General features: G+C 38.4%; 4 protein-coding genes across 22 annotated transcripts in view; 2 read left to right on the plus strand and 2 right to left on the minus strand.

The window, feature by feature from the left end:
• The first annotated feature begins 1,578 nt into the window (after positions 1-1,578).
• Positions 1,579-47,006, plus strand: GNPTAB (N-acetylglucosamine-1-phosphate transferase subunits alpha and beta). Of its 4 annotated transcripts, XM_065840542.2 has the most exons (22): positions 1,579-1,790; positions 6,674-6,759; positions 12,462-12,581; positions 14,350-14,391; positions 14,948-15,153; positions 15,822-15,886; positions 16,152-16,286; positions 24,623-24,784; positions 26,568-26,747; positions 27,840-28,010; positions 29,855-29,978; positions 30,750-30,953; positions 32,196-33,304; positions 34,499-34,698; positions 34,933-35,152; positions 36,207-36,320; positions 37,743-37,828; positions 39,574-39,672; positions 43,356-43,523; positions 44,567-44,657; positions 45,249-45,306; positions 45,814-47,006. In XM_065840542.2, the coding sequence occupies exons 1-21, from the start codon at positions 1,674-1,676 to the stop codon at positions 45,294-45,296; spliced, it is 3,747 nt and encodes a 1,248-aa protein (XP_065696614.2). In that variant the 5' UTR covers positions 1,579-1,673; the 3' UTR covers positions 45,297-45,306; positions 45,814-47,006. The 4 variants fall into 4 exon arrangements, with proteins under 4 accessions (XP_065696614.2, XP_065696603.2, XP_065696624.2 ...); XM_065840531.2 differs by lacking the exon at positions 45,249-45,306; XM_065840552.2 differs by lacking the exon at positions 45,249-45,306 and having other exon boundaries at positions 1,586-1,723.
• A 1,329-nt stretch (positions 47,007-48,335) lies between these two features.
• On the plus strand, positions 48,336-71,501 carry SYCP3 (synaptonemal complex protein 3). Of its 6 annotated transcripts, none has more exons than XM_065840457.2 (10): positions 48,341-48,626; positions 48,873-48,958; positions 50,829-50,976; positions 52,038-52,113; positions 53,118-53,152; positions 55,508-55,625; positions 56,470-56,569; positions 57,396-57,494; positions 60,285-60,389; positions 60,533-71,501. In XM_065840457.2, the coding sequence occupies exons 3-10, from the start codon at positions 50,847-50,849 to the stop codon at positions 60,584-60,586; spliced, it is 717 nt and encodes a 238-aa protein (XP_065696529.1). In that variant the 5' UTR covers positions 48,341-48,626; positions 48,873-48,958; positions 50,829-50,846; the 3' UTR covers positions 60,587-71,501. The 6 variants fall into 6 exon arrangements, with proteins under 6 accessions (XP_071674212.1, XP_065696529.1, XP_065696520.1 ...); XM_065840448.2 differs by having other exon boundaries at positions 48,341-48,571; XM_065840478.2 differs by having other exon boundaries at positions 48,343-48,496.
• CHPT1 (choline phosphotransferase 1) lies at positions 60,418-83,149 on the minus strand. Of its 2 annotated transcripts, XM_065840428.2 has the most exons (9): positions 82,844-83,148; positions 73,795-73,942; positions 72,610-72,751; positions 69,064-69,148; positions 67,344-67,475; positions 66,804-66,962; positions 64,596-64,721; positions 63,961-64,071; positions 60,418-60,612 (listed from the first exon to the last, which is right to left on the minus strand). In XM_065840428.2, exons 1-9 carry the CDS (start codon positions 83,084-83,086, stop codon positions 60,568-60,570), a joined length of 1,191 nt encoding a protein of 396 aa, XP_065696500.1. In that variant the 5' UTR covers positions 83,087-83,148; the 3' UTR covers positions 60,418-60,567. The 2 variants fall into 2 exon arrangements, with proteins under 2 accessions (XP_065696500.1, XP_065696507.1); XM_065840435.2 differs by lacking the exon at positions 63,961-64,071 and having other exon boundaries at positions 82,844-83,149.
• A 6,445-nt stretch (positions 83,150-89,594) lies between these two features.
• Positions 89,595-144,179, minus strand: part of MYBPC1 (myosin binding protein C1) — a 75,991-nt gene continuing 21,406 nt past the window's right edge. The window contains exons 3-36 of one of the 10 annotated variants that reach the window (XM_071818127.1): positions 142,095-142,136; positions 137,723-137,755; positions 137,326-137,361; positions 136,374-136,409; positions 133,706-133,810; positions 132,201-132,349; positions 131,776-131,893; positions 130,092-130,143; positions 128,474-128,530; positions 124,735-124,901; positions 123,291-123,423; positions 121,551-121,675; positions 120,220-120,325; positions 119,746-119,912; positions 118,065-118,227; positions 116,729-116,835; positions 115,355-115,488; positions 114,266-114,422; positions 113,527-113,631; positions 112,721-112,909; positions 111,164-111,298; positions 111,011-111,091; positions 107,214-107,282; positions 106,987-107,025; positions 105,938-106,105; positions 105,270-105,358; positions 103,717-103,912; positions 102,812-102,951; positions 100,952-101,111; positions 99,208-99,344; positions 98,154-98,340; positions 93,414-93,472; positions 92,212-92,251; positions 89,595-90,329 (exon numbers count right to left, since the gene is read on the minus strand). In XM_071818127.1, the coding sequence (XP_071674228.1) occupies positions 92,231-92,251; positions 93,414-93,472; positions 98,154-98,340; positions 99,208-99,344; positions 100,952-101,111; positions 102,812-102,951; positions 103,717-103,912; positions 105,270-105,358; positions 105,938-106,105; positions 106,987-107,025; positions 107,214-107,282; positions 111,011-111,091; positions 111,164-111,298; positions 112,721-112,909; positions 113,527-113,631; positions 114,266-114,422; positions 115,355-115,488; positions 116,729-116,835; positions 118,065-118,227; positions 119,746-119,912; positions 120,220-120,325; positions 121,551-121,675; positions 123,291-123,423; positions 124,735-124,901; positions 128,474-128,530; positions 130,092-130,143; positions 131,776-131,893; positions 132,201-132,349; positions 133,706-133,810; positions 136,374-136,409; positions 137,326-137,361; positions 137,723-137,755; positions 142,095-142,136 (3,662 nt within the window). In that variant the 3' untranslated portion in view covers positions 89,595-90,329; positions 92,212-92,230. Of the gene's footprint in view, positions 90,330-92,211; positions 92,252-93,413; positions 93,473-98,153; positions 98,341-99,207; positions 99,345-100,951; positions 101,112-102,811; positions 102,952-103,716; positions 103,913-105,269; positions 105,359-105,937; positions 106,106-106,986; positions 107,029-107,213; positions 107,283-111,010; positions 111,092-111,163; positions 111,299-112,720; positions 112,910-113,526; positions 113,632-114,265; positions 114,423-115,354; positions 115,489-116,728; positions 116,836-118,064; positions 118,228-119,745; positions 119,913-120,219; positions 120,326-121,550; positions 121,676-123,290; positions 123,424-124,734; positions 124,902-128,473; positions 128,531-130,091; positions 130,144-131,775; positions 131,894-132,200; positions 132,350-133,705; positions 133,811-136,373; positions 136,410-137,325; positions 137,362-137,722; positions 137,756-142,094; positions 142,137-144,179 lie in introns of all 10 variants that reach the window. The other 9 variants (XM_071818124.1, XM_071818128.1, XM_071818138.1 and 6 more) reach the window with 9 other exon arrangements.

Here is a 144,179-nt window from a genome sequence, read left to right on the forward strand (position 1 = left end):
CAGAGAAGAGCCACAAAGATGATCGAACGATTGGGAAGCAGCCATGTGAGGAAAGGCTGAGAGACTTGGGCTTGTTCAGCCTTGAGAAAAGAAGGCTTAGGGGAGGCCTTACCACCATACTCTAGTATTTAAAGGGTGGCTACAAAGAAGATGGAGACTCCCTTTCTACAAGAAGTCAAGAGGAAAGGGTGCAGCCAGGTGCAGTCCTCTCACACCACAACTGTGTAAATATACTAGGACGAAATTCTGGAAATGGTCAGGCACTGTTACTTTACACAGGGAAAAAAAATAACAACATGTGGGTGAGATTTGTTACTCAGAAAAGTCACTGCGTTCAGTTGTAAGAAATACTTAGAAGTTGACCTTCCGATGCAGAGATAAAGGACTACAGAGACATGTGCTACCGTCCCTGGCCTCATGAGGGCCTCTGGCACCATTTTATTTTGCTCTGGTAACCAGAAGTGCCTTTGCCTGATTAAACTTTTCACAGTGGTGATACCAGCAGTGTCCTATGTAGGTGGTTGAACTTCATGGCATAAACCAAACTGATGCAGGTGAAGGATTTGCAGAGTCTGCTGTCAGCTAGTGGCCTCCAACTAGTTTCTTGTGATCATGTTATTGCCTCAAGAACAGTTCCTGAAGACCTCCACGAACAACCTTCTTCTAGCCTGGTGGTTCCATTTTGATGAACCTATCCCTGCTGAAACACGCATGGAAATGCTTAAATGAAATCTCGGCATCTAGTTCTACTGTACCCTTGTGATATCCAGCGGTCCTCCTGATCCCCTTCAGATAGGGAAAGCAAATTTGCTTTGCAGCATTTGTGGTAGCATGACAGGATGGTGCAGCTCTGCTGGCCAAAGCTGGAGAGGTGTTTACACACGCAGAAGTATTGTCTTGTGGGTAAAAAATGTCAAGATGACCTAGGACGTTACACATCAAAACGTTTACATTTTATTCTACAGCCAGTAGATACCAAAGGAACAGTTACAAGCACAATTGTGACAATGAAACCAGTGTGGTTTTTCATTCCTGGGTGCATGTTCTCACATGCATCAGCTCATTTTACAGATGTCTGGGGAGATCTGTCAGAAGAGCACTGCAGATTCATACCACCCAGCATATTTTGTGGCCCACCTGCTGCAAACACAGCACTGGATGCAGATTTTTTCATCTGGGTGATTTATTAAAAAGCTACAGGGCCAATCCAGCACCTCCAGCAGGTCCGTACCATTGACGTGCCTTGGAGCCTTGAGCACTCAAGGCCATAAGCGAGGGGCCCAAAAAGTAAAAAATCCTGTAGTCTGACCCCTTACTGCCTTATAGCGCTCGGCCCTTTGGGCAGGCAGAGGAAAACCCCGAAATAGCGTGAGTCGGCTGGGGCCGATCCCTGCCCGGTGCCGCCACAGCCGAGGGGGATCGCGGAGCGGAGCGCGAAGCAGACCGGTGCGAGAGCCACCGCGGCGCGGGGGTGGGGCATCCACCGCCGCCTCGCCCCCTCCCGCCCGCCCCGAAGCCGCCGCCAGGTGGCGCCGCGGCGCTGCCGGAAGCGGGGCGGGTGCTGCGAGGCCGCTGCCTGCCCCGGCGCACGGCAGCGCGGTGAGGCGGGCCGGGCCGCACCGCTGCAAGGCCGCGCCAGGCGAGGCGGCGGCAGTGGCGGCCACCGGCGGGCCATGCTGCTAAAGCTCCTGCAGCGCCAGACCTATACCTGCCTGTCGCACAGGTATGGGCCCTGCCTCTGCCTCGGGGGCCTCGTCCTCATGATCGTCTCCGCCCTGCAGTTCGGGGAGGTCAGTACGGCGCCGCACTGGTGTGGCGAGGCTGCCGCCTTCCCCTCCCTTCCCTCGGGCAGCCCCGGCCGTGCAGAGCGGTGCCGGCGGGAAGAGGCACGGCACGGGGAGCCCGGGTGCGTTTGGGTTCGGGGCTTTTTTGCCTTTCAGGAGCCGGGTAGTTGTCATGTCCTGTGAGCAGTGAGTTCCTGCAGCAAGTAGCTTGGGCGTGAATGCTGATTATGTACATATATATGTATTTTTAAGGCATAACGGAGAAAACGTGCTTTACGTTGGTGGTTCTTCTTTTTTTTTTCTGGCATATCATCAAGGCTGAGGAACAGAAGCATTCCCGTGTGCCGTGTTTTGGGTGCGTTGAGCGGTGCTGGCTATAGGATAGCTGTACCTATAGGGGCTCTATCCATCGCAGCCTGGAAAGCAGCTGTGTGGCAGCTCCCACTCGGGGTCGGGCGATCGCCTTCGCACTTGTTGGTGCGGCTGTCGCCTAAAGTGCGCCCGTGCGGAGTAACGGGACTCTCCTGCGAAGGGCGGTGTGAGGAAAGCGAGCAGTGACTCCCCAGGGCTGTTAGGGGGTTTGTGACAACCTTTGCGGGCCCTGGCAGAGGAGAGCTGAAAAAAATCTGCTTGCTCCAGAAGCTCGTGTTTTCTTATCTTGTGCAATTCTTTCCACTTCCCTTATCAGGTGATTTATCAGTACTGGATTTTTTTTTTTTTTTTTATTTGACTATTTTAAAGGCTGTGCTGCATGTAACGTTCAAATGGCAACAGGAGTGACAGAATCTTTCTCCTTTCCAGAGTTTAAAGTGTTAAAGTCGCCTCTTTAACATGCCTGCAGCTCAGCAGAGTTTGTGTGACATTGCTTGCTGCTTATTACTCAGTTTCCCTGTTATTTTGTAAATGATGGAATATAGCTTCTACTTTTCCTAGGTATGATTTTTATATAGGTCTATAGTATATTTTCAAGTTTTGTTTCATATTACCCTATTTTGGAAGTCATCAATGAAAGAATCTTCAGGGGAAGAAAACAATCCTGCTTCAGTGTAGTGTTTGAGAATATAGTAATTATTCAGGGAATTAAAGAAAGTATTTTTGTCAGTGTAAAAGGATGTCAGTGTTAAATGTAAGCAGACTGGTATTTCCTGATGCCTAAATTTCTTAAGTTTGTGCTTTTCGTGTGTGTGTGTTTTTTTTTCCTTTTTCCTTTTTTTTCCCTGTTAGGTTTTGATGGGTGCTTTCAGATACAGAAAAAAATGAAGGGCCATAAAGAGTATTACCTGAAACTCTCAAGTGTAGCACAATCAGAACTTTATTTTGTGTAGCTGTACATCTTCTTTGCATAAAGTACTTCATCCCTGCTGTCTTGTGGTGTTCACAAGTTCCTGAAACACTTCATAGCCATCACTGAATTGATTAATCGTGTTGTACTTTTAGAAACTTGCTTCTACATAATTGTCAACCTGGATTGGTGTAAACCTCTTGGTGCTGTGAAACTTTGAATATGCTTTTGCATTTCTTTAGAATGAGGTCTTAAACCCAACCTCAGTGTTCCTTAGAAGTTTGAAGATTTTTTTTTTTAAAACACTTTGGTAGTTGTCCGGCTTATGGCTGATTTCACTGAGAATCAGTCAAAATCACTGCTCGAAATTATTTTCCCTCAAAATCTTAGTTTACTGTTAAGTTTCCAGCCCTCTTAGAGCTGTTTGGAAAGCTTGGATACTATTTAGTGAAAAAAGAACTGGCAGATTCATGTAGGAGTAAACTTTCAAAATTATATGTTAAGAAAAAAGTGACGAGAAAAGTTTAAAAAACATGAACAAAACACCAACAAAACCCCCACCCTTTATGGAATGACTGTATAGAAATACATACAAAACTTTTTTTTTTTTTTTTTTTTTACAATGATGGTAAATGATCATGGTGAGAAATGTTTATATGCATTTTACTCTTTTCTGATTTAAAGTGGTGTGTTTTGGTAAATGGTGGTAGTTTAAGGATTTAGGAGACGCTAGACTTGTGAGAGCAGGCACTATTGGACCTCTTGTGATAACTATAGCAGGAATGGAAAACGTTTCTGTTCTTCGATACAGAGTCCACAAGGCAGCAACCAATAAATATATATGACTGTTTTGAAAATGAAACCAAGAAGTCTTGCTCATAATTATCAGGTCAACCATTTTTAACAGTCTGTGGGGAACTGTCAAGCCGTAAAAAGCAGCGTGAGGGAACGCTTATCAGATCTTGGTGTCTGAGCAGAATTTGCAGTTCTGCTTTCTCCCCACCCCAGAGCCAAATTTCTTTTGTAGGAGGCAAAATTAGATCTCCTTGCTTAGAGTTATGCCAATATCAATATTAATGCTGGCATAGAAATGGATGGCTGGGGCAAATAATTTGGGATTGGTAACTATGCCCTCACAGCCTCAAGGTCAGAAAAAGCTCGGTTTCAAGAAAAAAAACTTGAACTTCATGAAATAACATGATTCAGGAACGTTTCTGCAAAAACGCATAGGGTAGCGAGGGCTAAACCAGTGCTGTAATCTAGTTGTAAGATGAGCTTTGAGTTTTAGGACAGTTTAGTTGCAAACCCTCCTTGGCCATCCTTTCGTAGGTTGCTCAGCTTTGTAAAATGTTTTATAACTGAAGTATGTCAGAGCTATTGTTATCACCTGTCTGATATGGTATCTCCTAGTAGAGGGTGTCACTCTCCTTTTATAATGTTGTTCCATTAGTGGTTTTATAATATCAGTATGTAAAACTGAAGTGAAGTGCAGCCTCAGGGCATTTTTGCAACACAGATAATGAGACAAGAGGGAATAGGGGAAAAAAAAATGTATCAGGTGGGAAGAACTTAACATTTTTCCTGAACGTGTTTCTAAAGAGAGCTGTCTTGGCTCTTTTTAGTTACAGCTGCACAAAGCAAATGTGTGAATGGTTCATATTTTTCTTCTAGAGACCCAAATTATGCATATAATAAATCACATTCTTACTCAAATACTTCTGCATTTCTTCTAGAAGCAGATAAGTGTGTGTCAATTCATCATTATCAGTTGTAGCAAATGTTTCTGAGTGGTTATCTTTCAGCTTGTGCTGAATTAAACTAGTGTATTTGGCAGAAGGACATAATGACTTGTACATGAAAAAGAGTACTACTGTGCTTTTGAGACACTTCTTGACTTGAATATTTAAGGAAGGAGATGTTATGTTTGTCTGGGAAATCATGTGTCCTTTGTGTAAGGGGAATAAACTTGTACAAATGTGATCTTGGTTACAAAGAAACTGTTTGCAGCTCTGGCAGGAATTGTGTGTGCTCGTCATCTAGGCGTGTGATGGGGCTTCCCTGCTCTCCAGAAGGCTTTAATTTGCTTTAGTGGGTGTGAGGGTATAGAGATGTGTATCTTAAAAGGGAGGTAGTCTTTGTGTTATGGTTTTGAATGGTATCTTAGAGAAATGGTATATATCATAGTTCCTGTAATATAAGAAATAAGCAATAGTAAAATTTAAATCTAGTAACAGTGGTGTAAAGTAAGTACTGTTCTTTCCTGGTATATTTTTTTTTTCCTCTCCAGTACATATAATTACATACTTCTCCATGTAAAATAAACCACTGCTTCTTTGTCTCTGAAGCAACACAAGATGCCACTGTAGTATTTAAGACTGGTCTTTCACTGTAAAAGGTATCATAACAAGTTTATCTTGGAGTAGAACCTAAATGTTTTGCATTAGTTTTGTCTCAAATTACTTATGCTTTTTCGTTGTATCAAAGCATATTAACCATTTTTAGTGTTGAAAAGTCTCTTTTTTTTCTGTTAAGAACAATATTGTCAGATACTTTGTCAGGAATGGAAACATAACTATGTGCCTTTGTTTTCTGTGTATATATGTACATTTAAGAATGGAAATGGAATGTGAAGTTGCAGCTTTCAGAATTGTCTTGTGATTGGTTCCCCATATAGCTAATTTATGAAAATGTCCAGGAATGGGGATGGCTGGCAAATGGCATTTTAGTGGCATGTGGCTTGAGGTTTTAGCTAAGCAGCCTTTGTGGCTGGATGAAGGTGAGGAAGATAACCCTGCCTTCAGCTGTGCGTTCTCATCATTGCTCGTCTGCTCCAAGAACCAAGTAGAGGAAGATTGAGTGCTCTGGTTTATCAAGGTTTATCTTTCTGTTGGTTTAGCTCTGTGACTTGGCTCACTGCAGGGTCAGGTGAACTCATGTTGAGCTAAAGCGGGGGGAGGGATAGGGACAGAAGTGTAGGGGGATGGCAGAGAAGCTGCAGCCTGCAGAAATACTTTGCTGTTGGGTTAGCCTGGCTGCAGTGTAAGATGTCACCAGTGTCAGGAAACAGCTATTGTGCTTTAAATTTGTCGCCCGGTCAATTGGCATAATTTGAAATGCCCTGACGTGGCTGTTTGTTTGCGAAGCTCAGATTTCAAAGGTGTGTATACTTCAATATGTCCTATGTGAGAATAGAAAGGAAGACAAGAAAAAATATGTGGGGGGTGAAAGGGGTTTCTTGCTTGTTTTGAAATATATTTGGTTTAGGTCTCAGTTGTGGGAAAACATTCCTGAATTTTTGAAGGCTAAGTGACGTGGTGGAGGCAACCTAAATAAATAGTAGCTTAAAAAGTGTGTCCATAAAACAGGAAATCCTGTTTTGCAGAGAAATTCATTAAAATCAAATGTACTCTTAAGTTCTGGGTCTCATTGCTGGCTCAGTGTAATAACTTAATTTCAATTAAAGTCTGGTCAGATGTGCATTAATGCATAGATCAATTTGAATGAAATTGATAGTGATTAGACATTTCAAAAGGAGAAATTTAAGTGTCTAATTTTAGAAAGTGGTGACATCAAGTGTTTTGTTTTATTTATTTTTTTTTCTTTGCAGGTTGTCTTGGAGTGGAGTAGAGACCAGTATCATGTTATGTTTGATTCATACAGAGACAATGTTGCTGGCAAATCCTTTCAGAATCGGTGAGCTTTACTTGCAATTGACAGTATTGCACATTTTACTGTTCCAGGAATTTTCAAATATTTAAATGAAGTCTTCCAGATAAAGTAACATACTGTTGAGTAGGTCCTTATTGTATGGGCTCTAAATCTGCAGCAGATTTTAAACTTAGTGTTTTTAAAATTTAGATTTAGTTCCCAGCTTGGGAGATGTTTGGCATTTGGAAGCTCTGATCATATAAGAGAGTGTACATTTTAAATGGATTTAATTTATCCAGTCTCTAATGAAACATCAAAACGGTGATAATGTTAACAATAAAGGGAAGACGTGACATGTTTTCCATATTAATAGAGGAAAATATAAGTGCTGTGCACTTAAAGTTCTGATTTTCAGTGTTTTGAAACATTATTTTTCATTTACCTGACATTTTCTGTGACATCTCATGAGGGACACTATTTAGTAGAGAAGCTGCGAAGATAGTAAGAAGCAGCTTTTTAAGGCTGAGTGCATGGGAGAAGTCACTCACAGAAAGCTGGAAACCAAGTCATGTGGGTCATTTGTTTCAGTTGTTTTAGCTGCTATGTGACTTCTTGTGGTTTCATCATTTGTCTCTGAATAGTCGTGGGGTCTGTTGTTCAGGAAGTCAGTGGACTGTGAATTGGTAGGTGGAAGAAGCTACTAAGGAGATATCTGACTGTTAAGTGTTGATGCACTCAACTGGAAAAAAAACCAAAACCAACCAAACAAAAAAAACCAACCAAACAAAAAAACCAGCCTTGAAAGCAGATGCTTAATCTGCCTTGAGTTTTGTTGAGTCACAGGACAGCAGAAGTGATCAGATCAATTTGTCATGCTTTAGCCAGTGCAAGATAACTCTGTAAAAGCACGTGGAATGGTGTCAGTGAATCCTATACACTTTCATAATCTCATCTCCCCCTTTTTCCAAAGAATGACAGATGAAAACAGAGTGATATAGCTCATATGGATCATTAGCTTAAAGTTCACATATTTTTGCAATGCTGAAATGAAAGCATGGTAGTTCGTTCCTGTCAGTACCCAAGTGCCTGACTGGGTGATAATGAAATAAGAGTGCTTTTATTAAATGGTTGAGTTTGTCCAAAAAAAAAAAAATCTCAGATCTTACTGTTGTGATGTAGGTGTAGTCAGTTCCCATTTCTGTATTGCATTTTCTTACTTCATTTTTCTTGTGTAAAAGCACTCCTTAGCTAGTGTCGATCTCTCTGAATTACAAGCAGAAAATCCAGCGCGCTGGGGAGGACCTATTGAATGCCTGAGGAGAAGCTCAAGGTTTTCAAGGTGGATGCTTAAGTTATTCCATTTCACCCATACGCCTTTAATACTCTGTCTTGCCCGACAGGGAAGTTTGTTGTGATATTTGTGTGCAGATACCAACTTCCCTTAAAAATTCATACCAACAAAAATTCTTTCTGGGGATGTATTTTAGGCATCTGTTAACTTTCAGAAGTCCCTTGTCAGGGATTCAATTTGTTTTTATCAAACTTTGAAAGCAGTAATGTATTCCTTCTTGCACTATTCATTCTACTAGTGGTTGTTCGATGGAGTTTTTAAGGCTGATATCAATACAACATGTCGGGTGTCACATAGTTTATGCATAAACTGAGGATTGTGAACTTCCAGTTTTGATCCCAGCTTGTTCATTGATTTTAATCAGTTCTTATTTTAGTGTTAGAGTAAAATATTCAGAATTGGAGAACCAAAAGCATGTTGGTTTGGAAATTAAGCAAATATCCACTCCTTAGTGGAAAGTAAAAGCTGCATGGCCTTTAAGAAATTTTAATGGACCTTCAACCGAATTAAAGTAGTATTATCATTTAGGAACTTTGCAGGAAAACATCTCTGTTCTTGTCAAACAGTTGGATTACAAACTTTTATAAAGAAAATTTCAGTGTAACATGTAGACAAACTTGTGCATGTGGGCAAGCTTCTCATGATTATAAATTCCAAAAGCCCTTCTTTGTGAGTAACACAAAACCAGTGATGTTGCCAGTATCCTTAGTTATACCTATTGAATGTTGTTCTCTGCCAGATGAAAGGACACTTTTTTTTTTCCTTGAAGTTTAGCAATTGCTTTGATTTGCTTTTCCCTCTTGTCACATGTTCTTTGGCACCTCAGCTGTTGCACTTTCCAGGTCATCACATCAGCTGCTAAACTGCCTACTTAGGTTGCCCAGGCGCTTCAGCAACTTGAAACAGTGGAGCAGAAATTCCAGGGCTTTTTACCAAGCCACCTCGTCCAAACCCATTTTTAAAGACGTAGCTAGTTTTGATATGAAAATAAAAGGGAGAAGGAGGAAACTAGATAATGGAGTTGCATGCATGAGAGTCTTGGATGAGAACTGTTTTATTATTTTCCGCCAGCAAATTCTGCATTTTGGCAAATGCTGAAGTGTAATTTTGCTATTCTAGGACATGGCCAAATCATACTTAAAACTCCAAAATACGTATGGAAACAAAATGAGAAACAAAATCCTCAGCTTTTAAAATGTACAGACTGATTTCAGTATGGTACAGTGAGAGCTGTTAGTGACTGGGGAGCCATTAATTGTTGAGCAGAGTGAGGCTGAAGAGAGAAAAAGATGCACAAATTAGAGAGATGAGAGATACTGGAGTGGAAATAGCAATGGAACATTTGAGTTGCAGTTGATGGGTAATTACAGAGATGTAACAGGCAGCAGGGCTGGGATGTTTACAGTGGGGAGCTTAAGGGCGTGATAGACTTACACTCGCTCATAAAGAAGCTCAGCAAGGTTGGAGATCACTGTATAGTCGCTTGGGAGAGATCCAGAGGCTGTGGTATTCCTTCAGCAACTGTGGATGCTGAGACAATGAGGCTTTATCATCTTAGCTGCAGCCTTGGCTGTGAGCATGGCTCTTGCAGGTAAACAGATGTCGCGGGTACAGAAAATACTTCCAAGCACGTGCATAGAAGAGGCAGCATGTGACAGGTCTCCTGTCCTGTCTGGGAGACCTGGTGGCACTGGCTTTGTCTTCAAGCAGGATCCTATTGATTTTTATTTTAGGTTTGCAAGTGAAAAATGAGTACGTTTTTGAAAGAGGAAAATGTAGAGGAGTATCCAAATAAGACTCGACTTATTAAATGTCTGAGACTTTCCAAGAAATTTTCCAAAGTCCATGTTTGCTGACATTAAAATCAGTAGCAAATGGGAAAATGGATGATTTTCTGTAGAAAGGTGTTACATAATTCCCATTTAGGCAGCTCATCTTGGGCTTAATCTGTTTGCCAGGCTGGTATTTCTGATGAAGGCCAAATGTATAAATCCATATAAAGGAGAAATGTACCTACAGAATTTGAGGGAGAAAGTTTTTGATCTTTTCTGACCTTGAACAATTTGCAAAAGACTCTTTGTATTAAAAATAGTGTATGAGAAGGATAATGCAGAAGTGGCTCTCCTGTTCCCTTTTAATTTTAAAGCAAAGTGCCACTATCTGCTTTTCAAATTATAAACTCAGTACTTTTTAAGAAGTCATGAAACCAACCAGAAAGCTTTGTCAAGGACCAAAAAGGTGAAATCTTAACACTGTTACTGATCATAATTGGGAGCAAGAAGTGTATTAAATCCAATTTGTGTATATGTTTTTTTTTTATTATTATGCTTCATAATCACTACTTTTCTCAAACAATGTACGATGTAAAAATGCGTTAAGAAAATGAGTATTTGAATAAATTTTAAGTAATGAGAATAGTGGATCTGCAAACAGTTCACTTTAATCACTTTTTTTTACTAGTTTCTAGTGCCACTGGCAATGAAGAATCAGCTTGCCATGCCAGGGTTAATTCAGAATTGACGTACCTGTGTCTGACCAAAAATGCCTTTCCTCTGTGGAGTTTATTAGCATTTAGCTGTTTGTGACAGCATTTCAGTGCTAAAAATTAAGTGTAGCAGATTACATAGTTGTATGTGCTGTTGCACAGAAACACATTATTTGTAAATTATAAGTTGGGAGAGGCTTCACAGAAATCAAAATTGCCTTATATCCTAGAAAGAGTTACAGTTGAGGCTTTTTTTTTTTTTTTTTTTGGCATTTCATGTTCTTCAACAAAGCCTGGGAAAATACACTGTGCACTTTGCCCAGAAGACTGAGGGTTGGGTATTTTTGAAATGAGCTGACTTGAGTCAGGTGCTTCAACCTAAAACACTCTTGTCCTTGCTGTAGCAATCAAGGGACTGTCAATCCAATCATTTAACTGACCATAACAAATGTAGGAAGGCTGTAAGATCTCCTGCTGTTGAATTTCTGTTCCTGTGGAAGACTTTTTAGTTCAAAACATGCCTTGAGCTGCACATGTTAATGAATGAGAAACAAGTGGCTACTCCTGAGAAAGACATGAAAGGACTGATTAGAAGGGTAGTTGCATTCAGTGAATTGGCTTTTTTTGGGAGTTGAGAGGGCAGCCTCCTCAGGGTTGCAGGTCAGAGGTGACAGACTTTCTGTCTGGGTGGTGCTGCTGGGGAAGGCAGCACTTCTTAGATGTTCAGACTGTCTCAGAATAATCCACCGTTACCGTCTACGTGCCATAGCTCAGTTAGGAATAGTGATTGAGTACAAGATGTTCCTGTCTATTGTGGTGTGACCAGTTACTGGCTGCACTTTAACCAGATTTTGTGCTTCAGTTACTGAATCTCAGCTAGTAGAAAATTAAGTTGGCTGGAAGTTGTCTGTATGTCATGCTGTGCAAGGGAAGGTGGAGGAGATACTCACCTATAGGCTCTGTCTCTTTTTGAAGGATGTGGTGAGTGGGAAGGGAATGCTCTTCCTTGAAAACCTCATTGTGTGACCCCCCTGGATCGCAGCATTAGAGAAGTGTTCAATGTTTGCTAGGTCATCTGCAGTTTAGGAAGGTATTGAATAGGTTGGTGCACTGCAACTTTTGAAAACAGTAGTTAGGACATCCTCCTGCTGTCTGGGACTGAGAGGCTCCCTTATGGCAGCAGCCTGGAGTACCTGCTGAAACAAAGCTGTGGGCCTTGGAGAGGAGATTATTATTAAAAAAAAAAAATAGAAAAGTACCCAAAATTATTTTCTTTGCCTTAAGTATGCTAGGAAATGTGTAACTGTCCAGAAGAAGCTCCAGGATATTAAATTGTGTCAAGAATGAATTTGACTGCTGTGTCTAGAGTTTGAATTCATGTACCCTACTTAGGCTGTTGGCTTACGAAATTCCCCGTTATTCATATTGAAGGGGCATTCCTAGGGCAGAGACCTGGTCCTGCTGAGCTCTTGTTGGCTTTCAGCAATTAATTAACAGCAAGTATCATTTAAGTCTTTATACTTTTGTGCTGTCCTGTAAAATGTAGTTGGTGAATTACAGACGTGCCTGGGTGCTGGTACTGGTTTGAGAAATATTTTATGGGTTTGAAGGATTTGGATTGTAGGTTTATGTCAGTGAAATCTAGAGCATAAAGTTCAGATTTTATTTAGTTACTGAACTGTTATAGCCACTTTACATCTTTTGGGGTTTATGTCAGTGCTGTTTTATCAAATACTTGCGTATAATTAAGAGATTATATATATAGCTAAAGAAAAGCTTTTTGCTTTGTCTTGTTTGCAGCCCAGGCATCAACTATTTCTGTTGTTAGACAGAAATTGCTATCATAGGATGCCACAAACACTTATAATGTAATATTAAACAGCTCATGTAGTTTTCATTTGAATTATGTAGGCTTTGTTTACCCATGCCGATTGATGTGGTATACACCTGGGTGAATGGCACAGATGTTGAACTGATCAAAGAATTGCAACAGGTCAGAGAACAGATGGAGGAAGAACAGAAAATAATGAGGTAATAGTCTTATGTATTTTTTTCCCTTTAACCAACAACAGCAATCTAATGCAGTACTAGCCCTCTTTGTTTTTCTCCCGTGTTACTCAACATGAAAATTCAAAGCATATTTTCTCACTTCATGAAAACTTTTTTCAGTTCTACATTTAGCTATGAAGTACTGTCTAATCAGAAAACGAAGAGACAAAGCATGATAATTTAAAGTAATTAAGGCTGTTCTATCTTGAAAGTGTAAAATGCCATACAGATAACTGTGCTTTACATGTCACTTTGTACTGATTTCTATAACTCAGTTGGTTAATTACAGTAATAATACTATTGTATTGATTTCTATAACTCAATTTGTTAATTGTAATAATAATAATACTGTTTCTCAAATGTATAACCTCTTCTCATCCCCTTCTTCCTCCTCATTCTGCCCCCCAGTATTTTTATAATGGATTTAATAAAATCTGAATCATATGTTTCTTAAGGCTTGTTTTTAAAGTTAGATTTTTAGTCTCCCAAACACTGAAACTGAGAAGGAGGAAAATCATTTATCCATGGAATAAATGTATGAGTTAGTGTTCTAAATAAGGAGGGAAAGACATGTATTTCTGCATTTGTTGTTACAGATTGTACTATATTGATCTAAGGCTTCAAACACAGGTGGCTGCAGATACCTTACATTGTGTCTTGTAACCATTGATTTAGTTCTTAATAAGCAACTTTCTGGTCACGTCATCTGTTTTGGTCAATAAATATGCTAAATGGAAGAACGACTCTGTATTTTAAGGGTTGTAATAGTTTAAATCAGAATAATCTGAAATCCACAAGTGAGCACATTGATCTGATTTTTTGCATGTTATAACTTGCAATCTAGGTACCACTGACAATGTAATCATATGTGAAAATGTGGATCTTTGCTTTGCTACCTAAACAATTAAATAATTAGTAGATCTTTAAATCCATTAAATTTAAGGATCTTAAACATAGGCATGGTCTCTGCTCTGAAAAGCTTTCAGATTTATACTAATCTTTTCCTAGCAGTTCATGTAGCAAATGTTAGTGGTTTTAGCTGTGTCATCACTCATGCTGTGATTCCCATTTTACAAAGACCACTTACTGTTTTTTTCCTTAATACTGATTTGGAAATTTGGTATCAAGCTTATGAGTGAGACTCATGTCCATGCCGCATTCGTTATCTACAGGAGCAGCTCATTCTCTCCCTTGTGTATAACTTTTTTCATGTACTTTGAAATCAGTTAGCACTGTTAGTGTTTCATGAGATCTAGATATTAATAACTGCAGAAGACAAAGATGCTATAAATCTCAAATGAGTGTATATTTTTGTATTGCATAAGAAAACTTAAGTTGTAACTTACTTGTTGATATGCCTGAAGTGAGCTAGTCATGGTCCAGGTGCTTCATTCTTCAGTGGGAGAGAGTAGCTTGATGGATGGTGGTTTTCTTTCTGTTCACGTGTGTGGAAGGGTACTCTTTTGATAGTAATTATTATTGGTAATCAGCACTGTACTGCCTTTACATTAATCCTCATTAGCTTCTGCATGCACATGGCAAATACACGATAGACCTTATCAAAACATGTATGTTAGGCAAAACGATCAACTCAGCCTAGTTTTGGGTCACTTCATCCTGGTTGCAATTTTGTAACTGGGTTATTGATGTTCTAGCATTGTGTCTGACTCTGTTAACATCCTGAAATTAAACTAAATTCCGTAATGTCAAGTCAGTGTTATTTAATGTAGTTGTTTTAATTTTGTAATAGGGAAATCCTTGGAAAGAATGCAACAGAACCAACAAAGAAGAGGTGAGTTTTTGCAGTTTGGGGCATAAATTGGAATAAATGATGTCCTACTCATTGTTAGCTGAAGGCAGATGCTGGTTCAGGAAGTTGTTTGGTTTTCTATAGCCTCTGAATGCTTTTTGTCTGTGTCACTTCAAGAGAATTTGACAGTATGATAATATATATGTTGAATAAAAGTAATGTTATTGTGACATTTATGAATGAGCTTCTTAAAATGTGACTATTTCTAAAGTTCAGAAAGCATACCCTTGTCACTGGTTAGGCATAGTTCCTATTCTGATTGTGGATTTTTAACACTTATGTACTTGGAGTTTTGTAATTAAAACTTTGAAATCTTGGAAACTTCTGAAAAAACGGTTATGGGAATGAGCTAAGCTGTAACAGTCAGATATTCACCTTCTGCAGCAAAATAAGCATGCTCTTAGTAGTTTCTCCCTCCTCCAGCAGATGTTAGAAATAATCAATCATATTTTGCAAAAACATCTCTTGTTGCATCTATCATTGATTTTTGTCTTATATTTTCTACTTGTATTAAATATACCTTCGGTATTTGCTGTAGTGAGAGGCAACTGGAGTGTTTACTGACACACTGCATCAAAGTGCCAATGCTTGTCCTGGATCCTGCGCTGCCTACCAACGTCACCCTGAAAGACCTGCTGTCCATTCATCCTGCTTTACAAGCTGCTAACAACATGTTCTTTGTAGCAAAACCAAAAAATCCTTCTACCAACGTGACTGTAATTGTTTTTGATAGCCCTAAGGATGGTAAGAACATATTTGGTGGATTCCAGCCAGTTTTATAGAGCAAGCTTTTCAGTAAGCTGCTGCGAAATAGGATTTTTTTTCCCTTCCAATACTGACTCTGCCACTAATTTTCTGTTTGACTTCAGCAAGTCATTCAGTTTCTCTTGCCCTCAGTCTGTTCCTCTGAATGATGACATCAGTGATACTGTTTGCTTACCTGCCAGACACCTGATTACAGATGATTAGCGTTCCATACTTTAAAAGACTACTGCAAAACAGGTTTGATATCTGAATATCTGTGTTGAACTGATAATCTCAGAAGACTGAGGTCTAGGCTGAGGAAGATTAGTTTTAGAAATCCTCTTTTAATTGCTGTGAAGTCTAGTTTGAATGTTGTGAAATAAGTTCTGCCCTTGCTCAAAGGATTGCATACCTTAAAATTATTGATGTTTCCAGCATATGGAAGTAGGATCTTAGAGTGGGTATGGGCTTCTTACTTTGTTTAATATCTAGTGCTTGACCACTACCACCCACTAGCCCGACCACTGGTGTTTACTAGTTATAAACACAACTCTTCGCAACACACATATCCAGATCTTTTTAATTTACAAAAACATATCTTAGTTACTAGAAGAGACAAAAGAAGTGACTTTCAGTTTTTGATTTGCAATGCATTTTATTTATTCTAGTTGAAGCTGCCCATTCTGGAATGTTAAAAGACAACAGCAAACACATAGTATGGAGAGGTTACTTGGTATGTATTTTTAAGATCTGTTGATTAGTTTTTGTATATGTTAAACTTCTTTTACATCTTTAGAAAATGTTTCTGTACTATTCTCTTTCCATAGCTCACACGTAGTAAGAAGTGAAAACTTTCTAAGTAACCCTTATTTCAATTTTGAAGTTTGGGTTAAGTGACAAAATGTACACTATTAAATCTGGCACCTGATGAAGGGTTGACAGATTAATGTGAATAACTGTAAGTTTAAAGCCTTTATATCCTGTTTTCTTGTTTTTAGACTACAGACAAAGAAGTTCCAGGTCTAGTATTAATGCAAGACTTGGCCTTCCTTAGTGGATTTCCAGCTACATTCAAAGAAACAAATCAGCTACGAACAAAACTACCGGAGAGCCTGGCCTCTAAAGTAAAACTGGTAAGGGTCTGAAGGAAAGAGTAACTTGTATTGATTTTTTGAATGGTTCACATATGGGATCTCACCCACCTAGGAGACTTAGGATGTTTCTGATAGTAATCTGTTTTTCTGTGGGACTCTGTATTCTTGAGTTGTGAAGAATAGTAAACAGTGACTCAGATAGTTACGTTCAAAAGACCAGTTGTCCATTCTGTGACTGCAAATTATTAGGTATTAGATTTGATAGCCTGCAACTGATTAAAATGTACCAGCCTTCTCAGTTTCTCTCAGCCACTTCCTATTAGCTCTTGTCTTGCTGAAGTATACTATAGCACTGGCTTGTTTAATGTGACACAATTTTGTTTATGTAGCTTCTTAGCTTTTTTCTTCTCTCTTTGCTTTTAGAAGAATTACCTTAATTAACAACACTGGATTGTTTCACAGCTGAATACTGTATTTCTCTCTGCCAACTACTCTTGAGCAAGTTGCACTTGAACTTATCTGCCTGCAAGGCAACAGTAGATCACAACTTGTGTGGCTGTGCCGTCCATTAACATTTCATACATTCTGTTCTGCCCTGACATTTGGACACCTTTTCCAGTTACAACCAGGTTTAATAGATAGGTAAAAGTTTCAAAAGTCTGTGAAAATCAGTGGCTTATATATTGGAGGGAGATGTGATTGGTAGTGTGAAAGGGACTGAGGCCAGGGAGCTCACAGAGGAGGAGGAGTTAGCAGGAATAGAAGGATGTCATTGCATAAGTAATGTCGTCTTTAGTCCGATGCCCACCTGTACGATTTGCGAATTTACTTTATGGTTTCTTGGTGCCTGAACAAGCATGACTTCCTTTTCTTGTCTCTGTTTTTTTCGGCAGGCTGAGTTACAAGTCATGTGTTCTGCTATTGCAGAAACTATTGTGTAACCCCTTTCATGGCTTGCATTAAGTTGAAGTGTGACCAGCCTGAATTTCTTCTTTCTTGTCTTGGCTTGTGTTAACAGACTGTCATAAGCTCACTAATGGTATTGTAGAAACCTTCTGAAGTAAACACATTTTTACCCCTCTTCCTACGCATGCTTCAGCAGCTTAATAGAGAGCTCTTAAACAGTTACTTAAGCTTAAATAGCTCTTTTCTTTTGCCTTTTTTTACATCTGTCATCTATGCATAGATTGTGGCTCTGGCTTTTCATCACACAGCATTTACTCTCCATCCTTCTCATCCTTCTGCCATTTCATTGTGGTTTTGTCTGCCTTCAACACAATTGAATGGAATTTTGTACCACATTTTAAAGGAGGCATCACGAGAACTTTTAACACAGTGAAAAATACATAGTACATAGCTAACCCAAGCCCAGCAGACCATCAGAGACTGGCTGTATGCTAGATGATGCTCATTGCAAACAGTGCTGCCACCATTTCTACATAACCTCCTTTGCATCCTTCCTCTGCTGTGTATTGATGCCATTAATAAAAAGTGTCCCTTGCTATTTTGAATGTGTTGCTAGTGTGTGTGAGGGATGGCAGGTGTGCTCTGGACTGGCCAAGGCATCCTTCCTTCTTTCTTAGTGGCACATTGGCTAAATAGCAGTGGATATTAGTATGATCAATCTGCCGCTCTCTGCTTGTTTTATTTGCTATGCGTATTTTTAAATTGCTTTAAAGAAATGGTGTTTACTGTTGAGAAATTAGGTCATTATCCAGCGGGAGATGGTACTTCAGTTTTGTTGTCTGAGATGCGAGGTTCTTCATTTCAAGTCTGCATGAGGAACATTGCTGGTTGAATGCTTTCTGACTTTGAGCCATGTGAAGAGTCTTTGAGTGCAGGTTCATGCTTTTGGGTTTGGAGCCTTTTCCAGTTCCCTCACCACAGCTTAAATTACAGGTTCTTGGTAGTTTTAACACATTTGACTTAATGGAGCTGAAGAGGTCAGAATACCTTTGACTTCAATTACCAGCTATTTTCACTTGTTAAACTTGCCATTTAGCATTCAAGAAATTTAGTAACAAGAAGTTCCTCAATTTTTTTTTTCTATTTCAATTTAAAATGGCTCAGCTTGTATTTTCCTGACCTAGGGTTATTTTCTAGGAGCAACTCTTCTGTAATGTTCTGATTAATTGCTAAATTGCTATCTGAAATAATATTGCCTTTATCAGTTCAGAGCATATTTGGTGGAAAAGAAATGTCTGCTTCCACATCTAGGAATATATTGGAGCACAATTCTAGGCAATGTTTGTTCTCTGGTTGAACATCATAGATAGAAGCTCTCATAGTAGCGTAGCTCTGAGGAATGTTCCCTCTCAAACAATATTTGGAATTTCAGTCTCTGTCTCTGGGCAGATATTGCCTTATGCCCTTTTTCCAATAGATTTTGACTTACATCAGTGCTTTTATCCATAGTACCCTACTTTTTTTTTGTCTTTTTAACTCTGGTGCCTTGTGTCATTAACACTTGGTGTTCCTTTGTCAGAGTAACTTTTATGTGTCTGTCTTGGACTCTTCAGTATCTTTCCTTCTCTTATTCCCTCTGATGTCTGGTGTCATGGCTCGTACTAATATTTTTGCTGCTAAAATATACTTCTAGTATAAGAATACTTGTTGTATTTTCTTCTGTGTGTTGTTTTTTTTTTTTTTTTGGGGGGGGGTGGTTTTTTTTTTTTTTTGTTTGGTTTGGTTTTGTGGTTGTTGTTTGTGTGTGTTTGTGTGTGTGTGTGTGTTTTCCCTTGCTCCCCAGCTCTCCTTGTGCAATTTCTAAATTCATTATTTGTGGTTATTTCTCTAATTGCATTATCTGTTGTTCATGTCAGCGTTGATGCTTTTTCTCTTTAATACTCCTGTGTGGATTTTTGCTTCCAGCTCTGAGAAACTCATCATTGTCTCCAGGATTTCTGTTGTAAATCTGTCAAGACACAGACCTTATTCTTAGACTAGCCTGTGTCTTTTGTACTATAATAGAGACCTGTCTTTCACAGACACCTTGGAAGAATTAAATACCCAGATTTCTTCTAATTGCTTTTGAGCTACCTGTTGGTTTTTATTATCTGTGGTTTTAATACTTGTGGAATGATTCTGCCTGGACCTTAATTTTTTTATTGCAGTCATCTTTTTTTCCAATCCAGTAGGATCTCCTAGCTGTATTAGTCTAACAAAAACCATAATGGAAGGATTGTGTGTTTCAGCTTTTCCCTGTCCAACCAGCTGGCTAATCTCTTGCCTGTATCTGAGCTGATCACTAGCTTAACTCTTTAGCAAATCTTAAAAATGTTGTAGTTTCTCTGTGGTTTTGCATTACTATCCAGACAAACATCTTTCAGGTGTCTTAGATATGTCTCCCATCTCCTCGTCTGTTTTTATGGAAGTTACATCCCATGCCTGTTATCTTTCTACATGATTTTTCCTTACTCTGTCTTGATTGTGTTTTCTTATCGCCAGCAGTCATGTGTCATCCAGTTGATCACACATCTTTCTGTTTGTGCTGGTTATCTTTTCCTTGGTGTGTTCTTATCTTTGTGTAAACATTACCATTGTGATCGGTTTGTTATCTGTTCCAAAGAGCTCCTCTTCTGCAATTTGGTTAGGCACAACTCCATATAAAACCAATTTTTCTCAGCTATCCACATCATTCTGCAGTTTCTTCATCCAATCATCATTGCTGTTTGTGTGTCTTTTCCTGGTGGTGGATGACTGAGAACAATAGAATTTGGATTATTGAATCCTGTGTGGTCACAGGAGTGTATTCTTCCCCAACTTGTTCTCTACTCTCGATAGCAGCAATTTCTACATGTCATACCTACAATGGAATATATGTATATAAATATAGGAAATGTTTTATTTCCAAGGATAAAAAAATTAACACATGAAATGTGGATGGGGTTGTTTCTATAGAAGCATTTACTAAGATCCTAGCTCAGAATCAGTTCTTCGTTCAGTGGAGGTTGTAGGGTAAGCAGTTATGGTAAACATAACCAAATGTGGTTTACTCCTTACCAAGGAGAGAGATGCTGCATTTGAAAAAGGTTGGTGGTTTACAGTCTCCACTGAAACCTCCAGCAATTTCTGTGCTGTTATCACTTCTGTTATCACCTAAAGCCTGTGAAGTGGTGTGAGATACCGGGTGGAGAGGAAGAAATTTGCACCTGAGTTTAGGCTAGACTTGTGTCTCCTAGCCACCTCCTGACACGTAATGGGTTTCTGCGTGCTCTAAGTGGCTGTTCCTTTAGTGCAATGCTGGAAGTAAATAATAATAATTATTAAAAAAAATCAACAATGCTGTTATTAGAAAGGAAGGAAGGTGAGAAAGGGAGGTGTGTAACCATTAGTGCGTTTGTGTTGATGTTGGTAATGCTGCTTTAATTTGATTGCTTTAGTTTGTCTGATTGAAACCACTTCTGAATCCAAAGACCAAAAACTGCTCTGACATCTGAGCGAGGTGTTTCTCATTATAAAAATCTCTGAGAAAAACAGCTGAGCTCAACTAGAGGGGGTTAAATGGTGAAGATTTTATATATAAAGTATCAATTTCCAATGTGAATTATGTATAATATGTTACAGTCTACTGAAATTTTGTGCTTGTGGCCTGCCCTGTAGTATAATCACATGGAAGTTTATTTCCAGATGAAAGGTAGGCAGTAGTGTGTCTGCTGATCACATTTGTTGTTCTACATTGTATGTGTTATGGCAGGTGTGGTTGAAAATTTCATTTGGCTGCTTTTTGTTTTCCACACTTTCTTAACAGTGCATTAGTAATCCACTAGGTGGAGGTGTTACTCTGGTTGTGCAGCTGCAGCCAAGCCATATTTCTTTAAAGGCTGTAAAAATGTGGCATTGTACCTATACATGAAGAACAACAACTTAAAAAAATATTCACTTTTCCTTTCCCTCCTTACCTGCATTTATAAAGGAAACGACTGTTTTTCAGCCTAAAAGAGAAGCTTCTGACTTAAAAACTAGGTAATGATATAAAGATGGTCAAGGGATATATTGAAAAGGCAAGGGGTTTTGATTTGCTTGATTTTTGTGTTTTTGAGGCTATTATGCTAACAGTGTTTCGCTGAAATATAGTATAGAGTAGTGAAAATTTTTTGGACAAACATGAATTTTGTTCAATGCTTAATATCTTGATTGCTTCAAGGGAAACTGATAGCTTGCAGATCTCCTTCCTTTGCAAAATATTGTTTCCTCTTTAATCTGTATGTGCACATATGTACACATATATGGGCAAGTTATGTTGGAAACTAATGGCTGTAATGTGTCTTAATGACCTTGTCTTGCTAATGGAAGAAAATCCACATAGAAGCATGCGGGCACAGTGACGCTGGGTGTTTGCTGTCCTCACTACCTTGAGGGTGTGGGGTCTGGGATTCTTACTGCTGCTCTTGTCAGTGTTGATGGAGCAGACAGGTGGCTTCAGGAGCTGGTGTTTTATGTTCACACAGATGTAATAAGTAAGCTTGGGGGGGGGGGGTGGAACAACCAAAAAAACCAAAACAACCAAAAAACAAAACAAAAAAACACAAAAAACAAACACACCCCCCTCCCTGCCCCAAAAAGGTGAAAAAACAAACAAACAGAACCAAACCCCACAACCAAAAGAACAAAACCACAAAACAAAACAAACCACCTAAGGCATTGCATTGGTTTTGGCTCGGAGGTGACCCTCCCAGTTACCTTAACAAGGGAACAGTTACCTTATAAAGGGAACTTGGTAACTTTGTGAAGACAACAGTATTTTGGATTTGTAAAGGTTTTTGTAACTCTTTAATGCAACACATGCATCTCCCTTCCCTTGCTGTGTGGGCATATGAGATTTCCAATTATCTGTACTGGAGCGTGATAAAAGGAGCATCTCATTTACGTAACAGTCCGCTTTGGCCGTTAAGATGAAACATAATAATTTAAAGAGTCGTTAAGAGTTCCACCTCAGAAGAAAAAATCCACTCTGGAGACCTCTTACCATAAAAGCATTTACTTCTGCATGGGGTGGCTTAGTCCATCTGCCCTACCTCCTAGTCTAGTAAGTCTGGACACTGCCAAACATGCTGATTGCGAATAGACCCTGCATTTACAATTACCTGATGGGGAGAATGCTATTTTCCTGTCTTATTTTCAAGTGCGTGATGTAAATGTGCACGAGTGGTGGTCTGTGTGCCTGCCCGGCGTCTTCGCAGCCTGCTTGCATTATAAGCAAAGGCTTGCCTGATCACACTGACTCTGTGCGTCTACCTGCTTGCTTTTCTGTGCTATTTTCATAATACCTTCGAATCTGCTGGCCTGTTTTGTCAGGATGAAGATGATCTCTAGAAGATAATATTTCAAGGGAACGGGCAGTTGCATGCATTCCCACTGAGAGGAGGATAATACCTGTGAGACATCAGAAATCTGCCAGGGGAGAAATCTGTTTTGAATATGCCAGCAACAAAAACCTCTGAGCAGGGCTTGCAGTTTATTAGAATCTAGTTAGTTATATCACCAGGTAACTTCATTAAAATCTAACTTTATTGGTAGCTCTGCTTATGAAAAGACTTTTTTCTTAAAACAGGTATTGGTGGAAAAACCACTCGTAATACAAATAATTTATTCAGTGTACAGGTTGTCTTAATGCTGAGCAATGGAGCACATTCTTCTGCTACTTCTTGTTTGCGCTTGCACTGTTAGATATTTAAAAGGCTAGAGCATATATGCTGTATTGATCGGGGGGGAAGGGGAAGTGTTTGTTATAGATTAGTTAGGAATCTGTAGTACAGTTACCTGTTAGTACGACTTTCGTGGAAACAAATTAAAGAAATACTAAATGTTCTTAGATGCTTTCAAAGCTCTAGAATGATAATATATTTGGTTTGTTATACCTATGTTTTAAATGACAGATTCTAAAGGACTGTGTGACACTGCTGTATTCCTAAATAAAGCACATACCCACTGGTGGCAGCTTAGCAATCTGCAGCATTTAGATACTGATATTTTTGGAGGTTGCTAGCTGCAGCCCGTAACTATACCTCAGCCATTTAGCTACTGAAGCCATCCTTTCCACCCGTAGGTTCAGATGATTCCCTGGAAGGTCTGAGATTTATCAGATTTTTCTGATGGCAGGCCTCATAAGTCAGATTGAAAGATCTCAAATAGCATATGAGTCAAAGCATCAACAGCTTTAAAATGTCACAAGTGGGACAGCTGGTCTTGCTAAGGGAAGGGGTGGTAACTCTGGGACAAGTGTTGTCTTAAAATGAACAGAAAGGGTCAGATTTAATAAAAAATAAATAAAAACACTTAAGGGTATTATGAAATAAACTCTGAGTTTGTTAGCTTTGAACATTACAGTATTAAAATTTTATTAACTTATTAATTGCTTTTACAGATTTTATGCAACTGAAAATCTGGTAGATGTGCTTATTTAGGTTGCATGAAGGAACAAAAATTAAGCATAGCATCTAATCTTGTTAATGATGAATTGCATTTATTCTCAATCTGACTGTTAAATGCATGCTCTTGGAGAATCGAAGTGCAATTCTGCATTTAGCTTGTCTGCTTATGCTACTTCATGTGGTAAACACAGCATTTTATTGGATTATGCTCTATTTCTAATGAAATGTTTTGATGCCCTGCAATTTGTAAGCTATACTAGCTGTTAGAGAGGGCATGTAGTGCAAACTCCTTATCCTGTGCATTATGAAATCTGATATACAGACTTACTAGTGGCAAGAGATAAAAAGAGCAAACAGATCAAACGGTCCCCAACTAAGAAGTGACCTTAACAGCATATTGGCAACCATCATTAAGGACTTGGAGACCCACATGGATTAGTTCTGGAGCCCTTTGTATCTCAGATTTCTGAGCTGTAGGTTGATCTGTAAACCATTCTGAAAATTTCACGCTGCTGATGGCAATGATGAATTGGTGGCCTTAATTTTCTGAAAAAAGCATTGCTTGATTAAGATGGAAAAAATTATGATTATTTTAGTCATATAATAAAAGTTGTAACAAAGTATGAATTTTGTTATTGGAGGGGGAAGAAATGGATGGGGAGTTCCTATTCACTTGCTCCAGAAATGTTTATAACATGTCCAGATTTACTGTTACTGGATTGTTGTGTAAAGAGATTTTTTTTTTCTGGAAAGTGAAAATTAAGCATCTAGAAGTGTTCTGTATCTTTAGATGTTTTTCACTTCCCATTTTACTACCTCTTTTTGTGTTCTTACAAAATTGTGGTTCTTTAAAAACAGTGTTTACCAGTTGTTCTTATTAGTAACTCTAGTTAAAAAAAACAAACAAACAAACAAAAAAACCAACAACCAAAAAGGTGGAATTGACAAAGCAAGAGCACTGCTCTGGGTGCATGCCAGAAATTATTCTCTCTGCTTGTATAGTTGCAGCTCTATTCAGAAGCCAGCGTGGCTCTCTTGCAACTGAATAACCCTAAAGGTTTCCAAGAACTGAGCAAGCAAGCAAAAAAGAACATGACTATAGATGGAAAAGAACTGACGCTTAATGCTGCTTATTTACTGTGGGACCTCAGCTCTGTTAGTCAGGTAAGTAAATTCTGTTACAGCATATAGAGGCTGTAGTATTTAAAAAACGGCAAGTAGAGGCTAATGAGTCAATGACAAGGAACATGGGATTTTTTTTCCAGAAGCGTGGAAGCATTAAGAATCCAGTATTTATTATGTTGTTAAAAAACATCACAAGAACACTGTCAGATTTTTAAATCAAGGAGGAAGAAGGATCATAGTGACATTTAATTGAAATTAATTTTTGTGTTTTCAACTAAGTGAAAAATTTTGCCCTCTGCACATGTTCTGATAAAATTGTGTGCAGTCGAGTCCTGAAAGGCTTAACTGAATCTGACACTGGAAGATAAGCAGGCATCTTGCGTGGGGGAGACAGAGGGCTTTATTAACAAACATGATTATCTCCTTTCCGATATGTTTCTTAAACATTTTTTTGCTTTGCAGCATCATGTATGCTGAGCAAATCCTAATTACTTCTCTTTTAGAAATTCTGTAGACCGAAATACAGATGTCTGTATGGAAAAGAGGTTTACTTCGAATGCTTTTGATACAAGCAAGGATGTTTGGTTTAGTAAAAGGAAATACAACAACAAGATGTCTGTTTCAAGATAAGATGTTCTAAAATTGTTTTTTTCCCTCCTGCTAGAATTTAATTTTACAGTAAATGTCAAGTGGCATGGGTAAAGTAAATGTGCCCTCTCCAGTAAAGCCTGCAGTGTCTCTTTGTATTCTGTGAACCTGGCTTTTGGGAACTTTTCTTTGTTATTACAAACACTGAGCTCAAACTTCATACTTCCCCATGTGGAAATTATGCATTTTTTTGTAAATGGGTACCTAGCTAACGGATACTGATGTTGCTGAAATGTTTTCAGTTGTTATGTTTTTGAGAATGTGTAAACTGTGTTATGGTACATGTTAGAAAAGAAGGAGACTTAGATACAGTATGCACAATACGCAGTGAAAATGGTGATTGTTAAACGTTCAAATTTTTCTTGAGTTTCCAGTTTCAGTTGGGTGTACTTCTTTTAGAAATGTTCCTTTTAGGCAATCTTAATTGTTGTTTTTAGAAGAGGTATTTAAGTTCTATTAAATGGGAAAAGAAACTTGTTACAGTGTCATGTAACTTGATTTTCTTTTTACTTACCTGAAGAGCTTCTAATTACAAAGTTGTCATTTTAACAAAAAACTTGTGGAAATATTTAGCTATTTGATCGTGAATATTAGGCTCAGTTTTGTTAATTTTCTCCTGCTCAAGTTCTTTAAAATGAAAGAGCAGGGGCTAATTGGAGAGCTGCTACATCATGACACTTGCAGTGTATCTATATCAGGTGACGTTTATATATGGCTTATGATGCAATGTACTTGCAAGGCCCTGCCTCTTAAAGCTGGATTTCTGAAAGGCAATGCTACAAATCTGAACTGCAACTTGGCTTTTGGTCAAGATCAGGAAATAACTGAGACTAATAATCCAGGAAAACAGGAGGGTGTGTTTTATCTGGAGCTCTTTCTTCAAGAGCTGGGAATCGTACAAGGTGCTGTCGTCTCGCATTGTGGTCAGCAGACAACCTGATGCTACCAGGTGGTCAGCTATTGATGTCAGAAGATTGTATTGTTCACCTTGATAATTCAGAAGAATATGATCCTTTAGAAGAATAATGGTACTTGATCGATGTACTTGTTCTTTTTGAATATCAAAATCCTCAAATGCTTATGCACCTCTGTGCTAAAGCACACTGTTATCTAGCTGGATCAGAGCTTGAATTCATATTTAAAAATTACAAAAAGATTTTTTTTCTTTTTGTAGTCTAAACAAGATGAAGATATTTCTGCCAGCCGTTTTGAAGATAACGAAGAGCTGAGATACTCATTACGATCAATAGAGAGGCATGCTCCTTGGGTACGACATATTTTCATTGTCACTAATGGGCAGATTCCTTCCTGGCTTAACCTGGATAATCCTCGGATAACCATAGTGACACATCAGGTAAAAGCTTAACAAAAAACCCCACCAAAAACCTGAAACAACCACACCAGCAGGAAAGTGCCACTAGTAAAGATTTTGTGTTTGTTTTGAAATGTAGTTATGCCCCTTCATCTAAAGGTTACATTTGTCTGGAAGGTAGAAGTGACCATGCCTTCTTCCTGTCTCATCCATGGTTTTATTAAGCCCCAATATGTCTTTATATTTTGGCTAAGCAGATAGCTGAATATATATCAAGCTTTCATTTAGTTCACTTTTTTAAAATACCGAGGCTTCAGCTAACATATACTCATGTCTCATTTCATTATAAAGTCTATTTATAAAAAACCTAGGGAGAAGAAAACCTAATCTGCATCCATAAACAGTCTCTCAGGACTAGTAATAACCTAATAAGCTTGTGTTGAGACAAGATGGATTACAATTACTGGAACTAGGAAGGTGGTTGCCAAAAAAGTAGCTGTGCATTCTAAAAGGCTTATTTAAAAAGAGAAAGGGAATCCTTCAAGCTTCCTGAGTAAGTGAAACAAAAATACTTTAGTAGGTGCTTATTATGAATTTGGGAGCAATTTTGGCATCCGGACATGTGGTAGGAGCCCTGAGCAATCTTAAGTGGTAACAAGATACTAATGCAACTTCTGTTGCTGTCTGCTTGTGAAGTTACTTGAAAGAGATGGAAAAATCCCAACTTTTTAAGTGCTGGAACAGGTTCAACTTGCTTGAGATTTTGTGCAGCCTGTACTGCATGAGAAGTATAAATGTGTCCACTGGGCCTGATCCAGTACCCAGTGAGAGAGGAGTTTGTGTCTTTGAATTGAACCAGGTGCAGTTTCTTAGTTAAGCAACAGACTTGAAAATGGTTTTGTATGGGAAAATGAGATGGCAAAGTTTGGGGTTTTTTTCTAAAATATTTTCACTTTTTTTTTTTTTGTCATTCATATGTCATCTTGGTCTTGATAAAACTTTTTTTTCTTTTTAGTAGATGAGTATCAAGTATATCTGTTGTGCCTGACCTTTTATGGTTTGTGTTTGGTTTATTTTCCTAATTCATTTTTGCCTTCTGAAACTATTTTGGGTTGTTGGGGCTTTTTATTTTAGGAAATATTTCAGAATGTGAGTCACTTGCCTACCTTCAGTTCACCAGCTATTGAAAGTCACATTCATCGTATTAGTGGCCTCTCTCAGAAGTTTATCTATCTCAATGATGATGTTATGTTTGGGAAGGATGTTTGGCCTGATGATTTTTACAGTCACTCTAAAGGTCAAAAGGTAAGCCCTTATGAAAGGATTTTTTTACCAGAAGTAGGTGTAAAACTTTTCTATGCTAATATAATGAAAATCAAAGAAACAGCGCTTTGAAAGGAAGCGCAAATATAAATAATAAAATATGCCTTCACTCTCCCTTTTACCTCTAAAGGTTCATTATTCTTAACTAGACAATTTTTTGCAAAGGTGCAAGGTGGGGAGGGCACTGTCTGTTTTTTGCATGTGTGCTGTGTTGATATTTCGGTTGCAGAATTACTTTTGTACTTACTTCACTCACAGGTCTCTGGCAGTATAATGATTCCTCTGTCAGGCTTCATGCTTTGGTTTATCAGTGTTCTCTTAATTCTTCCACTTTCTGTTGGAGCACTGGTAAGACTGATGTGATGTTTGGCAGCTGTCAGTCTTCACTCCCGTGTGAATTCTTTTTTGTTTTGTGGGAAAAGTTCTAAACAAAACAGAATCAATTCTTCCATGGGAACACTGAGGTCAGATGACACTTAAGCTGGTCTAATATTTAAATTTACTGTAAGTTACCTCTATTTCAGACACCCGTAATATCTTTGCCCAATCTCTAGATAATCATAATTATTTACTAAAAGATATACTATTGGATACTTATGAAGATCAAGTAATTTAGTCTTTCAGCAGACCTGTTATCAACAACTGGGATTAAGCAAGGAAAGCAGGATGAGGGAACATTGACGGTTGTCATGCATAAAGACTGGTTGCCAGCAGAGATTTTGTCCGTGAGCTTGATCTACAAGAGCGACATGGAGGAAAAAAATAATATTTACATTTATTATTTATATTAAAGCAGTAAGTATAAAAGACTGTAGAGACCACTGAATTAAAGACTTCATGCAGGCAGATGTGCACACTTGTGTACACACACGGAAGGGTTGTACAAAATTAGTTTAAGCTACCCTAAAATTACTCTTTCTTTACTCGAGGATGTTACGAGACTTTTAGTTGTTTTAAATCTTTAATGATGTAGGCATATAAGTGCAAGATTATATTTTTCATGCATTTCTGTTGTTCTTCAGTTATTCTTCTCAGTTATAACCATAAAGTCAGCGTAGGTGCAGTGTGGTTTGTGATCAGTAGATGTTTTAGTAGGAAATGTGCTGCTAGAATCTTGAAACTATAAGACCAAAAGGAAAATGTGTGTGGTTTTTAATGCCTCCCCGGTTGAAAATACACCCCCACACTACTTTTTTATCTTGGCAATTCTTAGAATTATTTAAGTCATAGAGGATCAGATGCTTCAGGGATTATGTTCAACATGGGCTGCTTATCTCATGACTGTTTAGTAATGAAGGAACATTTGAGTCAAGAGAACAAGTCAACTGCAGAGCAATTTCAGAGTTGAAGTTCACAGTATCACAGTATGTTAGGGACTGGAAGGGACCTCAAAAGATCATCTAGTCCAATCCCCCTGCTGGAGCAGGAACGCCTAGGTGAGGTCGCACAGGAACATGTCCAGGCGGATTTTGAATATCTCCAGGGAAGGAGGCTCCACAACCTCCCTTCCCCCTTATCTGATAAAAGACAAAATATTTATTTTCATTGGAATATGGTTTGTGAAAATGGATTTGGGAAGGCCTGCTTTCTGTTTTTGGCTGTTACTGCCTTACTCCATGGCCTTGGGAATTCTTCAGTTCTCCCTTCTGTTTGAAAGGGATGATGTTAACTTCGCAGGTGGTAGGGTTTAAATGTTCTTTGTAAAGCTTTGTGAATGCTTAAGGCACTATATGCAGGGAAGTATTATTTTAAGTCTCTGTATTCCAAGAAACAAACTGAGTTGACCTGTTTGCCAGCCCTTGTCTCAGACTGTAATGTTGTTCCAGGTTTACTTGACTTGGCCTGTGCCAAACTGTGCTGAGGGTTGTCCGGGCTCATGGATTAAAGATGGTTACTGTGATAAAGCCTGTAATAACTCAGCATGTGATTGGGATGGAGGTGATTGCACTGGTAAGACAGCAGTGTTAAATTCAGAAAAAGTGAACTGTTTCGTTTTGATTATTTCTCCTAAGAATAATTCCGTAATTCATCATTCTCCTGCAACTGCAAAATTTGCCTCCTTTAATAATAATTAAAAAGTTGTCTTACATATTATAAACCTTGTTTCCTGCAAACTGCAGGTCTCTGTGGAAAATGACAGCAAATAGTAGAGCACAGGAAAATTTTCCTTTGTATACCAAATTTGACTAGTGAAAGGAAGGTTTTTGATATTCAAATTATTATTATTATGTATCATTGTGTAGTATATAGAAAAGATTATATATTATTTGGACTCAAAATCAAAATAATAACAGGACTGTGAAGCTGCACCATTAGTTCCTAGTTAAAATTTTCAGGACTGCAGGCTAGGAAAATGAAGTGGTGCTTCTGAATTGAGGAAGTGATAGCACTCTAGGAGGACTGCGAAATCAAGCCTGCAAGCGTGAGAAAAAGTAAATCAGTCTTCTGCCTGCCTTTTGGAACCTAAGACAAAACATGTTGGAGTTTTTGTTGCAATTTAAGTTGGTTCCTAAACTTCTACAGTGAGATTATATACACTGTAGATTTTACACTAACTCACAGTGGTCTAGTTAGTATTTGCCCCATTTTAATTTCGCTGGTGATAAATAAGATTGTCGACTCTTTGGTCTAGTTTAACGCTATGGCCTAAAATGTGCCTTTCCTCAGAAATAAGGATTTCAAATCACTGGGGTTTTCTGTTTTTCTTTTCTCTCTGTGTAGGTAACAGTGGGGGTAGTCGCTATGTTGCTGGTGGAGGTGCAGTTGGAGGTATTGGGAATGGACCACCATGGCAATTTGGAGCAGGAATAAGTGGTGTTTCATACTGTAACCAAGGCTGTGCTAATTCCTGGCTAGCAGACAAATTCTGTGATCAGGCCTGCAATGTCCTCTCCTGTGGATTTGATGCTGGTGACTGTGGCCAGGGTATGTAAAGCACATTGCTGATAAACCTTCTGTAGGATTCTCTTGAATTGCCTCATTGTTTTGGTTTATCATTACTCTCAGGTTGGGCTAATGTGCCTTGGTACAGCAGGGATGTCCAACTCATTTTCACTGGGGCTACATCAGCCTTGTGGTTGCCTTCAGAGGACCGAATGTGATTTTAGGACTGTATAAATGTAGAAGCAAGTGAAAAAAAGTTGGACACCCCTGCTGCGCAAAGTCATGGGAAAGAGCTGCTAGCAGCTGAAGAAGAAAGATGCTTCTTATATTCACTAATCCAAACTTGAATCAACATTGTATGCTGCTTTATCTAATAAAACCATTTGACCAAGCATGGGTGGGTGCATGATGCATTATAGAGCAGCAAGAGGCTTACACTTTAAATGGAAAAATTATGTTTCAGCTATGGGGTCTTAACCCGAATAAGGACAGCTGACTTGATGGTGCTTGTAGTGGTTTAAGAAGTGAGAGAACCAATCTGATGCTGACAGTGTGACCTCAAGCCTTGCTCTGGGCTCTTGCCAAAAGCTGCTTTCAGTCACCCGTGAAGCTGTCTGAAGTTTATTTTGAAGCAGAAGACTAGAAGGAGTGAGTGAAGTGATTGAGAGTGCTATCTGGTATAGGCAGGGGAACAGAAATGGAAGAATTTGGCTTGTTTGGAAGACGAAAGGTTCTGCTGCATCTCAGCTCAGACAAATGCATTACTGGCGGTTCTGTTGCTGGCAGCAAGGTTTTGTTCATGTGAGAGTTTACAGATAATACGTCTTCTGCTGTGGGAGGGAGAACTTCAGCCTATCTGATTTTGGAAGTCTCACTCAAATTAAGATGCAGTGGAGCAGTGAAATCCAACCATTGTAACGTTAATCTGCTAAAATGTGGCAAAAACATAGTATGGGCATGTTACTTATGACTGATACATAATTTTAAGTAACATGATAATAAGCCACTTAGGCTCTTCAGGTAGAGACTGAAAGAGTGATAATTATATTGGCTTTTACATTTACCACTGGAATATCTTGCAGCCTTATATGAGTATGTTCTAGTCATTCATTATTAAAGATAGGTGAACAAGAAACTGGAAGCTACAGGAAATGTTCTTTCACCAAGCTGTCTCCCTGCTTATATAGTGAATCTAGCTGGGCATGTTAAAATTTAAAAAGACTTAAAGAAAAGTGTCGCACTGCAAATTGACAGAAATTTGTTTTGTTTCTTGTTATTTTTCAGATCATTTTGAGGAGATGTACAAGGTGACGCTTCAGCTTAATCAGACCTACTATGTTATTCCCAAAGGTGAATGTCTGCCCTACTTCAGCTTTAGCGAAATAGCCAAGAAAGTAACTGAGGGTTCGTATAGTGATAATCCAATTATCCGACATGCTTCAGTTGCTAACAAATGGAAGACTATCCACCTCATAATGCATAGTGGTATGAATGCAACTGTGATCTATTTTAACCTAACATTTCTAAATAAAAATGATGAAGAATTTAAAATGCAGATAGCTGTTGAAACTGATACTAGAGAGGAACCAAAACTGAACACAACTTTCATGCAAAAATCCAACTCTGATTTTAAAATGATAACTTCGATACCGGAAGCTGAAATGATATTTGAAGATATTCCTGAAGAAAAACGCTTTCCAAGAGTCCAGAGGCGTCGAAATGACACAAAAGAAAGTCTACATGAAGAGGTGATAATACCATCACTAAACGTGTCTCTCCTTCCTGAAGAAGTTCAGCTAGCACTGAAGAACTTGGACTTAAAACTGCTCAATGGTGATATAACTCTGAAAGGCTTTAACCTGTCCAAGGCTGCTCTTGTGAAACCTTTCCAGTTCTTAACTACAGCAAAGAGCGTTACAGGCCTGGAAATGAGGGGCGTGCATAATCGTTCAGAAGATCAGAAGAACCATACCAACTGGCAGAAGCCTTCTAGGGTTGTAAGTGATGGCAAAATAAAAACAAGAAAAGCAGATGAAGAAATTCCTTCAAGGCTTACAGGAACAAAGGGGACTGTTGTGACAACAAACACAAATAAACCTATTTATAAAGTAAGGCCTAAATTCACACTTCCAGCCCAGAGCATGGGAAATAAAAATGAAACTCGAGAAAAAGTACTGAATGCACTCATATTAAGGGAAACCCAGAAATCAAAACATACTGGGAATTTAGCTACTGGAGAAGACACACAGGGAGTGGAAGAAGGAAAAGGGCATGTGCAGGTGGACAGAAATGTTATGGAGGGACTAGTGGGAAGAAAATTACAGTCGTATGCTGGAAGTTACCAAGGCTTTTTGCCATGGGAGAAAAAGAAGTATTTCCAGGACCTTCTTGATGTGAGTATCTTAATGACATTGCTTATTGGAATAGTTGCATCTTTCTGCATTTAGTGGAATACTGTTAATATGATCCATCAATTTGGAATGTGTCTTGCCTTTGAGGCAAATACTGAGTTTTTTTGAAAGCTCCTTTTGACTTTACACATAAAATTTTATTTGTTTATGATCTAGGCCTCTCTTAGCTAGGTGGCAAAAGCCAAAGAGCCATTTCTGTTCCTTTTCTACTGCTTTTTTTAATGTCAGATTCACTTTTTATTCATTGTATATTAGCATAGTGCTATTGTTCACATGTAGTACTACAACAAGAAGCTTAAATTTTGTTTTGATTGCGTTTATGCAGATATGGATCTAGTTTATTAGAAAAACATGTACAAAATATGTATAATGCTAAGTACTTGGGTTCTAGAAGTTAAACTGAAAATCTACCAACAAAACTGAATATCTAGACCATGTCAAGAAAACGTGTAGGAAGCTTCCTGTGCTTCCAGCCAAAGCGTTTTGTCAGTTTTGAAAACCTCTGTTCCTGGGGTTTCGAACTCCTTTTTAACCAGGGGCCACATCAGCCTTGTGGTTGCCTTCAAAGGACCGGATGTAATTTTAAGACTGTCTAAATGCAACTACTCCTACATTTATGCAGTCCTAAAATTACGTTCGGCCCTTTGAAGGCAACCATGAGGCTGATGTGGCCCCACTGAAAATGAGTTTGACACCCCTAGGCTAGGGTATGATGCCAGAGGAAGATTTTTCCTTAAGTCAGTGCAAATAAGACGGCCTCGCTGTTTATCTGAGATTGGATTTTGTGTGAAGAATCTTTATATTTGCAGGATTTCATTTCATCAAATACGCATGAATAATCAGAAAAAAGAAAAGGCAATATTAGAAATAAATCTGATAGCAAATAGGGACTTAGTGTGTGTGTGTGTGAGGAAGGTGTCAGAGCACAAAAACTAAGGAAGTTTTTTATAGACTACTTTTCCTCAAAGCATGAAAATGTTAAGGAAGAGATTATCTTTAATCTTCCATTTTAAAAGGATGAGCTAGGGAATATGAAGAAAAGTATTCAAAATTTCTCTTCCCATTTTCAAATATTGGAAAGAGTTGGCACCTGACTGAAATGTAATTTTCCTTATGTGTTTAATGTTTTGGGGTTTTTTTTGGTAATGTAGCCTTGATTTATGTCCTGATGTTTAGGAGGAAAAGTCATTACTCAAACAAATGTCATACTTCACTGATGGTAAACATTTTGGGAGGCAATTGAAAGATACATTTGCCGATTCTCTTCGATATGTTAATAAGCTTTTAAACAGCAAATTTGGATTTACATCTCGGAAAGTCCCTGCACATATGCCTCATATGATTGACCGCACTGTTATGCAAGAGCTACAGGATATGTGAGTACGTCTTTGGAATAATGTAAAACTAGTGGGCTCTACATTTCTGTTAGTGTTTGCTATGGCTACTTCCAGTGTGTTGGTCACTACTCATTAAAATTTACGACAACATGATAGTTGTGCTAAAATAAGGAGACCTTAGAGGACCTTTTTAAAGTTCTAGATGATAATTCATTTTTAGGTAAGGAGCGTTTAAGAAACTGGAGTACTAAATTAGTTTACATTCTTACACAGGTTTCCTGAGGAGTTTGACAAGACATCATTTCACAAAGTGCGGCACTCAGAAGATATGCAGTTTGCTTTTTCTTATTTCTACTATCTTATGAGTGCAGTCCAGCCTCTGAACATTTCTCAGATCTTCAATGAGGTTGATACGGACCAGTCAGGCATTTTGTCTGACCGAGAGATTCGCACGTTGGCCACGAGAATCCACGAACTACCATTGAGTTTGCAGGTACTCTTCCCTTACCAGTAGCTTCTAGAGTAACTGTAGTTTTAATGTCCAAAACTGTTGAAGTGAGTCAAGTCTGTCTTTATCCATGTTTATAGCATCTGTAACATTTGACAATTTTAAAATTTTACGTGGAGAGTATAACATATAACATATTTATCATTGATATATGGAGTCAACAATTGAAATGAGTTCTAGCAACATTAGAAAAATGGATCACCAGTGTCCAAATTCAAGAAAGCCGTTAGTGTGAGGGTGTCAGAAAATACATTTGCTGGTAAAAGTCATTGTGAAGACTGGGATCCTGCTGTGCGTACTCTTGTTTTTGCGTGTAGTAAAAGATGGTCCTTTCCCTGAGGAACTTGTGGCCTAAAGAAAGAAGTCAGAAAGATGGTAGCAAAGAAGTCATACTAGTAAATACTATGACCATATACAAAGATTCACATTTCTGTGTTTCTGGGAACCTGATAAATAAAGAGACGTGGTCTTTGTAGGACTTAAGCTCCTAGAGACAGTAGAGAATGAATTGTACTATTTGCGCTTTATGGAGAGGAATCAGCACAATCCAATAAAATAATTTGTCATTGAAATGGCACAGAAAATCATTGGCATAGCTGGAACACAGCCCTGCTTTAGTGTGTTCCTGACCTGGACCTTAGTCAGAAAAACTTCTTCCTGTTCTTTCGGTTCACTTTTCTGTTTGTTTGCTTGATTTGGGATGTACTATGCCACTGCTGATTTGGGAATTCTGTACATTATCCTAACATAATCAGTAAAGGTGTGTTTTAGATTTTTAGATGAAAATGACACTAAGTCATGCTTTATCTGATCTTAATTCAGCTGTGTGCTGAGCATTTACTTTAGGTGTACTGGGAGTCCCAGTGACTTTGACAGTTATTGAATTACCTTCTACTGAATATTAAGTCTTTTTTTTCCAACAGTAGCATGGAAATTTGTTAAATATATATATGCTAAATATATCTGTGCACCCATGATTTTTAGAATTATGTCAGTGAGAAAACAGGTTTATCTTTTTTTTTCCTTCCCTTTCTCTTAGGATTTGACAAGTCTAGAACAAATGCTAATAAATTGCTCCAAAGTTCTTCCTGCCAACATCACTCAGATCCATGTCATTCCACCAACTCAGGAAGCCTATTATGATCCCAATCTGGTAAGAAACATTGGTCTGAAAAGATGGCTTGGTTTCTTTCATGAGCATGTTTTTACTGTGCTTGAAAAGCTGGTGTGCTTTCTAGAAGGAAAGTATTTACAAAAATTTCTATTTGTGCGTACATGAATTGTTATAAAATGAAAATTTGACGAGCTACTTTATAACTTACAAAGCCATCAATTTCCTTCAAACACAGAGAAAAACTGAGCTTTAGAATGTTAAAAAAAAAAAAAAGTGTGCACATACTTTGCTAAATTGATGACCTGGTGGTTTATAACTTCAAACCAATACTGTATCGAAGCAAAAAATTTTAATGAGTACAGATTATGACCTTTTAGGTAGTGGAAGAGTATTACTGCTCCTCAACACATACAGTTCATAGTACAGAGATCTACAGTATATGTGTAGATAATTGTGTACAGGCATTGACTATTTTATCTTCTTTTCCTTTTTCTTCTTTTCCCTCTGGACATCTATCCTGCCTTGTGTTCTTATCAGGTTATGTTACAAGGTTTTAAAAATATTTTTCCCCTAAGTCTGAATTCCATCGAAGTTTTATATAAAGCAATTCTGTCAGCCTGATTTGAAGAAATGGGAATATGGATTTGAGAATCCTGCACAGTCTGAGAACATTACATCCAGTATAGCCTTACTTCATTTTGCCTCTTCATGACTCTCAATTCAGTTTGGAAAACTCTGTGAAGAACTTTGAATGTCATGAATATATTTTAAGATGGAGTTAAAAATAAGTTTCTGTGGTGGGGTACAACATCAGATTGATTTTTTTTTTTTTTTTAGAGTTAGTAAAATATTGCTAATCTAAGCAGTAATGACTAATGTACTTATTGGTCGGTTCAAATAGTGAAAAAATAGTGCTTGTGTTTAGCACAGATGCCTAATTTATTTCTACTTCTGTTGTCTGCAACAGCTAAATTTCTTGCAGTGAGTCTACTCCCACAGAAATATCCCTTGAGAATGGGGATTTTATTTCCCAGAATTGTTTCAACATAGATTGTGGTAGAAGTAAGGCCTCGTGTATCAGCTGTTCTGCAGAGTTTGCCTGGCCAGTGTAACTGGTGACCTCTACGAGAGGAATGTGAAAGACAGCTGTCAAATGAGCTACAATTTCTGAATATTTTAGTGAGGATAAAATGCTGAAGTTGCAATGTTTTTTGCCAAAAAATGATCTGTAGTTTTATGTAATATTTATATACTTAGGAAATTGTGATGTTGTGCACCAGTATCATATCTTTGTTTGATTTTCCCCTCAACAGTTGATCAAGAAATTATTGCTTTTCATTCCAGGAGAGTAAAGTGTGTGCAGGCATTTCTAGCAGTAATATAAGTTTTCTACAAAGTACATCTTCATAACAGACTCTGTCATTTTCAGTAACACATAATCTAATCAATGTTATCTTCCAGCCTCCAGTAACAAAAAACCTAGTGACTAACTGCAAACCTGTGACTGACAGAATTCGTAAGGCATACAAGGACAAAAACAAATACAGGTATGTTGTTACAGTCCTGTGAAAAGCTATGCTAGGTTTTGTAAAGCAATAAAAAGTAGTATCTACATGACCAAAGATTGAATGTGTATGCTAACAAATCTTACCTCAACTTATTTTAACAGTAGAACTGAAGAAACATACTGATACCTACTTATGTAACGTTTCAGTATACAGAATGACGTGTGTTTTCTCACAGTTCCTTATTTAGTAAGCTAAGTATTTCCATGCTACTCCTGTCAACTTGAGTCAGATACTAATTTGTGTTGTACAACAGAAAGCCAGAGTGTCTTTGGATGTTTATGTAAGTTGACTATCTGTAGGGAGTGAGGGCAAAGTAGCGTAAAAAGGAAGAAACAGCCTGTCCTGTAGCTAGAAGTTGTAAATCTGCTTTGTCCTTTCTTCTACCAAAAAGTAAAATAAAATAAAATGAAAAGAAAAAGCATTTTAGCCCTAACTACCTTGTAGTCTTCCTGCAAGGAGGAGTGATACGGCGGGAGGGAGAAGGACAGGAAAAATGTTTCTACCCCCTATGGAAAGGGCAGGACTAAACCATGATCATGACTGTGGGTTTGAACAATTCTATTTGTGTGGATCCACCTGACATTATATTCTATCAGATCTTTCTTCTCTGGAAGCTGCATGTCAGTGAGTTGCATGTCAATGAGGCTGTTCAGTGATGTGGAGCTGACAGCCTTGTCTCCTGCCCATTGTCTCTCTAGTGGTGGGGAGTCTCTGAAGCATGCAGGTGTCCCAGGGTGGCTACAGAGTTCAATAAAGCTGTAAAATGAAAGGGGGTTAGAGTTGCTGCTTAGGGCAGCTTTTGGACATTATTGTACATTAATTCATAGTCCTTCAAATTGTGTTGTAAGCTTTATAAATAATTCTCTTCCCAGGAGAGTTTATGCAAAAACCAAAAAGCTAACACAACAAATGAGACTGGAAAATGCTGGGGTGGAGGCAAGGATTTGCTGTGCTTAATGATATAAATACATTAGTATAAATCAGTTTAAGATATAAACTGCTCTTCTGTTGAATATTGAATAACTGTATTGTAAATTTTGTGAACTTAATAAATGCAGTATGTTCTCAGGTGAGACTTCAAGAAGTAGGCAGGGTCTTTTCTTCTATCAAGAGGTAAAAAATATAGTGTGGTACTACTACGACTGTTGAAAGAGCATTTGACCCCCTTTTGAACTCAAGATATCCTTCAGAAATTACATGTTCCTGCATTTCATATACTTATGTCTAAGTTATTGATTAGGTGGGTGGGGAAGGTTTTATTTAAGGCTGTAGTTTTATATATTAATCTGTAATTTTATTCTAAGATTTTTCTGGGATTGGTGATTGGATAAGAAGAACATATTTTCTAATGTCTGAAATGTCATTATAAACTACAATTGTAAATTTTGTTGGTTTTTTGTGTTTTAAAAAGAGTGTAGTAAGTGTTATGTCTGCTTTCAGATTAATGCCAAAACTTGTAGTTTACATAATTTGTATTAGCACTCTATTCTTAGGTTTATATGTGGCAAGTAATAAATCTACAGAAAATTGGTTCTGTACAAGAGCATTAGCTGGGAAATGTAATACTGATATAAACCAAGTTAGAAGTTCTAGTGAAGGTTGGGCAGTCAGATTAGAAATAAATTATTACATTAAATATTAAATTAATATTTATTCAACCTGACTTTAGGTTGTTCTATTAATCCATAATTCTTTTTTTTTTTTTTTTTCCTTCTAACAATAAGGTTTGAAATAATGGGAGAAGAGGAAATTGCCTTCAAAATGATTCGGACAAATGTTTCTCATGTAGTTGGTCAGCTGGATGACATACGAAAAAATCCCAGGTATTCTGTTTCTAGATCTGTATGAAGTTGTGAGATGGTTTTAATTTTCTACTTCAATTGTTTAAACTGTGCATTGAAAAAAAAGAAATTATTGCAGTGTATTTCTACACTGTGTGTTACAGGGCAAGACCAATTTTAACCAAAAGTACTTCTAATTTTTTCCATTTAACTGAAGATAAGTGACTGCTCTCTGTTATGCTAGGTGTTATCTTGTTAGTTTCTGTTAAATTTGTTTACATATCTAAAACCTTGGAAAAATGGAAGATAAACTTCAGCTATTTTTGAGGCTTTCATTATTGTTGTTCTAGAAGGCATACAGTTTATATTGCAGGTAGTTTTATTTTAAAGGAAGAGCATTTTGATCTGCTTTATGTAGCAATTTAAAAATAAAACTTAGGTGTGGATTATTTTGTTAGAAAATCAGTTTTGCATATCGATTATGCTTTCATGTTCTGTTACAACATGGCAAGAAGTATTATTATTATTATTATTTTTTTTTTTTTTTTTTAATATTTGATGAGAAGCCATCCAAAGCTGGAAGGTATTCCTCTGTTTCTCCACTCTGCAGTGGTGAAAGGCTTAGATACCGAGATCTGAGAATAGGCTCTCTAGTGCTGAAGTGGGCTTTTGAAATTACTGAAATGGGGAAAATAGATGTCCTGGAATACATTTCACAGCAGTCACCTTGCAAAGCAAAGAATACTATATTTGAGACTCAAGTCTGAATGTGCTTCATAGTAGCATTTAATGTAGTCCTGAGCCCATTGCATAAGACTGGGGTTCAAAAAGACATGGTGAGATAATAGCCAACTGTCTGGAAGTGAGACAGTGTGTCCACCCATCTCTCTCCTTCCTTCCTCTTGGTTGCTTCCTTTTATCTTGCATCTTACTTCTGTCTTCAGAAAACTAGAGAGTTCTCTGCCAGTTTAATGAGTTTGGCCTCAAGGAGGGTTCTGACAAGTGTCAAAATACAGAGCAAGAAGGAAAGTATGACCAGGTACCTTAGGCCAGGGAAAGTGAAACCTCTTCTTGCAGGCCACAGCAAGCTATTGGGGAATCACAGCTGCCTGTGAAGCTACACCATTATTTGCATTTCTAGATAAAGAGCAAGTTCTCACTTGCCTCTTACACTGTACTACTTGCTAGATCATTCAATTACAATGGGGAATGCTAGTTTTGAGATATTTTGCAGCTGAAGATGGCTTGTATCTATTGTTCTTCTTTACAAGAGTGCTTTCTGGCCACATTAACTCCTGTATTACAGTTCCCACAATTACTCAGTTCAAAAGAAAAGTGAGCAGTGCCTTAACTGATCCTGACACCTCCTCTTCTTCCTCCATTTCTTTGTATCTGCTGGCTAGGACTTTTTTCTTGACGTGTAGGTGTGATTTCAAGCCTTCTTTTAGGGCCAAGGAGGGCATGTGACATGAGTTTCTCACCTTCAGTGTTCAAGTTTGTGCTTGCAATCACTGACTTCTTACTTTGAAGGGTGGTTGCTGATGTCAGACTTGATCCTGACACTCTGTTGGTTGTGCTATGTGTATGCATACTGGATTGAGGCCTTCTAGCAACTTAAAATGGAGCTGCCTGTGGAGTGACTGCATCCTTAGATGAGGATGTGTTTGAGTAAGGGTGTCTAGTCTGCCTCAGGAACTTCAGCAGGCAAGATGAGGCAGGTGAGCTGATCTGTCTTGAATCTTCCTTAATTTTCATAGGAGGTACTGGCATGCTATTATGGACTCAGCCTGAGACTCTGTATATGCATACCTTTTTTTTTTTTTCCTCTGAAGGAACAATAGCGCATTGTAGTCCCAGAATGCTGGCTGGTTTGAAAAGTGAGGTTGAGTTAATTGCTTGGGCTGTGTTCTGCAAAGTATAGCGCAGTACTGTAGTCATATCTTGTTAGCAAAGGAGAACAGGCAGGCCTATGTAGGCATGGCATTTCCTTCTCTTCACTGTGTTTTCCCTCCACATAAAACAGCATGATTATTCTACACAGTCATTAAAAACAGGTATTCAGTGCCTCCCTTGGGATGAACTTAAAGTATTTTCAACTACTGGTCTGCCTAAAGTGTTTGCTTTGCATCCTCAGGGAAAAGTGAGCCTTAATCATCTAGGTATTAATTCTGGAATAGCCAAAGGAATTTCAGATTTGGTTTCTTTTGGATGAATTAAAACAGTTTTTCCATTTGAAACAGGTTGATATCCATGTCACTTGCTTTGGTTTGCTCTGTGTAACAGCCTGTCAGTTTGTAAGCTGCATCTCTTTCAGATGAAGCTAAATAGGGATGTATACTCCAGGAGTGCAGCTACTGCATTCCCAGGGCTAATGAGCTGCCAGTCCAAGGGACAAGGTCAGGGATAGTCCAGAGTGAACTCCTAAAATGCTTATAGTGTAGACATATGATTGCCATAACCAGCTGCTTTGCATAGTAATACTTGATAGTGTAGGCATAGCCTGCTCTTCTTTGAAGACAAGAGGCATATTTTGTTCTTCTCAGATGTAGCACTTTGAATGACTGTTCGTCCCCTGCACACTACCAATTATGCCAGATTCAGTAGAGACTGAGGAAAAATGGTAATGCCCTGTGTAGGCTGATTGACATGCTCTAGAGTTCTGCTTATTTCCAGCTTCATGTAGGAATTCTGAACTTTGCTCTTTGAAAGTACACACCATACTATAGAGAATACAGCTGACCAGAACTACTTACTTACAAAGGTTAATGATTACAAGGCATATGTCACCAGATACGATTTCTCCCTCTGGGGAAAATGTAAGGGTCTTGTATCTCACAATATAAATAAAGCACATAACCTTGCCCATGTGTGGGAAAGGGAATTTCTGTTGTCAGCCACCAGGTCAGGGTGGCCAAGGGTACATAGCAGTCTAGCACACTAGCTGCTGCTTTAGTTTCAATACTTTGCAGTAACTTCAATAGTTCTGTGTTTCTTACATGAGAAATAACTCTAGAAGAGGCATTATTGGGAGCATGCTTATTTGGTCACAGTGATTTCCATGTAAATTCTATCCAGGTGGTGGTTGTTTGTATTTTGGTTGATTATACAAGTTCAGCTTTGGGCCTACGATTCAAGTCATGTTCTGCCTGCCCAGTTTATATAGTGTTCTCAGTAATTCAAAGCCTGAGGACCAAGCTTTGTCTTCTCTTGTACGATCTTCTATAGCTTCTATGTTGACTTTCTCTAAAGAGTGCAGCATACATAATAAAGTATTAATAATTTAGTATGTTTACCCTGTATAATGGAGCTCACTTGGTTATTGAAGATAATTTACTTACGATAATTTATTTAAAACCCTTACCCAAATCATTATGCTGGCCACCTAACCTGTTGTCTGTGTCCAGTGGTGGGCCCTAGGATGATGCAAACCAGTGCCCATTAGATGGCAGCATTATGTAAAGAGAAGAGAGAGAAAGGTGGTTTGTCATTTGGTTCCTCAGAGGTTTTGGGTCACTGTCAGCCCTGGTGCTATTAGAATTAAAATCAAATTAATTTCAAATAATGCAACAATAAGGAAACTGATTACTATTATCAAATATATCAATTTGGTTTTAAAAGGATACTGTTTCAATTTTGTTTAAAATGATTCTGCTTGTTTTCTTAGTTTGCCAATACCTTTGCTATATTATTGAAGAAATATTCTAATATGGCTTCTTGTTTTCTAGAAAATTTGTTTGTCTAAATGACAATATTGATCACAATCACAAGGATGCTCAGACAGTGAAAGCAGTGCTTAGGGATTTTTATGAATCAATGTTTCCCATACCTTCCCAATTTGAACTCCCTAGAGAATATCGGAATCGTTTCCTTCACATGCATGAACTCCAAGAATGGTATGTTACACCTGTTCTCTTCAAGTTATTGTAGTGCAGTAGCATATAATTATAGAACATATTGATACAAGCCATTTTTTCCACAGTATTTTAATGAAAGACTTAACAGTGAAAATAATGTGGAAAGATCTAATTGGACTAAAATTTGAGGTTTGCAGGTTTTAGGTTTTTCTGGTGCTCATAATGGCATTAACATTTCATTGATTGACCCTAACCTACTTAAAAAAAAATGAAGTGTTGTGGTTTTTTGTATGCATGTGGTTTTTTTCATTTTTGTTTTTCAAAAAAAAGAGTAACTCAGGACTTCTGGGTTTCTTGAAGTCTGAAAAAAACCCCAATATTTCTGGAGTTCCTGTTGCACAGCAGCAATATAAACTTAGTTTTCTCACTAAGAATTTATTTTTTTATCTGTCAGACATCTGGATGATCATCACAAAAGATCCATGTGAAATTTTAAAGTTTATTTACCTCTTGCCATTTATACATAATAACTTCAGAAATTGGGGTAGTTAGCTTCAAAAGAACACTTTATTTTGACTTGTTTGTAACCAAAGGAGATTTCTGCCAGGGTGGGTTAGAGCATGCTGAAGTGCTGGTGGAAATCCGTGTTGATCAAAATGTTTGAGAGAATCATAGAACATCCCAAGTTGGAAGGCTCCTCGATAGATCATCTGCTCCAACATTTTGTGAGAAAGGGAGCCTAGATGAGATTATCTATCACCCAGTCCAGTTGCGTCTTGAAAAATCTCCGGTGATGGGGACTCCACCACATCACTGGGGTCATTGTTCCAGTGAATTATTATTTATTTCTCATTTTTTTCTCTGTAAAAAAAAAATTTTCTTATATCAAGACGAAACCTCTTCCAGTCCAGCTTGTACCTGTTGCCCCTTGTCTTCTCCATGTGGCTCTTAGTGAAAAAAGAGCCTCCATCCTCTTTCTAGCCGACCTTTAGTACTGGAAATTGTTCCATGGAAACTCTTTAAAGTGTATATATTTGCATTTATAATATATGAAGCTGTTTTTGTGTTTCCTTCTTTCTCAGGAGGGCATATAGAGACAAGCTCAAATTCTGGACCCATTGTGTGCTAGTAACACTTATTGTATTTACAGTCATCTCGTTTTTTGCTGAACAGGTAAAATTAAAATCTTCTTATCAAATCTATAACACTTAATAGATTCCATCTTCAGGATAACGCAAGAAGGATGCTTGAAGAGTAGCTAGGATTTTTCCTTCATAAAGAAAGTATAGATGTTACAGGACTGATGATTGGGTTACTTCAATTTTTAAGTCGTCATGTTGAGATTCCTTGGAAAGAGAGTCACATGAGGGGAAGGAAAGTGGAATTTCCTTTTCAGGTGCCTTGTGGCTGACAAGTCCATCGTCAGTGTGCTGAATTTGGATTCTCAAAATCAGTAATTTTTTAAAAATTCTTGGTCTATTAACACACATATTGGCAAAAGTGCAAAGTAAGTTAACAGGAAGAAAATTTATGTAATAGCTATACTCTAGTCCTGAAGAGAATATTCAAGTATTTAGAGGCCTTATCTAAATCTTATCCCTGAGTAATTGCAAAGGCACCTATTGAATTAGAAAAGTTTTGAATCCAACTCCAAGGAAAAAACCCTTCATTTCTGCAAGCATAATATGGCTTTCTTGAACATGATTAATCCTGCTAACCTTAGAGGAAGTCAATGGAACAAATCATATGGGTAATTCTTTGCAGGTTGGGGCCTTAAGTAACCCTTTCCGTGGTCTGATGAAGAGGGTGTAATTCTTGAAAGGTTGGCTTTTGATTATTATTTTTTCCCACCTATAACTTTTGCATGAATCTTTCTCTTGATTTTTCAGCCTTTTGTATATATTAAAACACTTGCCCTCCATTAGTAACTTGGTTTTGGAAGTGATACTCAAGTCAGTTCTACAGCTAGGTATATAAATACTGTTATAAGATGCCAGCTTTGTGTTGATCTTTTAGAAACTGAATGTAGCTTGGTGATATATTAATTTTAATACACAAATTAACTTTAAAATAATCAGAATATAGGCATACTGTATTTTTCGCTTTCTGCTTGTATTCTGGTTATTGAGAAGTCCAGTGGAAATGTGCACACCTAACAGATGACTTTGAATAAATAATTTTCTTCCTGTGCAGTGGAAAAGAAAAAAAGAACACTGTTGGCTTAATTACCATGGATGGTACAGATGTTGTAGTTCCTAGGATGAAAGCCTGACCAGCTATGCACCGTTAGCCCAACAGAGAACCAAATACTTTATTTTTCTCTCCTCAGCTAATTGCACTTAAACGGAAGATTTTTCCAAGGAGAAGGATCCAAAAGGAAGTTGGTCATGAACGAATCAAAGTGTAGAAGAACTTTATTTTAGAGATCAGTCTACCTCAAGATGTGATAAGCATTTAATATCTCTCTCTCATAAGTGTCTTGTATGGTTTGACATTTAAATATGCTGATATGAAGAAAAAATCATGCATCTACACTTAGAATCTCCGCAGTACTGTTCGCAATATGCAAGCTGCTGGAGCTGTGACAATGCAAAACAAGAGAAATGTAATTGTGGAAAACCTGTATGTAGGCAGTTTTCAACAGATCTTACTTTACAACTGTTAGTTCATGGCCATGTTATCCTTTTTTATAAAAAGGGTTACCTAAAGAAATGTAGCTGCATTTATTGCAGTGGATGTTGCCAACTAGATAAAATGTTGGAACGCAAAGTTGTTTGGGATCAGCTTAACAGGTCCTTGATCTTGCATTCCAGAACATTTTGCAAATTGCTGTCATTGCTGCTTTTTTTAGCCCTATGGGAAAATTGAGAATTATGTAACTTGTCATTTAGATTTAGTATACATTTATTGATGTTGCATTCTTTAAATCACAGTAGCAATTCATCCTCCTATTTGTAATATTTAATTGAGATTGGGAAGAAAAGTATGCTACTAAAAAACTACACAGTAAAAGAACAATTAATTGTTATTTGGATGATACTTTATATCAGGTGTATTATATTCCAAAGAATACAATGGTGGTGTTTCTTGACTTGATTACAAAGAGAGGGTTGTAATCAAATGAAAATGATCAAGGTATATCATTTTACAAGCACTGTAAATATAAAAGCAAAAGTGCCTCTCTATCTGAATGGATAACAAACAGTTTTAATTTAGCAATGTATGGGAGCAGTATTTCACTATTTCTACTGACATATAAAGCTTTGAGGTTTTTAAATTTAACAGGGTTTGGCCCTGTATTTTGCTGAGACATCAGAATATTACAGTTTTATGTGGGAAAGGATGCTCAATTTTTCAAGCAGAAATTTTGGTGGTGTATCTTCAGTTAATTATATTTAATTATATTAGCAGTATTCAAAAAAGCATTAATTTTTGCAGTCAGATGATGTACAAAATATATGTGCATATGTATTGTAAGATACTTGGTTTGCATTGAAATTAACTAAAATGTGATAAAAGTTTGGTCTCTTGTTTCTGTTTTAAAGTAAACCAAAACTTGCCCATTTTGGTAAATTAGCCATTAATGCTTATGAATGCTTACATATAAAGTTCTCATTATTCCCTTAAGCTTCCAACAGTAATAATTTCATATCGATCTGTAGCATGAATGGATTCTCAAAGTACAATCAAGCTTTTGAGCACTGTAACCTTAATAATTAAAAGTGCTTGCATTTTTATATTTCATGCTAGCAATATGTATTATACTGAAATGTAGAATATAAAGAAGTATTTAAATCTACATTACTTCAGATTAGCAGAAAATTAGACATTTCAAGAAATACAAGCAAGCTTTCATAGCTTCTTACACTTCAAACTATCATTAGGTGGATTGAAGTTTGACTAGGATATGTGGCTTTTAAAATTATATTTGGCCTTCTAATCAAAATAGTTGGAATAACTTGGTTGACATTTTAAGGCACTTTTTCTGCTGAGCTTACATATAAATAAACAGCTTGCATAGGTAGCACTTCCTTGGTGTTAAAGCAAGCAAAGTTTTGGATGTCAATTCATGCCATTTTGTTTCACTAGAGGAATAAGAGCTCAAAAGATGTAGTGTAAATTTATAGAGTAGTATCCACAGAAAATCACTTAAAAAGGAAGCAAGGTAATATATGAACAGCATGGTGGTGGCAACTAAGCACTCTCCACTCACTCCTGCCAGCGGGATGAGGGAGGGAATTGGAAAAGTAAAAGCGAGCGAAGCTCGTGGGTCAAGATAAAGATAGTTTAAAAGTGATGGAAGAGGAAGAAACAAACACACCCAAGTGATGCAAAGGGGGATACTGTGGTACTCTGCCTCCCAAGAGCAGGCCCTTGTAAGTAAAGAGTAAAATACCTCTGTTACTGAGGACAGAAAATCCTGTAAGAACAGCAGAAAAATCTGAAATACAAAGCATGCTGTTTGTAAAATTAATTTGACTGGAGGAACAGTGCCTGTTTGGATTGACTTAAGGAAAAATCCTCCCTCAGCATCATACCCTAGCCCAGGGCTGTCCAACTCATTTTCAGCGGGGTCACATAAGCCTTGTGGCTGCTTTCAAAGGGCTGCATGTAATGTAAGGTCTGTATAAATGTAGGAGTAGCTACATTTATATAGTCCTAAAATTGCATTTGGCCCTTTGAAGGCAACTGCGAGCATGATATGGCCCCTGCTGAAAATAAGTTGGACAGCCCTGCCCTAGTCTCATACACCATACCATATTTTGCCTCCTTCTGTTGTTTGAATAAGAAATTAAAGCCATTTATCTTAAAAGGTGGAAAAAAAAAAAAAAAAAACACCAAACCTGCGGATTTGCGCATGCGTACCTGGCCCTTAGTGCTGTCCGACCGGTTTCCCGCCTTTCCTGGGGGTTGGGAGCCGCTGAGGCGGCCCCGCGTCACCTCATCCCCGTCCGCCTCTCGCCCAGGGGGCCCCCGAGGGACCCTGAGCGCTGGAAGAGGCTCTGGTGGGGGTGAGGGGTTTTGGGTGAAGCGGTGTCCCTTCCCGCCTGCGGGAGGGTGTGAGGAGCCCTCTCCCCCCGCCGCCGGTGCGTCCTCGCCGTGTGAGGTGGCGGCTGCCGCGGTGGGCGCTGCACTGCGGGGGTGAGGTGGGGAGAGGGATGAAAGGTGGTCGGGCGGGGAGTAAGGAACTGGGTTGGGACACCGCAGTGCCCCCACAGCCTTTGACACTCCAGTGGCTTCTCCCCAAAACCTGTGATCGCGATGGGGAGGTGCAGGCTCAAGCTTCTCTCAATGCTCTGAGGTAGAAGAAGGTGGGCCCCCACAGTGAAAAGCCCCACATAGGAGATTCGCACAAATACTGGTTTATTTCAAATCTTTTTTGGGCAGAGTGAAAAGAAGGAGGTGAATTTCCCTGAAAGATCCTTGTTAAGTACACATCTGTGGACTGAAGATACACCAGCTGGCTGAAGTAGGTAGCTCCACAGGAGGGGTGAAGGCTGGATGGTGGTGGGAGGTGGCAAGATTGTGTTGCAGGGGTGTCAAACTCATTTTAACTGGGGGGCCACATCAGCTTCACGGTTGCCCTCAAAAGGGCCGCATGTAATTTTAGGACTGTATAAATGTAGGAGTAGTGGCTTCTGGTAAAAATCAGTTTGATAACCCTGGTCTAGAGGAACTGGGGAGTTTTGCTTTGTACACTGATTTTCAGTGCAAAGGAGGTGCCTCTATGTGAGATAAAATACATGTAAATATCTGTTCATGCTTCCAGTTTAAAGTTGAAGCGCTTTGTCTGGCAGCAGAGAGATGCATGGCCACATGCCATACGAGTACTGTCCTCCTTAAATCAGGTTTTCAACAACTACAGTAGCTGAAAAGCAGAATGAGTCTTGAAAACTTCTCTCATCTGAGGACAATTTTAAAGCAAGAGCTTTTGATTTTCCAATTAATAATTTAAAGGTGTTGTGTTTGGTTGGTTGTGGATTTTTTTGTTTGTTGTTTGTTTGTTTAACTTCTAAGGTGTAAAAATATACTACATATATATTAAACCATACTATGTAGAGAAGCATGAATCACAGGAAGAACTGGTTATTAAAAAGCAGTTAGTAGATTAGTGTGATCACATTGTATGTAGCCATGTAATATGTGGTTAATGAACATATTTTCTTACCTACGGACACCTAATTAAAAAAAACAGAAATGGGAAACTGAGGTGTGTGAGGCAGCTGTTAATGTTAGGGGAACTTCTTAGTCCTGGAAATTCAAAAGATCTTTACTGGAGATCTCAGTTTCAGTGTGGGAGCTTAATTTTCAAATCTATTTTTGCCTTTGCTTTGGAAAACTTATTGATGTTCGTAACTGTTGAATCGTGTCTAGAATGAGAAGTTTATTCATTGCTGAGTCACATCTTGCTCAGTTTGGAAAACAGGTACTTTGAGCTGATTTTTCTTTCTGTATTCTTTCCATCTTCCAAATAATCCTGTTATTTTCAAAGGATTTTTAAAAGTATATGTTGTGTGATGCTTTACTTGAAATGCTTCATACTTCTTGCTATCAGACAAAGACAAGAAACATTTCAGGAAGGATTCAGTAGCTTGCTATTTCCTGTTGTATTTGTTTATTGTTTCTATTGTTGATAAAGCACTAAGGAAAAATGATTTTATTTTCTCACTCATGCGTTTAATGATGACAACTATGCTCTTTCTAAATAGATATTTTACTCCTTAAATATTTATAAAAATACACAGAACATATAAAAGTTAGTATTACTGAAGTAAATGAATATTGTTTTTTTAGGAAAGCAGTGTATTTGTAAAAAATACAGAAACTGCATTAGTTGCATTACAGAATGCAAAGGCATAGCAGCTAAAAATAAAGCTAATTCAGAAAGTGAAAGTTTACCAGGATTTTTTAAAATGGCATATGCGCGTGTATATTTGTGTGTCTAGCATGGGATGGCTTGTAGAATTAGATTGTTCTTTATGGTTCATCTTTACCATATTTTGTAAAATAGAATACTGGCATAGCTTTTTGGGAATGCAGTACTGGATATGACAAAATACATCAAAAACATTATGGAAGTTGAGCAGGCAGGCACCTTAAGAAAGTGCGTAATTTACCCCTTGTTTTTCTGCAGAATCAAGTATGTTCCTACTAGCCCTCATAACGTTTTTACTCGGTTCTTCATCCTGTGGATTACCTCAAAACTGAAACAGTTTGACTACTTGAATATCCTTACAGGGAGAGACTGTTACAAGGGTGTCCATAACAGGTCAATGTAAGCATGAAAACATATTTACCTTCAAGTATTGTGGGGAAAGTTATGTAACAAATACACCATTTCAGTAGGAAGAAAATCTCATTATGGCACCATCAGGAAGGAAGCATGGAGGAAAAGCTGGTAAACCAGTACAGGAAGATCAAGCCATTCCTGCCTATGACTTTCAGGAGGAAAGAAAAGAGCTGAGTGGATCAGAGGAAGATACTAGAGAAGGTGCTTAAGTGGGTTTTTTGAAATATTTTTTTTTTAAAACATGAAGTTTGTAATATTTCTGACTATTAATAGAAATGAAGAGACTTTGGCTTCAGCAAGTGTCTGAGCAAGCATGGTTCATAATGTTTGTGATGCCTCAACCTATCATATAGTTTGGATTGGTAAGAAAAGCCAACAAAATAGAGTAGATGCGTATTGTACACTATAATGTCTTAAAATTAGAGGTGGAGTCTTTAAAAGAGTAGGATTTTTTTTTTACACTATTTTTTTACCTTATTTAATGCCATATCTGGTTGCATTTAACATTGTGAGATCAGGATAAAGCAGAACAATTCTGCTTGCTTGTATGGAGTGCTGAGTCAGGTAGGGTAGTTGCTGGCAGGGTTAAGAGGACTTCAGAAGAATCTGAACCGAAAAAAATAAGGAGGAAGAAGCTGAGGAAAAAAGAAAATAAGTCAACCAAGGGATTCTTGTTTAGTTTTGAGGGAATGTCATGAAAAAATTGGCTTTGCCTATAAATGCAGTTCTCATTCATCATGTGTTGGCTTTTGTAAAGTTTGATGTAACTCCATTTCTGGATTTTTGTCTTTCAGCGTCCTCCCCCTCTTTGTTAATAGAAAGGTTTTTTTTTTTTTTAAGAATATAAAAAATATTTGTGATTTTATTTTTTTAAACATCACAGTACACAATTTCAGTACTTATTTTACAGTAAAATGAAATTCTTAACAGGGATTTCTCAATATTTAGATTATTTTTACCTTTCTGATGGTTTTGAGTTGCGAGTAATTGTATAGTAGTGGACACATCTAGAACTGGTTGAGACTAGTCTAAAGGAACACCAGGCAGTGCCAGCTCAAATCCAGCATTGCAGAATAGTTAATTCATCATCTGTCAACTCCAGATTCAAAGTTTTAGGAGCTGCATGTGTTACAGATGGGAACTGAGACCCATGAGACATGTTCAGAGAAGTGGCATTACAGAAAATAATTACACTTTTAATAACTCAAATGACCCCCACAAAATATATATTTTTTGTAAATCTTTTTGAAACTTGTGTTAAGGTGAAATACCAGTACTGGACAAGCACGGAAAGAAAAGACCTTTGGCGACAACTCATGTGGTTCCAGATGACGTGGGGTAAGGTTATGATTTTTTTTTTCCAAAATAAGCAAGTCTTAAATAGATGCTGAGTTCAGTTATTCATCACACTTCTTTTGCTTGGGTTGTTTTTATGTGGTTTTGTTTGTTTGTTTGCTTGGGTTTTTAGCATTTGATTCAAAAATCAGGTGACAGATAATACAGTAGTTGCAGTAAAATTCTTTTTTCTTTCAGGAGATGATTTAAATTTTATCCTAAATTTTTGATAATGTTATTCCTTTTTTCCCTCTGATCTTAGCTATTTGAAGATATTAACAGTACTTTAAATGATCCAACTACTGCATGAAAAAAACAAAATCTTATTACAAATAAACCTTATAAAATTCAATATTTATGGGCAGTGTAAGTTTAATAAAAAAGTGTATATTGACATTGTTTTTAACAAGATTATAGCTGCCAAAGAAACTGGTGGTTTTTTTACTCTTCAGAAAAGAAAGTGATATCCTGTGGAGATGATATAAGACCAAGATAAACATTACTTATCAAGTCCCATTTTGGACTTGTCAGCTATTTTACCACTACCTTACCCACTGATGTTATCATCTTAAAATTCTTGTAAAATCAACCCTGATATTATTTGTCTTGTATTTTTCTTACTCTGCCAGTCATGCTAAATGCAATGGACTTGTTTTCACTTGATGTTCCAAATACCTTTTGTCTTTTCTTTTTGTATAGGAAATGATCAGTTTTGTTTACTGTCCTCCCTCTCTCAGGGGCCTTTAAATGCCTAATACTGCCTTTTTACTGAGGAATAAGTTAATAGATTCTAGTAATTTTTTTTTTTAAAACAGCAAATTAGCCTAAAAAAGAGACCTCTCAAAGGAGGACAAAAGGATTGTCATTTTTTATCTTGTAGAAGAGTAGCAGCTCTCACTGCTTACAAGCAATAGACATGTGAGTAAGATTAGTTTTAAGCAGACACAACAGGTCTTATTCTTAAGACAGAAAATGGGCAAATAAATCTTTTTCACGCTGTTTTGTAGGGGTGAAGTACAGAATATGCTGGAAAGATTTGGAGGTAAGTACGTTTACATTCTAATAAATTAAAAAACAGTCCATGTTTAAGTTGCAGAATTGGCAATGATTCCTTACCATAAAATAATTTTCAAGATTTACATAAAATGACCAGTCTTTGTAGCATTCTTCAGCATTTCTGAAAAAAGACAGTTTTCAGAAAAAAAAAAAAGTTATAATAAATCTAAGTAGAGCAAAGAGAAAGAAGCGAAGAACTGCATTTAAAGTGAGATGGAAGTATTAGTGTAGCTAATTAAAAAGGAAAAAGAGAAACAGGCATGAGTGCTTTTGATTATCAATTCCAATTTTAAGATGAGGTATAAAAGTTAAGTCATATTGTAGAGAAAAGGGACAATGGGAGTTAGCTGTTTTTCTCACTCCATTTTTTTTTTTGTTACAATGACGTAGAAGAAACTGGGGATTGCAAGACTTGAGTGAGAAATCAGGGGCATGTAAGTGTTAATATAAGGAGCTAAATAGAACAAGTAGTTCTAATTCTGGACAAGGCATTTTAGAAGTAGATTGTAGTTAGAATACAGAATGAACTAGGAGGTAGTATGTACTCCACACTTTCAGAAATCTAGAGAACAGGGAATCACTTGAAAAGATTATTTCAGCAATCAGGAAGGAGAGTGCCAGTTTCTAGAAGAGCGAAAGAATGAGGGTAACTAAGGCCAGTCATCTAGTGATGACAGATTTATGCATGTCACCTACTTGGATTTAGTTCAATCATCAACAGACCCTCAGATGACTTGACTTATAAATTTCTAACTAAACTCCAGGTAGCTGACAGCTTAGAGAAAAAACACATTTCACTTGTAAAGAATTTATAATATACATCACAGTGTAAAAAAGCATCAAAAAGCTGTGGAAGGAAGGGAAACCATCTTACTGCCAGTATTACACACTCAATAGGTGGTTAATACTTTCATTGTATGTACAAGAAAATGCTGTACGCAGTTATTACTCGCTTGTAAATCTTAAAGTGGAAGAGGAGTTCAAGGAATTCCCTAATCCATGAATTAAGACTTTTTGCTGTTAAGGTATGTATTAGAATGCTATTGTAGATCTAGCAGTCTAGACAGGAGGAGGACTTTGGCATTAAAAAGCTAGGATTGCTTGTGATTGAAGACTCAAAAATAGGACAGAAGGAAGGAAAAGGAATGGATGAGAGAGAGGATGCTGTCTGCTCAAAAACGATAGGTTGGGCATTAGCAGGGACAGATGCTTCAGCAAATTAGAGAGGTTTGACAGATGTTTGCTGAAATCTACTGTGAGAAGGAAAATAAATACTGTATTAAACTTAAGCTGTGACTTGTTTGTTAAACTAGAAATGTAAATTAAAGTGAAACAAACATACTAACTTATATTATCTCAAATATTTCTTAAAAACTTAAAAAGTGCTAAGTATTTCTGAAGTATGAAAAATAGTTTGCCATACATTCAATATGTTCTTAGTGATAGTAATCACATACTACTTTTAATTTATTTCTCAAATCTAAGTAATTTGAATATTACTCTGAAATGTGTGTTTTTTCTAGAAAAAAGAAAAGTGTCAGCATAACTAAATTGCTTGAAGGTCTGGAAACTCTGAGCTGGCACTGCAGTCATGCAGCTAAACTAATAAGGATTTGACTAAAATATCATTAGATACTAGAGAGAAGAGGGAGATGTCGTTGCTCAGTCAGCTTTGTGCAAGGTAGCTCGCTCTGCCTTTGAATGGAGAACTTGCTGACGTTGAGATGTACAAATACAGTGTTTGAAGATACACAGTGTGAACTTACTGGATAGTGCTTCAAATACACACGTGTGGTGATTGTATGGATGGTATGTTAGAAGTGCATGCTGGACCATAACAATCAGTAGCGGAGCACTTGACAGCAGCTTGTAAGGAGACAATTTAAATGTGGCAGCACTGCAGCCACCCTGGGTTCAAACCGCTGCACAGTTTCAGTTCACCGTGTGTGTCTGCTCGGAGCCAGTCTGACACCGCCCTGCCCAGTGTGAAAGGAGCTCAAGCTGAGTCATGTCATGGTAGGTCCTGTTTGGTCTGGCTTGAGAGAGATGGGACTCGAAGCAGATGCTGGAGGATTTGGTGGTACTGGGCAGTGAGCAATTGTGACTCCAGCAGCCAGGTGTCGGTGAGGGTATATGGGGGGTTTAGGAAAGCAGCAGTCACACCACTGCCAACAGCAGGTTGAGGGACACTCTAAACACAGCAGCCAGGAGCCCAGATGACATCAGCTTCTCTCCATTAGAACATGCCTCACTTGCTTCTCCAAAGTATAACTCATCAGTGTTTTTAATAAAAGGCACAATGTATCTTGGTATGCTTAATTTCTAAATATTTGCTTTTTAGCTGACATTAACAAGGCTCTCTTAGCTAAGAGGAAAAGATTAGAAATGTATACAAAAGCCTCACTCAAAACCAGTAACCAGAAGATTGAACATGTTTGGAAAACACAGCAAGAGCAAAGGTAACATTTACCCTTGTTTTTCAAACCTGTGAAATCAAATTCCTTTTTGTGTCACAGCATGGATAGCTGGTCCATCTTCTTGCAGTTAAATAGCAAGTAGTGTATCTACTAGTTAAATATGTGCTCAGGTCCTCTGTTTCTGCTGCCTTCAATTGTGTCCACTTGGTTAAATTGACAGTAATAGTTTAGTCTAGTACTTTCCCTTTCAACTTGAGAAGCTTAAAATTGGAATTTTGCGAGAAAGGTACCTTAAAGAGCTGGTTTGACTTTTATCTTTATTTTTGTCTTTTAAACTCCTCTTGCCTCTTAATGCATATTTAATTACTACAACTGATACTACAGGTAAAGCAAACCGAAAAATGAGACATCTGAAAACAGAAAGTCAGCAATACTTGTAACTGTCTTGGTGTTATATATATATGTATATATCTATATTTGAAACTTGCATTGACAAAATTTAAGTTTACATAGAGCAACTAGAGCGCAATGAACTAATAAATGCACTAATCAGTTTTCATTATAAACCCCTTGTGTTAAGGCCAAGATCTGTAGCTGGGTTAGAAAAACAGTAGATCTCAGAAAATCTGGTACTGTTAGGAAGAAAAGGTGTATTTTTTTTTACCCTGAGTTAAAAATCCACATTCACTCTGAAAGTGTGCATGTGTATGTATGTGTGTCCAGTTTTTCAAAATATACGGTGTTCATTTATGGCCAGATGTCAAAATAACCTGTTTTTTAATCTATGCCAGCTCCTTTTAGTCTGCCCCACGTGCGTGTTGAACCTTAACTTTCCTTGTAATTCTTCATAGCACTTGTCATACTTACGGCTAGTGTCTATTTATAGGCAGAAGCTCAATCACGAGTTCTCCCAGCAGTTCCTGACTTTATTTCAGCAATGGGATGTAGATGTGCAGAAAGCCGAGGAGCAGGAAGAAAAACTAGCGGTGGGTTTCCAGCATGGCATGTGTTTCACCGTATTTTCACAGTGAGGGAATATTGTTGTTCAGACACTCAAGAAATGTAAAAACACTTTATGGAGTTTAAACAAATATATTATTGTTTGCCTCTTGATTTAAAAATTTCATTCAAGTTCAGTGGCTCTCAAATTGTAAATGTTTAAGTTTTGGGATATATTTTAAAGTGAAGAGAGGTGCATTTGTAAGCTTTAGTGCAAATTCATAAATGGCAATAAGTGATGCCCTAAGCCAGCGTATGGCTTTAGAAAAGCCGAGACCATTTAAGGAGAAGAAAGATGTGTGCTGTGCATCCATAGTCTTTGGGTTCAGAGAACAAAGGAGTAAAAGAGAGTAGTTGTATTTTAGCATGCATTGCTTAAAAATATGCTTGCATATAATATATGTATGAGAATTTGATAATTGAAAGGGGATAGGAGCTATACAATGGAATGTAATCCCATGATGTTGCTGTATTTGTATTCCCGACACATTCGTAAATTTTGCTTTTCCCCAGGCAGCACATTTCCCTGGCATACCCTTGAGAACTGCGTTGACAAGCAATCCTCATAGGATCTCATAGGGACAATTCAGATGGGAAGGCACTTCAGGAGGTGACTCAGGGCTTAATCCAGTCTTCAGTCATTCTTTCATTAATAAGAACAAAGATAACTCTCCAGGCAGAGATCTACATTACATAACCCAGATTTCCAGTGAAGGCAGAATTTCTGATTTTAATAAATTACAGTAGTGTTACTGTCCAAGGGCTTTTGGTTAGCTAATGTGATTTTTTTTCTCTCATTTGCTTCTGCTTCAGAATATGTTTCGTCAGCAACAAAAAGTTTTTCAACAGGCAAGAATAGTTCAGAGTCAGAGACTGAAAACCATTAAGCAACTCTATGAGCAATTCTTAAAGGTACAGTAAATTTTCTTCTTAGAACGTAGCTGATGTGTATCTCATCCCTTAAGCAAGCTGTATTAATACAACCTTTATGAAATATAGAGATTTAAGGTTTATTTAAGGAGAATAACAGCCTTGCATGAATGTTAGTATCTTTCCCTTACTATCTTTCCCTTACTTGTTAAGAACATGGCTTGTTCTCACTATAGGTGCATACACATTGCATCTGTTTAATAAACAATTTAGTTAAATGTGGTCTCCCAGGGATCTGACTGGCTTGCCTGTTTCAAATATTTAACCACAACCCACTTAGTTTCTACACAGAACACAGTTTTGTACTAGTTTAGAGGTTGTGTAGGTCAGTTAAATCATCAGGATTTTGTCTTAATTCTTCCCTTAGATTTTTGGTATGTATTTTAAAAAGTGAAACTTGAAAATATATTAAAAATACATCTTAGGCTGCAATTTACTGGCTTTTATTATTTCTGGCAGATGCATCCCCCACAATGAGAACAATACTTTTTTTTTCCCTGTTGTTAACCTTTCTAGCTATTGCTATTTCATGTAAGGAAAGCAACCCTTAAAAGAAAATCAACTGGAATTCCCTTAAAATTGCCCAAGTAGAACTCTCTTCATCTCTTCCTAAGCAACATTCATTACTAAGTGTTTTCCTGTCTTTAACCTGGTATTCAAGGTGAAATGTCAACAGGAAGAATCTGGTGAAAGTAATGACTGATGCTGAAAACAGGCCCAGCTGGATGGTTATGTGATCAGTCCCCTTCAATCTTTCCTGTTGCTTTATGCATTATTTTTGTATTTGCTGGCAGTCCTTACAAACACTATTTTTTTGACAATGCTTACAGAGCATATTGTATTTTAAACACAATACAGATCAGCCATGGTGGGTTTAGGTTTGTGTGTATGGTTTTGTTGTTGCTATTGTTTTTTGTTTGATTAGGGGTTTTTTGTTGTTGCTTCTTTATTTTGTGTGTGTGTTTTTGGTTTTTTTTACGAAGTAGCTAACATAATAGCAAACAAAAAATGATCATGAGTACAACTACTCAAAAATTTGACTTTTCAGTTTAAAAAGTTTTTCCCTGTCATTTTATACTAAGAACAAAATACTGTATTCCCAGAATTTCCTTCCCCACTATTTTTATAAGTAAGGTGTTAGAAAATAAACTGTGAGAAAAATGAAAGTACTCTAAACGATTGGTTTTCTAAGGAATGTAGAGGTACAGTACCATAGACTCACTGAAGGGCAGAGGTTGGAAGGGGGGTCTGGAAGTCATCTGGTGGTACAGCAGGTCTACCTAGAGTCAGCTGTGCAGGACTTCTGCCCATATGGTTTTTGAGTATTTCTAAGGATGGAGATTCCACAACCTCTCCTGGCAACCTGATCAGTGCTGGCTCACAGTAAAAAGATGTTTCCTGATGTTCAGAAGGATCTTCTTGTGTTTTCAGTTTATGCCCATTGGTCCTGTTACAAGGTCCCTCTGAGAAGAGCCTGGCCCAATCTTCTTTGCATCCCCCTTCAGGTTATTTATGCACAGATCAGATTATGTGTAAGAAAGATCCCCCTGAGCCTGCTCTTCTCCAGGCTGAACAATTCCAGTGGTCTCAGCCTTTCCTCCTAAGAGAAATGCTCCTGTCCTTTCATTATCTCCATGGCCCTTTGTTTAGCTTTCTCCAGTATGTCAGTGTCTCTGTTGTACTGAGGAGTCTGGAACTGGACCGAGCCCTCCAGGTGCTCACCAGTGTTGAGAAGAGGGGAAGGATCACCTCCCTCAACCTGCTGGAAGAACTTCTAATGCAGCCTAGGGGACCATCAGCTTTCTTTCCTTCAAGGGCACACTGCTAACTCATGGTCAGCTTGGTGTCCACCAGGACCCCAGGTCCTTTGCTACCAAGCTGCTTTTCCAGCAGGCTGGCCTCCAGCATATACTGGTGCAAGGAGCAGATTCAAGTCTCTCAGTTTCCGACAAACTCTAATTTCTGTTCAAGTCATTTCCTAACTGGTCCCTTTTTGAAATTTCAGATAGTTATGATATATTTGGATTTTTTTCAAGTCTGGTAGTTTCAAAAATTAAATCTGAAATAGAGTGATTCTTAGTTTAAGATGATAGGAAAAATTTACAGAGGATGTTACAGAGCATAAATAAATAACTGTTCCAAAATGTCAAGAATGTCTTCATCAACAAATGAAAAACCTGAACAGGGGGTGAACTATTACTTTGATTTTTCTCGTCAAAGAAGATCAAAAGGTAGAAACGAAGCCTCAGATAAGTTTAACTAAATACAAGTCAATGAAAACACAACTACACACATATATAGAGTTAGGCATAATTGTATGTACAAAAGGCAACACAGCCAGCACCTTCACCTGGCTTATTTGGGAAAGAAGTATGCAAAGAGGAAGAAAGTCAATGGTTTTTTTAATAGTCCTTACCTCAAGTCTCCAAGGTTGTCGTAATATTAAACCATACCCCTGTCATTCCTGACAGATGTCTGTTTAATCTTGTAGAACTCTTTATCTTTACTGAAATGCAGGATAACTAGCTGAGACTTTACAGATGCTGACTGGAGGGGACTTTTCTTCACAGGGCTTATATTGTTTAAACAGAAATGTAGACTGGAGTACAAAGTCCTAAAAAAATTTGTCTTTCAAGTTTGTGACAGAACAAATCAATTATCAGTGACCAGAACTGCTGTAAAATTAAATTGTAGTCTGAATAATGGTTGGTTTGTTTTAAATTAACCCTTTGACATTGAACAGTTCTGAATTAAGATTATTATTAACTTCAGAGCATGGAGGAGTTGGAGAAGAGCAATGAGAATCTTCTAGCTGGTGCACAAAATGAACTTCGCAAAGAAATGGCTATGTTGCAAAAGAAGATTATGATGGACACTGTAAGTATCAGATCTATGAAGAAGTCAGTTAAATGCAAAAATGGAACATTCTATTAAAAGTCATTTGACATTAATTTAATTAGCTCAAAGGGATCATATTGATATGACATTTGTTCAGTATTTATCTCCTTTTCTTGTAACAGCAACAGCAGGAGATGGCAACTGTTCGCAAGTCTCTTCAGTCCATGTTATTCTGATGGCTCAATGGAGAAACAACTTGTACCTAAGTAACATGATACAAGTATAGGCATTAGCCATAGAGAAGTATGTTAAGATTTACATGTTTTACAGTTTCTATTAAATACTTTCATAGATTGTTCTAATCTTGTGTCTGATAATGTTGTAAGAGTGTATATTAGTAAATTTATTACTTTGGCAGGGTATGGACCCCAAACCATTTACTGTCTGTCCAATTAATCTTTACTTAACACTCATTTTCAGTAGCATTGGACTGTTTAAATTGTTTCACTTTTTATAATGCCAAATTGTAACAATGGGCAGGATTAATGAAAAATGCATTACCCAGATTGTACATAATAACTTTAGGCCTTTAGGCACATTGTACAAATAGAAGCATTTTTCACAAGATGCAGAATTTAAGATTTTCATAGTTTTAACATTTAGTCTGCTGGCATATCAGCAGTTATAAATGCTCACAGAGTATTATACAGCTCATGTAACATTGTTTAATGATGTGTATTATGGTAAAATTAAGACAATTTTGTTAACTTTTTTGTTAGGTTAGGTATTGTAATATCTTTGTACTAGTAAAAGAGTTATGGAGTTCTGCAATTTGTCCAAAAAGCAGGTTTCTTTAGTTGAATGATGACCTGACTATCACAGCCTTATAAGACATCTGCTCAAGTAAGCATCATTAAAACATTAGCATTTTGGGGTGCATAGTTCTTGTAGAACCACTGCTAGAAGTAATCTAGCTCATTTATTTAGTACAAGCTGTAACAAGCTGTTGAGATGGAATATTAACTTTTTTTGCAGTTCAAAGGACAAGCAATTTAGGGAAGCCTAAGTTTTAAGGATAAAGCATTTATCCTTTATGTATCTCAATACAGTACATCAGTATAAATTAAACAATTGTCTTAGCTTGCATGCAGTTTTACAGAAAACCATTACACCTCAATATCCACTTTTATAAATTAAGTAGCTCCTAATATATTTAATGCTTTGATTTAATACAACAGTATATAAAACACAAACCAACCACACACCCACACGTGGACATGCGATGTTTTCATAATGATGTATTTCAAAACCAGTCCATACAGACTCTTCTCAGCTTACTAGCATTTTTAGTTCAGAATCAAATCACTTGATGGTTCTCTGGTTCTGGGAGCCAGATTAGTGACAGCTAACTTACAGAAACTTCACTATGGGATTGCAACTGAAGTTGAACAAACTCTTTTTCTTCTCTGCTATGACTCCGGGAAGGAGCAAACACAGAAGTTATGTTGCTAGAATGATGTGTGAGGGCATGCAGGCCTCTCGTGGGTAACGGGTAACTACACTAATTTGTAATTGTGCTGCTGAGTCTCAGCCCTCTAAGGACAATTAGCTAATGCTATGAAATACAGCTAAGTTTTTGATTCCTACCTTCAATACTAGGTTAGTTAGTATTGCCTCATGTTTCTGGTTTTATTTGTTAGTATTGCCTCACGTTTCTTGTTTTCTTAACGATTTCTGCACTAGTTTCCTGTCATCTACGTACCTCAATCACATCCTTAAAACTACTTAAACCTACTACATGACATATTTTTGAGCATTCTGGGGAACCAAACCTTCTCAGTCTAAAAGAAAGTTGCCTATGTCTTTTCATCAGGTGGGTAATTTGTTGACAGTATTCAGACAAACTGAAATGGTGTTTACCATCTTCTGTTTGCACATGGCCTGGGTTCAGGCTAAGTTCACTTGTAGATGCTGTGTTTTTCCTAGCCTCAAAAGGGAATAGTAGGATTCATTTGAAATTGGTATTAGTCACTTGGAGTGCTAGTCCTTCAGCAGTAACTCTTACAGTTATCCCTCAAGTGTTTCAGTGTATCCTTCTTAGGCAGGAGTGTGATAGATGATATTTTATTTCCTCCAAATTTAGCAGACAATACACCATTTTTAAAGTTCTTTGAACACCTCAGGAAGTCTTTTTGAATTAACATGCAGCTAGGAAGCTGCAGTGGCAATATTTTCAAAACAAACCATAGCATTCTTTATTGTACAGTTCAGGAAGGACTTCATAAACTCACAGCTTGGCTACATATCAAAAACTGAAAGTAGTAATGGAAACTTACATTCAACAGCTTTTTACAAAAATAATATTCAAATAGTACCTCTTTAAAGGAGCTTAAGCTTATAGAGTTTGTGTGCAAGTCATAATTTGGTCATACAAATAATAAGCTACTTTCATTCAGCTTTTCTCTAATGACAACAGCCCCTCAACTGAGCACGTTATGTTAGCCAGACGGGTCTGTTCTTAAAGACAGAGAGAAGCTGATAGTGGGCCTGACATTCTGTTGTAGAGAATTTTACTATACATGATGGTTTAGGTCCATGGAGTTTTGTTTGGATAAAGTACAGTGATAGCTACAAGACAAATTAGACTATAAGGTATATGAACACAGTGATAACAAACATGACTTCAGAGGGAATTACATATGGGTATGTTGCATTGTCACAGTCAAACAGTCACAGTCATTTAAGTTTATCAATTAACTTTGTCATTCACTTGTGTAGTTTCACAGATACAAGTTAGGGGAAGTAAAGTTTGTGTCCTCAAAGTACACAACTACCTATAGTCTAGATAATGATGGAATACAATGAGGCAAACCTTATTATGACCACAAAAGCAGAAACTGGCCTTGAAAGAAAATACAAGCTACAATTGTATTTTGTAACAGTAAGTTATATACTTAGAGAATGCATGAATCCTAAAGGCACTCTTAACAGTATTCTGAAATAGAAGAAAAATTTCCTGAGCTGTACCTACTTCATAATGCTGTTCCAGTAGCTTTTTCTTTAGAAATACTAGAACAGAGATTAACAAGTAGTTTTACCTCATTTTACCAGTCTTACTAATGCAGTACTGTATTCACTGATACCTCTGACTACCACTTCACAGCAGTTCCAAGAAGACTTCAGAAACTAACACTAGAAGATTAGTCACTTGGTCTAGGGAAAAGTGAAACTCCTCTTCAAATTCTGTTTGGTAGCACCTTGGTTTGCAGTCTATTATACATTCACCAGACTAGAAGTACAGAATGATGGTTACCTAATAGGAAATGGCAGCAATTTCAATGTGGAATTTATGGTATGACATAACAGCTGCAATGTCTAAAACACCAGAGGAAATAAATCCTGGTGCAAAAGTACTGATCACACTTGAATCTGCAGGACTTTGTATTTAGTCATTCTAACATATGGTGATGTCTGAGACAGAGTGACCTTTCTCATAAAACTATTTTCTTGAAAAGCTTAATCTGTCTTCCCCAGCTGCTTCATTCAACATTCCCCTAACTGCTGCTTCTCTTGTCCTTGACCTATTTAATCAGTCATTATGGTTTTGAACCTGTTCAGGAGCTTGATGAGATGAAATTCTGAAGACATGTATATGAAGATGAGCAGCAATCTGTAGGCATACACCAGTGGCATATCTCAGCATATCAAACAAGGATATGAACTTAAAAAGAACAAAACAAAGCATGTTAAAAAAAAAAAAAGTTGTTTCTACTATAAATTCAGCTATATGTTAATCAGAATCTATGCAAGTGACAAGTTTAACAAGCATTTTAACTTATAGATATATGGTGGTCTAGTTTAGAAGAAAAAAAAGGAAGAAACCCCAAAATACCACACCCAAAATACAAATCCCCCAAACCCCAAAACAACAAACAGCATTAAACATTTACAAAGTCTGATTAAAAAAAACGTAGTCTGCAGTTCACAGAATAACTTCAAACAAACCACCTGGACTAAAACATAATTGCAAGAGAGATCTATGAATTTACTTTCACATCTCTGTTCCAAGGAAAGAAAGCCAGTCAGCTCCCGAAAATACATGTTTACATGGTGTCCTGGCACTGCCTCCGCAGTGACAGCTGAAATCTGAGCAAGTCAGAAGTGGCAGAGCAGAGTGACAGTGACAGTTCTCAATCCATTCCTTTTAGTATGCTCCAAAGGAAAAGTATAAAACGAAATGCTTACCAGTGCTATCCATAGAACAATATATTCATCAATGCAACTGTTGAAGTACTGGTCCAAAAACAGAAGTCCTGGCCCAATAAATGCAGTGTCCTGAAGACAGATTTCACTTTTTGTCATGTGAGCCACCTATGTGAAAAGAAAAAAACAAGGAAAAATGACACACAAATATGCATCACTGCAAGATGCTGTCCTTGCCCAGCCACAGCCTGCTGGCTACTGTTCCGGGGCAGTAGACAGGCCAAGGGCTTCACAAATGCTTCAGGGCCTGCTGCTTCCTGAAAAGTTTTTTTTTCCCCAAGGCCCAAGTAACCTCTTCCCAGGTTATTCAATCAATACAGAGCACTTTAATCAGTGATAACTGCTGTTTGATTTATCAGTTGGTGTTTGTTCATTTTATTTATATAAGAAATGTGTACGTCCTTCAGTGTTCTTTTCTAAGTTCCAACTATACCAGTGCATTTTAGCTACTTGCAGGGGTTCCCCACTCTTATTTTGTCAGTACTGTATTTGAAGGGTAAGACTATACAAGTTCATTACTGAAAATGAATACTATTGATTTGAAATGTTGTTCTCAAGTCTAACTTGAAAATTTTGGCTTTACTTAGCTAAGAGCTAACTAGAAACCAGACTTTTGCTTAGGTGACAAGACTTGTTTTCACTGTTTAGCAGAGAGAGCAATATATGCACAGAAGCACTTTACAGAATGATGAAGAGATTACTGAGGGTGAAGGGAGGGAATCCATTGCTCACACACACCCTGATCCTTCCATATTTAGCACTCTTATAGACAACTTGAGTTCACCTTTAACTGAGAGCCAGAAGAAGGGTTTTTTGTAAGAAATTGGAGACCTTATAGAGGACATATGAAGACTCCATACCAGGAAGCTCAAAAATGGCAGAAGGAAAGTAGCCTAGGTGACAAGTTTGCTGTAAGAAATCACCCATTCATTCCTTGACACTTGTCAAGGTATTGAGAGGTTCCTATAAAGAAGTTGGTCTCTTGGCATAACATAAATCAGGTTCAACTCTACACTGGACAGCAAAATTCACAGAAAAGCCTGTGAGTGTCATATCCTAACAAACCACAGCAGCTTACATCCAGAGAAGAGCTGACAGAGGCTTCCACTCCTAACCAGCAGAGGATGCATCTCTTCTGCTAAAGGAGGGATTCCTGGCTCACATCCGGCACGACATACAGGAGCTACACAGCGTTAGTGCCCATGGAGCAGCTCTGGCACATCCACACAAACTGCACAGACCTCATCTGTCTGCTGGGCCTCCCACCTGGTCACGCCTCAAGTTTTTACTGCACTTTGCTCACTCGGGTGCCTGAAGGACAAGGCCTCCTGAAATAGGATCAGAAAACTGTGAGAGCTAAACCCACAAAATCCTTTCCTGCTACCTTTACAGGTATGCCTCTGGAGCAGACTATCCTCAAACCTACACATAAAGCATCAAGGGAAGCCTGGGACGCTCATGTCCACAAATGAGCTGAGGTACATGCAGTGATGACTGGTGGCTACCAGGACCCAGGGGTCCTCTGAGTGACCAAGGCAGCCAAGGTGTTTGACAGAAGAGATGAACTGCTTCAAGTTCCATCTTAAGGCTCATTCTTACCAGCATCCTGTCTCTCAAATCAAGCTAGTAACTCACTAGGGGAACACCTGTTTAGCAAGCAAGTCTGTAGAATACCTGTTTTCTAGTGTTTGAAAAATGTCATGCTCGGGATAAAAAAAAAAAAAGCAGCTGGCTAGATTACTGTTGTTAGCAAATACATAATAAGGCAGATTTTTTTTTTAATCCATTGATGAGGTTTTATATTACAAAAGAGATCAAGATATAAAAGTTTCTCTCTTCATTTCAATGATTAAAGTAAATTCCTTTTTCAGATAATTAAATCAGAAGTCGCAGCACTCTTAGTAAGGCTTGAGGGCCCACAGTTATGATGTTAAAGACAGTATATCTCTAGGAGTAAGTTAAAGCTGAAAGTTCTAACCAATGCATTCAACAATAAATACGTGTTTGTATCAGTGTCATATATAATGTCTCTGTAGGAGCCTGAGTCTAGTTCAGTGTCTTGGTCATAATGAAACTGGTAATACAGCAGCAGAGCAGAATGGGAAAACTTGCAGTGCACTGATCCAGCAAGCGTTAAGCCAAGAACTGGTTTATTTTTAGGAGGTTTAGGACTGAAATAAGATTCCTTACCACCAACTTCTGTGAGATCTTAGCGTTCACAAATCCAAATGTCAAGACATACAAGCAAGAATGTTTTTCAAACAGCTGAGTTGTAGACTTTTTATAGATCATAACAGCCAGCATGATAAGTAGTCCAATGTGCAAGCCTGGTGAAAGAACACTTGTTCCCTGAAATACAAATGGACAAAGTTTATTTTAGGCTTCAGTCACACAGTAAGGTCCAGATACGTATTGCAAATCCCGTTAAACAAAACCAGAGTTGTAAAATCTCAGGGGCAGTCAGTTAGCATCATGCCAATGCTATTAGTATCCTTTGCAATGACCGCTAATTGCTTTTGTAAGAAAATACATTGCTGGTTCCTGTGACAGAAGAAATCCAGTAACAGGTAGGGAGAAGGCAGATAATGAAGTCTTTGCTTTAGCCATCCAACACTCATATGCTTGTCTGCTTAAATGCTTAAACAGATAAAACCTTTATAATCATCTGAAGTGCAATAAATTATGGGCATAAACGATTCAAAGCTCATTCTGATCTTTAAAGCAACTTACTGCTATTGTAGATCCATTCTTTCCAACCCCTCCACCAAAGATGACACGGAAGTAATTGAAACAAGAAAGTGCTGTTCCACACAGTATGCCAAGAACTGCAAGGAACTTCAGCTCTAAGCCGACAAAAGGGACCTTAGTAGGAAAAACAAGAGAAAGGTATTAAAGGATAACACACTTTTTAGCAGGTATCAATAGCTTTTTTAATCGCTCTTTAAACAATTGTTTTATTTGAGCTCTGGCTTTCTTGGGAATGAATTCAGGAGGACAGTGTTTGAAATTTATTGCCTTATTTGGGAGATGACAAATTTCTTTTGTAATGTTTAAGCTCAACTTTTGAGTACTTATGTTCTGGTCTTGAAATTCACGTAGATCTTCCTGTGTTTGTCCTTACCATATTCTTCAAATATTTTTACTACGTAAGCAAAACTGTGACACAGAATACTGCACCACCAATGCACGGGAGGGGGAAGCAGGATAGTTCCTTCTATTTTGCTGGGTAACACAGTAACAAACCACAGGAAATGCAAACACCATCTGCCTGCTTTGTGTTTTGGTACATGTTGTTTGTATGCTGTATCTTTGCATTCAGAATAGTCTCCAGATACAAATTTTAATTAAACAGTTACCTTTCAGAATCAACTGCAGTTTCAAGGAAACTTCCAAAGGCAGCAGGGGATTTAAAAACAAACAAACAAAAATAAATAGTAATAAATTGAAACCATTGATTATATTTTTGACTGTAGATTGTTTTGAGATACAGCATAAGTACCACAGATTTTAATATTGAAGAAAAAAAAATCATCATGATTTAAGTCTAATGCCCCTACGTTATTTTCCAACATGAAAATAAGCTGTTTGAATATGGAACAAAAGCACCTTGCAGGATGGGGAAACAAAGTTTAGCTAAATATTTCTTAATTGCTGAGTAAACTCGTGAATCAGTATGAATTCCTCAGTGGTTTAGGTTTACATTTGCACTGGTTACCAATAGCATGGAATAGTCTCAGCTCTTTTGTGAGCTATAACCAAGCAGAACAATACATTTCTGGGTAAAGACCCTAGAAAGGATGAAGACATTAGTCTAATATACTTCTGACACCATCCACTAAAGTACCTCTTTAAAGATCAGAATAAAAGACAGTGGTAGGGAAATGCTTTCAGACAGAAAATAATTCTTTAAATATAGATATTTACATTTGTGTTGGACCTGACATAAACGTTAGAAGTCAGCACATGTGCATCAGAACATAAATATGGATTACATAACCACAAATCCCGTAACTTCATCCCATGGTTTTGTTAGATTAAAGCGGGGGTGATCAAACTCATCTTCACTGGGCGCCGTATCAGGCATCGTATAAATCACTTAACAGAAATTTACGTCTCTCAATATACAAAAGGAATAAAACTAGAACAAAAAGTATTTGTTAATGCTTAAGTATCTGCAGTCTTTGTTCCAGACCAGAAGTTTATATGTGGCAGATGGGGTCTTTTTTCCTCTGTGTAACTCTAAATTTGTGCCTGGGAAGTCACACCATCACACCTAAGTTAACTACAACATAAAAATAACCTACGTTTGTGCAATAAGCTAAACCAGAACATTGGACAACAAGGAGGTGTTGACGGTACTTGCAGAGGATAACTTCATATACCACAGGAACTGCAACACTTAACAGGAGCTGAATACTCAGTGGGAATTCTGAACACTTAACACACTTACCTTATAGTCCCATAATGCTGTTCCACCATATGCAGATATCAAGAGCAGCATTGTTATGGCTATCTGAACTTCAGTTACATCAAGTCTATGAAGGAAAAAAGAAAGAGATTTAGTTAAAGAAAAGGTCTTTTTGCTGAAAGACAGGGAGCAGAGCAAGGGGATAAAGCAAAACAAAACGGTAACTTTATCTCCTTGAAAGTATTTCAAATTACCTCAACGCATATAAATATGATTTTCCTTGACTGAGAAGGGCACTGTATATGGAGCAACACATCTTTGGTTCAGATTTAAAAACAAACCTATACTCTGTATCTAAAGCAACCTACATATAATTTTAATACCGGGAAAACCTTGAATGTTAACTATTTGAGAACTTCATATAAATTTACACGTGTTGCTGTGTTAAGTATCAAATGAAAGTTTAAGGCAAGCTCACAGTAAATACAATCGAACATATCCATTAAAAGCATATAATATAGAAGTATAGACCAAGAGGAACGGGCTGGGACAGAAGGGATTTTTTAAGCCATCATATCATGAAAACCTCACAGATACAGCCTGTAAAACATATGGCCAGTATTTTGAGGAGAGAGTCAGTGGATAGCTAAGCATCTGTCCTGTTTCAGAGGACATATCGTTGATATCTTGGTTTTTTTCCTTAAAAACATTTTATAAATAGGTGTCCCTGTATGCCCCCTAAAGTCTAGACTCTGTATTCCACCTTCTTTGTTCTCAGACAAGACAGCCAGACTCTCTCTTACTGTATTTGATTGCTGAAATGCTTTGAGAAAACCTGAATATATAAAACCAGTTAAGCAGAGGCTCAAGAGACAGAATTGATACTTTCAATAAAGCTTTAAAATAAGTAAGTGTGCACATCTAAAGTACCTTTTATGCCACCAAAGGTTTTGAGACAGGCACCTGATCTTTGTACTGAAGTGACAGTGACAATACAGTGCCAGTGGATGTTTAAAATACAACATTTCTTTAAGCAGTTAGAATAAAATTGCTGTTTTAAGTTGTTATGACCAAAGGCAACATGTATCATTACTTGCTTAGCATGTGAACTGTTTGCAGAGGAAACAGGGTGTTTTGAAAGGGAGATAGGAATCAACTCTTGGCTAATGGAACACATTTATCTGATCATGATAATCACAGTAACATTAAACTTTCAGAAAGATCATGATAAAATAGACCAAGTTTCATCACAAGCTTCAGATTGTTGGTCTTAGGAGAGCCAAAGCTTAAGCTGCAACTAGACGACATGCTGAGGTGCTCATCACTCTTCAAAGCTGTGGGAATGGGCAGTCCTCTCATCTCTATGCCCTTGTGCTCCCTCATCTATACTGGCAGTGGTGCTCATGGGCCTGTAAGGTGGACTGGGTCAGCTTGCCAGCCTCACATCACATTGTTATCTTCTGCACGTTTCATGAATTGGCTTGAAGTCAAGCGAGTCTGTGGAGGGGGGAAATGGGACAGCGCTGCTGGGAGGGGGCTTTTCTCTACCAGGGCTGAAGTGTCACACCTGCCCAGTCGCTGCTGTAGCTGCACACTGAACTTGTCAGTTACGTTGTGCAAAACCATCCATACACAAGGGCGAGTGTTTAAAGTTCACACTTCCACTATTAAAACCTATTTCTAAGCTGTCCTGCGCTTGCTGTTGTTGGTGGCAGGAGGAGGCTCAAACTTGAAGTTGAATCATTTTATGTGCTGAAGTTTAGTACTTAATTTTACAGAGGCTTAGATGGCTGTTTGCAACACAACCCAAATCAGAGTCCAAAGATTTTAATCAGACACTGTGCAGTAATTCTACACAACCTGGCCATGGCACAGTACCCGGCTACATTGATCCTTCTTGGCCAATCAGCACTAGGTATCTTATCTGTCATTTGACTTCTAAAATCAAGCGCCGCTAATTCAGGAACAGCATCAGTGAAAGCTTCAGTCCGTGTTATTAAGTCTTATCATATTTAGAGTAATATACTGTTGCCTTCATCTAGTCTCTCACCTCTATACTCAAGAGAAATAAAATTGTGAGCCTTGAAACAACTCCAATCTGTTCTCACTAAACAGAAATAAGTTATCTTGGAGAAAAGTTGTGTCTATTTAACTTCAAACAGTAAGCACAGAACACCAAGCCATTCCGAACTGCTTGTACTATGCACTATCACTATACTTAGTGCTTTCCTGATGTAGGGGAATCATTCTCACATTTTATGCAAGAACAAAAGGCACAGAAAAGCAACCATTTATGCAAAAACCCAGAGCTCATGGCATAATCCACCTCCCTTCACTGTACTCCACTGTCACATAAGGAAATGATAATATTTCAGCCATCTGAAATCTCTCTCTCTTTTTGCTTGCAGCACAAGATGTCCATTAAAAAAAAAAGCAGGATGGGTAGGTAGCTAGAAGAGTTACAGCTTTTGTGATAAAACGTGTTATCAGCAAATAAAAAAGAGCTCTTGGCACTATTGCAGAGACAGCTTTCTTTTGATACAGACATTAAACAGTATGCAAGGACAGCTGACCACTTGATCACGAGCCTGCGTGCACAGTGATGCTCAGGTTTGCTAAGGTGCTTCACGCAGGTCAGAGCTAATTAGGGTTATAGAAAGGTGACTTAGCAAGTGACTGGGATTATCAGGATAGTCTTCCTCTAGCACATATTTCCAATTTTGCTGCTATGGAAATCTCTGATGTTTTCCTCAGAAATCATTCCTGAAGTGCAGCTCATTGTCTAAAAAACAGCAAAAGGCCATGCCTAGGCACCACCAGAGCTGCGAGACGGTGCAGCAATCTCCACACTATCAGGAGTTAAATTGAAATTGGTATCTTCTATGTGAATGTCATGACTTCTCCTGTGCTGCAGTGAGATGAAATTTCAACCAAGTCATGAACAGCATCACAGCGATCACTTAAACTGTGATGCAGTACAAAACCTACAGGACATCAAAACCAGTATGAAGCACCCACATAAATCTGGGGTAATTCTTCAAGCACTGCCATAGCTCTGTAGAAGTCCATGCAAAAGGATGCACTGGATGCAAAGAGCTTGTTCAAAGGAAGACTGAAGATGTCTATGGAAGGGAAACCTATTAACAGAGAAATTTCTCTAAAAAAAATGTGTGTGGTTCAGAGTCCTCTGGGCTGAAACTGTTCTATGGCTGGGAGGCTATGAAGGCAGGGACTGTAGATGCTTGCTCTGTTTCTACTCCTACACAGAGCACTTGTTTATACTGCAGGCAAGATCTCTCTGGGCTGAGCCTGCATGGTGCTTGCATGAGTTCCACAAACAAATCTGCAGACAGAAGTGTGAAATGCATGCAAACAAAACATATCCAGCTAACACCAGCTGCTAAAAGGACAGGTCCTCTGCTCAGTATTAGAGAGTTTTAAAATTCTGGCCAGGTAAGACACAGGTCTGCTAGGGCAGAAGGGAGATGAGGAAGAAGGTAAGAGTAAGAGAGAGCAGGGAAAAAAACATGAAGAAATGTAGCTAGCAGTCTCATTAAGCCCCATGTACATCTAAAGACATCTACTTACTTTCCAAACCTTAGTATGCCTGATACATATGTCTGCCAGTGAGCAGAATAGAACATGAACAGTCCCACGAAACAACAGAAAAACAGCCAGTCAGGGTGTGTTCCTAGTCGGATTGCTATGCAGGATCCAAGGACAACAAAAACTGAAAAGCAGAAATGAACATGTTAGTCACAAACCCTCTTTGTTTGCAGCAAAATTAAAAAAATATATATATAAATCACATGGCATTTTGCATCACTATAACAAAGTACTGATATGACATACTTTACTGAGTAGCTCCCTTGGGGACAGTCCTGGCAAGGAGAGACCAAAAACACAGGACTCCTTTTCTTCTAAGCAAGGCCCCCATGTAACCTACAGTGGTCATTCTCTCCTCTGGCCTTGTCACCTCATGTTCTTTGTGACACTGACAGCTTCACCTGAAGGGCCCAGCTCAGACTGGTAGTTGCACTGCTCTGGGAAGTGAGGTGTAAAGAACACACCAACTCTCAGGACAAATATTTCAGCCATTAAGCTTTTACAGAGGTACAGGCATTGCCAACAGCAGCTAAGCTAGGGGAAGTAAAACTGAGCAAGGGTTACTTGTTATGGAGTACAAATCAACTTTTATTTTAAACTTATTCTTCTAAGGAACATAAATTATCCTTCTCTCAAGTGCCAGGCTAGATGCCCTATTACCAAACTGATATTTTGGCACCTCACTCCTACAGCAGAACCCTTAGTTTCACATGGCAGCATAAGCCTTTTAGGTACTTAAAATCCTTTAGTAGGCATCACTTGTACCTTATTGGAAAACACAGTCTATGTACAATAAAGAATCTTTAAGCACACTCTTAAAACTCCCTGTTCACCACTTAGGTCATTCAAAGAGCACTGTATGGTAAGATGCGCAGTAAGAGTGAGCAGAATGCATGTTACTCATCACCTGCCAAAGGCTCTTCTGAACTATCCTCCCTGACACTGGTCAGGGATGCAAAGGTCAGGGGCAGCCTGAGGTGGAGTGACCAGGAGATGGTGGAGTTATCCTGAGAGATGGGAACATATTGACCCTGCTCTGAGCAGGAGGGTGGGCTGGGTGGTCTCCAGAGGTCCTTTCCAGCTTCAACAAGAGCAGCCTTTTAACTGCAGATTTGAAAACACGTAACTTTTTTAGAACTAGAACGAGTAACAGTAGGTTGAAGCTACCTGTGGAAATAGAGTCGCAACCATGATCAAAGAGTTCTCCTAGAGGAGAACTGCTGTTTGTTCTTCTGGCTTGCTTCCCATCAATGGCATCCAGAGACTGATAGATAAAGAGTCCTAATGCACCCAGGATGTATGCCCAAAAAGGTGCCTGAAAGACATTCACATAAAAGGTCACTAGGCACTTCCCAATTTCTTAGCTGACAATCTATTTCATTAAAGGCAAAATATTGCTCAGCACAAAAATATACTACATTGCGCTATTTGTTACTTAACGGACAAACCAAATTCCGCGTGCTAGTGTCTACACGAATTGTAGTAACTACTATAATGAACTACTCCAGATACACCAGTGAAACACAAGCCCTTCTGTTTATTAAAAACAATAACAAAAACCAAAAATCAAACAAAGCCCCACAAAACCAACAAAAACCCCACAAAACAAACAAAAAACCAAGCCCAAACTTTAACCTCTCTTCTGCAACAACTGACTTATTTTTCCACCTTAAAACCACAGTATTTCTACAATTATTTGTATTCCTTGTGCTGAAAAATGTTATGAAAATAAAATTAATCTTTAAAACACAAACTAGTAGTAAGGCACATTAACTAAAGTTCTAAGCAGTTTATGTGACAGATGCTTCAGTGATTTACAGAATCATAGAATCATTTTGCTTGGTCTTGCAGAAATATAAAAGCCCATTACATTTTACTAAATAAATACTTCAGCTTTTAGGGAAAGAGATTTTTTTTTTTTACAACATATAAAAATTTACTACGTAGGTGCTTTGGATAAGTGTTTGAAGAAATTAAGTCATTCACGAAATATGAAGGACCAACCATCTATTTAATATAAACTATCAGAGTTTCAAAACAACATTAACACCAGGCTTAGGTTCAAAGGAACTGTCCTACAGTAAGTAGTAGCATTCAAATGCATTATTTTCATATGCACAGTCAGTATGTCTTTGTCTAGAAATTAGTGTTTACTAAAAAATTATTTACAACACCTTCTGAACAAAGTACAGGTAATATTTTTGTCACAGGTAGTTCGCAGCGGTATCCTTAACATTGAAAATCACTGTTCAGGAAAAGAGAGTGAAAGTTTGGGACAAATGTTGGAAATGCAACTTGCATGTGAAACAAGCGACCAGTGGCAGGCAGCCAGAACTGAATCTTTTCCCACTCCCTGGTCAGCAGCAGCTGACGTGGCCCCTACACCTCCACAATTCCTCCCCCGTAGCACAAACAGACCAACGCAATGACATGGATTTCCAAAGTCTGGGAAAGGCTATTAAGCAGATTTAGAGCACAGATCAAATCTCGGTGAGCTGAGATTTGTCCACACACAAACTCAGTGTCACTGCTGGGGAAAAAAAGAAAAATGAGAGTTGCCAGTCAGTTCACAGGCAGGGACAGCAGCAGGCAGCAAGAAGAATGCAGATAACGTGAGCTGCTCCTCCAAACATTCTGTTATCTCATCATCATTATACTCACTCCTTTGAGCTAGGAAAAATGTTACGGCTCCAGTTAGACTGATCACAAAACACATCCTTCCCAAGAACCACCATGCTTAAACCAAGTTGAGTTCCGAACAGCTGTTTTTTGCTGTTATTTAAGACTTTCTCATGTTGTTAAGGCTGGTTGATACACTATGTTATCACTTAGTTTTATACTTTTAATATGGAAACAATATTGTCAGCAAATGTATTATTTTCCCACTACCTAGTATCTGGATAATTTCATCAATAAACCATTTAAAGTCAAATGGTTGCCTAGTTTGCCCAGCTTCAAAGCAAAAGGCAGTCAAAGAATTAGGGACTCCAGCTATAGGCAAGAAGTCTGGATTTGTATGTACACAGCAATCTAGAAAACACAGAAAATTCTTCAAAACTAGCAAGGCCATCTTTCCCCTTAATCCAAGGAAAGAAAGAAAAGTTGTAGTCACAGATGATGTTGGAAGCCTTAAGCAGGTAAAAAAGGATGAGTAGATATTCTCATTCCAGTGGACATTTAACATACTGGTATCCTATAGCCCCCCCAAAGATCACACTACAGAAATGCAGGTGAAGTGATGACAGCAAGAAATGGTTGATGCTTAGAATGGAATTCGTACAGTTATTTAGGTTTCTTCTAATCCCTGGATTTTGGCAAGTAAACCAGGTCACACCTGGCAATTCTGCCTAGGACACCACTGGTTTTTTTGATTGCATTAGGCTCCCCTCCATTTGCAGCCATCTACCTGTAACTGAAAAAATGTTTAGTTTGCTTTAAAGTCCTCAGGTTCTTCATATCACAGACAAAAGCAGGCTGTATCCAGCAGTAACTACGCTAGCCAAATTCCTTACCCACTCTGCATTCACCCCCGTCAGTGTGAGGCACATCATCAATTAAATCAAATGCCAGACCGTGGGCAGTTTCTTATTTAATCGGATCATTTCCATAACTGAAACACCGCTCAGGAACAAAAACCTGTTATGGCACTTCTTTTGTTTATCATTAGCCATAGTGCTGTATGCTTGGTATTACCACAGCCTTTCGAAATGCAAGACCACAAAATAAAACCTCAATTCTAACCAAAACAGAAGGCTTGCATGCTGGTTACTGTAGTCAGTTTGTGAAACTTTCTTCTATAACCCACACAAAATGATGCAAGAATTCTTGTTCAAGGTAACAATGTCCACATTTACCTTACCACAAAACAAGTGTAACACATTAAGTGTAAAAATAAACAAATCAGCTTCAACTCAAATCTCTCTTATTAGGTCTTTTTGACAAAGCAGTGGCTTTTGTTGAGTCGCAGTTTATAGTACAGGTATAATCATTATGACTGCTGATCCAAGACTGTTCGCATTAGTGCCTGCTCAGACAAATCAAAGCTACAGTCCCCCCAGGCTCCAAAACTAAAATGTTCTGTTCCTTGATGATCTGGAAAGAGGGGGAGAGTTTTCATCCTCTTCCCAGTAAGGATCATCTGTATCCAGTAACACCTGTAGCGGATGCATCTGTATCCCTGCAGCTGTGGAGAAGGGAAGAAGATCCTTTAAGAACAGGGGAACAGGTGTCTGAGAGAGTTTAGAAACACAATCTGGAGCATTTCATCCCTAGGCTGTCAGTTCAAATTTAACCCAAAGCAGTAGTAACCAAAGCTCACTTGTTATAAACTACACACTTAGCAGATTAAATGAGTTTTAATTGGTAAAATACAGTTTTCCAAATCACCAAAGGTGCACAGAGGTTTCTGAAGTTCCTAATAACCATGGCTTCTCTCTGCTATCTGCCCTCCCGATACAGCTACAGCTGCCGTCTCCGCCGCCTCCTCACATGCATGGCCCTCCATCCAGGGATGTCCCATGCCGGCTTCCCACGCCGGGCCCAAGTAGTTTGTAAATTAGAGAAGTTGGAAGCATTTGAGAATGCTGACATGGCTGACAGACTCAGCAGAAAGGTCAGGAGGCTCCCAATAATCATCAGCTTTTCACTGATGAGGTGTTTATTATCTCTGCCCAATGTTATATCCTGTCCAAGCAAATGTATTATTTGGCCAGAGCTAGATGCTATTCTCATGGAACGCAAAGGGAACACAAACCTGGGGGAAGGCGGGGGAATGCTTCTCTGCTTCAATTAAAAAGGATGTCTGAAAGATGATACAGCCCCAGAATCTTCTCACACACAGATCTGGTATAGCAGGTCTGGTCATCTACTGAACCGGAGTGTCAAAACAAAACCATGTGTATATAGTGTTTGACGGGTATGTGTGGCATGCGTCTCCTTCAGGAAAAAGTGTAGGTTGAACAGCAATCCTTATTCTTTTGCTCCTGTGATCCTACCCCACAAAAAAGCACAGACAGCTGCAGAAGACTACATGTACCCAGGAGATTCCTTACTGCTTATTTCAAGCAAAGCTTTCAAGTCCAGAGAGCTCAACAGCCCAAGCTTTTGCAATATGTAAAGATTCAGTCCCCCTTAATTACTCATCACATTTAGTCATAATCTCGCTTCCTCAATCCACAGCTACTATATTTTGCCCTAGTTTACATGGCCCCTCTCTGTAACAGATCCAGAATAGAGAGAATTTTTACTAGACTCCCACCCTCTTCCCCCCAGACACAGACCACTTCCCTCACTTTCGTTCAGCACAAAGCACTGTGTACAATTGTACCAACAGCAAATGAAATGAAGGGGCTGTTTAAAGCTGCACTACAGCATGGGGAGAGGGCAGGGAGGAAAAAAATAAAAATAATCATCAAATAGTCATACTGTAGCCCAACCGCACTCCACACACACCAGCACCTCCCTGCATTCCTTTAGCATCCTCCTCTCCCCAACAAGCTCCTTTTAAAAGAGGTCCTGTCCCCCTCTGTCGGGGTTCCTGAACTTTCAGTGTCTTACTTTAAAGTCAAATGCCTCTTTTTCACTACCGAGTGCTCCGTTCTTCACTTCTGGATATTGCCTGGAATCTCCATCCCACTCCGTGCTTCACACTTATCCTCTAACAGGTCAGGGCCTTAATGCTTCTTCCTTCACACCCCAACTCCACCAGCTCATACCAGCCGCTCCAGTTCACCCTCTTTTCCTACTTCTCTATTCTCTCTCTCCAAAGGCTCAGTTGTGCTCTTCCCATTTATATCATGTCATGCCTGTCCACATCTCCCCCTCATTTCTCCCTCTCACAGGAAGAAAACACAAGACAATCCCTCTTTCAGTTTAAAAGGTGGGCTTTTTTATTTTGTTTGGGGTGGTTTGTTGGGTTTTTCTTGAAGTGAGTTTTTTTAAAAGAGAGAGAAGCAGAGAGAGCACTCCACCAACACACCTCTCCCTTGAAACAGTTAATATAGCAGAGCTAGCTGGAGTCTCCTGCTTTTTGGTCTCCGTAGATGTATGGCTTTCTAAATAGCACATTTCAGGAAGATATGCCACCCTTTTATAAATTCACTACACCATTTCTCAAGCAATGCTACAGGGTTAGCCATCACAAGCCTGCCTTGCCTTCCTCTGCTCTTTGCATGAGAACCCTTGAGCCCGACTCCTGCCATCACTGCTAAAAACCAACCAAACAAAACAACAAATAAATAAGACATGATGGAACTTAAGAAGCTGAGAGCAAGCAGGACAAGTCTTTATCAATGGATAAAATCTACTCTGAACAGTTTGGGGACTCTTTGCCTAGATTTTGCTGCAACTGCTACAAGATTTTTTTGTTATTTAAATACACACAAATTCAATAAAGAGTAATAATTACTTTTAGCGTTAACTTCTGTCTGTTCTAGCTTCCTATGGTATTTTAGAGAGCGCTGTGGCTGAGCTTGAAGGATTACCGAAGCTAAGCCCCTCCATAAGCAAACAGGAAAGCAGCAGGATCAAAGTTTCCTTTCTTCTTTTTAAATAGACAGAGAATTATGTTTAGTCAATTCTCTTCCGGGTGTTCATGCAACAAAAAACTTACCATGTCATTTTTCCCGCAGAACACGAAAGGGTACAAGAGATTCCGGTGCAAATCCTAATGAAGTAACTGTAGCTAAATCAGAGAAGGCAGTTTGCAGTAGACCAAAAGAGTTCACTCTCAAATGGTGGGATAAAACAGAAGTATTCACCCAAGAAGCGCTCCTTCTACACTCTAATGCAGCGAATACGTATTGTTCATACTTAATGTCAGCAAAACTTTTAATTCCTAAATATTTTATAATTACTGTCAAAAAACAAACAAAAAAATTACACAAACAAAAATCCCTACAAAACCAGCCTGTGGTCACAGTGAAGAAAATATTTCAGCCCTTCACAGAACATGAAATGTGCAGGTAGTATCCTCCCCAGCACCACACTTTATGTAACAGTCCCATATATTATGTCTATAGGTTATTGCCCTAAGTTACACAGAGTAGAAAACCTGATAACATCGTACAAAAAACCTACACACATAGATTTTAGTTACAACAGCATTTGAGGGATGCAGTCTGCTAATGGCTTAGGTATGTATCAGGCAGCTTATGTTGAAATGTGCATTTACAGGAGACAGTGAGACAACCCATGTTTCTACCAGACAAGAAGACATTAATGAAGTAGGCAATATTTTATAAAGCCAAAACATATTGTACTAGTCAGCAGCAAACTGGCTTATAGTGGCTGCAGATGCTGATGAAAATAAAAATAATAGCACATAAGGAAATAACAACTACACAGTAGGAGAACAAAGGAACACTGTATGGTTTTAGACGTTAATTGAACAAAGTATTAAATTGTGGAATTCACTGCAACAGGACATACTGGAAACTGAAAGTACAAACAGGTTCAAAACAAATAATTCCAAAGGCATTATCATGAGTGGGAAGGTGTCTGTGGGGAAACAGATCCATAAGCTGCTGTTCTAATGTGTAACCTGTGCAGAATAGCTCCATGAGAAACCCCTAAAGCACAGTTTTTCGGCAGTTGCAAGGGTGTACTGGGGAAAGATCTCTTTCTTTAAGCATCTGCCAGCAGCTGCTCTCCAAGTGAGACCTGAGCCAGGTGGACTAATTAGGCCTGAGGATCCTTTCATTTGCAAGACTTGGTTTCTTAACAGCAAGCAGTCTTACTTCTTTTGGATGGTTTGCACAAACATCAAGACTTCAGTGTTTTCAACAGAGGACTAATAGAAATGGCCCGCTTAAGACTGGTTAGGGAACAAAAAACAATCACACAAACCAATTGATAGAAAAAACAAACAAAAACCAAAACACCACACACCTAAATCCAAAACCTGTTTGTTACTCTATTTAAGTCTTCTATACAGAGCTCCTACACCTCCACCAAGAGAATATAACAAGCTCTTGTTAGTCCTTGAGGTGATCAACACTTGTATAGAATAGAAGAGGTGGCTTGGCAGTAAAGAGGGGTGATGTTGAAATGCCCTACGCTATACTACTAGTTCACCATCTTTCTTAGTATCAATCATCTTTAACATGATTTTCAGTTCCACCTTCCCTCTAGCCCTTACAACCCACACATTCAAGTCAAAAGTACAAAGTCGATGTTACAACATATACATATAGCACCAATTAGTGTTGCAACAGCTTCAGCTTTTTAAAAAAGCCATCCAGAAGCATGAAATCTTAGATGGAAGACAAGCTGAGTCATTAAAGAAGGAGAAGAGAGATAACAATGCTGATGCCCTAAGTGATGCAGCAAGAAAACATGAGGGCTACTCTCACAGTGCAGAGGGAATAAAAAAAAAAAAAATAATAAAAAAAAACACGATAAGGAATCTGGCTTCATGCTACATATTTATAGCTGATATATAGTGATATCTGAACAGGAAGTTTTATCCAGACTATAAGTCCTTACAAAGTCAGCCTCCACAATTTAAAAAACAAAACGAAACCAAATCAAAAAACCAACCCAGTAAAGTTGCTAAAACTCAGTCTAAGCTTTCCTGGAAGGAATAATTTCCTAGATGTCTGCAACACAACCTTTTTCTTTTTGTACAACAGACCTCAAGGGAAAAATAACTTAGCTTTTTCTCTTTGCTATTCAGGAAAACAAAACCGGAGAAAGAAAATGCTAACACAAACATCCAGACACATAGCTGGCACATGATTGATATCTACACCACAAAACTAAGCTGAAAGTAGCAGTACCACAAGCATTTTAATTCTGAAAGCGTCACTAGAAGACACTCTGTGATTTCCAACCATTTGCTCTCATCTCTATCCTCCCTTCTCCAACTGCCTACGATGCCACAGAGTCCATCTACCTGGGGATGTGTATCAGGGAAGTGATTTGAGTAAATCCAAAGCAAAATTAATTTTGATCTGGATCAGTTTCCTGATACATCTGCCACAAACACCTCTGCTAACGCGAAGGGCAAAGCAACTAGAGAAGGGTGCTTTTACCAAAAAGAACACTCACAAAAGCATATCCAAGTTATTAAAAAAAAACAACACAACAACCAGTCAACCACCACCTCTGCCATTAGGATTTAAGCCCATCAGAATGCAAGAAAAACAACTGTCACCCTCCAAAATATTTTACCTACACAAAGCTATTTTCCCCTGATATTTCCCACTCTAACTACCATGAAGACTCCACACTGGGAAACTTGTAGCAGTTGGGGAAGCTCCAACAGAGCTGCTTAAATTGTGAGAGAACCTGCTGCCAACCCAGTTGAAGCAACAGCCGCATCAGCCCACATTAACGAGCCCGTTCCCCCTCCAGAAGTTAAAGCAATTAAACATTTCCCACACGAGGATGGGAAGCATTTGAGCTGCTGTCACCTAATACAGCTGCGACACAACTAAACCTTGATTTTGAACTAAGTGATGCTGCCGTGGCATCAGCCGTGGCTTGGGGTGAGCTCTGGCCGGCTCTGCCCTGCTCCCGGGTACATCCCGCACCTCCTCTCCTGGCTGGCAACAGTTTCTGCCCCCACAGCCCAATCCGTCACAGCCTTCCCCTTAAGAAGGGAGTTGACATAGCTTACATCGCCTCTGCCTGAGCAGAGGGACACACGTGGGACGCAAGATGGTCCCTGGAGGAGGCCGAGGTCCCCCAGACCAGGCTGAGCCTGGCTACATACACCCTTGCTCCGCAGCAGCAGGTGTGGGCCAAGCACCTGATCAGAGCCTCACGCCCACGGGGACTTCTGCTCAGCACAGGGCTGGGGAGGAGAGAGGAGGCCACTGAAGCTCCTCCTTTCACATGATACTCCCAACATTTCGGCACTCAAACCTTAACACTCACGTCCAGCTCGACACCTGCTACCCCAAAGCGTGACCCCCGCACCCCAGGTTGCTCAGGGCAGCCACTACCTCAGCCCTCCCGACCAGGGGACAGGCCCGGCGTGCTATCGCGGTGAAAGCGCAAGCGACAGACGCGGTGGGCAATGGCCCGAGGTACTGTCAGGAGGCACCGGGCCGACTCCCTAACACTGGCCGAGCTGCGAGACCCGCAGCGCTGGAGGGCACGGAGAGCCCGGCGGGGCCGGCGGGCGGAGGCGAGGCCGTGCCGGGAGGAGGCGGTGGCGGCCGGGGGAAGGGGCCAGGCGCTCACGGAGCGGCGGCGCCGTGGCTGGCGGTACCTGCTCGGTGGCGCTGGGGCAGCAGGCGATGAGCGGCAACGCCGTCAGGCAGTTCAGCAGGAGGCCGCCCAGGGTGATGGCGTTGGGGGCCAGCCCCAGCGGGACCTGCTCCACCAGCCAGCCCCAGTAGGGCTGCAGCCACGGCTCCAGCAGCGAGCGCCCGGCCGAGCTGTAGCGGTGCTGCTCCAGGCGCTTCAGCTGCGCCGGGCTAAGGGGCGCCGGCAGAGCCCAGAGCACGGCCATACCGCCGCGCACCGACAGCACCGGGGTCGGGACGCCGCCGCTCGGGGCGGGGCTGGGCCGACGGCCACGGCGGGAGGCGGAAGAGGCCGACGCCCAGGAGCGGCCCAGCTGGCGCGGAGCAAGCACCCTGCGGTAGCCAATGCGGAGCGGGTGCTCTCGCCTTTGGTCCCTTCACCTCGAAGCACAGCTCCTTCCTTCTCCCGGTCGCAGGGCCCGTGTTTCTAGGCAGATTGCCCCAGGTATGGCAGCTCCGTCAGCCCCACCTCGCCGTGACGGGATGGGGGTTCCCCCAGCGCCTGGGGAGAGCCTGTCCAGCCAGCAGCCCACCTGCTGCCATTTTCCCAGCCGGTGGTCAGTCATGGCCGCTGCTGGTCCCAGTGTGATGGGCCTGAGCGCCTGCATCTTGTCGCTGCTGGCTGCAGGCAGGGTGGGTTGAATCCGCTGTCCATCTCTGGGTGATCCTCCTGCCTGACTCCTTACTCATCTTGATTTCCTTTTGCATGTTTTATAAGGCACAGCAGGTGGCCAGCAAGGCACTTCGCCAGTGCAAAGCGCGGAGACGCCTCGGGCAGCAGGTGCCCGCCCTGCCATGAGCAGGACACCACAGCCACGTCTGCAGAGAGGTGATCCTCACTGTACGGGCAGTTGGGTCCATCACCACAGGCAGGAGACCTGCTGCCCAGGGAGCATCACTCTTACCCCTTACAGGGCAGTTCTACGACCAGACAACAAATTCCCAGACAGAGTGGTTTCCTGGTATTGAAAATGAGCTGATTCCCTTGGCCTTGTAATATGTTTTTTGAGTAGGTTTCTCTGTGGCAAGGGTCAGGAATGCTTGACATACACAAGAGGGTGGTTTCTAAATCTCCTGACGTGGCGTGAGCATCCCAAGTGCTACATCATTCATCTGCTGATTTCATTTACAGATCACTAAATGCACTGTGATACAGCAATGGGGATTAGGGGCCAAAACAGAGAAGAGAGGAGCTGCCAGCAGAGGAGCGGGTAATACATAACATAATGAAGAGTGATTCGAGAACAGCCAACTACAGCATGGCAAAAAGGAAATGTGACAGGTAGATTCACAGCCAGCCATGTCCCCAGTCCATTGAGATCACTGGTTTTGGAAAAACACAAAACTGTTAATACCCTGTGTATTGCTGTGGTTGATGAACATAATGGTACTGGTACCTATGGAATGATTGCTCAAGCTCTTTGTGATACCAAGAGGAAAAGAGAAAAACATTTTTTGCATTATAAGTGTTATAACTGGATCAGTATTGCATCCATTTCATAATTACGAACTTAAGCAATTAAAGGCAAAAGATAAAGGAAAAAAAGGGAGGGGGAGGTAAGTGGTGGTGAAAATGAGGGCCAAATAAGTAGAGGAAGAAATAGTTTCGCTACTGAATTTATCACTCAGGTTGGGGAAGATTTGTTTTAATTTAAAAAGTATTCAGGAACAAGGCATAGAACAAGAAAAAAAATGAGCTGAAGTCCAGTGCATTTAGAGTTCCAGTGCTTCTTCAGTATTCAGGATGCACTTTTGCTTCCAAATGCTCTCTGCTTTAGCAAAGCAGCAGCTTTACTTGTCAGTCATGAAAGCAGGCCATGAAAATCAAGTGACAGTAAGTACACTGTGCTTAAAATAGACTGCCTTTTGCTCCAGAATCTTGAAATGCAACAAAACACATTAATAAAGTGAGTCTCCCTTCACAATACTCTGTAAAAGCTAGCAATATTATACATTTTTTCCTAAAAGAAATACAGGAAGCTTGATTTTTTTTCTAAAGGAATACTTTTAAAAATTTCTGAGTGTCAGTAGAGACCTCCTTGTAAACAGCATATCCCAGTTTAAGCATTCTTGAAAAGATTTGCATGTAGTTCTCTCCTCCCCTTTTTATATTTGTTAGATTGTTCTCACTGAAGGAAAAATGGGCTGACACTGGCCATGACATTTCAATGCAAATGGGGAACTACAATGCCTGTATCAAGCTCCATATACAGGAATTTGAGAATGGATCCACATTTATACAACAGTAGCGTCTATATACCAGATGCCCTTTCATGGGCTTGGAGGACAAACCAAGAGAAGACAAAATATCTTCCTTTGGTTTCTTTAAAAAGACCCTCCTCCCTTTTCCCTTTTTTTTTTTTTTTTTTTAATTAACTTTGATTCTTCTTCCTCTGTGTGTGTATCCGTGTGTGTATATATGTGTAATCCGCCTTCTTATTCCAAGTAATAACTTTCCTTGACCTCTGTAATTCACACTGAACACACCAAGGCAGAGCTTTCAAAAATACTAAATTCTTACCAGATATGTGAAAGTGGGCAGAAAAGAGAATCCTCATTAAAGGTCCTACTGAACTATAACCTCAGTGTGTACTAGTTGATGGAAAGTGTACATAGCAAACATAATACAAATAATGCAACCAGCTGAAGACTTAAGCTGGTTTCATGTATAATGACACATAAGGGAACACAACCATAAGCCATACAAGCACTGCTAGTTTCACTTTTCCTGGAGCTTTTATATTTTGCGGTTACTTTCTCTCATATGACCAGGTTTTATTTGCTGTTCTCTGTTACTGTTAGGTCTCTTTCAGGTTCACTGATTTCCTGGAAATTCATGTGAGCTGACTTTTGAGAAGTTTCTTACTGGGAGCATTAGGCCAAATCTTCTACAGCATGATGTTCTGGTGCTTCTATTCTCTCTAGGTTGTTTTGCCTCTAGTTTTTGTTACCTTTGTTATGTCTTTATTCTCCCAGCCTGGTATTAACTGCAGATTTCGTTAGCATTTTCTTAACTGAGTGGTTTTGAACACATTATTTCATCTATCAGACACCACCCCTGGAAAATCCCATCAAAAATCAAAACTCTGTCTTTTGTTATTCTCTATTTTAGGTTTTGAAGCCCATTTTAGATCTACTACAAATTTCTTGCCTATCCCACCCCATCCTATCATTCCTGTCATAGTCATTTTCAGTTATTTTTTAATCCAGAGGTTTGGCCAGTCAGCATAATTAGTGAGAGTATTAATTTATAGCACACTAACGCCCACTCATTTCAGTTCCACCCATGGCCCAATACCCAGCAGTTCCTATTGCTGTGGTGAATCTCCAGCCCCAGGGACAGGCAAATGCTGGGCAGCGTGACTGGGAAGGAATTAAGGGCACCTGAATAGAACACCTACTGTTCACACAGCAAAAAGTAGCTTAGTTCAGCTTGTCTTTTAACACTGCTAGCATCTGGTAGAAATTAGAGTAGCTAATTCCATCGTCAGAGAGCCTACAGAACCTGAGATTTATGCTGCCTTCCAGGTTATTATGTGTGGTATATTAAGGCTAAGGAGGCAGACAGTTACAGAAGCTTGAAGGTGCAAACATCTTTGTATGCAGAGCACGGGTAGCTATGCACATTTTCTTTGCCTTACTGAAAAGCACAAGCTGAAAATATTTTTTGCATTTGGTGGGGACTATAGTATATCTCAACAGATGGACATTCTTTTAAATGAGGGCTATGTGCCTAACTGTTTAAAGCTTAAACCTGCATGGCATATGTTCAAACTGACCCTCTCCCACAGCCTTCTGTGCTTCAAAAGAGATGAAGGCAGGCAAGAGTCACTGATGAGATACAGAATAAAGAGAAACTATTAATCCTTTGTGGAATTCTCTTCTTAGTAGACATTGCCTTCTTTCATGTGCAAGTGTGAATGAATGTGTAGGAGATAACTGATTCTGGCAGGGCAGGGTGAAATGGGGGGGCGGGGAGGGTGCCCAGGATCACTGTGAATGGAAAGTTGCTTCCTTGCACAGGTGGCAGCACAGAAGAAATCACAAAGAAGAGGAGGAAGAAGAAGGATTTCAGAACAAGTAAGATTTACATTAAAAAGTGAGATCTTCCAATGCCTGAGGTGAAAGAAGTGGTGATTCAAGTGAAAAAAAAAACCACTAGTTCAGCAGTGGGAGTTGATAGTAACACATTCTTTTCTAATTGCATAATTACTGACTGCTGGATGTTTGAAAATGTGCTGATGTCATGTAACTGTCTTGTAATATCCTATTTGTACCACTGGTCTAAGCAGACCTTTATCTTTAGAAACCATAACTGGAGATCAATCATTAGTCAGTAAGCACATAACCTACCCTCTCTATACAGCCACAGTGAGAACTGGTAAATAAGTGACAGGGCAGTAGGGGATTGACAGCCTGGCCAAATTACGTGTGACCTTGTATGTCACATGCTTCAGAGTTTGCTGGAGACTTACAATCACTCCGACTCCTGAAATACTTGGAATTTAGTGATGTTAGAGTTGGAAAAGTAATTTTACCTTATCTAAGGCATTTCTACTTTGCATAATAAATCACTAATGATATGGTCTGAGTCCCTTTTTAGTATGATGCGTACAAGAGCTCCACAAATTTCTGAGGAAGGGGGTGGATCCAGAATCATAGAATCGTTTCAGTTGGAAGAGACCCTCAGGATCATCGAGTCCAACCATAACCTAACTTTAGCACTAAACCATGTCCCTAAGAACCTCATCTAAATGCCTTTTAAACACCTCCAGGGATGGTGACTCCACCACTTCCCTGGGCAGCCTGTTGCAATACCTGACAACCCTTTCCATGAAGAATTTTTTCGTAATATCCAATCTGAACCTCCCCTGGTGCAACTTGAGGCCTTTTCCTCTTGTCCTGTAACTTGCTACCCTCCATGCTACAACCTCCTTTCAGGTAGTTGTAGACAGCGATATGGTCTTCCCTCAGCCTCCTTTTCTCCAGGCTAAACAGCCCCAGTTCCCTCAACCTCTTCTCATAAGACTTGTGCTCCAGGCCCATCACCAGCTTCGTTGCCTTTCTCTGAACTGAACTCTCTCTAGTACCTCAATGTCCTTTTTACAATGAAAGGCTCAAAACTGAACACAGGATTCAAGTTGCAGCCTCACCAGGACTGAGTACAGTGGCACAATCACTTCTCTAGTCCAGCTGGCCACACTATTCCTGATACAAGCCAGGATGCTGTTGGCCTTTTTGGCCACCTGCGCACACTGCTGGCTCGTATTCAGCTGGCTGTCAATCAACACCCCAAGATCCTTTTCCACCAGGCAGCCTTCCAGCCACTTTTCCCCAAGCCTGTACCACTGCCTGGGATTGTTGTGACCCAAGTGCAGGACCTGGCACTTGGCCTTGTTAAACCTCATATAATTGGCCTCAGCCCAATGATCCATCTGATCCAGATCCCTCTGTATGGCCTTCCTACCCTCCAGCAGGTCAACACTCCCACCCAACTTGGTGTCATCTGCAAGCTTACTGAGGGTGCACTCGATCGCTTCATGCAGATCGTTGATAGAGAGATTAAGCATAACTTGTCCCAATACTGAGCCCTGGGAAACACCACTTGTGACCAGCCACCGACTGGATTTGACTGCGTTCACCACAGCTCTTTGGGCCCGGCCCTCCAGCCAGTTCTTTATCCATCACAGAGTACACCCGTCCATGCCATGAGCTGCCAGCTTCTCCAGGAGAATGCTGTGCTAACAGTGTCAAAGGCCTTACTGAAGTCTAAGTGCACAACATCCACAGCCTTTCCCTCATCTACTAGGTGGATCATCTTGTCATAGAAGATCAGGTTGGTCAAACAGGACCTGCCTTTCATAAACCCATGTTGACTGGGCCTGATCACATGGTTTTCTTTTATTTGCTGTGTGATGTTACTCAAGATGATCTGCTCCATGGCCGTCCCTGGCACCAAGGTCAGACTGACAGGCCTGTGGTTCCCCAAATCCTCCTTCCGGCCCTTCTTGTAGGTGGACGTCACATTACGCAACTTCCAGTCAACTGAGACCTCCCCAGTTAGCCAAGATTGCTGATAGATAATGGAAAGTGGCTTAGTGGTCACATCTGCCAGCTCCCTCAGCACCCTTGGGTGTATCCCATCTGGCCCCACAGACTTGTGGGTGTTCAAGTGGTGTAGCAGATCACCAGACATTTCCCTTTGGATTATTTGGGCTTCATTCTGCACCTCATCCCTTTCTTCTGGCTCAGGGGTCTGGGTACCTAGAGCACAACTGTTCTGATTATTAAAGACTAAGGTGAAGAAGGCAATTAGTATCTCAGCCTTTCTCTCATCTTCTGTCACTGTGTTTCCCTCTGCATCCATCAGGGGATGGAGATTCTCCTTAGCCCTCCTCTTGTTGCTAATGTATTTATAGAAACATTTCTTGTTGCCTTTTACAGCAACATGATGAAAGCTGTCACAGTTGGCATTTACAATATTTAAAATATTGAAAACATATAGAAACAAAATTGCATGTATCTATTGCATTTGTCTTCAGTCACATTCTGTGTCATGTATCTTAAAGTGTAAGCCCATTGGGTTAGGTGACTGCTGATGCTGTTTGCCACTCAGTTGATGGGCTCATGCTCCTGCTTTACAGTATTCGGAAATTAAACGAGAAATGTGGTAAAACAAGACTGAAAAAACCTAAAAAAATAGTAAACCAGAACTTGACAGATCTTAAACACTTCATATTTATTGTACATTAAATAAAACAATTTCAGTTCAGTTGAGAGACTGATGGGTTGGATTTAGGAAATCAAAACTTCTAAAGGAAGATATGTTCAGCTTAAATGTTCATTAAGTACATATGTATTAATTACGTTATAGCAAAACCATATTCTGTTAAACCATTCTCAGGTGAATAAGATACATTATCAGAGAGGTATATATTCCAAGGGTCTTATTGCACAGCTACTGGCTAATCCATGTACTTCTAGTCTGAGAAAAATATGCTTTGTACCACTGAGAACAAACTCTGACTGCCTCCTTGTGTTTATTACACAGCTTCTCCTCTTTCCTCATTAAAAATCAGAACACAATATCAAACAGAAAATAAAGCTGAACATTACAAAACGTGTGTTGTCTTCGGTTCATTTAATTTCAACCCCAAAACAATCCATGCGTATTCTTTCTTTTCAGTAAGAGCAGGTATGGAAAACAAAACAACAAATAAGAAAAAAAAAAAAAAAGGAAAAAAGAAAATTCCCAACCACGCATTTGTTCTGACATTGCAAGAACTAAAACGCTGTAATTCTGCTACCAATTTCCAGCGCAGTGGGAGGAAACACTGTGGACGGACTCTCACTTCCCCTCAGTTTTGTCTGCCTGCACTTCACGCATATATGAATCAATGATATGCGGAGGCACTCCATCCATCAATAGTCTGAAGAACGAAAGCCCACCTAGAAACAAGGAATAAGACAACCTTTAGGTTGAAGGTCCCTGGAGCAAGAGCTTTGTACCTTTATTTCCTGGAGTAAGTGACAAAGATTTAGTTGGTCCCTATTGCATACTTCATTTTGAGATGGGGTAAAATTCATCCCTGTTCAAAAGTCCAGCACAAGAATTAACCATTATTCAATCTCTGTACTACAGAGAACATTCCTGTCCTCTTGCGCAGGGTGAATTTCACTTCCAGCATGTCATATATTCAGTCATTTATCTCACTCCATGCAATAATCTGATAAGCTTCACCTCAAATATACCCTGCTGGATTTCCATCAGGCTGGGTGGAGTATAGTCAGAGATGGAAGTCAGCCCAGAGGGAACAACACCTGACAATGATGAGTTTGGAAAACATGCAGAAACATTCAAATGGTTTATAAATATTTAGCAAAATATTTACCATGTTGCTTGAAAATAACAGCTGGATGACATATGTAAAATCATATTTTCTTTATTCCTTTCCACCCACCCCTGTATTCCAGTTTTATGATGGGTGGAGTCAATATTCACTGAACAGGTATCAGAAGTACCCATACCCAGCCTTTTAGGTCTATGATGTGCCTTTTGACTGTGTCTTAGCCACCGTGAGTAAAAAACTGAACCAAATGTATTTTAAATCACTGCTGTAATAGAAACCTGGGCTTATAAGAAAGCCATTGGAAGCACTCAATATTTTCTTTGGTGTTCTGAAAAAAGAGACATGGCAAAAGATTTTTGAAGAACATTTAATAATTTCAGCAATCCAGGACAAAATATTTATTTCAGTGCCTAGAAAAATGTGTATGTAGTGTCTAACACAGCAGTCAGGGCATGCCAGATCCCAGTGATGTAGAAGTAGTAATTTTATACAAATAATCCAAATTAGAAGTGCAATGTCATGCCATTGAAAAAAATGTCGTGGAAACAAAACACATGAGTATTTCTGCTAATTTCGTTGAAATCAAATGACATTTGGGAGAAACAGTGGGAAAAAGATAAATATTTTGCTAAAAACATTAGAGTCCTACTTTTCTTAAGGTGTAAGAAAGCTATGTACCATTGCTATTCCTTTTACAAATCTACATGAGTGTTTTGTTCTTCAAGTTGCAAAACCACCCACTGATAACTGCACTTACCTTCTCAGCTTTTCCTGAAACACACCAAAATCTTTAAAGCAAAAGCACATTGCCAGGATGAAGATATCACTGTCTCTGAATGCTTCAGCTAAATGCACCTGAGCTGATACTTACATATAGCATTTACCCCGAGTATAGATTTCAGTGTTTTATAACCTTTATTAACACAAAGATTATCCAGTTGAAGTGCTATTAGTTACTAGTGATTATGGACTGCGCCGTCATTGTTGCAGAACTGTTCGCTGCCGACCTTAGGTAAATGCACAATACAGACGAAAAAAAGCATGCATTTTGGCATTCTTTTCAACTCATGTAGTGCAAGTTGTGATATGAATCATTCGTTTTAAAATGAAATTAGCTGTGGAATAAATATTTCGTTTATGTAGAGGTATACTCCTATATGAAAATAACTGACTGTAAATGCAAAATGCTCTTTTATTACTTGCATTTTATTCATATTAATTAGTAATGCTAACTCATGCATTGTTAAATTCCATTGAAACATACACTGTTAGAAAGTAGTGGGATGTACTACTAAGAAGAATTACTCTAACAAGCCTTTATGACAAAAATCTGGTTTTATATGCTTTAAAACTATCATGCTACTCATTTCAAAAAACATTTTCATTAAGTGGCATAATGAAAATCATGCCATACTAGGCAGACATTGTATGACCTGTAAACAGACATAAGCTTCATATGCAAGAACCATATGAAAGCTTACCTTAGATGACAATATACATTCAAAAATCCTTACTGTGTAACTAAGGGAGAGAGAGAAAGAGAAGTAACAATTTAATCGCAAACACAAAAGTAGAGAGAAAATGTTGAGGGAAATTATGCTTACAATTATGTCAGGATGATGTTTTAATCCTTAGTCATGTAAAATATAGAGGAATAGAAGCACATGAAGAGTAAAAGGTAGGGATCCAGTTCCACATCAAAAGTATCATTAATATGTAAAAGCTATATTAATATGTACAAGTAACTATAACTCCTGTAATTAGTCTAAAGTATAGATTGGAACCAAAGAATGCAACTGACATTTATCATAAAAGTTTCCAAACGTAGCTTCAAGGAAGCTAACACATATATATATATAGTATTTTCCACCAGGGGAAAAAAAGCACACACATAACACTGAAGCATACATATATATATATGTTGAAACTCTATAAGGCAAAATAATCAAGTACATTTTAATAACCTACCTGTGCACTAAAGTATGTACTTTGTTACATATCCATATTTACATTACTTAAAGCATGCTATTTATAGGAGCCCTTACCTTTAATTAAACATTTTGACTCTATAAAACATCTGAACCCGAATTTAAAATAAACTCCAGAGGAAATGAAGTAAAATCATATGCTTGTAAGAAAAAAAAAAATCATGGATTTCAATTGGATCAAGATTTCTTCCCTAGGTTCTGTAGTGCACGCTGGACTTGCGTGTAAGTGCGTGGACAGTCACTCTCAGCATTAAGTTGTAACCAAAGACTATAATGCTGTCATAAAGAATGCCTTCTAAGCACAGTAAATGACTTTATGATATTTCTGTTCTTTCAACAGTTCTACAAGCTGAGAGCTGTTTTTCAAATTTCTGTTTCTTGGAAATGTCTAAGTGTTCTGGTCTAAGGTAATCATAGTTGTTAAAGAAATTGTTTATAGCTACATGTAGTTCTGTGCCCAGTGACATAGGAGAAATATGTCTAAAACCTTCTTAATTCAGATGTTAAATACCCATATTCTTGATTAATTTGGCCTTCTTTGCTCATGTGACATAGACATCGTATGCCATGAGACACTAGCTAGTTTAATCTAAAAAGCAACTAAATACACACTTTGCATGCAGAAAATGCGTTGCATGTGGAAAGAAAGGAAGGGAATGAAATGGAATGTCCAGGGGAGTATGCTTATTATAAACCTGATTATTCCCCGCCAAGAAGAATGGTTCTCCTGGGTTAATTACTCCTTGATATATCACTGCAGAATCAGAATATTTATAGTGGTATTTATTTGCATTTGAAATTCTTCCCAGTTGATCTTAACACCTTATATTTTAATATTTCTTATACAGAATCTTTGCTATCATCAACCTGTTAAAGTGATCACCAACCGTGATTTTGCTCTTAACATTCTCCAAAAACATTCGTTTCATTATAAAAGAAGCAAGGTGCTTTAGCTGAACCTTTTCATTGACCTCGGTGAAGCTGATAAGGAATCAGTTCCTTACTGCACATAATGAGAATTCACAGACAATGCTATGGATCTACCTAAAACCTGATATATATTTTGAATTTTCTGTATGTGACATATATAATTAGATTCCGTGTATGCATCATCTTTCAAGATACATGAGGTGGAGTTATCCTTTTGTCTAAGATGTATTACTTGACTTTTTTCAGCACATTTATTTTTACAAAAAAAAAATTGTACATACAGCTCACATAACTGCCATCTTTAAGTTTGCTCAGCAAAACTGAAAACACAAGAATGAAGTACTGTCTATCTGAAATAACATCAGTAAATGCCATTTTTTTTTTTTTGAGGACAGAATAGGAATTTGTTATTTTTATCTTTATTGTGCTCATAATTAATTTTTTTTCACGGTATGCGCATTAAATTTAGTACTAAAATACTGTAAGTGAATGGCTAAAAAAGTAGAAAATTGTAGCATAATGATAGCATTCATAGAGTATTCATAGCCACTCAGATGTTCAAATACTATGCAAAACTGGAAATTCTAGACTGTTCTGTGAGTAGTTCTATGGCGTTCTTAGGACTGGGCTTATATATATGCACGATAAATTTCAGATCTCCAACACCTCAGAAGTAGAAGGATAAAAGAAATTCTAGCCAACATAAGGAAAATTCACTTACTGCAATATATACTGTTGCATGTCATAGAGCTCTTTAGCATGACTTACTATCCAAAGATCTGTAAGAATAGCACTGTAGCTGCTATATTAACCAAATGGGTAGCATAGGCTTGAGCCTGTTGGTTTTATTCAAGCAATATTTAGCTGTATCTCATAATTTTATGAATGTAGAACTTGATTGTTACCTGCTGGAGTAAAGCTGAACCAGTTTAAAGTTATACATATGAATACACACACACACACATAAACACAGGCTGCAATCTATTTCCAGTGAGTCAGAAATCCATAACTGTGCATCACCGGGATGAGCAGTCATCTGCAGAGCCCTCCTAAATGAACAAACAGGCTGGGAAACTTAAGAGAACGATAATTCAACATGTAAGTCAATAGAAAAGTGAAGTAAGACATAATTATGTTTTATACTCTGGCTGTTTAATACTCATTTGCGTTTGTCTGTATCATATAGCAAACCCTGAGCCTACCCTGGTTTGCCAAGCTGCAGCTGCTGTGTTTATTTAATCCTATTCCCTTTGAATTCATCAGCTGGAGTGCCTGTCATGTTAAGAGCATCAGCACTGACCCCTTCCAACAGCTGTGCTGTATCTAAGCCCCACAATTTGCTAGTCTAAGCAGTCCTCAAAAAGGAGTCTAAAGTAGTGGCTAAACCTGCCAGGATGGAGGGAGGAATCTCAGCAAGGGTGATCACTCACAGATCAAACCCTTGGGATAGAACCACAGTACCAGGCTTGGTGGGAGGGAGTGGGGCGGTACCAGGAAATGGCTGATATCAGATTGGGTTCAGAAACCAACCATTAACTATGGGAGGTGGTATTCAGGTTAATGAAGCAGCCCATCACATAGCTAAGAAGAGAGGAACAGCACACGGCCCAGGTGGGGTCTGAACAGCCGGCATTTTTTAGGATTTCTTCGAGGTTAAAGTACCGCTCTGAGCAAAATGTCTATTGTATAGTATTAATTTTTTTTCAGTTGAGCTTTTAAAGTAAATATTACTTTATTTCAGAAGAAAGAAAACTTTTTTGACTCTAGAAATGTCTGCGCTACAAGCCTTTCGCAATCAGTGCATGCGGGAGGTTTTGTTTAAAAGTGGGAAAGGATGAACTAAATCTTGTCTTATAGGAGGGATTCTGTCAGCCTCATTCTCACTGTGGCAAAGCTATGTTTAACTGCAAACCCAAATCAAGGTGCCAGGGTAATTGAGACCATAGGATGTGCTGCAACCAGCTTATAGACTGATTAATGCAGCCCTCAGAACATGATACAAAGCCCAAGGTTTCCTGTGGTATGAATGATTGGGGCAGGGCGATAATTGAATTTGGCTGAGGTGCTAGGGTATGCTGACTAGGTTAAGAACTGAGTCAAAATCTCAGACTCAAAGAACTGGAAACAACCTTGAAATGTCATTTAATGCATATCATAATCCTAACAAATTGCACAGCTGTCAACCTTCTAAGCTGCTCTTAAGGCTTTTGGTATCAAAGGCTCTACAACCTCTGCAGGAAATCTGCCCTAGTGCTTCACTTCTCTGACTCTTTTCTACCCTAAATGTTTGCTGCTGTGTTGCCAGATATAATTTTTTTTTGTTTTAATGTTTAATTTAAGTTTTCCATTATGGAAAGAATCAGCTGTCAGTGTGACAGGCCTGGAAGCCTATGAAGGTAGTAGATCATGTGCTCTCTGTTTCAGAGCATTACTCAGAAAACTGGACCTGTAAAAGTTAAATAAACATTTGTTAGCAAAATTCCTCAGGGATGTCATCTCAGCTGTTCCTGGTAGACACTTTAATGAACAGAACTGTAGCTTTTTTTTCCTAGATAAATTGCTTCTAAGTGACTAATTGATTTTCAGCCTATTTCAGATACCAGCCCATAAATGTTCATAAATGTAAGAAATTAGATTCCCCATCAGTATTGACCCAAAGCAAAAATGTCTCCACACTAACACTGAGTAGCCTCCACTGCTGCTGAAAAAATTCTTGGAAAATGTTGTGTATTAAAAGAGTACCTGAATGAAAACATGGTCTTTGTCTTACACTTCAAAAATAGAAAACTAATTCATCCTGATATTTAGTGAAAAAAAAGTTCCAAGATCAACAGAAGCATCTGTATTTCACAACAGCTGGAAAGGGAATTGCTGAAGAATAATACGTAACCCATGGCAACATTTGGAGTTTAGACTTCCTAAAATTGAGAGATATTAGTTAAATTGTGTCTTGTCTTAGAAATGTTTTACAGTAAAACAAAGGACAGCAATAAACAGCTTCTTGTATTTAAAATGTAGTATTTGGTTGTACTGCAAGCAATGTGCTGAGGACTAAAAACTTACAACTTAATGTAAATGTGCATGAGAACTTTAGGGCTTAGTGATTTAGGAAGTTTAATGAAACAGCAAAGAAGCTTCGCCTTTCAGTATAGAAAAACAGATGAAGCATCCTTCTCACATGATGAGGTCTTCTGGTCCACTGTGAAATAGAGAGTTTGCTTGTGATTAAGGAAAACAATCATACTTCCAGGATGTGGACATCACCTTTAGACACAGTGTCTTAAAAATAAATCATGAAAATGAAGAAACGTATTATGTATATTTTCATTATACTAGTGAAATGTTCATATACCCGACATTTATTGCGGTGGCTTCTTGCTTGCAGATTTGAGCTGCGGGACAAGATACATCAGAAAACGGAAAACGAAATCCAAAATAAACACAATGCAATCCATAAGGATATTAAATATTATGGTTTTCATTATGAACTAGCATGGTGGAAATAATATAATTAGGACCATATTCAGGTACCCTATATTCCCTCTAAATTCCTCAGTTAGACACTTCCTATCAGCTGCTTTATGCAGCTTTCCTTACTTATAACCTGAAATTATTTTTTTCAGAAACACTTAGCTTATTTCACAGCAAAAGCCTCTGGTGGGAGTCAGTCCAGCTAAATATAACCCCGTCTTTCCCTAGGAGGTAATTTTCTGAAAATATGCTCCTGAGATTATTAATTGGTAGTCCAATCCAAATCCTATTGCTGTTCATGATATCCTAATCACTGCTAGACTACCTGGAATTCAGGAAATGCATCTATTCATGAAAATAAATATACGTCTTCAGTTGTAGAAGGGTAACCTACTTTGTCCTCTTTCCCTGTATTTGCGAAGACCATGGCTTTGATTACTTTGTTCTTAGAGGAAATACAGCAATTATATCAACTAGCTTGTGTCCTTGTTGCTATATTCGCTAACAAACTACATTAAGAAGTTTTCCTTGGAAGCAAATATTTGATTTGTTTCATACGTAACTTTAAGGCAGACAAAGACTACCCTGAACAAATCTTTCTTCCTTCTCTCCTTCTCCCCTTGCCATTTCCTCCAGAGATATCTGTCTCTTACCCAAGATGATTTTTAAAAATATTTTCCCAAAGAGCTTTATGGCTGAGTCTTACTAGAGTTTTTTTGAGTAAGCGGCATAGTTCTAAGAGCCGTAGTCTGCCATTTGGTCACTTGTGGAAAAAGTCTTGCATTCACTGGTAGTGCTAATTGGTGTGCAGGGGAAAAAAAAAGACAATATAGCACAAGCGCAGCATGTTGGTCTTCAAATAGAAAACCAAGAAAACAATATATTTTATTTTGTCCTAATGAAGCCATTATTTTTCACCTGGGAAAGTTAAAAAAGTTGTTTGAACTCGCTTTTGCATTTGCCTCGCATACTTCTGACTCCTGTGTAGCTGGCGTTCAGAAAACAGCACATTTGCAATGGTTTAAACCCCTTACCTTTCACTTCCAGTTTGCAATCAACTTCTGCCTCTCCAAGTTCGTTGACTGCTCGGCAAGTGTAAGTACCTCCGTCATAGGGACTGGGTTTGCGGATCTCCAAGGTACAGACACCTTGGTTGCTGAACATTCGGTACCTTGGGTCATTCATTATAGCAACTTTGTTTTTCAGCCAGGTTATTTTGGGCTGTGGTAAAAAGAAAAAAACACCCACATGCACAAACCTATAAACTTAAATGTTTTATCTCTTTTTTTGTGGCATCCTGTTGAAGCTGAGTAATGCAGAAATGATACAAAATAGATAAAATAGTGACAGAAAGGAAACTGTAATTCTTAACTCAAGCATAAGCACGAGTCGCATCTGCCATGCATCTGTTTTCAAGTGAGATTTTTTTCAGTGCAGCTCCTATCACATTATTAAAGTCTTAAGTATAAGCCTGTTATCAATATGAGGTGCTTTGTCGTGATAGCAAACATTGAGCAATAGCTTCTGACATCCAGTTATTCTATGTCAATAAGAAAAGCTTGTTTTTACACAGTATTGCACACACAACAGTCAGAATATGTGAAGAGTGAACAGCAAACATGTTCTTAAACACTCTTGAGTTTGTATTTTACTTGTCAATTCAGTTTTTCACAACAGAAAACAGGTCACGTGAAGGCAACTCAAAAGAAACTGGAAGATGGATTGCACAGTGGGTCTGAGAACTAACATGGTCCGTGGAGTATTCCTGCATTTTTAGAGAATAATTATGGCTTTATTTTAGTAACAACATGTACTGATATATTAACTGTACAGCTGTTGTCAGTGCCGGTCCCAGTATAGCCCAGCATTTCCTGAGGTTCTGCCCTTTCACTATCTGTGGCTTTAGTAACTATTAAAATGCCTTTATCACAGATAAGCAGGTCCTATTTTGTATTCTTTAAAGCCCACATGACTCCTTTTGCCTTCAGCCTGGCTTGTGAGCCAAATAGTAAAAATGGCACCACAATTTTCAGTGTCGGGTTAAAGTCTTTTGTGTTTTAGCTGATACTGTTATGAGCTGTGCTGTACCTTGGGGTTGCCCCGAACACTGCAGTTCAAAGTCGCGTTGTAACCAGCTACAGCAAACGTGTTGACTAGAGGCTGAGTAAACAATGGCCGTTCACTGAAGTCAAAATCATTGTAAACTGGATATTTGTAGACTTTACCTATGAAACAAAAAGAAAACATTTATAAAAACAGTGTTGACGTGTATCTAAATACCCGTGCATCTTAAAAAGCTACAAAAGTCTGAATCTGTTCTCATCTGCACCACTTTAGTTAATGACCTAATTGCACCTGTAGGGAAGTCTGGAAGTGAACCTGGGAAGTGACCAAAGCCCTTGGTCATACTATAGAGTAAATGTCTGAGAGGTCCTCTTTGTTTCCTGAGAGGTGGCATACAAAATAACACACATTTGTTCTCTGTCTTTGCCTGCATGTTAGAGAACAGGATGGATCCTGTCTGATGTGCTGTGGGATGCTTGTCTTCACAGGCTGTGTTCACTCTGTTGCTCATTACTTTTCACAGTTTGTTCTGACTACGAACTGGCTCTGTAGCTGAAAACCCACATTTTTCTTTCTGCTTCATACACTGCACTAACAATACAAATATGTGAATGGATATACTTTCTGTACAAGGAAAACACGGTAGCAAAATCTAGTTTTTCACTGCCACTTTATCCCTGCTGTGCAGTGGAAGTTACCATCAATGCATCATCTTCACCCACAAACTAAGCTGGCATTTAAAACAGCTATTCCTGTGCACAGGTATCACTAAACATGGCTTCACTGAAATATGGTCCAAGCTCTCGTGCTGACTTCAGTGTGGCTTAGGCCTGATACTTGCTCTCATGACAAGGGCAAATAAGCAGTGATGAAAAGCAGTTTCTATAGCCATTGTTCTGTTCATGGTCCCATTTCTAAAAGAGCAGTAGTTTTCTTTTTAATAATGGAAGTGGGAGCTAGTACTCTGGGCCTCCAGTCCTTCAGCCTGTCACTATGGTTTGTAGATGTTGTCTGTTCTCTGCATCATGGCAGTCAGGTGTTCCTTTCTTTCAGACAAACTGACATAATCTGGATTGATTTTCTTACTTTAAACCACCTGTTTGTTGAATTTCCCTTCCATAAAGGAGCAGGTGTTGGTTTTTGTTGTTGTTGTTTTTGTTGGTTTTAAAAAAGGTTACAGTACCATTTCAAACGGACAATTTCTAAAATGTCAGAATTTCTGACTGCAGAATCGGATTTTGTCCAGCTGCACCTGCAAGAGATGTGAAGCAGGGTTCTCTGATCCTGCCTGAAATGGGCGGGAGCACTTGTACAGCTGCTGCCAAGTCTCCACTGGGAAGCAGTGACTCACTGCTTCTAGCAAAACTGCTTCTTCACTACTCTTCCAGCTCTTTTCATAGGATCATAGAATTGTTTGGTTCAGAAAAGATGGTTAAGAACTTTGAGTCCAACCATTGACCTAGCACTGCAAGTCCACTTCTTGTCGTCTTAGACCTGCCAGTGGTGACATGAGTATGAGATCTAAGATTGCAGAAAATGTCAGAACATGGGAAAAATGTTCCACCCTCGCTTAAAAAAAACCCCACAACTATGAACTATGTGGACAAACCAAGACATCTTGATATGAAATGTCCTAGCTGTTACTTGTACCTGGTCTTGGAGCTAGGAATGCATCTGAATGCTTGAGAGATATGGCCTTTACCTCTAATCACCTTACAGCCTCTGAACACACCCTTCCCTTTTGACAAGGAAAAGATAATTAGCTAACCATCCTTTGCAATCAAAGCGCTCTCTTTGGTCATCGTTGCGTCCTCACTGAGGCCACACATGTTTTCAGCGAAGACTCGGAAGTAGTACTCATTTCCTATGACGAGCTCGTTAATGGTGGCACTGGTGCGGTGATAGTGCTCCATTACTGTGAACCATTCCTGAAAGACACAAACGCAGAGAGTCAGCTTCCTCCCAGTGCTCTCCACCTCTCAGCCATTAACTGTGGGAGTAAGATTTTTCTTTTAAGAGAACATCAATGGATATCGAAAAAGTGAAGCTGGCAATAATTCTTTATTCTGTCTGAAATGAGTGACAATGAGAATCTCATGGAGCTCGCTGTTAAGCAGTGAAGATCGAGTGGAAAGTGAACCCTACTGAACTGTTACACTTCCTTAGCTGGGAGGATTTGTTTTAGGAAATCCAATGTTACAAAGGTTGTATTGTGTGAAGCAAGGCAGGCTCCTTTGTTCCTAGTGCATGCTGCTGACAGAGAAGGTACTGCTGCAGACAAGAAAAGCAGTGGCACATACTACTCTGCAGTTACATGTCCTCAGAAGAGGCCAATGCACTGATCTGCTACCTGTTCAACAGGTTGAGTGTTCATGAGAAATGTTATTTTATGCAGGTGGCCCTCTGATCAGAAAAGACTCAAATGAAGAGGTGGGTTTTAGCACTTTAGTCTTGCAGCAGTAACAGAACATGTAATTTCTATCCTAGTACACAATACCTAAATAACAAACTGAGATGAATGAGTATAATGCTAAAAAATGCAATTAATATAAAGTACAATATGACCACAGCAATGTTTTTTGCTTTTCTTTACTCTGCCCTACGTATTGCTCTTGCTCTCCTAAAGATGAACTTGTGCTGAGTTCCCTGTGCCACGGTTTCCGTTGATATCTGGTCATCTTTAAGAGCCAAAGTGCCTTTTGGGAAACAGTTATCTGTAAAAGGCGAGGTGTGCCATGATTGCAGAATTCAACACCACAGAGTCTATGGGGACAGTATGACCCCAAATGATCTGTGACACACTGGACCCTAGACACTGCTATTGTTGCTTTCTTCTTAACACAGTAATTTAGAAATGGGACATCATTGTTCTGATCACTGTACAGAGATCATCTCTTCTTACAGTCTGAAGCAAAAGAAAAAATGAAGAATGGGAAGAGAAATAGTGGCACAGGAAGAATTAATTGATCAGATCATGAAGGAGATCAACATATTCAAGGTTGTGGCGGGACGGAAAGTGACAAAAAGATTCCCTTAGATAACACAAATCCTAAAATATTATCCTAGATTTCCAGTGTTTGACTTTACAGTAAGTGTTAAATGTAAGAATCCAACTATTGTCTTTCAAGGAAGTGTAAAGTTCATGTTAGTTTACTGAAAATAATTAACATATATTGCACTTTTCACCTGTAAGTCTCAAAGCAGTTTACAAGTTACATATGTACCATTTTGCCATGGGTAGTAAGGAGTGGCAGGGATATTACAGGTTTAAAAGCAACAGCACAACATTTTGGTTCTAGTAGCAACTTACTGACTTTGAAATTAGTATGTTTGGGTTTTGTTTTCTCTACTGAGACAAAGGAAAAAAAGCAGAATTACTTCTCTCAAATCCACCTGTCCTTTTCTTTTTAGTCCTCCCTTTGGCATAATCTGAAAACACTTCCATTTTTAGGCCTTAGATAGAGTAAACAGAAGATTTCTAGAATTTTCAGAGATGCCTTGCAGATTTTCTGAGCACTCTCTAATCAATGCTTTGTCCACCTACATTAATTTAAGCATGTAAAGCTTTTTATTTTTAAAGGAGAATTCATGAGTACATCAGCTTTTTAAAGATCTCCTTGTAACTTACCATACTCTTCTTATCTGCTTTTTGAATTGTGTATCCAGTAATGGCAGCATTACCATCATCTTTTGGTGGCTTCCATGATAAATTTACATTCTCTCCCCAGACATCTTCAATAGTTACAACCTCTGGTGGGCCTGGGCGATCTGTAACAAAAATATGACAGCTGACATTTTCCACTGTTTACTTTCTCTCTCTTTTCTAAATACATCTTCCACTTAGTTTGATTTCTCTCTTTCTTACAACATGCACATTCCAAAAGCAATGTCAAAAGAAAGCTGAGGTTGTAAAATATAACTTTATGAAGTTAAGACATGTCAGAACTATTCAAAACTTGACCATTATATGAGTATGGCTTCTAATATACATGTGCTCTTTAATTGAATGAAGACATGGTATTTGGTAAAAGTTAAAACCAGTTCAAGATGTGCTCCTAAAAGACAAAATTGAACAATCATTATGAAGGCTGTGCTACCAGTTTTGCCTAATATGTAAAGAAATAGATTGGTAAAAATGAAAAGCAAATGTGTTTTCTGGTCTGTTTTTCCTACTTTCATGTGTGTTCAACGTTTATGATTTCTTCCACATTACACTTACGACAAAGTTACTATGAATTTACTCCCATTTCTCTCTTGGGATACCCTCAATGGGAAAAAGCTTGCATCCTGGATAGACAGGAACATGACAAGCTTAACAGTGAAAGAAAGAGATTGACATGTTCCAACAAGCACCTGCCATTGTATAGGGAGCTTATTTAGAGACCACAAATCTATAGTTAAGTAATTGGACATGGAGAGATATCACTGTTGAGAAAGATGCTTTTGGGGATTTTCTATTTGCTTTCCTATAGCTTTGGAATGGCCAGAGTCTGCTTCGCTGATGTGCATTTATTTCTGTTTCTCAAAACATACCAACAATCTGAATATCTATTGTAGCTTTGTCCACCAAGTTTTCTACTTCCACTTTCATGTCATATTCTCCAGAGTGGTTCCTTTCTGCCTTTCGGATGAAGATGATGGTGTCATTTTCAGTGTTGCGGATGTTGATTTGATTCTTGTCGATTGGAGAACCATTTTTCTGCCATGATACTTTTGCCCTTGGTTTTCCCTGTAAGAAACCAGGAAACAACGTGTACGTGATTTTTGGAGAGAAAAGGATAGGAGACAAAACAAGTTTACTTCCCTTTTTCTCCAAACAGGAAATAAAACTGTCCTGAAAGAAATTGAGAATTCTTTATTAAATCATACAGCATTTGACATGCAATCATATTGATTCATATAAAATGCAGCTCTATTTTTTTTCAGGAGACCAAAAATATTTGCAAATTATGGCTAAATTGGACAATTAACTTACGACTAATTTTGACAATTTCCAGTTTTCTAAAAGAAAAGGAGAAAAAAAAAATAAAACAAAGCCAGAAAATACAGAGCAAAATATTTCACCCTCTGGAAGTGCCTACATTCTCTACACTGCCAGTGAAAGAGGAAAACAGTGGACTAAACCTTCATGGATCCCAAACTCTCTTATTTCATTGCAAAAGCAGATGGAATAGTTGTTGGGTAGTGTGGATTGACATATTTTGTGTGCTGTTTTTATGGGCCTAGTAGTGCCCAGTTTAGGTACTTAAATCAAAGTGAATTCCCCCTGCTTTACCACGGGATTTGCCTTCCAGAGGTAAACAATTTGCAAATGCTGTCCCAAAAGGGTAATCTCACACATCTTTGAATGCTATCTCTTAGAGGATTACAAGAGAATATCCCTTTAATTTTTCAAGAGCAGTGTATCTTGCAGTGTATTGCTGATCAAGCTTTTATTTGGCTTTTGACAGCCTTTTAGAAGCCTGATTATGCTCACCCAGGATCTTAAGGTGTACAGAGATGAAATAGAAATGAATTCTGCCACAATTCTTGTATTCAGAAGAATAAAGACCCTACAGATAGAGAGGCAGTCACTGTTGTAAAGGTATGGAAATGAAGGTTAACATGGTGCTGTGGGAAAATGATATCTCCTTGGAAAAAGTCAGATTATAGCTGTGATCTCAAGGATTTTACAGTTGCAGTTTCTATAGGAAACAGTGAAACTCTGCCTATTCTTCCCCTCCCTTTTCCTCTCTCAAGACAGGCAAAAGATTAAATGCTACAGTCCCACTCTCGATACCATATCAGTTTATACCAGTGTAACCATTTTGCATTTTGCTAGGCTTTATCTCACATGTAATGTGTACTGGGAGGATTTATGAATGTCCTTTGGATCACAGATGACAAATGAGCCTGTCTAAGCTAGTTACCCAATTCATTAATCGGTTCAGCATCAAGGCAAAAGATTTAAAGTACCTGTGTACTTCTGTGTGCTTCCCCTTCTGCTTAAGTTAACTTACTGGCCAATCCAAGTTACACAGAAAGAAGTTAAAATGCAGCAATATAAGGAAAAATACTGTTTTCCTGTCAGTGTTTTTAATTCTTACCTGGAAAGGAATCACAAGATTCACAGTTTCTCCAACTCTTCGAGTATAGGTTTGTTTTAAGTGTCTTGGTAGACGAATCTTTGGAGCCTCTGAAAAAAGCCAAAAGCTTGTGTTTGATACTTATCTTCTTTTCTGTTTTAGACACAACTGATGGGCATCAGTATAAACAGAAGACTCTGCTCTACATTTCCCAGAATCACAGAATCACCAAATGTTAGGGATTGGAAGGGACCTCAAAAGATCATCTAGTCCAATCCCCCTGCTGGAGTAGGAACACTTAGATGAGGCTACTAATGAGTGAGGTATCTTAAGTTTATTGGTCCCACACATTACATTTGGGACACCATCGATTTTGGTTACACCAAATGTTATGGTGGTAGGAATAGGCGAGAAATTTAGTGCAGCTCAAAGAAAACCAACATTAATTTCAAGTTCTGCAGAAAATAATAAAAAAAAAAGCCTTGAAAGACTGAGCAATAAAGGCTTGGAAATGAAACAAATGAGAAGAATTACAGATATTTTTAAAGACAGTTTTATGATTTCTATCCACTGCATGATGGCTTCATAAGGCCATATAATCAGTTTCCAACAAATATCAGCCTTAAAAAACCAAACTAAATATGAAAGCAGAGTGTATTTGTGGGTGAGCGTAGGCAGGAGGATCTTACCTATTACTTCCTTGACTAAAATAGGCTGTGGGTGGTACCTGGGCTCACTTTCACCAGCAGCATTCACAGCTTTTACTCTCACAAGGATTTTTGAGCCAGTTGGCAGGCCAGTGATAGTAAATTTCGTTTTGTCCGTCAGCTCCGGGTTAGCCACGATCCATTCATCAGCTGGTTTAGGAAAAGAGGAGGTGAGGACGAATCCAAAGAACAGGTAATTATAAATACATCCACTGTACGGATGAGGAAAAATACAGAACAGTAATAGCTTCATTGTATTCTAATGAATACCTCTAGTTGTTTTTTCTAATTATGCTATAACATGATATTGATTCACTTTAATATGTAGGAAGAATATTTCAAACCTGCTGATTATAAATCTATGTTTAGAGAAATAAATGTTTTTAGAGTGTGTATACCATTTAACTGTAACAGAGAGAAAACTGACTATTTTTTAAATTCAGCTGTTAGAAAACAAGGGCAACATAGAGTATATTTCCAAAAGCACCCATCATTGCTTTAACAGCTTCCTTGAAGAGAAATGGATTTTACAATTAATTTCAAAAATACCATAATTAAACCAGTTCCTAGTACCCTTGGAAGTACCACTGAGAGCGCAGGGATGAGAGAAACACGGAATATATGCAAGTTGCAATAAAATGTCATCTCTCCTTATGCTGTTAAAATAGTTAGGCTCTGTCAGAATTATTCACATAATCACATCGTTCTTGGATTTTTTATTGTCTCCGTAAGCAGTCACATGTAATCTAGAGCAATTGTAACAGTACAGCCTTTCTGAAAACTTCAATTACAAATGATACTTTCTTTTCCATCCTGCCATCCAAACATAGGTTGCTTTAACGCTGCCCTTGCCTTGACATTTGGAGTCAGATTTATGCAGTAGCAAGTAATTATCAATACCTTCCACATCATATAAAGACAGCATTATAATATTGGCACAGAAGACAAGACAACTATTATATTATGAACTAGAGAGCCCTGCAGACTTAGCATGCAATACTGTGGTACATTTTAATGACTGTATGCCTTACTTTTAGGAATAAAGTTCTCCTTCAACTTGCTTCTGTCAGCTTCTAGCACGAGAGGGTTGCAATCAAGGACTGTTCCCCAAGCACCTCCCCCTCCCATTGTACATGTGCTACAGAAAGTTCTGTAGACTGTTGCCCCTAAAATTCCCTCTCAGAAATTTATCTTTACTTTTATGAAGATAATTTTTCTTTCGGTAAAGAAGATTTATATCCTTTGTTGAATACTGTACCTTCCAGGTTAAAAGGTGGCTCCACCAATTCCTCTGACAGATCTGTCGATATACCTTGTGAGAATCCATCTTTAAAATTAATCAGAGACACCCACTTTCACACAGATGGAGCATTTTGTCAGTGGTTAGCAATTCCTGTTAGTAAGTATGCAAAGATAGATGCTGGGCTTTAAAGATTTAGAGAACCCTTATTTAGGGAGACTGCAGGAAGGAGAGAGATGGGAAGAGAGCATCTAGATCAAAGAACAGTTATACATGATGCTGACAGGAAAGCTAATGGATAAAAGAAGAGGAGGAGATAAGGTGTTTTTTTGTTTATTTTTTTTCCTTTGGGCCTGATCACAGCCCTGGAAAGATGGGAAGAAGGAGACAAAAGGAACATTTGGAAGAGAGAAATGAAACAAAATGATGATGGGAAAAAGTATAGGTGGAGAAGAAAACACATCATAGAAGAGAGAAGACATTCAGAGAAGAATTCTGAACAAGACAGAAAAAGAGAAGTCTTGGAAAAAAATCTTATAGAAACAGAGAAGAGAACACACTTAGCTAAAGGCAACACAGAAAGAAAAGTAAAGAATGCCAAAACCATGCATAATGACAGGTATGATGTAAACACCAAGACTTTATTTCCTGAACAAAGCTATCGCTGCCCTGAATTTCCTGGAATCCTAGACTTGGCTATTTTCAGGATAATAAAAATACTGTTGTAGTGTCTGTGCATGGTCCTGGATGGATATGTTGGCAAACAGCCAACAGAGACTCTCTGAAGTGCTTCTTTACTAACTATGAAAACAAATCATCTGCAGGTACAATGGCCCTTTAAAAGCAGATGAACATGGTGTTGTAGGGAAAACAAGGGCCAAGCTCATCAGACTTCCTGTGAAATGTCACACAGAACCACCCAGCAGAGTACATTACATTACTAGGAACTCTCTTCTTCAGTGTCAACAGGATTTGGTCTACTTCACACCACCACAGCAAGACGTTCAAGTTGGATGTTGTAAACTAGCTCTGGGGAGTTCTATATTCGTGTTGTTCACATCTGTGCAGTGCCAGGTCCAGATACTCATGATGAGACTCTAGTTCAGTAGTATACACTGAGAGCTGTCAAATGTGCTACCATAGTTAAGGATGTCCAAGAGTCCACCATGTTGATCAAGTTATAAGGTTCAGACTAAAGGGAAATACCAATATTCGCTAAGCCAAACCAATGCTCATGTACACAATTCTTGTAAATTGTAACTATGTATATATTTTTTCTTCATATTTTCAGCTCGTGACTTCTCTTAATGATTGCTGTGATAAGGAAGATTCAGAAAAGCCCTGTTTAAAACTACTTCAGTGACAATGATGAAAGAATGGAGAAGGTAAAGACAAATGAGTTTACAAACACATGACTAAAAGAACAGCAGAATGAATATAGACGGTTGTAAAAAATACCTTGAAATTAAAAGGAGTTATTACACATTATAGAAGAAATTAGTTTGAGGCAGAACAGGCACTGAAAGGACTGAGGAAAGGAGGCACCACGATATTTCAAGAAAGAAAAAGGGACTGAACACAGAGAAAAGGATGCATATTCCAATAACACGTCTTTTCAAATTGGTATTTTCTACTAAGCCTGCTTATTCCTAACAATTTTCATAACATATATACATAAATAATGTCAATTGTGTGTATATATATGTATATACATATATAGGAGGCATATATAGATATACATAAACACTCAGAAAGCTATGTAAAATACATTGTACCCATTGTATTTTAACTGAGGTGGGTAACAATAAAATGACAGACTTGACTGCCATTTTGTTGTATCTTCATATGTTTTAAACCTATCTGAAAAAAAAAAAAAAGAAAAAGAATTTGTTCCATTCAACAGGTATACAATGATCTTCTGTCTAATAATAGAATCATAGAACAGTTTGGGTTGGAAGGGACCGTCACAGGTCATCTAGTCCAACCCCCTGCCATGAGCAGGGACATCTGCAACTAGATCAGGTTGCTCAGAGCCCCATCCAGCCCGGCCTTGAATGTCTCCAGGGATGGGGCATCTACCACCTCTCTGGGCAACCTGGGACAGGGTTTCACCACCCGCATTGTAAAACATTTCTTCCTCATGTCTAGCCTGAATCTCCCCTCCTTTAGTTTAAAACCATTACCCCTTGTCCTGTTGTAACAGACCCCCCTAAAAACTCTGTGCCCATCTTTCTTATAAGCCCCTTTTAAGTACTGGAAGGCCGCAATAATGTCTCCCTGGAGTCTTCCTTAAAAGATAGATTTGGAAGATTCCTCTGAAAATCATATTTTGCATTAGCGTATACATATTTTTCTTCCTCTCCTGTCGCCTACTTTGAATATCACAGACTGTAATGTCAAGGGTTTTATGACAGCGGCATATTACAAGCACTTTTAACTTTTTCCTCTGCCATCTTACCAATGCTAAACAGTGCATAATATACAGCACACACTGAAGTCCTCACATTGACAGTCCCCTTTATATTCCCATACATCTTTCCTGTACAATTGAAACATTCTAGGAATGCTTTGTCGTAATGTAAGACTGCATGCTTACTTGTTCTGAGCTGCTCTCTCCCAATATACAAGGAAAACCCTTCCTACCATTCCAGCTGCCTTCAGGTGATCTTCTCCAGACCTTTGAGCTTCTTGCGGTCTGCTCCTTACAGATATTCAGCTCAACACTACAAGATGATGACTGCTCCTGAGAAAAGCCAATGGTTCTTCTTCACTCCTTCTCCCACTCACTGGAGTGAGAGCTGAGGACACTGTGCTCCTGTGGTATCTGACCGCCTTTGTGAACTATCGTTTTCCTGGACTGTCTGAATCTGCAACACGTGATAGTGTGAATAAGTTCTGTCCTCTACATATTGTCTCCAGGCTGTGGCCTGCATTCATGAAAATGTTTCATCGACATAAATGCCTTAATGAAAAAAAGGTGTCCAACTCATCACTTGATTTACAGTGGAGTCAAAAGCATCAGGTAGTAGAGCTGAAGACGACTGTGTCCTCTCCATCCAAATGCACAACATTGCTGGAGTCCCACTGACTGGCATTTGCCCATGGAGGCTGGGTACTGCAAATAGCACTCCAGGCTATTTGATACTTACTTAGGTCTTGGAGGATTTTACTTTTTGAAAATAGACTTCATTTGATGCCAATTCAGAAGAAAATCTGCTTGAAAACACTACGTTTCTGCTGTTTGATCACCAAAGACTCTTAGTTGTAAAATATAAATTATACTTCCCCATTATTTGTTATTTTACTCTTATAAGTTATTCAGTCTCTTACATCTGTATCTTTCTCCTTCAGTTTTGTATAGGTTTAGGTCTTACATGGACATAATTAAAGATCCTGTATCTAACGACACTGAAAAGTTGGAGAAATTCAATATCCAGGCATGAACTTCACATGCCTAGATAACTTCTACAGCCAGCTATTGGAGAGGCTATCTGTCCTCAGTATTGGGAAGTGGCACTTGAAGTAGCCAATTAGTAGTATGTCAAGATAGGAATTAACCCACTGAGGACCTCCGGTCCCTAAAACCCAGCCAACCTGCATATATTTCGGACAATACTTACAGACATTCATTATTTCCTATTCATTCATCCATCCACTCTTTACTGTATTGATTCTTCAATTAGCTCAAAAAAGAGGACAACAATTAACACAGTACTTGGTACTCTACAACAGATTATATGGCTTTTGTTTTGGATTTCAGATCAAATGTGAAATCAATCGAACTACAGTCAATGTGTGAGGTCTGGAATACAAACCAAAGGAAGCCTGAACAAAACCCTGCTGCTTGAGGTTTTCTGACTGATTAGTCTCTGCCTCAGAGTGAGAGCACTTGGTACCTGTAGAGAAGAAAGGGAGAAAGTCTCACCTACTTTCACTGTGAGTAACACACCACAGTTGTTGTCACTTACTTCCTTCAAAGCAGTACTCTACAACATAGCCGTCTAACCCTGCCGCTCCGATGTGGTCTGGTGGCCTCCATTTCATTGTGACTGTGGTGTCAGTCACTCCATCCACTGCCAGGAGAGTTGGTGGGCTGGTAACAGCTGAAGCAAGCAGGCATCGGGGAGAAGGCAGAAAACTGTGTTACAATTAAAGGTTTACATTTATGGAGTGAATTCCTCTAATTTAGCATTGTAGGCAACAGGCTAAATCTTGCCTACCAGGCATTTCCAATCATCTCTGTCATATCTTTCCCAATCAGGACCAAACTAGGAGAAGCAAATACCTCATCCCATATCTCCTCACAGCCTAACCCAAAGTTAAATTCCTCTTGCTCCAGAGCGAAAGGACAAAGAGTGGTGGAAGGTAGAGCAGAGAAGTTATGAGTTTCGTGTTCTATAACAGCAGGTATTTTCTGGCAAGAGAACATGCTGTAGCAGTAGCAGCCACCTTCTTCCTCCTCCCTTGCATTGTGGGTGTGCTGCAGAGCAAGGTGAGGACCTTTGCTGCCCTACAGAACAACAGACCTTTCTTTTATAGGGACTTCTTGTTGTCACAATAGTTTGAAAATCTGTTTGTCTAGATGAAAAGGCCACTGAATTAATCTGTCACTGGGTGAACAACAAGGCCTTCTAGCTGTTACATTAATGTAAAGCAATAAGATGATGTATAGAATAGTATAAAATACATCCTAGACTAATCTGGATTGTCTGCAAAAGGATACTGAAAATATGTAATCCCTTTCTGGGAAAAAACTCCCTATTTCATCTAATGGGAATGCACAGCTCATAGGGTGAAATTAGAGACTATTCAAATGGTATTATATGTTTTATTGCAATATTTGGCAAATTCACTTATTTTTTTTTCATAGATTTCTACCTTTATGATAGATAGTATACCTGTGATTTTTTTAAATGGAAAGATATGGATTCTTTGTGAATATATGTACATCTTTAAAAATTGCAAACTACTATGTGACAGCAAAGCCTAAGCAGTGAAACATGAAAGGAAGCCTCATTTTCATACAGTGCAGCCTGCAAATAGTGATCTTAGACTTCTAGTCACTTTTCCTGACCCTTTTTGGCCAAATTTATATCAAGAGAAAGACACACAAAACAACCAAGACTATAATGCATCATCTTCATCAATTCTCTAAATGGCCAGCTTGACTGGCAATAGTTTGACTCTTGCCTCAGGAGGTACCTATGATACATCAAAAAGTGGAACTGTTAATTTTGGTGCTTAAAACATATTGACCATAGTATTGACTAAACCAGGCTCGCCTATAGCGTGTCACTGTTTTATTGTTGTGCACCATTTTTCTGTCTATACATCCTTGTTTCTTGTTTATAAAAGGCTATAAATCCTTCAGGGATAGATATATAGTTTATGCTGCACCTAATAAAGACAGGTCCTGAGCAACACAAGTGCAACGAGAACTATGGTTATATAATTAGATGACTGTAACAATGTATTAATGATGATTTTCTAAATACATACTTATGTCTATGTCCTTGACTACTTACCCAAAGGAACAAAGGACTTCGAAGGCATACTTGGTTTGGAGGTGCCTATTGCATTAACAGCAAATACACGGACTTCATAAGCAACACCTTCAATCATCTTCTTTGGCTCAAAAGTTGTTTCTTTAATCAGTTCAAAATTCAGCCTCATCCACCGGGAGCTTTGTTTCTTTTTCCTTTCAATGAAATATCCTATCGACCAAACAAAATTTGACTATAGTAAGTGGTGGCATAAAGCTCAATAGTGAGGTTTTTCTGTATACGCCTCAATATCCCCTTCTAGTCTCAAAGTGGTTTAAGAGTTATTGTTAGATTTTTTCCCATTGCAAGCTACCTGATAGTCACCTCTCTGGATTTCACAGCCATGTAAGGGTTTTCTTTGGACTTCACTTACAACACCACTGTATTTAGTTCAAAGTGATTCTGCTGGCCTCTGGGCCCCTCTGACTTTCCTGTTGGTTCAGTGTATTAGAAGATGTTCCAATTTACACAGTAAATTGTTTCTGAAATTCCTCCTAACATTCAATCAGGCTAACAGTTCAAAGTTTGGTATTATAGGAGGCTGTTTTTCAAGTAAGGGGATTGATAATGTGGCAATATACAAAATGACAAATCTCAAAGCATTAAAAAATCAGGTATCCAATGAAGTCAAAGAATGGGCGGAACATTCCTGTAACTGGATACTCAAAGTGCAGCTCTCTAGGGCCTGAACTAAACTCTGATCCTATGGCATCCATTATTTGGGGTTTGCTTCTTTTGTCTATATTAGAGCATCATTACAAAAAAAAAAAAAAAAAAAAGAGATGTACCTAAGATGGGTGATCCACCATCATTTGCCGGAGGTTCCCAGGTCATAACACACCAGTCTTCACCCACCTCAGTCACATTTGGTGCCTGAGGAGGATCAGGAACGTCTGTTGCAAAGAAAGTAAATATTATTATTAAAATTAAAAAAAAAAGAAGCATAGGCTGAAACAGAAAATGTCAGATAAGAAACAAATCTGAACAGTGTAACAGGATTTACTAATGACGAGAGAGAAAGAAAGAAGGTGTTTGTGGATTCTGGCAGGTGGATAGGAAGGGATAAATGCCAAGTTCATCCGCGCAGTCAAGACACTTGAGAGACTCTTGAGGGCATGTGATAAGACAGAGACCACAGCCAGATGGAGAATGGAGGGTGTTAAGGGCAACCAGAGGCGACTGCACAGGTTTGGCCCCTGTAGCATAAGGTGGCAGCAGGGTGATAATTAACTCTCACTTACATCCCATGCTAAACTACTGTGTCCTTCCATTACACTGGGATTTAGTATCCTTGCACCTCAATTCCACATCTGAAAATGGGGACAAACTGGAAAATCAAAGTTTTCTGACAATCTACAGCAATTTGGTAGGTAGGGAGGACAACGTCTACAGAGGAGTCCCTTCAGATAGAGGAAGAAGAATTTGTCTGTAGTTGAGGTGCAGAGAAGTAGGGTTCTTGAAGGAGTGTTTATTGAAAAGGGCTGTGATAAAAGATATTGCTCATGTGCACTCTTCCACATGACTTACCAACCACTTTAATGTTGATTAGAGCTGTGTCCTCTCCAGCCTCATTCTTTAACGATATTCTGAATTGACCTGAATCTTCTCTCTCAGCTGTATCAATGACCAGACAGCTGCTGTCTGGATATGTTTCTGCCCGTATTCTTCCACTGTCTGTTATCCACTATTAATCAAAGTAAACAGAGGGTAAAGTCATATTTTCTGGATTTGAGAATCAAAATACTCAAAAATCAAAATCTGAATGCAGTATAGGACACTTCAACAAAAATACTAAAGCAAACACACTAAAGCTCATAATTTCAGTCACTTGATCACAAAAGCGAGAAAATAACTGAGGAACACATAACTTTAAAATACAGTTACTGTTTAGTACTCAGTTCAGCCATTGCATCTCTAAGGAAGACACACTAGGCTTGCTGGTCCTGCGAGCAAGAACATGCTTTTGTCAACACTACCCGTCATTAATTTGATGGAAAGAGAGTAGCGGATCCTTCCAAAAGTCAGATCAAAAATGTAATTTGTTCAGTTTAAAAGTCAGAGTGACTGTAATGGTCAGTAGTTTGTCTCACAATTTTCAAATGCTGGCATGTATTTTTGAGTAAGAGCTCTCCTAGAATAATCTCTTATTTGGACAAGTCCACAGTGGTGATATTACAATTAATATTTGAAAAATAGTAGTCAGAGATTTGACCAGATAGTTCTGACAAATCCAGTAATAATAGTATGTTCCAGCTTCCACATACCACAATGGAAATTTAAATATGAAAAAGCATCTTTTTACTATTACACAGCCAGGGATTGACCTGTGCTTTAAGACACCAGATGCAAGGCACCAATTGCCCAACCTATTGTTTCATTTGAGACTTGACACTCCATCAGAATTCAGAAACAGACCATACCATGGCTTTCTGTCAAAACCTGGCAGCCATTTGGGGTAGTATGTGCAGAAGAAATAGCCATTTGGTAGATTTTCACTAGTTTTCTTCTGCATCTCATGTGTCTCTTTGTAGTTTATTTATAGCAAAACCATATTTTTTTCCTTTGTTAGTTTCAGCCCCTTGTTAAGCTAAAGAAATGTGTTTAATGACAATGTACCTTGTCCCCTTTACTCCACATGACTTTTGGAGTTGGCTCGCCAGTGATGGGGATCTCAAGTCGTAGTTTGCTTCCTGCCACTACTGTCACAGTGTTCCCTTCCCCAAGACCATCCAGGTGGAGTTTAGGAGGATCTGAAAAAGGAGAGATTGTCCAAGTTTGCCATGTGGCCACCACTCTGAGAGTTCAGTGACTGGCACAGGTCTGCAACATAGAGAAACGGGCTCTATGTTTTTTATTCTCCTGGTATTTTCAATCAACTAATTTTTCATTGAGAGGAAAATTTGTGAAGAAATCTTCTTTTTAAGAAAACAGTTTTCTGATTAAAATAAATCATGTTACCATAGAAAATTTGGAATAGTAGGACAATTGAAAAAACTATCTTCCTGAGGCAGAATTGCATGCACTCAGCTAACTTCGGAGAGAGATTTCCTCTAAGTGGCTCTTGAGAATTTCAGTTGCAGGCTTTCTACAACACCTATTACCATGCTTCAGGAATCACTGTTCTTGCAGTTTAAAAATATTCTCAAATCCTTTCTCTGAAAATGAAGTGGTCACTTTTGTTGTAACCCATGTATATGGAGAACAACTGATTAATATCCTCTTACAACTTTTTTTAATGTATTGGAAGTTATATCAGTGAGCACACCCTTCTAGTACCCCTTCCCTCTTCATTCTCCCTAAACCTTGCCAATACTTTTTCCAACACAGATACCCCACTTCTTTCAGTTTCGGTTATAGAACATATTTTCTAAAATTTTGATCATTTCTATCGCTCTCCTTTTGACATTCAAGTTGCTAATTGCAGTTAAAAGCCAACGAGGTATTGTTGTGTGAAGAGTCAATGCCTTGTTTTATTTTTGTTTGAAAGAGTGGGATCGTTAACAAGCCTTCTGTTTTGCTGAATGAATAAAAGCCGCCCAGACACATTTTGCTCTCTAGATACCATTTAAAGTATTTAGGGAATAGGTAAATATGTGCCTATTCCACTGAGCTTTTACCAAACTAAATCACATTTTGTGATGTCAGCAAACCAATTCTTCAAAGGAGACAACACTGTATAACTGAAAAAAGAAGAGCAACAGCTGTTTTACACAAACTCTTAGTAGTGGTTTTGGTATGGGAATTCAACAACAAGAAGACTTCCCTGGGAGCTCCCCCAGGCTTGTAAACTATGAACAGAGCCTGAGCACAGGTGAAGTGCTCCCTGACTACCTCACTTGCACTTTGGCAAAGCAGCAGGTCTGTGTTGTCTGGTAGATGTCTGCTCAAAGGAAACAAACTGACTGTAATTAAGGATATTTCACACTGCTTTTAATTTCCAAAGGCCAGGGAAAGAGATGTTATATATAAGTCATTGTACCATACACTTACCCACAACATGTACTTTGCATGGAATATTAATATTATAGGCATCTGGTACAAACATGTATTCAGCTTCATCATCAACAGCAGCGCTCGCTATAACAAATCTGTGGATTCTGTAAAAAAATTGAAGAAATCAATGTTTAATATTTTTGAAGATTGTGTGAAGCTAGAAGGAAAAATCTATTAAAAGTTTCGGAGATTTGTGCAAGTGTGTAAAATCACTGACAAAAAAATCCTTTGCTGGATGCTTAGTTCTATTTTAACTGAATAAATATCGTGTGATTTGTACAAAATATTATTGAGAAACCCACCAAATAATGTAACCAATCATAATATTTTTATTTGAACACTGAAGTAGAAAAATACAGGAGTGTAATCTCTTTGCTGCTGCTGCTGTTAATTGTAATTTGGTTGTTGAAGAAGAAATATTTAGGTGATCCCATTGTGGGAATATTCTGACTTTTGTTAGACCTTGGTGACGGGATCAAATCTACTATTTGTTTACCAGAATAAAGAAACAGGTGAGCAAAACACACGTTTCTCTTGCTACCTAACTGTGTCTTCCAGTACAGTAACTTTTTGCTCTCCTATCACCTGCTGTGGCTAAACTTTGTTCCAGGTAGGACTCACCTCTGCACCCTTTCTGCTCCCCTTTCCCTAACCTCACCCTATGGACCTACATGGGTTGTGGGAGCTCCTTCACCTTATGTCAATCCAAGGGGTCATTGCACAGCTGGCACTTGTTCCTTCCTGTGACTTAGCAAACATTATGGTGTCAATGCAAAGATTTCATAGCCTGTTTAGGAGCATCTTCACAAGTGCAGTTCCAGCGGTATAAATGGTCTGCTAAGCTGAAAAAAGGTAGGAGCTTTCCTTGTTTTGTTTTGGTTTTGGTTTTGTTTTTTACACTTTCCAAGAAAAAGGAAGATTATAAATGCAAAAGGACCTGATATCTCCACATAGTTTGTAAAGACAGAGATACATGGCCTGAATTGACACAAGCAGAAGCTATCAGGAAAACAGACATTTAAAAGCTATTTTTAATAATGTCTAACAATTATTTTACTTTACTACTTAATGTTCCATTCTAGCAACAACATCAATGTCAAGAAAAATTAATAGCTTGAACTCAGATGGATCAATGATTTGATTATGGCCCTCCACAGCCAAAAGACACAAGATGAAAGGGAGCAAGGTGACATGGCTTTTGTAATGATAAAAATGTCAGAGGGGCAGAGGTTAGGCTTGATTACCAGATAATTTTCAGTGAAGTAACCCACATATTGGCACATCTCTATGGTGTAATTCCATCAAAAGCCAAGTTGATACGCAACAGGCTTACCTTCCTTTGTGATAAAGCTTTACACGATCGCTGGCTTCGACCAATTGCCCATTTTTGTACCATTTCCCTGACACGTTCTCGGATATCTCACACTTCAGGTGGATTTCCTGTCCAAGCCTCACAGTCTGGTCTTGCAGTGCAAGTGATATCTTCAGTGGTCTCACTTAGTAAAACAGAAGCAGAGATTTTAACACTAATATCAAACAATAGCTCATGGTTCTGTCCCAGAGCTCCTAGCTATTACAATAGTCTTCAAATCAGAAAAACGCCTCCAATAATAAAGTTCTTAAGTTGAAATACTGGTAATATGTATATGTCAGCTACATAAATTAACCTCTTTTCATGTAGTCTGATGCCTTAGAAAGGGTGTTCCAAAGTGCTCATACTCTGTCTGGGGAAACTTCATGGATATTGTGAGTAGAACTAAGCTCGGGAGCATAATTTGAATGCAGTCCCCTCTCTGGTGTATAGGTGCTGGAGGTAGGGTATTTCTATTCACTAGACTCCAGCAAGAAACTTTCAAGAAGTGAAAGACCTCTGTCCCCAGACCTATGCACTAGAAGGGGTCATGACCTGCCTTTTTCCTGTGATCTATCAGTGATCTAACTGCTCTCATAGCTCTCCCAGATGATCCAAGGTAATTTGGAGAATTCCCAAATTATTTCATCTTAACTGAGGACTGTACTTCTCCACCTCTTTTGTCAGGCTGGTAGCAAATACTGACTGGACAGAAAGCTTAACTTCATACACTACTTGTTCTCATATTTGCTAAACTACCGTAACTTACCTATGAATAGCCACAGGTATTACTGGGTTTTGTAAAACTTGAGCCTGGGAACTGGTTCTCCAGTTCACTTCCACTTTCTGGAAGATCAGATGCTGTAGACCAGAGTCCAGGCTGAACACACAGTACCGACTGTATGCAATAAATATCCCTGACTGTAATCTGACATAGGAAACAAAGAGTGATGGGAAAGGGATCATTTTATAGAGAGCCAGCTGGAAAAACCTCAGAAGGAGTTGCACAAAAAGAAAGATGATGGAGTTCAATAGCCATGGAGAACAACTTCCAACATGAATTGGTTGTGCTTAGGATTCCAATTTGTACAAAATTGTCAAAAACAGTATGAGTATCACAAAACAGTGTGTGTTTATGCATAATGTATGATAACTTTAGAGGTCAGGAAGATACATTTCACTATAAAACACAGGTGTTTTAAAGAGAAATTGCACAAAGAGTCCTGAGGGAGCTACATAGTCATGTGTTTGTGCCTATGAGTTCAGGTTGAATGATCCTGATGTCTGTTAACAGCATGCCCAGTTACAGAACTGCATATTCTGTCCAAATTCCTCCCTGATCCCCTCCCCCCCGCCCCCCCCCAATTTTGTCTAAAAAGCCTTGGTTTGGCTTTCCTGTGAAAATCTGACAGGATTCAAGAAAAGCCGATATTTCCATTGAAAATTTCACTTTGTTGACCTGTTATTCTTTGGATGAACAGCTTTGTTTTCCCTCTTAATGGAGTGACAGAAAGTTTTCAAGCAGGACTAGTTCATTGCCTGTTACTGTGAAGAACATCTGAAGGAAATTCACTGTTATGGAGATTTGCAGCACAGAAATTGGTATGGAAGATAAGTAAGCTAACAAACTGACAAATTCAAGAGCAAGATGTATTATACTTACAATCAACTGAAAGCTTAGCTTCTGATTGGCCTCCAGTTGTCATTACTGAGTAAGTTGCATTATCATTTTTTGCAGCTTCCTCTATGATCAAAGTGTGTTTTTTACCCTCAACCTTGATTCGATACCGAGATTTAGGATCATTAGGAAGTTCTACACCATTCTTAAACCTAACAGAAAACAAAGGATGATTATATTTCCAATAAAAGTCCTGAGCAAATGAGACTTCCATAGACTGAAACTTCCGGAGAAGGATTTATAAGACTTAAGGCACAATAAAAGGTTATACAAATTCATCCATGAATGTGTAAAGATATTTTTGCTGTTGCTGCATTCTTGAATAATGTTTTCTTGAGATTTTCTTAACAATTTTAAGGCTCACTGGTATAGGAAAAGCTGTTCATGTTTTTGCCTACAATTAAAATATTCTGGGTTTTATTCTTAAGGAAAATAATATCTGTTCAAAGTGTGGCTTACCATTTCACATTTGCATCATCCTCAGATACTTCACAGCTCAATTCTACTCGTTCACCAACATAGGTACTAGTATCCTCCAGGCCTTTTGTCACCAAAATTGGAGGATCTTTGAAAAGAGAAAATTACAGATTTACAATCTGAGAGAGAAAACTAAGTGAAAGACATTTTCAAAATCATGCTATAGAAGATGATGCTGCTTTGAAATTCTAATACAGAATCATAGAATCATTTAGTTTGGAAAATACCTTTAAGATCATTGATTCCAACCATAAACTTACACTGCCAAGTCCACCAATAAACCATGTCCCTAAGTGCCAAATCTATGAGTTTTTTAATATCAGACTCAGTTCAGCTTTTTCTGCCTTAAATCAGGAAAGCAATTGCTCATTAAGATGCTAGTGGGCAACATGCTAAACAAAAAAATAACATTTGTTCAGGCTAATACCTGCTTTGGATCCCTTTTTTTTTTTGACAGTTTGTCCAGGTAGGCTGACACGAAAAGCTGATATTCCCCTCTTACCTCCCACAGATCCCTCTCATAAAGCAGGGTTTTCATTAGGTCCTATAGCCTGTTATACACAATAAGATGGCCTGATGGCATAATACAGTTCCGTTTTTGGTTTAACCCATTCCTACTTTCAAAACTCAAGTTTATTTAATAGCAAGAGATTGTGCAACGGTTATCCTATGATATTTATAGGGGTAATGGGCTCCATTATATTAAATGGCTTTCTGAAATATTTGATGATTTTTTTCTCTCACTGTAAGTTTCATTTTTCTTTTTGTTTTGTTGTGCATGCGTGAGCGATGCCATGAATATTATCAGCAAGACTATCAACACCATGGGAACAAAAAGGGTGAAGAAATGGCCACCCGTTCGTAGCTTTTGATAGAGTCTTCCCATAAATCTGTGCAGATGGAATGAAAAGAAACTGCTAGAGAACCTGATCTGAGAGTACTTGAAACAGATCAGTTGGACCAATAGTGTCAAGGTCAGCAGGTACTTAAGAGTGGTGTTTGGGAAAGCCAATGCTGCAATAAAGGAGTCTCCAAAATGGCTTTATAACTATGAAGGGGACCAAAGCCCTACTAGATCCCAACGTACAGTATGAAATCAACCATATCCACATTTAAGGCTTTTCATTAATCTACTAACTACAGGATGAGGAACAAAAATGGTCAGAGATCACAGAAACACAGAGTGATCATAAGGGCTGCCAGTACAAATACAAAAATATACCAAACCAAATCCTCCCTGTTAATTTCTGTTGTGGTCGAAGAACCTGCACTGATTTACAGTAGGTGAAGTAGGAGTGAACTGATGAAGTTACCTCTCACAAACAGTTCTGTGGAGCATTTCTCATCACCGGCTGTCACGTAATATCGAGCATCATCTGTCATCGTACAATTATTGATGAATAAAATTCTCTGATTACCTTTGTGTTCAAAAATGTATCTGTTTGAACAGGAACACAGCAAAGATACATAAGCAAAACTGATGGATCCCTTTTGTTTTATGTCAAAAATGCTTTAGGGATTAACAGAGGTGAAGATCCTGGTTTTTTACATAGAACTGGAAAAGTTGTCCTGGGAAGCAGTTTCTGAGATTCAACAGAACTATCATTGACTTTTTAGCAAAAAGAGGTGTGGTGTAGGGTGACAAAAAGTGTCTTTTGGCATGTTCCAAAATGCCAGGAAAAAAAAAAAAAATTAAAAAATGAGCAGGCTTTGAAGAGTGGCAAATAAAATGGAGTCTGAAACTCTAGATGAGTAAAGATGAAAATAACCAGTAACAGAACACCATCCTCATTCCAACACTCTTAACATTTTTGTGAAGTATAATAATAGCTGAAGTTAAGAAGTTAATATTATTGGTAGGCCAGATGGCACAAGAGATCAGTAATGGGATATGGGGTTTTGGTAACGGGATATGGAGCCTTTCACCTTTATGTCACCAGTTTAGATCTGCTCCAGGTTTGTAATGACCAAAGCTCATTAGCATCTGACAGCTGCTTCAGTAGCCTGGAAGAAATGCACTGGAGCATTCAATCCAGGTCCTTCTGCTGGAGCAGTATCCATATAGCTGACTGCAAAATGGTTCTGAACGGCTCATGACAGATAGGGGCGCTAAAGAAAAGGTGCCCTCTTTACTATGCATTTTTTTGTCAACTATGAATATTAATTGAAATTCTTCATCGATTTTTGCAGCAAGAGAATGAAAGAAATCTGCCTCTTCTCTGTAAGAGGGCTTTTGCTTTTTTTTTTTCCTTTTTCCCACAGGGCCAGAGGATGAAGTTGCTGGGACTTTGTGCTGCTGAGCAACATTTGAGGAACATTTCCTTGTTGTGCGTTAGTGGTTGTCCATCGTCATTCCTAGCTGGGTCTGACTGTGGAATGGGATTTGCTGCATCAGGTTGTAAAAGCTGGTTGAGGTCACATTAGGGACTGGGCTCAACTTCCAGCCATTGCTCCAACTGTGCTCAAGTGTCTGCACCTGAAAAGCCACTTCTTCTAGATAAAGACAGACAGTAAACCAATATGCAGGTGATACAGATGATGAAGGACCTTGGGTACACCAGACCTGTTTCACATGACTGAAGTCATTTCGAGTTAATGCAGGTTATTGACTTCAGTTTGAGCATTAAACGGGTAGTGGAAGGTGAGAAAAACCCCGCTCACCTTTCCTCAGATGGTTTATGAGCCAGGCAGGTAAGTAGGTAATGTTAAATATCTCTCCTCTTAGCACCCAATTACTGAAGAAAGATTCTGACCTCCTTCAGACATGGGACTGAGAACAAATGATTTATTTCATCACAGTGCTTCCGAATTTTTTAAAAACTACCAAGTAAGAAATGGCTCCATGAGGATCTTTAATTCTTTTTTCTTGAGGCAAAAGAGCCAATCTGCATTAACATTTAGCATACAGGGAACTTTTCTGGATCATAAGCAATATAGAATCATTTGCATACTTTTCATGTATAACGGACTTCGGAAATAAAATTGGTGTAACCTGCGCAAAGAGAGAGATTTATGCTTTTATTTTATTGTTTACATATGAAAAAACTACTTACTTTGCACTTGGTCGTATTTCTTGGCCATTTTTATACCACTTGAGTTCCACTGTTGGATCTGCTAGCTCCACCATGAACCTTACTTTACCTCCTTTGTCCACCTGATATGCAGGATCAAGACCTTTGGCAAAGGCTGTTGTGGAAAACAAGTGTTATTATAAAAGAAGATCAGAAAACAAGAATATGAATGCTGATATGACACTGCATAAATCTTGTCAAAGCTGTCACAATACACATACACAATGTTATGCATCACTGTATTCTTAGGCTAGTCCACATGAATCAGTTTATTTTCTAGAAACATTAGAATAAGTGCAAAGCTGTGCAGATCTGGTTATTTTGACCAAGTTTAAACTAGTATCTCTTCATGTATTCTGAATAGGATTGGGTAGATACAGCTTCGACAGCTTGTTGAGAAGTGCTATGTCTGAATAAAATGATATAAAGCTGGTGCCATGGAATCATTCACAATGAATCTGTTACAAAGGACTTCTCTATTAGCATAACCATGCAAGTTAACAGGGAATTTTAAGCTAAAATTCCTATTGAGCTTCCCACTATCAGAATAAACACATTGGTTTGACTAAGAGCCGAATAAGCTTTCCTGATGCTTTCTGTAGGTTGCAAGGTGTACACTGCAGTTCCACTGGTGATAAAGGTTACAGCTGTAAAACATTTGCAAAAATATTTGAAACAAGGCAAAAGGTGTCAGTCTGTGAAATCCAGTGGGGCTTTTCAAAAAGGTTCTTGGATATGTGCAAATGTAGGCCAAGATGTTCTGAGCAAGGTAAGGCCAGATGCAACTCAAACATTTAAAACACTTTAGCGTTGACATTTAGATATTGCCAGCCTCAAAAGTTAGACCCAGGGGAGCTGATGTCTGTGGTTCAAAAATTAATAAATAAATAGAGAGAGGGACCAGACATAGTGGTCCCAGGTGCTGAGAGATACACCTTTCCCAGTAAAACATTCGGGTACTTCCATGTGATGCACCTGGGTGGGGAACAGCAATTCCTGCCAGTCAGTTTTTAGTACAGCTGGGATTTCAAAGGAATGTCAGATTAAGTGCAAAATGAAGTTGTGAAAAGCAAACAATGTGTTTGGAGTGAGTCTATTTCAGAGCAGAAGATGTTCATGATAACACAACATCGAATTTCCATACTGTTTCATCAGGTGACACCTTTCCATGCAACTTGGGGACTTTGTTCCAGCTGAATCTACTGTTTGGCCAAGAGGGAGGAATGCTTTTGCTAAGCACTGAATGAGACACGGTGTTTACTCTAACCACAGTGGACCAAAGCTGCCCTCTCATCACTTCGTGCAGTAATAAGGCTTGGGTTGTAGCATGCAAGTCCTCTTACATGGAAATGAAGCAAGTTTGGGTGTTGAAAGTGGACACCTGTGCTTGACTGCTGAACATAAGAATATTGTGCCTTATCCATACCTGCACTCTTCTTCACTTCCCTGCGCATGCGCTTGAGACGCTTTAACATGCCTCTCAGGTCAGTGATACCATACTGAAAAGCAATCTTCTCATATTCACTGGGATTCGCATTCTTCAGGAGCTCCCACACATCGACCTCAGGTTCTTCCTCTTGCTGTTTAACCTCCCTATCAGTAGCAAAATAAAATTACGGGAGAAGAGTTAGTGAGGCTTTATCACACTGTAAAAAAAAGAAAGGTGAACCTGAATCTATGTCGAGGTTGGAAATGTTTTGATCAAAATTTGAAGGCTGCTATCATATGCTTTTATTCACTCAGTATGAGTGAATAGCTCAGAATGACATTCACATCTTTCCACTTCTCCAAAGCAGAATTTAGATATAAGTTTTAAATTGGGCTTTTCTGATGTAATTAGTTGTGAGAGCTTTTATATCGCTTCATTATTTTAGAAAAGATACCTTTTGAAAATGTAGTACTATAATAACATATGGGCTAATCCCATTTAAATCCATTTTATCTGTTGTAACTTGAGTGGAATCAGGGTGGAATCAGTTACAATTTATGATGGCACCACTGAGATTTGACTGTAATCCATACATATCATAATTATGTAAAAATGCTTTCAAACTCTGAGTCCCAGTAGTTGCTACTAAGGGTCACCAATGAAAGGACATTGAAATTCGAGGGATTCTGGGTCTGTTTATAGTTACACCACTGTTTCTCAGAGTTAGTTAAAGTTGGCATATGGATAGGAACTGGAAATTTTCACACCAGCTTGGGCTTGCAAGATGGATCTTTTGACTTCCGTGTTTGTCTCAGTCTTAAGAGCAGGGAGTGTTTTCAGAGGCCTGTGTGAATAACATCACCTTTATACAGAAGTTTAAATACCATATTTACTATCTGCAGCTCCAGGCTAAGGCAACCGATAAAGACAAGTACAATTATTTCCACAATGGCAGGCATTAAATAAGAGAGCAATGGAAGCATCCTAGATAAAATTATAATTTTTGAGATTGACAGTTTAGCTCAAAAAAGTGACCTGCCAGAATGATCTGGGCATTGGAGCAGAAATCTTGACATTTTTTCCTGTAAATTCATTAGGCTCAGACCAGGATAATTCTGATTTGATCTAGTTGGTCTAACCAAATCAGTACTTTCGAGAACAGAGCAAGAAAACAAATATTTGAGAAACAAACAAAAAAATCTGAGCTTTTGAGTGAGACACTTTTAGAGCTGAGCTCTATCAAATCTGACAGAGAACTTTCTTTAACACATACAGAAATAATACTGGGGATCCATGAGAATCACTGTGTGTTGGGATGAGGAACTATGGGAAAACACTTTGCTGTTCAATCCATTTCAATCAGTTTTTAAAAAGAAAAAACAAAAACGTTCACTCAAGAGTCTTTGAAATACTTACATTGTTAGAATTATTGTTAGACAACATCAGGTATGTAATTTTATGTTTCGTTCCTTTTACTTTTATCTCTGCTCATGCTTTCTGGAGGATGACTATGTCCAGCCAACACTGGCGTCTCTGTGAGATTCCTTCTGCATGGCAGCAAGTCCAGATCAGCTTGCAAACATATATAAAAACTGACACACCCCATGGGGTGGAATTCTCCTCTCCCAGGGCTGGCTGTTTGCCATGCAACGCCTGGCCGTGCTAATAGGAGGTACATTCCATGGGAATCGAGATAATGTACCCTTTTAAATCAGGCAGTAGTTGAGAATGAGGATCAGTTAGAGTACCCTGATTTTCAACCAGCTTGAAATAATTTCAGACTCTCTTTTCCTCTTGCATAACTGGAGAACAAATTTTGACACTTAGAGAGCAAACCAATTTTGTCTGAGACCACAATAGTTTCTACTGTGGGTAGTGGGCAAAGAATGCTTGTTATTTCCTAAGCAGACTGACCTCTCCACAAAATCAGTTTCAGATCTTTTCCCCGAAAATGTGCATTTAGTCGAAAGATGTATTTTTTTTTTTTTTAAAAAAGGACCTAAATGTTTGAGTGTTTTTGAGATCTTGCGCCTTTTGGAATTTCATGCCGTTACTGATCCATTGCATTGAGTCACATAGTAGCTTACTGAGGTAACAACTAGTTTGTCTTCCTGCAACACCAGCATGAAATTAGAAAACAGGGAGTATATAGAGTCTGTTCATTTAGGTCTTCTTTAAAAAACATGTTTCAAGTATTATGCACCACAGGTGAACCACAGCTCTTTCCTTGGTAATATAACCATACAAAAGAGAAGGAATGCACCTGCAACATCGCCTTTTGAAAAATATTGAAATGAAAATGTGGTTTTGTCTTCATAAAGATTGCTATTAATATCCACAGTAGCACTTAATTAGCAATCTTATTCAATTAAGCTCAGATGTATGAGGTTGCATTTCAGTGCCTGAAGCAAGGAGATGATGAACTGATTTGACCAACATAAAATAATTGTGTTTAAAAACTAAAAGTTCACATTGCTCATAGCCACACAGAAGATATACTATGTTTTTAGGGTTATACAGTATTTATCTTACAAAACACGTAAGTTACTGGTTAGTGAAGTAATAATGACTTTTAAGTCACGTTTCTCTTTCCACAAAAACATCAAGATCTCTTACATGCAGCTCTCATGTTGCTAATAAAACACCCCACAGGCAGTCATGAGAACAGTCATGGTAAGTTGTATTAGTATGATAAAAAGTCAAACTGAAGATCCTAACTAGGGATGAGAAGATTAAAAAACCAAAGACCTGGTGGATTGGATTTGGTTCAGGTAATTCTTTCACTGCCTACTTTTACCTTCAGTTTTCTCATTTGCTTTAGTTACTTAAATACTATCCTCGCCATAATAGCCCATGGGCCCATTTTAATTTTTTTATGTGATTAATACTGCATATAGGGTTTTACTCTTTCAGAGTAGGTGATAGATGAGATAAAGGATCTAGTTCCTTTTCCAGTTCTCTGTGGTCAGTTGCAATTGATTTCCACGGCATATAGAATTTCTGTGATAAATTAAAAAAAAATTACTAATTAACTATCTTTTCATAACTTGCTAAAAGACTAAACTAAGTTTAAGATCTAAAATAGCTAGAAGCATAACTATCATAACACCAGATTTCCAAGGCAAACCAGAGAAACATGTGACCAAGTTTTTCTCCATCACAACATTTAAGTTGAATGAAACACCATGGAAGACTTTTGTACACATGCTGAAACAGAAAACTACGAAGAAGTAATACCAACGTTTATGGTTTGGAAAGTATGATATATGATTATATATATATATATATATATATATATTTTTTTTTTGTGTCAGGATGCCTATAAAATCAAATTAAGATTTACCCAAAGGGCTAAATATAATCGTTGCAGTTTTTCACTCTCGCACCAGACTCAATTTTCTATACTGCTCATCCCTCTGTAGGAAATTGTCCCCCACTGCCCACCATGCAAACACCGAAGAAACAGCAAGTAAACCAAATGTTACTGGACTTTTTAGATTGTCGCTCACTTTTTCCCCAGTGCACTCAAATCTGAGGTTTCTTGTCTGCACACTTAAAGATAAAATACACTGAACATTTGCGTATTATACAATGAGAATAATAGTTAGAAGCACTGAAAAAAAAATGAAAAGTCAGAAAATTCTTAAGAAGTTATTAATGCTACACCTGACTCTTTCTGTGTGAGAACCTAATAGTTTGCAATCCACACCTGCTCACTGCATCACTTGGTTCTCACCTACGTTTCAGGAGACCACTAAAGTCAAGTTCTCCTGCATCGTCTTGTCCATCACCGCTGTTATTAATAGAAAAAGATCAAATCTTTGTTTAATACAGGAAGACTTAAACAACACTCGTTGCAAACGCTCTACATGTCTCATATACTTAACACTGTACAGACACACAAATAATGGTACAAAATCAACACAAACTTGTATTCTTTTTCACGCAAATGATATTTCCTTAGGCACTTGTGAAAAATAACACAAAGGTTTGTATTGCTTGTTATTATACTTCGATGACAAATTTTTGTAACTGCATACATAAATTTGCCAGGATTTGTGTTAGATTTTGTAACACAAATAAATGTGAGCTAGTCAACACAAAGAGCTTTGTTTTTCATTTCCATAGTGTATGTCTACAAAAACAAAGGGTTTGTGCTGATCTTTTGCTATGAATGTAAAACAAAGATTTGCTTTGCTGGGTGGTGCTTTTAACAGTGCATAGCTGTGTCAAATACTGATTGCAAAGCATTGCACTTAAGATTTAACCTTTCTCTAAATGAAGGAAGAAATCAGTTAAAAATAAGAAAAAGCAGTATATTGTACATTTTTACAGATAGAATCACAGTCCTGTGAAGGTGCATTTCTTTCTATAATGTGACCTGAAACAGTAATACCTTATTAAAAACCCCGTATAGACAAAAAATGCCTTTAATAATTGTAAAAAGGGCAAAATACAGCAAATGTTAAGTCAAGTTGTGATACTATTTCAGCCCAGATTTTGCGTGCAAGGTGTTACTTTTAAAATCAGAAAATATTCAGATACCCTTATCTGCTTGGGCAGAATAGTTATTGAAGTTTTTTAAACATGTACTCAAGAAAGGAGTGCACCTTGAATGTAATATCTTTTGCGTTTACTCTTTAAATCAAATCCCTCTAAATAAAAGCAGCTGCTTCTGAATCATAGCTTTGCCTGTATGTGTAAATTAACAAACAATCTTCTGTTTGTTAAACATTTTCATTCTGAATATTTCTGTCCTTGTAAGACAATTTTCTCCATAAAATATAAAGAAAGATGGTATCTTTACTGTTTTGAACTGCTATTTTATCACAAAGGTAACAAAACTTAAGACAAAATGCTTTATATTGCATCCTCTGCGATATATTATTTCTACTTTTTCTGTAATTATGGGCTTATGACACACTTTTTTACTGTAAGACAACATAAAGCCAGATCGTATCTTATTGAAACCAGTGCAAATTTTCTCTCCACTTTTAATCAGTACAGGATTAAGACCAGGAACTTTCATATTGTAGATGACAACTTTCAGGAAACATGCAGTAGAACATTCTAGTGAATGAATATACTATTTTAAAAACCTCTAAAGAAACATATATGTAATTGCCTTAAATTTTCTATCTTCCCTTAAAGCAATGACACTGTAATTTCACTGTGTATATGTTGTAACTATTTCATTCTACTTACTACCAACTACCCTAAACCCCACTTCTTTGGTCTTTGTTGACATAAACATTTTTAAAAGTACTTGATATAATTGTCTGTCAAGACTAGTGCAGGTTCTGTGCCTGCTACCAGCATCCATTACCGAGGAGCTTCATAGGATCATAAGTTACCTTCTTTTGAAAGCAGATCTGATGTCAATGGATGGAGCAGCTTGGGAAGATTCTATGAAATAACAGTAATGTACAAATTAAAAACATAATTTGAAATAAATTTCTTTAATCAGTGTAATTCGGCACATAAAATTTGTTCTGTTTCCTGCTAAGCAACCGCAGTTTGTGCTGCTCCTTTGGCATTAAGTTTTGATAAATGCAAAGCTGTTCAGTGCTAAGCTAAGTTTAATTCATGCATTTCTCTAAACTACTATCTGCCTCTGTGATGTTTCTCTCCCATCCCCTTCCTGCCTATACACAGGCTCTGGCCTCTTTGCCTTTCCATTCCCTATGCTTTTTCTCCTGCTTGGACCTTGCACTTTCTCAATATGCTAAGCATCAGAGGAAAGAACCAGTTTTCTCTACAGCTACAGACTCACGTTGATTCTTGGTGCAAGGATGAATCCCCCTTGTGTGAATTACCCATTTGTGCCAGCCTGAATCAGATTAAATGGTTCTGATCTACAGCCAGTGACTGGATGCAGCCAGGCTGGTCCCTGCTTCCCTGACCTCTGAGTGCACACACGTATGTGTGCCCTTTGGGCTGTCAGTCAGCCATTAAATGTCCCCTTAACTGTGACCAGCTTCCCCTGACTGATGAATCATAGAATAGTTTTGTTAGGAAGGGACCTTCAAAGATCATCTACTCCATCCAACGTGCCATGAGCAGGGACATCTTAAACTAGATCAGGTTGCTCAGAGCCCCATCCAGCCCAGCCTTGTATGTCTTCAGGGATGGGGCATCTACCACCTCTCTGGGCGACCTGGGACAGGGTTTTACCACCCTCGTTGTAAAAAATTTCTTTCTCATGTCTAGCTTGAATCTCCCACCTTTTAGTTTAAAACCGTTACCCCTTGTCCTATCGCAACAGGTCCTGTTAGAAAGTCTGTTACCATTTTTCTGATAGGCCCATTTTAAGTACTGGAAGGCCGCAATAAGGTCTCCCCGGAATAAACCGTCCAGTCTAGGCCATTCAGTATGCTTGCTTTATGAGGGTGAGCAACTATTTTATCCACTGGCTGCTGGCCCTGTCATTTGGAAGATGTCCATCTTTCTCAGTTTGATTGTGTGGATATGTGAGTGCTGTTGTGCTGGCAGAGTTGCTCTTGAAGGAAAAGATAAGCCTGCAGGTTAATATTTGCCAGAATAAAGACCTTATATAACACAGAAGTAAACAGAGGCACAACTCCAGTGCTCTTCACATTGTGTTGTTCTTTATTTTGATGAAGAGTGAAGGAAATAGGTTTCTAGACTATCATCACACCATTCCTGATCAGGGTGCAAAGCACCAGTGAACCATGACCTCTCCATGTCCCTCTGCTCAGATGCTGCCAGATGAAGCCTTGCTCTCTGAATAGCTCTAAGTCTATCTCTCTGTCTTTAGTGCCAGAGCCTGATTTTGAATTCAATACCAGTTTTATCTGCCAGTTTTTCTAATTTTTGGATAAATATCTCACATGCTATCTATCCCAATGTTCATTTAAACAATAAATTACAGACACTTAAGAAAATTCTCTGAGCTCTATGCTAAAAAACGTTCTCTTTAAGCATTACTTCATTTAAAGGTTCTGAACAGAATTAGGTGCCATTTCAGGTTAAAAAAAATATATTTATAAAGCTTTTTAGGCACAAATGGAATCTTACCAGTGACTTCAAGGTCAAAAGAGCAACTATCAAACTTGTCCTTATAAGATACTTCACAGCGATAGTTCCCTGCATAGTTTTCCTTAGCTTGAATGATATGCATCTCAAATGTGTGAATCTAAAAATCAAACATAACATTAATGTGGGGGATGTATTTGCATGAAGCAGAAGTTAAATAGTAGTCTTTCAGACCTAAATGAGGACCAAGAAATAACTCGAATAAAAGGCTCTGGAAAGAAATAGAAAACTTTGATTTCCCAACCACTGCTTGTGTTATGCTGGGAGAACAGAGATCATCATTGAATTCTGCATGTGGAAACCAGCATTAGAATCCAATGCTCTTTAACTTCTACTAGTTTTTTAAAACTCATCCTTAAGTTTCCTTGGGAGCTTTACCCATGAAAGAAGAAAAGACAAAGACACACCTTAGTGTGACGCTCAAAGGACTCTTTCAGCTGCAAGTGCTTCCCTGCTTTACTGGCCAGATCCATCCATTTTCCTTTAAACCACTTAACATTTGGCTTTCGAAGAAGATCTTTGGCTTCTACTTTGGCTATAAATGTAATATTCCCACCTTTTGAAAAGAGAAAATAAAAAGGCAGTCATTGAGGAACATGTCACATTTATACTAGTTTCTTTTACTATTTCTCTACCATGACAGTAAAAATGGAGTCACACAGGCTGTGAAAGTACTGCAGTGTTACAGAGATTAATGATTTGTGGTCTGGAAGACTTCTGCCCATGTCAATGTGGAGTTTGAGACACAGAGAAACAGAGTGAATTGTTCACAACATTTGAATTTCCTTACTTAGGATAAACACAGGTGTTCCTAGGTACCAGGCAGTTGTGACCTGAATGAACTCCAGTCTGGAAAAGACAGCCTGGTGCTCTTCAGACATTTCAATCATTAATTCTTTAAGCTGAGAACAGTTTTCTCTAAACAATAATGTGGAAATAGTATAATAAAAGTTAGCTCAATTTGAAGAACACCACTGCTCAGCCCCTGCTGAGTTTCTATCCTAACATTCCTGGGCTCCAGAGGAGATAACAGCTAACTCCTTATATTTATTTTCCAAATAAATCCTCCTCAATGCTCTTTTTCTACTCAGAAACTGAGAAAAGTAGTAGGCATGCAGAAAATAACCCCATCTGATCACATCTTAGTGTATCCAAGTACACAACAGACATATTAAGTAGCCTGTACTGAACTTCTCACAATTGCTGCTACCCTAATTAGGGTGCAGCTACCTTACCATGGCTCAGGAGTGCAGTTTGGAAGTGAACCTCCTCACTGTCCCTATTTACCATGCTCTATTTCACAATACAGAAGGTCCTCACAGTGCTTGATCTCGGTTCTTTTGGGGTGAAATTCAAACCAAAGCTGTGCTCTGAGAGTTTACGACCCACACTTTGACTGCTCATAGGTATACAGATCACCAGACTAAACCAGAGCTAGTCCAGAGCAAATCCCCCAGAATGGTTATGGCGGGGGTGACCCTATCATCTTCCCTACAGAGCTGCTTCTATTAGTCTACTTGCTAATTTACACACAGCTTTAAGGTACAAGAGTTGACACAACAATCTCTAAGCTACGCTGAACGCCTTTGGGAAGATCTTCCTGATATATCAATAACAGTATAGCCAACAGCATCATCGTAACCATCTCTCTTCTCTAGAAACTCTACTTACTCACTGTGCTCAGTAAGCTGTTAGATTTTGAGCTTGTCTTGAATTAAACAATTGGTTTTTTGCTTATCTTTGTATAGTCCTTTTTACCTTCAAATGGTGGAGTTCACATCCAACTAAAATCAGTGGAAGTGTCTGTAGCTGAGGGACGAAGCTGAGAATCACAGGAACTGCACGTACCTTTCCTGGCTCTGCCTCAGTCTCTGTCTGAAAGTGGCTTTTGATTTTGTTTCTAAGTACTTACCAACGCTCACTGTACCGCTCTGAGGTTTTTCGACAAATAAAGTGGATCTTTGGGAGTCATCGCGTTTGTCTGTCTCTTCTGGAGCTCCCTCTCCAAGAGACCATACTGAGATGCAGAGAGAGAGGGAATTGTCAATCATCTGTGTTTTACTCCCTCCAAAATACACTTACCTGAACTTACTAAACTCTCTAACCCTATTACCTCCCTCTTCAGATGTCCTGAAAGATATGTAAATTTTTGTTCACATTGACATCCATTGCTTGGCTGTCACATTGTGTACAATTCCTGCAGGAACACTACCTCTGTGGTGACAGAAAATGAGACTATCAGGGAGAAAGAGAGGGGAACCTGATCAGTCAAGATGTGTTCTGAGCAACTCGAATGGTACCAGCATTCAACCATGGGTGCTTTACAGAGGCAATGCACAAAGGTCAGCTCTTTGTTTTTCAGAAGAGGTGGAGGTTCTGAAAACACAAACAGCTGTAAGCAGAAACGAAACACATATGAGGCATAGTTTCAGTGGCTCTCTCTCGAACCCAAATCCAGTCAATTGTACAAGCTGGTTTTTCCTCATTGTCCACAAAATAGTGTAGGGATGAAGCTGACTTTTGAACTTGGTTCTCTTTCACCATGACAGAAGCAGCAAGTTTGGAGATCAGTCAATACGACGTCCTGCCTCATGCATAGGCTGACGTGTTACAGAGAAATAGTTTGTCAGATGGAAATGACTGTGTCACATATTCACAGAGAGCCCCTTCTCTTCTGGAAACTGAGATTTTGGAACTGAGATGGAACAACAGTACTGAGAGAAGCAACAAGTGTTCAGTCTCCCCAGGGCAGAGAACTGTGCCAGCACAGCTGTGTGTTTCTGGTCATTTTGCTTATCTGAACAGTCCTGGCTTTGTGCTATGCAGTTATATCTTGGATAAATACATGCAAAACTGTGGTGAAAGCTGATTCCTAACAGAAAAGGCAGGGAGAGAAAGGCAGCGAATATCTGTCTGTTACCTGCTCCCTTTCCACAGGGAGACAAAGCATGTGTCTCATATTCCAAATGCCACATCTCCTTTATTTGAGGAGTTAAGGCCAGTGCTCAAGGGAAAGTGAGTAAAGCCAGTGGTACCATGGTAGTACTAAAGAGCAGAGCGAATGTGGAAATGTACAGCTATAATTAACACAGCCATCTGTCTCTTTCAAATCAGAGCTGCATCTCCCTTGTTCCCCTTGAACTTCTAGTTGTTTCAGAAACAAAGGTAGCTTTTTATAGTTTAGCCAATGCTCTTTTGGTTTTGTTTTCATAACTAGCATGAATGGGGAACCAGTCACACAACACTTCTCACTTAGTCAAACCCTGGTCTTGAAATGAAAAGTTCCTTTCTCTGCTCAGTATTTTCTGTAGAAACTAATTTGCCAGAAGTCAGAATTCTTTCTACCAGGTAGAGTTTACTGCCACAGAAACCTTTTTGACTCATGAAAATTCCCATTGCTTGCGAATGCAACACAACTCGCGACAACCACAGGAAAATGCAAACAATTTCTTTTTGTTATCCTGAAGTCTATAAAAAATTTTAAAAAGGTGTAAAAATGTTAAATAGCTTTGCTATACAATGTCTACCTTTCAGTCTTTCAGTGAATTACAAGTAGTGTGCCTAACACCTCTGTATATGTCTGCTTGTACAATATTTCTTACAGGTAAAGACATACATGTATATACACACATGTATATACACATATATGAAAACATATACACAGACATACATGAACACAAATATATATAGATACACATCTATATATACTCTTTCTATAATGTAGATATTTAGATTATGCCAGTATAACAGGTGAGTATATGGAAAAAAACATAAGAACAAGTGGGAGTTACTGGTGTGAATAAAATGATGTGACAATGGTTGGTACAGGAACTGCTCACGTGCAGTAACAAACCTAACATGCCACAGGGTGAAATGGAAAACGCATATTAATGAATGGAGGAAGCTTACATAGAGTCATTAATTCAGTACCACATAAAATAACACCTAAATATTATCATCACCTTTAGATATTAACATTTTCCAATTTATTAAACAAACAGAACAAAACGTGGGTTTGATGCTGCTGCAGGGGGCTGGCATAGGCAGCTATGCCAGGTCAATAACCATGGTTGAAGTACTTGCTGCTCATTTTGTTCCAGAGGCTGCAAATCCTGAAACCACAAAAAGTGGGTGCAGTGTGCGTTACCTGCCAGGGTAGGAAGAAAGAGGTTATGACTTTTTGCTAAGTTTTCCCCACCATCCTTTGAGCTGTGAGAAGAAGCCGTTCTCCTACAGTTTCCTGAGGCCCGTGTAGGGGATTCAGGGAAGTCACTGTCACCCTGTAGGCTGAGGAGGAATAGCTGTGTATCTATCTATATGGAAATAGATATAGATAGATAGGTATGTATGTATGTGTGAAATACTGATATGAGTCCTGTCCTGTGCAGCAGAGCCTTCTCTTACTCCTGGTTTAGTTGCTAGAAACCTATTTGCTCTGACACTCAAAAGCATTTCAACAGTTACAGTTTGATACTGTATAAACAATGAAAATAAATATTATCTTTAAGAAATAAAGTAATAATGATAATTGTATTATGTAAATTTTGGAGTGTTTTGTCATGTTTTTCAGGATGTCTCACCTGAATCTTTTCTTTCCGCTGGCTTAGACATGCCATCTGAAAGGGAAGAGCGATTAAGATGACACCAGCTCAGAGATTACACCTTAACTGACCTTGGATCACTGGGATTTTAAGAACATTGATTCTTCATGCAAGAAGATCGCAATAGATACTTAGGACCATACCCACGAGGAACTACTTGAATACCAGAAAATGGAAGTGAATAGCTGAGAAAAAAGTTCAGAAATATTTCTTCCTTTTTCTCTAGAAAATCTAAATTAGTTTATTTTATTTCCCATTCAATATTTACTTTTTAGTAGTTCATATTTAGAAGGGTTCTATGAAGTTGATGTTTTCTTCATGATTTGTGTCGTACCAGATAACAGATGAATTTGTTTTGTTCACTGTTTATCTGAGGGGACAGTACTTCAGATTATTTAAATAGACTATTTATTTATCTAGGTTGAGCAAAATAATGATAAACGGTCAAAATTTAATTTTAGGGGTTTGTAACTTCAAATGTTATTTATATATTTAGCTTGTACCAATGATATCTTCTACTACTGTATACCAATTATAGGCAATTATGTGGATACCCCTGTTTTGAAGTCATAAGACATGTCTTTCATTTGTAATTCTGGAATTTGCTCTCAAGACTACCCCTAAAAATTCACTCCATATTTGTTGTTAGGAAAAGATAATTGGAGTAGCTTTCAGAGGTGCTAACCGATATTTTGAATTCCAATGGCAGAAGTTCTACCAAAGACCTCAAGACTGTGCTGGAAAGGAACTTATCTGATATGCAAGTCTTGTACTTCTGAACAGAGATTAATATAATGTAGGGCACTTTAAGAAACTTCTTCTCTAATTACTATGTTTTGGCCTCAGTCCAATGGTTTGGACTCTTCCTTCATTAACAGTCAAGAGAAAAATACATACATACATACACACAAAGCACTACCACAGTCCTAACCTGCTGGTGGAGTACTAAGTGAAGTGTCATCTTCATCTGTGAAAAGAAATACAAATAAAAAAGTACATAAAGAAACTGAAAGCACAGATGATCATCTGCTTTAAAACAACTATGTGAAAACATAAAACCTGCAAAAGAAAGGGAAAGAAATCTCAATAGTCAGGAGCATTCACAATGGAAGCTTCAAACTGATGAAGAAAGCTTTGCGTAATTCAGTAGCTGAAATGGTAAACCTTGATGTTTCAAGCAAGTAAAAGAAAAATGAGATGTGGACTGTGATCTATTATTAAATAATGAGTTTATATGAAAGCTGTTGAGTGGTTCTGTTTGTTAGAGATGTAATCCACAGTAAATACAAAAAAGCCACAATGAAATCAAGGTCAATCACATATCTAACCTGAGGAAGATGCCATTTCTCTGATGTCCGTGTCTGCAATCAAAATGTGCACCATATATGCATTCAGCATCATTAAAGCAAGAAATGCAACAGTTACAAATAGTCCTCTGTATTTATATTTTGTAATTTCTGCCTTAGAATAGTAATTTATAATACAAGGAACAAACAACTAATTTTTTACAATATTATAGGAGAAAAAGTTAAAATAAGGACAGAACTACTATCACAGTGGATTTTCCCTTTAATTACACTAAAAGTTGACCATCCTTAGGTATTAAAACACTAGAAGCAATTGTTATTCAGGTATTTTAAAATGTTTACTGTCATAGAGTGCATTGAGGTCTATAGTTATATAAATCCAAAGCTTAAAAAAACTGAAACTGCCTTTAAACCTGAAATGTTGTAGTCATGATTATTAGAAATCCACAATAACATAAAGGCTACCATCTCTACAACAGTCTCTTACATCTCTTTGAATTTTAGATCTTAAACTTCAGAGGTATCAGTCTCTGATAAAAACATGGAGAAAATCTTTGTGTCTTAAAAGTCTAATGGTTAAAAAAAAAATACTACTGAGGCATTTGAAAGGCTAGAATAAACTAGATATATTTAGAACTTAATACATAAGTGATGTAAAGATAACATGTTTTTATATAGTATCAGAAAATCATCAGGAAAACATTTCAATGTGGAGGGAAAGACAGTTGAACAAGAACAACTTTGGAAAAATATTAACCCACACTTTAAAAAAGTTATTTGGTCTTTTTTAGATTTTCAATTTGTGTTTCCAGAATCAATTTAGCTCTGAAGTTATCCTTTGGTTTTCACCTTAAAGTTATAATTTGCCTATATTTTCTCAAAGACAAATCTAATAACTATAACAAAACCACATATACAATAGAGTTGGTATATACAATATACTGGTCATAGGAATTTTTTATGCTTGCTTAACCACTGAAGGCTAATTGAAAGCCTGTTGATAGAATTTAACTACTTAGCTGTAACATTTTACTCATTCCTTTTTAATGATTCATCAAATTTCTTTTTAAAAATCCCTTGGGAGGAGGATGTCAGTTGTAAAAGGCAGGCCTACATATCAAAGATTAATGTGTTATCTTACAAAAATGGTTTCCTATTCATAGAAAAAAAAAAAAAAAGAATAAAAGAATTTGTTTAGTGGAAGAGTTCTCACCGCCTGCATCATCTGCATCATCTGATGGCATAAGCAGACGTTCAAGATGTTGATTTTCAGTGAAAGCACAATAATAATAATGTCAGATTTTCAAAGAGTATTCAGCCGTCCTATTGAGGGGACTTGGCAGTATGGAAATATTAACTGAAGTATACACATACAAAAATGGAAGTTTTAGTAGAGAGATGAATGGATAAGTGAAATCTGGAGAAATGCAAGGATGCAAACATGCAAATATTTTAGCAGATGGTTGTATGGACTCTAGAGAAAAAGATATCAGTAAAACATGTAGAAATATTAGTAGCTCTCTGAATGGCTGGATGTGACCTAACAAAGGAATGAGCAAATTGATATTAAAATTCAAATACTATTCCAGCAATGGGAAATACAATTGTACCAATATTCAACATGTATGATAATGCTAAAATCAAAAACAAAGGCAGAAGAATGTAAATTGAATGAGGATGAAATAATGTAGAAAATTTGGTGGGATTTCTGCTCAGTCACTTTTTCCCCTGAAAATAAAATGGGTGATCATATATATCCTGATTTTTAAAAATAAATTACTTAATATATTTTTGAAACTAGAAATGCTGTAAAAGATTAATGTACACAATAAAATTTTATATTTAGGTCTCTGAGCTACTGATTTACAATGAAATAACCACAAGATAACAGAATTTATCATGTTGTCCTCCATTTCTTAACTTTACAGTGAACATAAATGGACATAAATATGTAATTTCACACAGACAATAACTACTGAAAAGAAATAGAACAGTAGAACAGACACACAGATAGATATACTTTATCTTGCTGACTTCTGCTGTTAACTTTACCCTAGAAATGAGCTGAAAATTATGGCCTGTGTGGTTTACGTGGATGACCAAGCTTTCTTTCTCAGATGCCACATTCCACCACATCCCAACTGTGCTGCAGAGAGGGGCTGTTCCAGGTTCCTACAATGTACTGAGTCTTGTAAATTATCAGCAAGGAGATCACAACTGCTAACACACAGGCTTCGTGGAATTGCATCGGAATTCAGATATGAAATCTTTCCCATCTCATCCCCATTCAGGGAAGTACCCAAATCTGTTACTTCTGAAGCTACGGAAACAGTTTTATAAATAGTTTATACAAAAGTTAACCTCTAGCTGCTTCCGTCCTCATTTCCTTATTGAATCACAGTCACAATATGTTTGGCATTGGAATCACTCATTTTCTATTGTAAATTATTTTTGATGTATTGGAAAAATGGAACCTTTTCCCATTTTGTGAACTATGTTCACCATTATAAAGATTTTCTTCTGGCAGACAAACATGAAGCAATCGCTCTAAAAGATGTACTTTCCCTTACTTGGTGATACTCTGCAACAAAACAGGAGCTGATAGGAACAACTGCACTATACTAAATTTAAAAAAAATTCTACTGAGTGTCTGGCAACAACATCTACATTGCATTGCAGAGGTGACAGTTCCACTGGAGCATGGCAGAAAGCCATTCTTTCTACATACATTCAGACTTTCACTGGAATTCTTACTGAGGTAGCTGCTGCCACCATGGACTGAAATTGGAAATACCTCCCACACTAAGATCTCAAACAATTTTTTTATTAGCAAAATCCTCCTAGACAGTGTAAGCAGCAAGAATGCATTTTTCTCCTTATGAAATACCTGTGTTCTTCACTAAATTCAGACCAGAAACATAACAATGTATACAAAGATAATAGAAGTATTGATAAGATACCTACCATGTTTTCTTTTTTATTGAGTAAAATGTAGACTTGTAAGCAGTGGGGAAAACACCACTGATGTTCAGTTTGGGAACAAACATTTCTCTCATATCAAAATTAAAGCAAGCAGAACTAACTGCTGGAATAGCTTGAGGCAAGGCCTGCATCTTTTTTCCTATCATTAGGCATGCAAATTAGACCTGAACTGTGTTTCCGTTACCAAGATGACAGATTTGATTACTCACACAAAATTTTGTGTGTCAAAATAATTGCTCAATGCAAAGATAACTGGCAAAATAGCATGCAATGAATCCTGGTTCATAATTTTTATTTCCAAAAGGGTACTTGAATCACACACTTTCAGTGTTTATATTTTGACTTTGCTGAGAAAAATAGCCATGCACTCTTTGCCAAATAAATCTGCAAGTATCAAGTATTCATCCAGCCTGTCTAAAAGGAAGGATTTTGTCTAGATGAGACCAAAAGCCAGAATACATTTTCAAGCAAGGCATTTCTTGATTTGTCATAGAAAAGCATAACCATGCCAAATGAAAAGCAAGCATTACTTCAGTTGTAAGTATGTTTTGGTCTGGTTTAGCCTTTCAGCAGAATGAAGAAAAAAAAAAAAAAGATTATTCATTTCAAAATAAGATTATGAACTGTTTGAAGTCTGCTTTGGCAGAGAGTACAAAAAAGGAGCAGAATTTGGCCCAGTTCCCTCAAAATGTATCTTTGTAGTAAGAGGAATTGCCAACAGAGCTGAAGTCTAATCTCAGCAGCACAAAAATGTATATCAAAAATTGAGCTGATTTTTGCATGCATTGCTAGTGGAACAGTTAGGTGTTTGTTCACAGCAGACCATTCCCAAAGACATTTTTCAGAACTTGTAAATGAGCTCAGCTGCTGGGCTCCTGATGGGAAGAGAAACATGAATGTGAGATTTCTTTTTTTCAGATGAAAAAGATCTATTGGACCTTGCTGAAAGATAGAACATGCAATATCAAGTTTCTGTTGTAGAATAGAATAGAATGACAGTAAGAGATTGCCCATGTGTGTTATTTTTTTTAATCTTTATTTTTTTAAAGCTACTAATGTGCATAGTGTCTGAGTTTTAGCAAGCTTGGTCAGTGTCAACATTTAGGCTCACTTAAACATGGCTTTCTGCTCGTGCAAATCACTTGAAGTTTGATCTATTCATTAATTAGTCTTTATCAATACTGTTGCTAAAGCGTCAGTCCCGTTTGCAGCAGTTTTGAAGATAATCGTAAATATAGTAATTTCCTTGCACTGGATAAGTCATGCAGAAAAAGGACCCAGGAAGCTTTACATCACATTTCTGAAATTTGGCATAAAAATTCTGAATTAAAGCTCAAGCAATCCAGCATCAGAACAGCATTTAGTAATGCTCTTTTTACTGTCCATTTTTTAAATATGATTTCAAACTCACCTTTACCCTTTCCAGTTCCACCGTCCTGTGGTGTTTTTTGTTCTGTGTAGGAAGTACAAGTATATTTTTGAGAGGATCTTAAAGTAAAAAGAAAAACTTACACAGCATTAAAAATACAGCAATATTCTATGTTCTGCTAGTATTGAAAAAAAGCAAAATTAAAGAATTATTGATATACATGTGTATGTAATATATAGTTGTAATTCCATAAAGCATTTTACAGTGCTGTGCATATCAATGCATTTTCTATGTTTTGAACAAGCCATGTAAGACTGATGTTCCTCTACTCAGTGGAAGATAAATACTGGGTTTTTTAGAAGTACCAGTTGTTAGTCTCTTTTTCTTGGGCTTATTTCCAAAAGCCTTTGAAATGAGTTACATATCATTGTTAATTTGAAGGGAATTGGTTCAGACATGAGATACTGCAAAATATTAATGGTATCCATAGCTTCATTACCATAATCAGTTTATCCTTAAAAATGTACACCACGGAGAGAGTGTATTGAGGATATTCTCAATTCTTTATCGTCATCATCATCGTCATCTTTATCATCATTATATTTTCTAAGATATTTGGTTTTAGTTTTCTTGATCATGATCTTGATCTTGAGTTGTCAGCTTGTCCTCTAGTTCAAGGAGGTAAATGTGAACTAACTTTGTTCTCATACGTATGAGAAAACTTGAACTGTATTTTCAACAAAATAACAATGGCTGCACTTTCTCCATTTCAGGATTTGGTAGGATTTCTATTCTGTTTCTCTGTCATTCAATTTGCATACAAAGTCATTCAGAGACTTGTCAAATCATGTGAATAGTGCTGTCTTGAAGGTGCAAACACTCAATATTGTGTTGCCTGTGAATAACTAATTTCTGTGGCAAACTTACCTGTCAACTGCCTGATACAACATAGGTTTGGATGAAGGTCAGTGGAATAATATTTTCAAGATGGAGCTAAGATAACTTTTGTGCCATGGAGAAAATATCTGCAAGAGCCAACTGATATTATGATTATCCTGATTTCATGTTCACTTGTGTATAGCCCTGGTAACTATGAAGATAAAGCTTGAAATTTAGAAGACAAGTCCAGATTCTGGAAGTGTGACAGGCTCCCAGATGCTTCTGTCTGGATTCCCTGAATTTCCAAGCTCTAGTTGTCAGGTTGTCCATCTTGGCCAGATGGTCAAACCTGTTCCTTTTTAATGGAAATTTTGCTACAGTACCACTTTCTTTTCCCTCTAGAAACTAGGAGAATTCACTATTCTTGGCAGGTGGTAGTATGTCTAACTCCCATTTGAAAATCTCACCAGGGCTAAGTATACCAACCTGACAGCTTAACATTGAGATCTAGAAGGAACTCTTACAATGGCTTCCCAAAAATTTCCCATTGCATTTCAAGATGCTGATTATGTCCAATAAACTATTTATATGTTATAGCTTTTGGATTCTTGAACAACCAACTTCCTTCTTTGTATGATAGCACTTGGTAATCCAAGAAGGCAGCACCTTCAGTCAGGCAGAAGGAAGCTAGGAAAAAGGACAGGCACTTCCAGCTTAGAAATATCCCAGTTTGATCTGTGCTTGACCATATAGGCCTACTGACACCCTACTTGTTTTACAGAAGAAGAAGAAGTAGGGGGAAAAGGAAGGGGGTTATAGGAGTGATTTAGTGTTTAATCCTGTGTATTTTATTAGAAACAAAGATGTTATGTATTTGAAAGTCTCGATAGATGGTTTTGGTATGATGCCTCAAGTATGCCCTTCCTTTCTGTCTACAAAAAGCAGTTTCAGTTCTACCTAAAATTTAAGATTGATGAAGAACATGAATTCAAGCACAAAGTATATCAGATGACAACCTCAGTGTGAATATTTTGAAATTAATTAATTACTTAAATATCAACTGTGCAGATTTTATGTTTGAGTAAAACACAAGCATCAAGAATGAAATATCGATTAACTTTCCTTGTAAATACGTGCAATATGAAATTGTTCATCCTAACATAAAAATAATTTATGAGTTATTTAAATGTGAAATTCATTGTGGTAAATGATGCTGCTACCTTCAGACTTTGTCATTCTTTGATGAAA

Source organism: Patagioenas fasciata, chromosome 1, assembly GCF_037038585.1.
Source record: "Patagioenas fasciata isolate bPatFas1 chromosome 1, bPatFas1.hap1, whole genome shotgun sequence".
NCBI lineage: Eukaryota > Metazoa > Chordata > Aves > Columbiformes > Columbidae > Patagioenas > Patagioenas fasciata.

What these genes read in the sequence shown, in the direction of transcription:
- GNPTAB (XM_065840531.2), top strand. Translation starts at nt 1,674, where the DNA reads ATGCTGCTAAAGCTCCTGCAGCGCCAGACCTATACCTGCCTGTCGCAC. An exon ending in ATGCATGAACTCCAAGAATG is followed by an intron (nt 43,524 to 44,566) that starts GTATGTTACACC and finishes CTTCTTTCTCAG; the next exon opens with GAGGGCATATAGAGACAAGC. An exon ending in TCTCGTTTTTTGCTGAACAG is followed by an intron (nt 44,658 to 45,813) that starts GTAAAATTAAAA and finishes TTCTCTCCTCAG; the next exon opens with CTAATTGCACTTAAACGGAA.
- SYCP3 (XM_071818111.1), top strand. Translation starts at nt 50,847, where the DNA reads ATGGCACCATCAGGAAGGAAGCATGGAGGAAAAGCTGGTAAACCAGTA. An exon ending in GTGGTTCCAGATGACGTGGG is followed by an intron (nt 52,114 to 53,117) that starts GTAAGGTTATGA and finishes GCTGTTTTGTAG; the next exon opens with GGGTGAAGTACAGAATATGC. An exon ending in AGAAGATTATGATGGACACT is followed by an intron (nt 60,390 to 60,532) that starts GTAAGTATCAGA and finishes TTCTTGTAACAG; the next exon opens with CAACAGCAGGAGATGGCAAC.
- CHPT1 (XM_065840428.2), bottom strand. Translation starts at nt 83,086, where the DNA reads ATGGCCGTGCTCTGGGCTCTGCCGGCGCCCCTTAGCCCGGCGCAGCTG. An exon ending in AGAATGGATCTACAATAGCA is followed by an intron (nt 66,963 to 67,343) that starts GTAAGTTGCTTT and finishes TTTGTATTTCAG; the next exon opens with GGAACAAGTGTTCTTTCACC. An exon ending in AGATCTCACAGAAGTTGGTG is followed by an intron (nt 64,722 to 66,803) that starts GTAAGGAATCTT and finishes CTTTTCACATAG; the next exon opens with GTGGCTCACATGACAAAAAG.